This window comes from Micrasema longulum, unplaced genomic scaffold (assembly GCF_059751315.1).
Source record: "Micrasema longulum isolate JH-2025_06_02 unplaced genomic scaffold, ASM5975131v1 h1tg002983l, whole genome shotgun sequence".
In the NCBI taxonomy this organism is placed as follows: domain Eukaryota; kingdom Metazoa; phylum Arthropoda; class Insecta; order Trichoptera; family Brachycentridae; genus Micrasema; species Micrasema longulum.
The window spans coordinates 1-144,179 of NW_028280095.1; the positions used below are offsets into that span (position 1 = coordinate 1).

General features: G+C 31.0%; 7 protein-coding genes and 2 long non-coding RNA genes across 14 annotated transcripts; 4 read left to right on the forward strand and 5 right to left on the reverse strand.

Annotated features, from left to right (window-relative positions):
- The first annotated feature begins 5,111 nt into the window (after window positions 1–5,111).
- Window positions 5,112–47,010, forward strand: LOC148271263 (glutathione hydrolase 1 proenzyme-like). 6 transcript variants are annotated; one of them, XM_088241594.1, is made up of 10 exons: window positions 5,112–5,126; window positions 26,932–27,162; window positions 31,399–31,619; window positions 35,097–35,286; window positions 36,711–36,914; window positions 44,272–44,521; window positions 45,423–45,613; window positions 45,906–46,146; window positions 46,426–46,539; window positions 46,735–47,010. In XM_088241594.1, exons 2-10 carry the CDS (start codon window positions 27,038–27,040, stop codon window positions 46,882–46,884), a joined length of 1,686 nt encoding a protein of 561 aa, XP_088097720.1. In that variant the 5' UTR covers window positions 5,112–5,126; window positions 26,932–27,037; the 3' UTR covers window positions 46,885–47,010. The 6 variants fall into 6 exon arrangements, with proteins under 6 accessions (XP_088097720.1, XP_088097719.1, XP_088097721.1 ...); XM_088241593.1 differs by lacking the exon at window positions 5,112–5,126 and adding an exon at window positions 6,013–6,459; XM_088241595.1 differs by lacking the exon at window positions 5,112–5,126 and adding an exon at window positions 15,506–15,572.
- On the forward strand, window positions 28,379–29,145 carry LOC148271264 (uncharacterized). Its single transcript, XM_088241601.1, has one exon. The coding sequence runs from the start codon at window positions 28,480–28,482 to the stop codon at window positions 28,690–28,692; it is 213 nt and encodes a 70-aa protein (XP_088097727.1). The 5' UTR covers window positions 28,379–28,479; the 3' UTR covers window positions 28,693–29,145.
- LOC148271265 (sec1 family domain-containing protein 2-like) lies at window positions 38,403–44,023 on the reverse strand. Its single transcript, XM_088241592.1, has 9 exons — window positions 43,694–44,023; window positions 42,138–42,344; window positions 41,558–41,866; window positions 40,999–41,171; window positions 40,699–40,919; window positions 40,288–40,457; window positions 39,549–39,838; window positions 39,010–39,171; window positions 38,403–38,757 (listed from the first exon to the last, which is right to left on the reverse strand). Exons 1-9 carry the CDS (start codon window positions 43,886–43,888, stop codon window positions 38,535–38,537), a joined length of 1,950 nt encoding a protein of 649 aa, XP_088097718.1. The 5' UTR covers window positions 43,889–44,023; the 3' UTR covers window positions 38,403–38,534.
- A 3,856-nt stretch (window positions 47,011–50,866) lies between the features above and the next one.
- LOC148271266 (cytochrome c oxidase subunit 6A1, mitochondrial-like) lies at window positions 50,867–53,166 on the reverse strand. The gene is made up of 3 exons (XM_088241600.1): window positions 52,965–53,166; window positions 52,712–52,863; window positions 50,867–51,071 (listed from the first exon to the last, which is right to left on the reverse strand). Exons 1-3 carry the CDS (start codon window positions 53,056–53,058, stop codon window positions 50,976–50,978), a joined length of 342 nt encoding a protein of 113 aa, XP_088097726.1. The 5' UTR covers window positions 53,059–53,166; the 3' UTR covers window positions 50,867–50,975.
- Window positions 53,167–55,441: 2,275 nt separating this feature from the next.
- On the forward strand, window positions 55,442–70,170 carry S6KL (ribosomal protein S6 kinase like). Its single transcript, XM_088241590.1, has 8 exons — window positions 55,442–55,662; window positions 55,882–55,994; window positions 56,992–57,220; window positions 58,583–58,706; window positions 61,486–61,593; window positions 61,915–62,073; window positions 70,011–70,099; window positions 70,162–70,170. The coding sequence occupies exons 1-8, from the start codon at window positions 55,579–55,581 to the stop codon at window positions 70,168–70,170; spliced, it is 915 nt and encodes a 304-aa protein (XP_088097716.1). The 5' UTR covers window positions 55,442–55,578.
- Atg101 (autophagy-related protein 101) lies at window positions 62,067–63,579 on the forward strand. Its single transcript, XM_088241599.1, has one exon. The coding sequence runs from the start codon at window positions 62,299–62,301 to the stop codon at window positions 62,953–62,955; it is 657 nt and encodes a 218-aa protein (XP_088097725.1). The 5' UTR covers window positions 62,067–62,298; the 3' UTR covers window positions 62,956–63,579.
- Window positions 70,171–73,712: 3,542 nt separating the features above from the next.
- LOC148271269 (uncharacterized) lies at window positions 73,713–77,243 on the reverse strand. Its single transcript, XR_015825146.1, has 2 exons — window positions 76,249–77,243; window positions 73,713–75,449 (listed from the first exon to the last, which is right to left on the reverse strand). It is a non-coding gene; the product is annotated as an uncharacterized LOC148271269 (long non-coding RNA).
- Window positions 77,244–82,187: 4,944 nt separating this feature from the next.
- Window positions 82,188–111,849, reverse strand: bnb (bangles and beads). Its single transcript, XM_088241591.1, has 2 exons — window positions 111,742–111,849; window positions 82,188–84,283 (listed from the first exon to the last, which is right to left on the reverse strand). Exon 2 carries the CDS (start codon window positions 84,280–84,282, stop codon window positions 82,684–82,686), a length of 1,599 nt encoding a protein of 532 aa, XP_088097717.1. The 5' UTR covers window position 84,283; window positions 111,742–111,849; the 3' UTR covers window positions 82,188–82,683.
- Window positions 111,850–118,992: 7,143 nt separating this feature from the next.
- Window positions 118,993–136,778, reverse strand: LOC148271271 (uncharacterized). Its single transcript, XR_015825145.1, has 3 exons — window positions 136,745–136,778; window positions 119,282–119,457; window positions 118,993–119,160 (listed from the first exon to the last, which is right to left on the reverse strand). It is a non-coding gene; the product is annotated as an uncharacterized LOC148271271 (long non-coding RNA).
- Between the last annotated feature and the right edge of the window lie 7,401 nt (window positions 136,779–144,179).

Genomic DNA, 144,179 nt, shown 5'->3' on the forward strand with positions numbered 1-144,179 from the left:
TTGATATACATACAAGGCAGAACAATTAAGTAGGGATTAACAATTTATTAGTAGAATTTTACGTTGATGGTTCTTGGCCCGAATAGTACAGATTAAGTTTACAGCAAATAGATTCAACCAGTCGAGGGTGTGGTTACCAGGTAAATGACTCTACACGAAGCGTAATGCATATGGAAATGAATATGGCGCTTATCTGATACGACGGACGGTGGAGTGGTGGACCATCGAGGGAGCCACCTGCTACTTGGGCCGTGTCACCGGAGCTGGTGAGGGGGTGTGGAGCCAGGTCAAGCGAGTTGCTTGAGGTGATCGGGAAGCTAACGGCGTTTTGGACCATAAGCGGCCGTTGCAAACGTGTGCGGGCCGTTGGATCGCCATCGGTCAGACCGGAGGGCTTACAAAACGTGTGAGGGGTCATCTTGATGGGAAGCTAGCCATGACGTGAGCGGGGGCATCCAACCGTTTTTAGGGTTATCATGATGCTGCATGGCCTACGGGGTCCCACAAACGTGGAGCGAGGTAATCCTAACGTCTACGGGGGTCCTCCCAACGCCCCATGTTAAAATTATGAATTTATTAGTATGATGATGAGTCAGAGGGCTTCCTAATTGAATGACGAGGAGTGACGTACTACGTACCTGAATCTAAAGTTGACGAAGACACTATTAATTACTGGCCGAGTGGTTATGCGGAACAAAACTGTAGCGAGGTATTATTTCGTCCATTTTTGAGTTAAAAGAACATGTTCGCACCTCGAAGCCGGTTCTCCCACTGAGGGGCGAGCGATGGCGGGTGAGTTTGTTCCCATTCCTCCCCGCGCAGACCACTACTCTTCCCCTCTCCTAGGAGTAGGAAGGAGCTGACGCAATTCCTTTGTTCTATTCTAGGGACCACCGAAGGACGGGGGTTACCCTAAATGTCACGTTGTAATTAATTAACGAACCACGGTCTGATTGGTTTGCGTGTCTATGGTCAATCATAGATATTTCAGGTCTAAAATATTCTAAGCACTTGTTTGCAATAGAAAGACGGGGTAAAAAGTAGATATTTTTAAAGGCTTATTTATTCAGAATTATTTCCTGACACCCTCGTACAACATTGTTACTTATTATCGACTCCTCTAACATGTGCAGTAGGTTTACAGACTCTCGCATTCCAACGCGACATCTCCGCAGCCACCCGCGCTTGCCCCGTGAACCGCGAGACCCCTAAATATGTCCCTCCTCTTAATTTTGGCCTTTATAAGGCAGATTCCGAGCTCCAGAAGTCAGAGTGATCCGGGTCTTCTACCATTTTGCTAACCTATCTTCTTAGTTCTCTTTGGTAAAGACACCTACTTAGGGCTCTCCTAGCTTAATCAGTCTGCTTTTCTGGTTTGGAACCTTATGATACTAGGGAATGCCTTGCCTCTCATCCTGTACGGTCATATTATACTGTCAACCCTTGCTAACCTAGTCGCTTGCCTTATTTGACACAACCGGGTTCTTTAATTAAGTTTTTTTTTAATACAAAATTTTTAAAACCCTAGAGCATATGTAAATAACGTCTTAAGAAACATATCCTTTCTTTTCCTTAATCTATCCTTCCCTCCTCCTTTTTCATTACTTTTTCCCATTGAATATTAAAATTGAATTAAGCTTATTTGTGAACAAATATTTTTTTTTTTTCATTTAAATCTTAAAGTAGGGCACACATATCATACATATTGTTATGTGTGTTCTAATAATAACATTACAAATATATTTAATTTATAAATTGTTTATCACATTTGTCTTGACCATTATTTTAAATTTTGATATGTTTTTTTCTTCATAAATATTGTTTTCCATTTCGTAATACTTTTTAATTGCTTTAAATAAAATAGAATTTTGTGACTTTGCCTTTTTCCTAAATGGAAGTCTAATTTTGTTCTTTTCTCTAGTATTGTGATCGTGTTCATGCTGGTTCCGATCAATTTTTTTCCAAAATTCTGTTTTTTTATTAGAGTTTATAATTTTATGAACAAATATCATTGTATTGTAAAATATTCTTTGTTTATATGTTATTTTCATTTATATTTTTATATGTCTTTAGTGTTTTTCTATTGAATACGGTTTGAAACTACAATTACATTTTAAAAAAACACCTTTATTTTATTGGTTGGATGGAAGAAATTGTGACAATAAGCCCGTTGATATTTGAGGCGTATTAAAAAAAAAAAAAAAAAGTAGAGGTGCAATATATAAAAAGTACAAAAAGTTAAATCAAAACATAAATATTCCAGATACGCTGCGGTTGATGTACCAATGCAGTATCCTATGCAACATTAGGTACGGAAAGAGAATGATTGATTGATTTATAAATAAATATGAATAAATTTTTCGATTTTGGTGCGGTAAGTCAGCAACATTTCTTATAATACATATTTTTTAACGAAGTAAAACGGTCCAGGATATTAAATTTGTATTATTTAATAACATGTTTTACAAAAAAAATAAGTTCGTAACAATCACGAAAGTATATGTACATTATGAAGATTGATTGATTTACGAGTATATCAATCTTAAATTTAAATTTCATTCTACCTACGCTTCCGTATCACTTGGCCGCGTAATAGACCAATGATCTTATTCTTTATAAATTTTACTCACGTATTTCTAATCATAAATGCAAACCTACAACAAATTATAGGTTTATCATAAAAAATAGTCAATAAAATGGATCAAGCTAAGAGACAAGAAACTATTATGTTAACGATGATGTGGTCGCACACGGGGGCGATTGAGAAGACACAAATGTTTTTGTATATTAATTATTATTTCAAATTACTACGAGCAAATAATTCTACTTTAAGTTTAAACTTGTTCAAGAGGATGCGCAATCCGACTTTTCTATTCGAATTCCCGTATTTCCTCCTTGTAGTATGGCATCAGAGCGATAACTGTTTTACACACTAAAGATAGATATTCATCATAAGCGTGTCCCAATTGTTTTTTTTGTTTTGAGAAATTTTCTTTTTAAGCAGCTAGGACCATCTGAAAACCTTTAAAATCGCCTAATTTTATCTGCCGTCTTCGGACGCGTGTATACAAATATGACAACTGTTTTTCTATAAAGCAAAACTCATCGACACAGAAAATTTCTTTATGGTACTCTTTCTTTGAAAAAAAAATGCATTCAGTTTTAGGGTGCAGAAAATGCAGATTTCAAGACGTCGATCTTTTTGATTATAGTTGAGCATAATCAGTCCGACATGCAGTTGTCTTTTACGCACAGTATTCGGGAAGGCACCATCGCGAGAGCGACAAAAATACCATATTCAACTACCCATTCATCAAACCGCTTTTTTCTTCGCATGTCTTATTAACGTCGTCCTGTATCGTAGTAACGACGTGAGACATTGTTTTTATAACTACCCTCGTGTATAGAAATTCATAGTTCTGTTTTTAGGGTCCGAGGGAGGGGGGTTAATCTAATAATAGTAGATTTTTTCAACATGTCCCTTTTGCGTTGCGTGTGATATTGTTCATTTGGATGCCATTAGTGGCTTCTTTGAAAAGCAGCTGTTAATAATATAATTTAAAATAGACTATTTTTGTATTATTGATATTTATAGATAAGTAGCGTCCCCGCTGGAAGATATGATGCCTAGCAGATGGTTTTAAATTTGGGTAGACACCCATATGTCCCAGACATTACAGTACAACTAGTGAGACTAAATAAGAAGTTATATTATAACATGTATTAGTAACATGTATACTTGGCACATACATACATTTTATATGTGTATAGTAACGATTATTAATTTCTTACATTTGATTAGCTTGGCATTTATAATTAAGTAGTTTTAGTTTTTATTGTTATTGTTATTTTAGTATAGACGTATAAAGCTACTTATAATTTAAAAGATAAAAAAATCTCCATCTTAGAACAGATTGAACCATGTTAGATGGAGACTATCCTAAACATAGAACGCTCCGTTTTCATTTTCTATTTTCTAGTTTTATATAGATTCCCTGTTATTAAATGTGTTTACTTATATTATGCAGTAAATTTATAAAATAAATAATAAATTAACAAACACCAAATGGCACCACACAACATTTGTGTCAACTCCTGTTTTAATGTGAATATGACATTAAAAATATGGCCAAGCCTCCATCAATCGAAAGATGTCAGTTACAATTTCTTTTAGATTAATTTTTATTTCTATTCTGTAGTCATTTGAATTATATTTATTTGTTTACGTTAGTGATTCGCTTGCCAAACACAAGAGGCTGACCCTTTTTTGGCTAATCAAAACTGATAAAAATATATACTTGATACTACATTGTAAGATATTTTTTATTTAGTTGTTCAAGTACTTAAATAAAATTCATATTTATAAAAAAATTAAATAAGACCATATGGTAACAAACTGTAATTTTTTGATTGGCAATATCATATTTAGAAATAATGAAATAGTTTAAGTTTCATTTAAATTTTGCTAAACAATGCATATTTAGTGGGCCCCGATTAAAATGGAAATGTAAGATATTTTATCTGTGTTTGTCGATATGGTAAACTCGAATTTTCAACAAAAGCAAGAAATTTTAATTTATAGATTCGTATAAAGTTTTGCCTATAATATGCTCGGTGATTGGTATTGTTTAACTGAGGAAAGGACGGCATGACCAGAAAAAATATATTTCATTTTATGAATTAATTTCAAATTAATCTACAATTTACATATTCACCATCTTATGTAGCTTATAAAATAAAGAGTGCTAACACAAACATTAAGGTTTTTTGCGTTCACGATTGACCTTTACCAAATTGCCTGTAGATGCAAAATAACTAATAAAAAAACAATATTAGTATGGACATACTACATTTTTATATCCATGCAACTTCATTTTGGGTATTCTAAAACTAGTAATTGGCTATTAAATACGCGGTTTGGGTGTGTTGTCATACAAAAATATCGCTTCTATAAGCTACTATTAGCTCTGAGTATGGTATTTAGAAATAGTAATTGTAACTATGGCAAGAAAGTGGCGTTCTATGCGAAGAAATTCATTAAATGTTTGTGACGTGGATAAAAATGAAAGGGATAACGTTGGAGTTTATTCTCAATATTCTTCAGTTGGCTTACCTGGCGAAGGATGGTAAGTTTATTAGTGTTTATTATATTCCCTAAAGTTGCAAACATTGTGGCATGTTCCTAAGTTGACCGGGCCTTATTTATGATATCTTTACCCCAAAATTAAACCTATGGTTCGGACCTTGAATGCGGATTTAAAAAAAAAACTAAAAGTTGCATTTTCAAAATGAAAACCCTAAAATACAAACCATATCTCGTATGATATCCGCAATATATCATAGAATATTTTTTAAATTTTTAGATTGCCGTATTTATATACAGCAATTCCCTACGTCATTTTTTATTTTATTTATAAAGGGGCCTGACCCATAGTTATAAAATCATTTTTATTTCATTTATTTCAATCTATCAATAATTAAAAATTCAAACTGTGCCGACCGCGTTCTATGAAGGTTTTTGTCGTGACGAATGTAATATTATAATAATTATTTTTAATGTTTGCTAAGCAAATATTCAAATGCGTTTTACCTACAGGAACAAACAATTTCGATGCTAGCCTAAGCCAAGTAATTATTTGTTTTAAATTATTATTCTTAAATCAACGATGTTTAAATACATTTAAACACAACTGATTTTTTCATTTATTTCTACGGGCTTCGTTATAAGTAAACTATTAATTAATAAATTAATAATGTTTTAGGTATCATAATATTCAGAGAATATTAAATATTTTAACGATTATTGATAAAATGCATAGGTGTATTTTCATATAGGAAAAAAACGAAAATACGCAATGTACTTGTTACATTGAATTGTTAATTTTAACAATAATAATGCCATAAATGACAATAACATTTTGTCATAAGAAAAAGAAACATTTAGATTGACTAGAGCCATCTGTGGTATCATCCCAGAAACATTGTTTTACAGAACTTGAATTTGACAAAATCACTCGACAGGATATTGATTTTCCCCGGGTTACGCTTTTTATATTACAGGGATGTAAGCTAATAAATAGGTCATCTGTCATTCCTCCTTGATATTTTGAATCGTAAATAACGTATTTGTTTTGACAAAACGTGTCGACAGTTCTTTAGAATGTGTGTCTGTTGCATGAATTATGCGATTTGACTTGTGGAAGCTACTTTATATCTCGTTTACCTTTATAATGGTGTATTTCAGCCGGATTGACTACCGGTCTTCTGTAAGTGAAGTTGTGCGATTTTGAAATGTGAAAACAATAACTTTAGACCGCGTAGCATGAGATCTTGTACCGGATTTAACCAAACCGTTTTCAAAATTGGCCTGCGAAAGAGAAAAGTCAAACAAAAAGTAAAGAATGACAAAAAATATGCTCCAAAAGAAAGTATCAGAATGAGACACTTTTATAATAAGCGGTGAGTTTAATAAAACAATTTAATTACAAACATTATTATAATACATTATTTTGTATATTATTTGTCAAAATACGCCTTAAACTGGGAGAAATAGGCAAACTGCGTAACATTTCAGGAAATTTAAATTCCAATTTGTGAATATTTCATTTTTCAAGACTCATTAGCCGTTGAATTGTTGATATCATAAGAAAAAAATATTTCTGAGTTAATAAATGTATCAAGTATTTCGGTCAATAATATACATTCAAAGGTATCTAAAAATTTACTTTTATACCAACGTTAGTACTATAATTATAACCAAACATATTTTTACCATTAATTTAGTTTGTAAACATTCTATTCTGATTGATTTCCAGACATCAATTAAATTGGAAAATTAATATTTCAATTAGCAAAGATCCAAACCACGTTTTCTTCTTGCACTACTTCCCAACAAACCTAGTGTTTGTAGTATGACTATTTTCCGCTAGATGTCTATAATATAACTACGATCCCTGTTTCAGATAAATTTAATTATGCACCTAAATAAATAAATAAGATACAAACTAATATTTATAAATGCTTAAGTTAGTTTGTCTGTTTTGTTTGTGTTTCCTTCAAGTTGCAATGAAGCAACCGATCAATTTGCATAGGGATAGTCGGAGAGCTGAGAAAATTTATAGGCTATTTTTCTTCCAGAAAAAATATCACCCCCTCAGGGAAAATTATTATTGGAAAAAAATATTCTTCTTTCATGTCGCACTGGAGCGACTGATTGAAGTGATTTTTTATCTAGAGATAGCTGGAGAGCTGTTAAATGTCACAAGCTACTTTTTACCACTAGAAAAATATCACTCCTTCAGGAAAGTTCTTAGATTAAAAATGAATTAATATTCATAATCATCATTATTATTCCCTTTCCGCAATTAATGGTGCATAGAGCACTGCATTGATACACTAATCGCAGCATATCTCGATCTTTTTTTTATAACATGAAGGTTAGATGATCAGTCTTACGCTTCAGGTGCCAGTCCAGGAACTATGAAATATTTTAGTGTAAAAACACCTTTTTAAATATGTTTGTCAACTATTTCGGGAATCGAACCCAAGACCTCTTGCATGGTAGGCAAAAGCGATGACCACTACACCACGAGGCTGATTTTAATATTAAAACATAATAACGATGCTACGTCGCCATAGGCTAACGAATCGTAGTTTTTTCGCACAGCGATAGTTGGAGGATCAGCAATCGATCCGGCTACTTTTCATCCACAATGTTTATTTTATTTTATTGGAAAAATTCTTATTACTAAACGAGATCATAATTTTAATCTCATATGTAGTTTTAATTTAAATATATATAATATCTTTTTTATTAATTCAATTAAAATTTTTGCTTTATTGTTGTTTTACTATATTCGATATTGTTTTATGCCGTTTTAGTTGCATTTATAGGCACATACCATTTTATTATTTCTAAAAACATTAAATTCATAACCAATGTATACATATGTTTATTATTTAATTGCACAATTTTATTTCCTATCTTCTTATCTATACTTTTTAGTAAATAGTTTTAATCTATTTTATCTTGTTTTATTTGTGCCTGTATTATTTTATTTAAACTTTAATAATACTCGTGTCTGAGCACCCTATGACAAATTATTAGTTCACAGTTTATCGGGACAATTATTGTTTAGTATTTTACAACATAAAATGATATATTAATATAACATAAAAGACGAAACTAATTAATTCACTAATTTCTCCCTAATACCATGCGAGTGAAGCCGGGAGTAAAAACTAGTAATAATATTTAGGTTTTACTAACAGACTGTTATTTTTTTATCGATATGAAAAATATACATTAGATTTGTATGTTAATACATTTCACTAAAATTCAGTTTATTGAATATAAATTTGACTGGACTAATCGACTTTATTATTTGTAAAATCTCATATTTATGTAGTGATGCATTATATTTACCGAAATTTAACGTATATGATGAAGAACTGCGTTCAAACTTGTTTTGATTTTAATACAAACGTTTTAAGAGTTGAAGAGTACTTTTTATTTTATTATTTTATTTTGTTATTTCTTTTTGCCAACAGTTTGAATGTATTTTTAAAATCAATTGTTTAATTTTTATTTAAAATATTTTAATTCGTTATGTCTTTACAAAAAAACGAGAAAACTTGCGCTTGTAAAATAACGTTGCGCGTCGATTGAAGAATTGATTTCTAATTTTAATAATTATTCAAATGTGTTAATTATAAAAATCTCTTGAAAAGTATCATAGAAATTGTTATTGTACACAATAACAAACTAGGTTAACTAATACCTGTCATTGTTTTTTTTCGATATGAAAATTATTCTCAGACTTGTCTCGACACAGTATCGTATCAGTCAATTAATTACTGTTATCATTTTGTTTTTGCCATAGGTTTATCAAACGTGCCCAGTTTTACATTTTTATAGTAAACACCTTCACGAGATATCTTTTAAAGAACGAATCGTTTAGCCAGATAACTTATTATCGATAAAAAAAAACATGTGCGTAATTGTTTTATCACCTTGTCTCATAATGTTTTTTTTCTGCAATTAATGCAATAACAAACGCGATCGTTTGTTGTTTCGTTCAAATTAAGAAGGTAGTGAAAAAATTTTTAGTCTTTGACAATTTTATGAATGCTAATGACTCGATCAATAACAAAATTTAAGCATTAAAAATGTTATTGTTCGGATTTACAAGAACTCTTCTCTAGCAGGATTTTTTAGAAAAAGATTAAATTTATTTATTAACAAATCGTTTTCAAAATGTTACGTTAGAAAAGTTTTGAAAACGAACAGTGGAACTAATGACTAAGCTTGCACAAGCAGAATAAAATGAATCAATTGATCCTAATTTTTGAAGTCCTGATAATATTTGTAACCAGAGAAAAAAATGTAAATCTGCAACATTTTTAATAGAAGTAGTTTTAATAGAAGAATCGATTTTTTTAAAATAATTTTGCGAAGTTTCTGGATGTCTTTTAAAAATGTATTGTACTGATGATCGTTTTACCTCTTCAGTATGTTTTATTAATACTGTTAAAAGGCATTTTGCCTGAATACACTTTACGACATCACAATCAAATTACAAACTCATTATAAATGCTTTGCAATACATCGCCTTAAGCAATTATAGTGTAATCGAATTTAAATGGAGTTACTAGGTATTGTTCGCTCTGGATAATGCTCTCATGCATCATCAAATAAGCACCTGTGCTAGAATTAATCAAATATAATAATAAATATACTAATTGACTTGGCATTATTTATTTTGTAGAATAAAAAGATTGATTCCCATTGCATTCTAAAAGTTTTAAATTTATGGCGTTATTTTTTTCAATCAATTCATAGCTATCGATTATCAAAACATAAAACTTTGTTAGAAATCATTATAATTTATCCACAATAAATTAGTTTAAACTCAAAATTAGACAGCGGAGAGACTATCGCATTATTGAACTTCATATTTCTAACGCTCCTAAAAACCTTCTTGAAAATTTCCCAGCTTATCAGATCATTCAATCTTATTATCAAATCCCTTCCTTATTCCCATACACAACTTTTCTTTCTTCAACTCGTAATTAAGGCTCGTTTTCACAAAGCGAAATATCTGCAAAATGTAAATTTTTTAGAATATATTTTACCATAAAAAAATAACTTCTATAATTTTAACAAAAATAAAATTACTGTTTTATAGAAATTTCACATCCTAACTCCTTATCAATAAATAGGAAAGCAGTATTATAGAAAAAGTAGAAATATTCATTTAAAAAAATATTTTTTAGAACTAAAACGATATTTCTCCACATTTTGTGATAGGAATGTATGGAAAAGTTGACTTGTGTCTGGAGTATAAGTTTGCTTTTTCGTGGAATCATTATTAAATGATTTTGTGTTATATTTGATATGCCTACATATACTCGGATGTATAGGTATGCTATTTCTGAAATATTTTCGTATTATTGCACAATTAAATGATAATCCAGTCCAATTGACTCGTTTTGCTCAATTTTTATTTTACCAATCGAAAGATCCCATTTAGAATAATCCATTTCCGTCAAAAAACACATTTTAGGTCACCAGTAGATAGATCTCATACAGAAGAATCGATTTCCGTCAAAAAATACATTTGATTTTTAAATTATATTTCGCTTTGTGAAAACGGTCCTCAATTATTATAGTGTACATGCGGATCGACTGTGGAATCATCTCCCATCGACAATCAAATATTTTTTTTACAGTAGCTTTATTTAAATCGCGCCTGAAAAAAACATCTCCTTTCTCTTCCTCAATCTCTCCTCTTTTCCTAACTCTATATTGCCTTTTTGTCATTGAAGACTAATACTAGTCTTCGATTTCCATACCGATATTAATTTATAAACATACTGTTAACTCTAAATGTTTTTATCATATATTTTTTCAACTAATACTATAGAAATAACACATCTTATTTTATCGGTTCTTTGGAAGAAATTCATCCATTTAGTAATAAGTCCGCCAATGTACAAATATGTATGTTAAAAAAAATGTAATAAATAAACTCATTTAAATAACATCATAACACAAAAAAATATCCAGTAATTTAGAATGATCTTTCTCCTTTCCGCATCCAGTGGTGGATAGGGCACTGCATTTGTAAAACAAATGCAGCCTTAAATGATTATCTTTATTTAAACCCCGATTTACTGCTATGGATTACTACTACGTATATTACTACTACATAATTTTAAATTATTTATCCTTGCTAATTTTATATAAAAATATTTATTTTTATAGTGAAGATATCAGTCTAGACGATGCGATGCCGTGAAAGCGATGTAACCGTTCTCTTTTTATTAAAATTAAGTGTATTTAAGTGTCCCGCGTCTATTATTTCCATAATAAATAAAAATCGATTATTTTATTTATTCAGACTTCAGACGTCAACCTCAAACAATTGGGCCATGTTGAATAAATATGTCTAGTAATTGAAATAATAAAATATCAAGGAAAATTATGATCCATTTTTTACTGCATTTTTTAATGTTGTGTTTTACAGTTAGTCGTGTATAGTTTATCACTCGTATAATATTTTATTATTTTTATTATCAATTTATTTATTTAGTTCTATGATTATAACGGTCCCATAAAAATTTATAAAACAAAATTTTAAATTTATAAGTTCTTATTATATTCTTATTTAACACTATTGTCCTGATTCATAATATTTGGTGCTCTTTTATATGTACTCTCACGTATATTTACAGTTTATTTTATGTCTGACCTAGTATTTTGTCGGCAAAGAAAAAATACCGCCTAAGCGACATGCAGTCTAAAAATCACTTTTTTTTTAGACTTCTATAGAGAAGCGAATTCCACTTATGTCTGCTAACTTAGCTCGTAATATTTCCACTAGATAAACAATACTAGCCAACGCAACGCGTACAAGGGCAAATAAATAATACTACCCAACCGACATTGGCATTGGTTAAATGTTTAATGAAATACCGCCTAAGCGACATAAAGTCCAAAAATTACTTTTTTGTGAAGTTCTATAGAGAAGCAAATTCCACTTATGTCTGTTAACTTAGCTCGTAATATTTCCACTAGATAAACAATACTATCCAACGCAACGCGTACAAGGGCAAATAAACAATACTAGCCAACCGACATTCGTTAATTTTTTAATGAAACGCCTATCTCCAACCAATCTCGAAGAAAAATTTTACAATGTTTATCGTCGTTTAAAAGAAGAAAGAGTATCTCATCATGTCGAAAAGGATATGCAAGAAATGCCGACTACCTACAATCTGTATATCAACATATTGTGAGAAATCAAAGGCTCGGATTGGGATACTACTGGTCTCAAAACAAATGCTTTTCCGAGCCCTAATACCATTCCTGCAGATGTTTATGTAATGACTTCCTGAATCCGAATATAACTCTCGTTTTCCCCCATCGCCTGCCATTTTCGGGGGAACCCTCCCTATGTTTATCCCCTTTCGATAGTAATTATATGGCCACGAATTTGATTAGGAGGGGTAAAAATGATAATTTTAGCTGTGAAAAATAATAGAGGTTAGTTTTTCAATGAGCTGAATTTTTATTCATTTTTATTCATTTATTAGTTTATACATACAATGTTACAAAATGGCACAAAAAACACTCTGGCAAATTCTGCTAGTACTAGGCGTAGGCTCAGTATATGAAGGGTCGGCAAGCCAGAAATATTAATACACCTAATGTTGCAATCGGTTCCTATAAGGGCAAATGCCTGTTCTAAGAAACCGATTTGTTGCGGCAAATATGGTTTACGAATATGTTTCCTATAAATAAAAAACAATATTAAAGAAATAAAAAAAAAAACAGTTATAGCCCAAAAGAGAAGAGAAGAAAAAAAAATTAAGTTTACATTAAATGTAAAAATACAATTAAATACATAAATATAAAGCATGCATACTTCGTACATACATATACACATACATACATATATACACACATATACATACATATACATATATATACACACATTCATACACAATATATATGCACATGCGAAAATACAATAAATTTATATATATGAATCATCTGAACACTTTTCATCATCGATAGACATGCAATATGTTGGTTTAGGCTGTGGCTCAAAATCATTGGTGAGGGTGAAGCAAAATAGGTGGGGGATTGAAGAAATATGAATTTTCAAACCTAGGCAGAATGGTTAATATTACACCGTGATTAAAGTGGCCATTAATACATCCAATGACAGCCCTAAACGTCCATATTCCCTTTTCAAAAAAAAACTCGATCTGTGTTGTAACATGCTGATTATGATAATGTCCTTGTAATTATTTTCGATTAAAAACGAGATCAAATTGAAGCCTTTGTTTGTTTTACTTTTGGAGTCGATATTCACCATCTCCGTCATTGCGTTATCCTCGGCAAAAGGTGCATAGAACACCGTTTCAATCACAACGTATTTTTATTATGCACGAAGATGGAAAAATCAGTCTTACCCTTCAAGCACATATCACTTAACAAAATAAATACATTGTTTTTATCACATTTAAGAAATCTATGTTCTTTCTAATAAAACTCACGTGTAACTTAAAAATACAAAGTTTTTTATTTATAATATACTAGCGGACCCGACAGACGTTGTCCTGCCCAAACGTTGGCTTGCCTGCCATTAGCTGGCTGAACAAACGTTTTTTCGTAAATAAGGACACACGCTATTTATTTTTAACTTTTTTGGCTATTTATGTATTTGTACTAAGTGTTGATTTTTCGTTTTATCTTTTCATGTGATTGGCTAAGAGTCCTCGTCGTGCTCAAATCAAAATCGTGCAAAAATCACTACTCTAGAGCCATAATCCATGGAGAAAATACGGGAATACGTGTTAATGAAGAAAAGTCAGATCGCGTTTTACCCTGAGCATTCTAAAACACTCTCTCAACTCATGCTCAACGTGAATTAAGTTATGTTTTGACCACCAGTCGAGTGTTGACCTGACCTTGACATTTGATTCAAAACCAAAAGAAAAGAAAGAACTAAGATAGACCAGATCTTGTCTTGAGGTATTTTTTTTTGTACTAGCTTTAATTTTATTTCATTGTATTTTATTTCATTTTTACCTGTATTTAGTTTAAGAAAATGTGATAACCATTATTGGAATGGACTGTATAAGTCCGTCAATAAATAAATAATAACAAAAAAAATACTGCGTAGTGAAAGCGTGCAAAAACTGTCCGTATAAAAGAAAAAAGATTTTTTATTGATGTGTAGGTACCTACCTAAGTACTTGTTTATGATTGAATTCCAAAACTAAAAAAATTTAATATTTAATTTAATTAGTTACTTGTTTATGGTTGAATTCCAAAACATAAAATAATTCATGTTCAAATATAGATTTCTTTTTGCAAATGTCAAACTCTGCGCTACTCACCACCAGTGGTGCATTTTGTGTAAGAATCCATTTTTTTAATGTAATCAAATGTCAGTTGAAACTATTTAAGCATTACTAAAAATCCATTAAAAATAAGTTAATATGTAGAAATTAAAAAATTGTGAGGAAATTAATCAATTCAGTATCCATTCAAAATAATTGATGTTTGTAAACGTTAAAATGCATATTTTTTTTACTATGCAAAAAAACGACATTCTCCCATTTTTTTGGAATATACATTTTAGTCGAATGCAATCCTGAAAGTTCGATGAAAAACACATATTCGCTCCTAACTGTTTTTCCAGTAAACATATTGAAGATATTATTATTTACAAATCTAAGTCACGCAAATTAGATTATTTTGCGGAAAATCGCATGTAAATTGGTCCAGTAATTATCGAGTCTATAAAGGACAAGCACTTATTTTCGTACGTTTAGATTTAATTAAAATGTTATTCCATAAAGTAAATGCTGAAACAATAAACAAAATAATTTTAAAACACCGTTAAATGGCGCAAACTTGAGTACTTCGGCCACATTACGCAATGAAGTAAATATAATATCCATATTATTGAAGAAGGATACCTTCGACGTCTGATATAAAGTAGAAAATATTTGATTTTTCTATACACAACTTTAAAAATCAACTGGTTGCACTGAAATAAAAGTTCTAATTGCTACAATAATATTAATGCTCTATTTTGTCTACATTAAACTTCACGTTTTTACCTAAATATTACTAAAAACTTGTTTTTATTGTATTACATTATTTTTCGAATAAACCTTGTAATTTTTTTGTTGATCAGACATTGTTGTTGTCAGCTATTTTATAAAATTTATATACATACTTACCTTATCTTGTTTACATCCAAATATTATATTCGTGAATCGATAAAATAGTAATTAATAATTAATCCGCTTAACTGCCGGCTCGGTGTCTACATGAGTACCTTGTGACTCAAAATATCATAATTCATTTTAATTGTTTTGTTGATATTATTAATATTTAAAGCATTTACTTTGTGATGAATCACTTCATTAAAAGTCAGTAAATAATTGTATATAACCACATACCGACTTTTCTTTGTCTACCAGGCTTATTCTGTTACAATTTCGTTTCGTAAATTCGTTCGTTCGTCATACATCCATCTCATTCTAACGTAAGTAAAACCATATTTCGCTCTCGTTTCCTCTCATACGATAATCGGGCCGCACAGGACAGACCAGAGTGGCAGTGGAGATGCAGAGCTTTGCATCTTTAGCTCTAAAGAGTGGTTAATTTGGGGATATATTTTTTTTCCATGTGACAGATTTTTGCTTCAAATGTGGCCACACTGATGATGAACACATGAAATCAAACATGATGGTTTTTATTTAGAACATTATTGCGACCTTAAACATTACCCAAAACACTTAATTAGGTTAAATTGACCAAACCGTATTAGTTTTATTTCTGTTTTTGAAGCAGTTTGCATATACCATTTGTCAATTCGCACCTTTAATGACAAGCTGTTACTAAACGAAATTTTTCATGAATTTAGTTAAAAATGTTCTACTTAAAAATATATCTTTTCTGAATTTGAAGTGTAAATAAATATCAATCATTATGATCCCAAAAGACGGCTCAAAGCACCATTATCTTAAATTCTATTGCGAAATTGCCTCGCATTTTTTTTAAGATCCCTTGTGTAAAATTTTATATTTTCGTTTAGTAACGGTTTGTCTTTAAAGGTGCGATTTAATCATCAGTGTGACATACGAAGACGACAAAAAAATTTAAATCTTCAAATTAATCACTCTACCACTCTGGATCTTCTCTACCACCCCCCCTAGAGGGTGATTAATTAGACAGTTTTGTTTTTTTTAGTGCGACGACATGAAGCAAAAATTAGTCGCATGGAAAAAATAAATATCCTCAAATTAACCACTTTCTAGGGGATAGAGAAGATTCATAATTAATAAAATATATTTTTCATCAAAGATTTAACGCGTAATTCTATTTTAAACTACCAGATCCGCAATCAAATATTGTTTGACCAATATTATGTTCATTGATAAAATACTTTGAAATCAATAAAATAAACAAAATATCTTCTGTATGAATTTGCTTACACAGCATTTTATGAAATCAAAAACAAACTTCTCGGTAGCACAAAGTTTGTTTATATCTCTAATATCTACGTCATGCATATGTATGTACATAAATAGGTAGTTTTACTTAGCGCGCAATACGTAAAAAAAACACTCGTCAGCTACATATTTATACTTATAGTGATAATATTATTTTTCTGATGCAATAATATGAGCCTTATCAGACACGACACACGACGTGAGTAATATTATAGTTGAGGACAAAACAATAGACATTAGACGTGATGCTACAAATACTGAAATGATAATATGGTATGAATCGTGAAATCAAATTAGAGGGAAAACATTTTTGACTAGGGGTTTGGATGGCTAGGCATCTGCAGTGCTTGTCATTCACTGCATTTTATTTCGTTTCGTTTATTTTATTTATTTATTCATTAAAAATTACATTTGTTTACAAATTCGTGAACTCATTATGGCTTTTTAAGCTACGCCCGAGTTAAGCCATTATAATTAACGAAAAGAAAAAATACTTGGTAAAATAAATTAAATTATAATAAGATGTTTTAAAATAAAATAAAAATCCAGAAAAATAAAGTTTAAATAACAAATAATAACAACAAGAATACAATAAAGATTACAGACCTAATCAAATACACAAGATAATAGAATCATTGAAATCAATAGAAAATAATACAAAAACGTAACTGAGATGTGGTTTATAGAGTAAAAAATTTAAGTATATAAATAATAGTGAGAGCTTACTTAAAAAATAAAAAAAAATAAATTCAATTTATAAAATTGAAGTTAATAAAACTAAATTAATTTATTGAGTGGTTCCTTTTACACACTGTAACATTCACCATGTTGCCTATGTTTAAACATCCACATTTCTTCAACTTTTTCATCTGTTGACTTTTGTAAAGTAATAGAGCTGAAATGGAGATTCGTCTAGCTGAATTATTTTACCTAGTAGGCAACGCCAGAAAATACTTTTTTTTACATCAGTTAGTTTAACCACCAATATTTTGAGTAAATTAAGAATGCGATCAGGCAGGATTGATTTAAAATCGTTTTTAAGTTGGTGGTATAACACTATGATGTGTAATTTTTATATAATTTTGTATTATGAAATACACTAATGTGAAATAATGTGTCTACTGGTTTAGAGTTAACCTCCCCATCGTTAAAATTCAGGATGCACGTTCTGACGAAAGGTTATATTTTAACCGTTAACGGACGCAAAAAATTGTAATTATCAGTTTTGTTTCTTCTTGGGTACAAAAAAGGTCCTTCTATTAAAATATTACAAAACAGCAGTTAATAAACTGACACCACTAGCTTAGAAACGAATATTTCCCTTGGCCCGTATTACAATCGCAAGTTAAGGCTGTAGTCTGGTAAAACGAACGCAAAATTAGGAAATCAGACGATTTGCCATTTTATAACGATTTTTTTTTTTAATTGCGCAATAATAAAAAAACATAAATTAGATATTAACAATATTTTTTTAAGGTATTTCTGTTAAAAATATACTTAAAAGTTTTATGTAACTAAAATATAATTACTTTTAGACCGGCAGATTACGCCATTTCAAATTTAGACTGAACTTAGGTATTTAGGATCTCAATAAAGACTAAGCATTGAACTAAAATTTCATGCAATTATTTGAAGATAATAAATTGAACATGAAAGTGGCGTAAGCCAATTTTTTTTTTTTTAAAGAAATACAAGCATTTTTAATTCCCATACATTTTTGTGACATTTTCCTTTATTTCTACGTAAAATTATGCATTTGGTAATACTTTGAAAAAATAAAATTTATTGAAATATTTTAGTATAAACCTTTTTTTATAGAATTGTATTCTTTTTAAAAAAAAAAAAGATAATTCTGGTTGCAATATTTAATTTAAAACAACATCTTATTTACGTTTTTATGACCTTCATACCTGCCCTTGCCCAAAACGATACTTTACGAAGATACTGATAAATTAGTATGCAAATATTCACTTAATAGATAATTAGAAATAACTTTGTTAACTTCCCATTGTAATCGGGGCCCTGGTCGTTCCTCAACAAATTACTTCGGAGATCAAATCTTAATTTGTGTTATTTCAAGATTGTTCAATAATCTCCCGAAAACCATTAGGTAAACCGTACGGAAGTTCTTCAAATGAAAAAAAGAACAGAAAAATATTTACCTAGTACCTTATCACCGAATTCGTTTAACAGTAATATACTTTTTAAACTAATTAAAATAAAATTATATATTGAAATGTTTATTCAAGTATATTTAATTACAAAATCAATTAATACAGCATGGAAATGAGGATGGTGTGGGTTTCATGTGATTCTTTCATTTTGATTTACATACACTACATTTGGTGACCGAATGCAGTGCCCATGTACTGCATTATATACGCCCTGTGGGCAATTTTAAAGACATATTTATGCATGGAAATTTATTATAAAGGAAAATAGAAAGACAAAATGGTATATAGTAGACTTGGTGGGAGTGGACGCGGGAGATAGGTGTTTATAATTGAATTTGATTCAGTGATCGCTTGAAAGAAGACAACTTGTTTTCAAAGAATCAAGACTGGTATGTTTGTTGGCAGATCTAAGAATTCTGGGCCTAGGGGAATGAAAACCATAGTAACCATAGAACTAGGTTATCGGTATGAAAGAGTAAGATTTGTCTGAGGTTTCTAGTTGGGATATTTAATTTTATTGAGCTCAGTAGTTCAGACGCATCAAAAAGTGAGTTGAGAATTTTAAATAGGACTAAAAGGTCGGATTTATTTAGACAGTCTTAAAGAAAAGATATATTTAAGCTAGTTTCTAACTCATTATATGTATATTGGTCTCTGGATAAGCCCAACCTCCAGGCTGTCTTTCTTTAAAAAATCGATGTTAAACTGATTTAATATTTTTGATGTGACATCATAATATGGAGACCAGATAACAGAGGAATGCTGTAAGTGCGGGCGAACTAGGGAACAGAAGAGAGATTTAAGGGTATTGATATTTTTGAAGTCAGTTGTGCTTCTGTTAATAAATCCAAGGAGTTTAATCATGATATTATAAAAAAAATCATGCATTTTAATGGGTTTATTCATATAAATTTCTTACATTGCCTTAATAGAGAAGGCTATATTACAGCATATACATAATATGTTGAATGAAATGCCTGGCAAGGTCAATGGGAAGGATATTAGCGTAATATTATCATTTATGTTTATATTCAATGTTGGCCAATTTATGCTGTAATCCGTATTGATTGAAATCACGACTGTTGTTAGTAATTTGTTTACGATTATGTAATATTACTTACGTTATTTGAAAAATAAAATACGGTCTACTGCAAAAACTCAGCCATAACTTACATTAATAAATTTATAGCCTTCTTATTTATACATTCCTTACGAAGTTCCGCCACCGCACCGCACACCCAGTATTCTTCTGAGAGACCTATTCTCAAAATAAGAGATGAAATAAATATCCGGTATCCGGCCTTTCCGGGATACTGAAAAGTATCTTAATATCCGGCCGGATACCGGATAGTAGCTGAATATCCGATGATACCTAATTTTTTTTTTAACGGCGAAAATTTCATGAAATCGACGCCACTAAATTTATTTATTAACATCGATCGAGTTTGAGAAAAAGGCAGTAACCATCATTATTTGATAAACTGTCTTTTTCCATAAAAACGTTCGTCAGTGTTCAGTATACACTCTAGGAAAAGAGTTTAACCAGCAAAAAAAAATAACATCAAGTTTTTCAATTAAATAAATTTGCTAGAAAAAAATAAAGCGCAAGGAGTGAAACTTCCCAAAACCATTATAATTAATAAAACCATAAACTATATTGATGTGCAACTCTTTGATCAAAAGTGTTCATTAAAAATATCATGAAAATATTTTAATCGTTTTTTATTGAATGGACATATTTTTATTTTTTTTAATTTTGGGGAAATTCAAGTACCTACTTGGGTTTATTATTAGGCAATTAGCCGGATATCCGGCTAAGGGGCTTGCCGGATGTCCGGTATCTGGCATTATGCCTAACCACTTTCCGTTTCATCACTACTCAACAGTCAATAGTTTGCTTGCTCCGAGCGCTTGTTGCAGACATTTTACTAAAAAATATTTTCATAATCCCACATCAAATAAATCAAAAAATACTCTCAATGCATTTGAACTACTTCAAAGTAATTAAATTTTCAATGTAATCAAACTTTGGGTTAATTTTGAAACGCTGGATCCGCCTGTCTTCATGCAAATTAATATTGCGAACATGTCACACGGCTCCTAAAATAATTCTAACAATTCACTTATTAATTTTACAACCCGGAGAAATACTTTGAGCTGGAGGCACGTTGGTTTGAATTGGTTTTTTTTTAAATATAAGGCGGGATGTGGGATTGAGTAAGTAAACAAAATACCTGGCGTCACGTCGACGACAGGCTAGTTTATGTGTCGGGCCTTGGCCTTTTTATCAATGTAAATATGTACCAAGTACGTATCCAAGGACTATGAAATATTTCAGTTAAAATACACATACATGATTTTTTTTAGTTTTACATTTATTTTATACGCCTTAGCGGGCTTTTAAATTTTTAAAATATACATAAGTAGGTTTAAACGTCACACTGTACGAAATAAACTAACACAAAATTACAAATGGAAATTAAGTTATACGAATTAAACCGCAAAATAAGAATGGGACTCGAACACAAAATGGCTAAATGACCCAGTAAATTATTTTACTATTAATAAAAATCTGTCATTAAATTTCGATATCGAAAAGCAAAAGATATCAATATAGCTAAATTCATTGTCAAGTTTATATAGTCTCTAAATAGTCTAGTGAATACAATACTAAGTACTTAATTTGTTAATAAAATAGCACTGCCTGTATTTGTCACGTACAAATTTCAGGAACATTAAATGTTATGAAATTCGTTAAAACGAGAACGTCCGACCAGCCTTTTAAAATTGTATATAAAATAATCAAATCACTGATTACCATAAAAGATAATATTTTTGAATTAAGATTAAACATTAATGAATTATAATTCATTTTGTTTAAGGTAAATCGACAGTTTAAAATTTATAAACATTTAAGGTTTACGTCAAACCTTTTTTAAATTTATACAGGTAAAACTTATAAAATGGCGATGAAATCGCGGAATTATTTTATTTTTATTTATTAAGGAAAAACAACAGTTGTTATATAAGAATACAAAACATAAAAAATAGTACTTACTTAGAGAAAAATAATATATTATATAAGACATGAGAAAAAAAAAGAGCTCGTAAGAAGGTTAAGGGATGGGGAAATAGAGTGGGGGAGAAGGATTTTCATAATATAGTTGACCAATTCAAAATTTTGATATTATAATAAAATAAACATAATTTAAGGAACATAAACTTATTACACACTGACAAATGTCTCATTTTACAGTGTTTCAAAAAGTTTTTTTTGAATCATTGAATTTATTACAAATAGACTTGCCGTCACTAACAGAAACACCTCCACAGTGTATTATTCTAGGTAAAATTTTATTATTAGATCTTTTAAAATTTGAAAATGACCACAAAACTTTAGGATTGGTCTTCAGCGAAGTCTCTATATTTTCTACGTATTTGTCTAGATAACTTCAAACTAATGCACCAAACAGCATTTAGAATGAATTAAGAGAATTGAAATATTTTACAGTGTTAATGTCTTCATTAATACATATTAAAAGTAAGATATTTCTTTTACATAAATTATTCGTTTATTAATTTTATTCATACAAATACATATATAGGGTGTTTTTTAAACCCTGTCACATCCGAAACCACGATGATCAGTATGAGCAAGAAGACATATTAGCATATTTTAAAAAATATTTAAAACAAAGAAAATTTTTAAAAAACAAATGGTTGCTTACTTCTGCAGGGGAGAAGTTAGGGGAGCGCGGCGCAGTATCAGACTCCCCTCTTCTCGTTTCACCCCTGCAGAAGTAAGCAACCATTTGCTTTTTTTGATTTTGTGTTTTTTAAAATTTTATTCGTTCTAAAAAAATATTTTAATGTGCCAATATGTGTTCTTGCTCATACTGATCATCGTGGTTTCGGATGTGGCAGGGTTTAAAGAACATCCTGTATATCACAAAAAAAACGTATCCCTAACTCTATGAGGCCAAGAGCCCTGTGTTGAGTTGGGATACAACATAAAATTGAACGAAGTTATGCAGAAAGCAGGCGGTCCACAATTTTGGAAAAAATATATATTTGTGTTATCGGGTGCCGTAAATTTAATTCTATGTTCTTCTAAAAACAGCCAAGCCGCTTTCTTACAAAAAAACTTTAATAATTAATCACCTTCTGAAAATAGTGTTGATCACAAAAACGGTATATCTCAATTTGCAGATAACATTCTCAGCACTAGGAAAATCTTATGATATAGTTGCTGATGGGAAAATTAATGCCTTCAGAAATCTTGTTCTCTTAAATAAATTAAAATGGATAAATACACAAGTAATTTTATTATATAAATTCATTAATTTAAAAATACCTTTAATAAAAAAACATGTTTTAATACATAATGTCGCCTCATACATTTCATGTTTGAATGAGGTATCATTCAATATTAGACCTGGATGTTTTCTGCAAAATGCATATTTTAGGTTGTGTGGTCAGCCAGACAAAAACTCCTTGGACACACAATTGAATTATTTTTATTATAACAAATGAATTCAGTGATTCTTCACAATTACAATAAGTACCATGATATGAATATAAAATAATATGTTCAATAGATGACACAACATGCATTAGAGATTTACTAGGGCTGGCCGTTTTCTGCAAAAATTTTACATCTATAATTGTGCCCAAGATCCCGTACATGGTAGCTAAATACGCTTACCAGTACGATAGAGAATTATGTTTTTCACCTATGAAATACCCACGGATTTCCAACATTTTAGTTTTCAAGATTAATCATTTTCTGTATAAAATTAAAAAAGAATTATTTAAAAAAGAATGGAGTTCGGAGACATTATGGTCTCCGAACTCCATTCTTTTTTATTTTTATGTTTAGCCACATTTTTCTTCATTAGAAATTGTGTTCCTTATACCCAGACAAAAATAGCTCAGTAGACAAGAATCATGCTCTCAATTCACTGTATTTATAACATAAAAATGGAGCATGCTTAATTATTCGACTACTAGTATAAATCGTTTAGAACTAAACAGTTTTATAAATGTATCCCAAAAAAACACAGGTTAAAAAATAATTTTTCCGCCTCTAGATTTGACCAGCGCAGCGCGTAACTATCCAAGAGGCCTCGGGTTCCATATCCAATACCATTGAAATAAAACATCAACCAGACAGACAGACAGACAGCCTGCCTAAAAACATTTGGACATACTAAAAACATTGTTGATTATAAGTTTTCAGGCGTTGCCCAGTAGGTGAAATGGTTCAGCCGGGTGAATCTCACCCACAGTACATGATAAACGTTTCAGCTCTTTTACTTCTAGAAAGCCAGCAGATTTTTTTAAAGCCAATCAACAGGCTTATGAAAGCCCTAACAGATGGAAGAGTTGAGGAAATGTGGAAGTGTTAACATAGGCAGAATGGTTAATAAACATTGTGTAAAGTGGCCACTGAAACCAGCCAATGACAGCCTTGCAAATGCCTAGACTTCCATATTCCCTTCTAAAAAATGTTTTCCCTCTCTGTTGCAACAAATTTTAAAAAAACATTTGTAAATTGCAGTATTTCAAAGTAACTGACCACATTACGTTCAAGTAACAAAAAATCTAATTTCGCTACAATTGGTGTATCAAACGCAGTGCTCTATTCACCATTATGAGCGGACAAAGCAATTATGATATTGATGATGAATATTAAATACATATCTCAACAGAAACTAATATTTTTGTAGGAAAAGAATATGGAATAAAAAATATTCAGGTTCATAGTAAAATGAATATATTAATATATGTGAATATTTCCTTGTACACTGTCCTTTTTAATAGAACACGATCCGTCTTATTATATTTTCATCTTTCTAAAGGACGTTTTGCTTGGAAGATTCTTTCACAAAGACTTCAGAAGTTTTGTCATTAAAAAGATACTCACAACAATAAATTAATTAACTTAAAATAATCATAAAAAATACAATAATATTTAAAATTCCCACGATAAGTCGATTTACGGAACCAAAATCTACATTTCGAAGATTCAATTTCAGAGTCAGCTAGAACTTAACTACAAGAGCGACCGTTCTCTCATAAATTTAACTGCATTTTGGATGCCAGTAAGACTAAGTTATAGAAATAAAATAGAGAACAGAATTAGTGTTCGGAATACAACTCGTTTTACTGAGGTTTAATTTCTTTGATACAAGGTTTATTGTTTATGGTAAATAAAATTCTACAGCAGCATAATTTCAATAAAGTAGGTCATATTATATTTGAATAAACATCAACGGCCTATGATTAATAAATTTATTTTCTGACAAAGCTTGATTATAATTATCATTATTTTTTGCTCCTTGCTGAATTGTAACATGAATCTTATACAATCGTGTTATCATTGCAAAACATTAATTCGAGTGACCCAAAAAACATATTAGATAAGTTAAAACAACTGATAACTACATTACTGTATTTTGTGTATAGGTGCATAACATAGGTAAATTGTATTTTAATTTATGTCTTATACAATCTCAAATAAATAATCTGAAAAGAAAAAACATAAATAAATATTTTTTGAATATTAAAACCACCTTAAAAGTCAGTGTTTCATAGTTTACCATATAATAATATTATTAGTGTGTGTACCTATGTATTAATTAAATTAACATGTTATTGCATTAAATAAAAACAAATAAACATCAATGTATCCCGCATACAAATCATGGCTTAGCGGGAACAAAAATACACTCTTTTATCTATATTAAGAGTTTTACGATATATTTTTGGAAAAATAAAAGAAAATCTTTTTTTTTCCATGATTACATATTTATTTATAAACCCCATTTGTGGCAGTATTTACGCATTGTGTAAATAGAATACACAAGTCGACATCGTAAAGAAAGATTGTAAATAAATTTGTAAAGCAGTACATATCCCAAATAAAAAATATTTTCCTTTATGCTAGGATGTTACCTGCTAGTTTCAAATTGAGAACTTACGTAGGTACCTGCGTTAATAATTATAATTAAATATTTCAATAATTGACCAAGTTTTATTTTAATCGTCATTTATATTTGTTTTATTGTTTTTAAAAAAAACATTCAGCAAATATTAATAATCATTTAAATAAAATATGATAATTAAAATTATTGAAGTATGTAGGCTAAATATATATTACGGTATTTAAAAAATAAGAACCTGCTGACGAATGTATCAAACGATTGCAATTCAGCGGGACTTTAATTCTGTTGAAAGACAGCCAAATAGGACAATATCATATTAAACCAATTATATATTCATATGAGAATATAACGACATGTTATGTCAGTTTTTTAATAATATTGATTTATGTATCACCGGATTTTTTAGCAAATTTTCAGCATTTTGTCTAAACATACCATGGTGAAAAATAATCTTCGATAAACAAGTTAATCTTCAATGCGTCTACTGACACTATAATTAGGCTAGTAAATAAAATTCAGATTTTTCAAAGCCCATCAAACTTAAAAATTAGTCTACTTCAAAATTTATTAAAAATGACGTATCGTCACCGTTCAAACACTTAAAAGTCCAAATCCAAAAAACATCATTTTGAGAAATCGCAATTCGAAAGTTTGGAGACGAAGAAAAATCTGATTTTTGTGTTTTGGAGGTTTTATGTATACAACACAATTCATTCAAGTATTTTTTAACAAACTCCATTTGTTACTTTTTTCTTGTGATACGTTAAAAAATACCTAGAAGGTTTTTAATACGGCAAGGTGGATATAATTTGGTTAAGTGATGTTTAGTAAAAGGAAGTTAGGAAAAGGAAGAAAGTATTAGGAATAAATATTATTATGATGGTTTAAATGATTTTTTTATGTTTTTTTTCATGTTTTAATATGTAATAATATAAAGTCACATAGGAAAAAACAAATAATTCGAATTAACGCAACTTTTTTCTAAGTTTTCTTGTTGATGTTTGCCTCCTAAAGAATATAATTTTACTCTTCGAATGGCATATTTATCTCAAAATCGTCATTTTTAGAGTTAGTGCTAAAAAAATAGGCCTGAACGGCGACGATATTATATTTTGCCATCTTTCAACAGAATTTTAGAATTATTGTTTGTTAATAAATATTTTTTTTTAAAATAAACAAAATACATTTTTATACGTAAATTTTATTTCTTCCCTTAATGAATTCAAACATTTTCTTACATCTTTAAAGCTATTATGTTATTATTTCAGGCCCCATTTTCGTAAGACCTACGTGTTTCTCGTAGTGGGAATTTTGCTGATCTGCGTTGGGCTGGCAGCCTACTACATCGTGAACAATGTCAACAAGTCCAACAAAATGGCGGACGGGGTGCTTATACCACCTGATCCAGAGGCCCGCCTTCCGCCATCACCGTCCCACTTCCACGTCTTCAAAAGGGGAGCCGTATGCACAGATGGGCCGCCATGTTCCGTCATTGGCAGGTGAAAAGCAAAAAATCATTCTTATATTATTTCTCCAGAATTGCTATTGTGTCTGTACTCTGAACCAATAAATGGCGGTTTGAAGATTATTCACGTTTCGAATTCAATTCTGGATACGAATTGATATCCCTACAAGTTGATCCAACAAGTAGACAGAAGCAAAACCCGTTTTGCATTAAAACATGTGTCTGCATATTTAAAAATTACGATGAGTTGTACTAGGTACCATGTATTTTAAAAATAAATATTGTTTTTATAATTTGCCCAAATATTTCAATTTTGGGGTACATTTTCAACGAATTGTAAATAACTCACAATTAGACATTCAAGTTGGGATAGATGTGGTTCGAACCTCGGAAAACAAAACGGAACCACACTCAATTCATGTAAAAAGGTAAACTAAAAAAAGGAACAATTCTGTATAGTATATAACTTTCTAATTCTGTATAGTTTCCCTGTATAAAAATCAATTCGGGTTTAGAAAAGGAAAGTGTTACCTATTTATTGTAGGTAGGTACCTTATTTAAAAAAAATATATAACTTGACTTAGAAATAGGAACTTTAAAAATTTGTAACAAAAACTATTCACTATCACTATTATAAATATATTATCCACCAAGTAAGTAAACTGGCGATGTAGGGCATTCCAATAACGAATAGTATAATTATATCAGTATTACGCATTGTTAAATTAATATTTTTTTAGTAAAACGATGTTCGTGTTCATGTACATAGTACATATTATTATACTATGTACACGAAGCTAGGTATACTTATTTATGTGTAGAAGTTACATCAGTTGTTCAGTAAATTATGACCTCCTTTCGTACATGTCTGTAGGTAGTGAAAATTAAATTTGAGAATTATGTTTCTTAGTCCTGATTCTGGATTATCCTTATAACTTGAGGATATTACTTACAAAATTAATATTACCTACGTGTCAGGGACGTCTATTAACCTCCGCAGTAATATTACTCAATTGGGTCTACCTTAATGTTTCACTTACTGTTCGCATAAAAAATCCAGTCCTCGTCACGAAACCAATCTCGGCGTGCCTTGTACGTATACATTATCTGGTACATTACAATATTTTTAAGTTTCCCCCGTCATGCTAAACAAAGAAAATACGCCAATCGCGCGCCGCGCATTGGACGGCCGTCTGCGCATGCGTCAACCTCCGCCACCTTTTATTCGTGATCCCGACCCACCAGCCGCCATTAGTTGATCGATTCTCGAGTCTCAAAGTCAGCTGTTCTTGGAAAGAACAACATTTCTAGTCTATTTACAATTGTTACTATCGTAATCAAAAACTCAACGATGTCTGAAGCACATTTTGACGAGTACGAGCATTACAACTACGAATTCGACAAGCACGTTCACTCAGGCCACAGCGGAAAACAAAGGACAAAGAAGGAAGTTAGCGAACACACAAATCATCATGATCCGTCCGGACATTCGAGGAAAATAGTCACCAAGTTAATGAATACGGAAAGCAATCAAAAGAAAACGGAAACTAAACCCAAAAACTAGTTGAATTTTCGTGCCCTTTTCATCTATTACGTCGTAGCATTAACAAGGTTTTGTGATAATATAATTTGTTGAACGGACATGTCGAAATTTCCTAGATTGTAATAAAAAAGAAAATGGATGAATGTTTGCATTGAATCAGTGGAACATAATTAGTGCGCGTTATTTACGGATAACTACTATCGCATAATATCAAACAGCAAGCTCATGCGGATGAAAATTCTAATTTGGATTTGGGAGCGGCACAACACTACTCTGAAGCTGGTTCTGCGTCGTGTAATTTAACACAATGATTTAAATATTAAACTGTGTTATTAATTTTAGTTATATTATGTAGTCTTTATAGGCTAAATTATTTTAAGGTTTTATTCTCATGTTTTCATTGTTTCATCCACAGATATATGTTTCCCTTATATCGATATTAATCCATTGAATCATTAAAGTTTTAAAACTGTTTGTGTTTTGTTTTATTTTTCGAGGTAAACATGGTGGATATTGGATACGCAGTTAGCCTTGGCGCTGACATTATGATGTTGGGTTGAATGTTGTATTCATTATATTGTGACCGATACGGCCGATATACTTGTTTTATGTTTATTTTTAAATTTAAAATGCTTGAGTTAGCATTATTTCTCTTCCATCAATATTGCTTAATTTTATGCAGAACTATATATCTTACTTGATTCATACAGGAATCAAAATAGAATCTAATGTCGGTATCCCTTTGTTACTTAGATTTTTTAATCATTATTCACAACAACCTTGATTTTTTTTGTTTTTATTAGTTCATGTTCATGATGGCTATTGTAGCATTCACCTATCTTGAAAAATATTTTTTATGCCTACCTACTACTTTTTGTTTATGTTGAAAACTTTTTTTTTTTACGCAGTTCAGTGCCGAAAATTAGCGTTTATTATAGCAATATGATTTTGCAAAACAGTACCAAATGTATCTAATACAATTAATAGGAAAATTTATGTTTCTGCAAACATATTATACGCTGTTCATCATTAGGTATTTGTAAACATCTGTTCTAAGGCAGGGCAGCATTTACTTATTTTTTGTATAAAATACTACCTACGTTGATTTAGAATCTTCATTTTTGTCTTGGTAATATCTAAGATACAATAATACAGATTTGATTTTTTTAACGAAAATCTGATAAAAAATAAAATTATATTTTAAAATATGAAAATCTTACAAAAATGATGGAACTAAAAAAACAAAACTGGTTAAGTTTGTGAAACTGACAAAAATATATAGAACAAAACTTCAAAAAAAAGGTTAAAGGTTGTTTAAACCGCAATACTTCATTGTTCCTGGGCTGGCAAGCATAGGACTGATCACCCTACCTTCATGTAACAGATGATCGAAATACGCTGCATTTGGTATACAAATGCAGTATCCTTTTCACCACTGGGTGCAGAAAGAAAAATTATGATAATGATCAAAGTAGCATTTTTCTAAAACATAATAGGTAGGTACCTAGCTATATTATAAGTAATTTTACTAGAGGTTTTGTATAAACTTTTACTAACTGTACCTGCTGAAATATGTAATAGGTATTAGCTATAATATGTAGTAGCTATAATAAAAAAAGAATAGTTAGGTACTGACTGAAAATGATTTATCATTCTACTTTATAACCTTTGAATGGAATAAGAAAGTTTATCACTTCACTGACTATCCAATACAATGAGATAATGCTACATTGTTAAAAAGAAAATTAAAATTAAATGGACAATCAGGTTGAACGATAACCTTCTTACCCCGACCATATAAATATAATTTCCTTTTAAAATAAAAATAAACTTTTATATATGATAATATGATCAATCATGAGACTGAGAGGAAGCGAAGTCTGTGTGCAAAGACAAAGTGATATGGCATTCGATCCTCTCTGCCTACCCCTACGGCGAAACAGCATGACGGTTTGTTGTTGTTGTTTATATGAGACTTTGTGTATTGAGTGAATAGTTAAATAGATTTTAGGGCTTTATTACTATTCCTATGATAAGGATGATAAATTAACTGAGGTTCATAATACCTACTATAACAATACTTGCAGTTTGGAGCACAACAACAGCGTTTGATATAAAACAAATGGATGAGAAACCATAGGGATATATAAAATTATTTTGAAGTTTAAGTCCAGGTTTAAGGTCATTTTTAGTAAAATATTAATTTAAATAAGAAACTTTATTCGCTTCGCATACAAATAAAATAGAGAATATAATATGACTTACTTATTACCAAATTTACAAGATTTTTATAATATAATAACATACTACAAATATGAATCCCTTTTTGTACATTATCATGGGTCTTTTATTAATCAGGATAGTTAAATTTTACAGACAATATAATGTGTTGCTTTGATTTTCAAAACCATCCAGCACCTTTTCTTCTTTCTCAGAACTATTTAATATATTATAACCACAGTAATTATACCACACCATTTCAAAATGAAGTATTGGAAAACTTTTTGACCATCTATCATTGTGTCGAAAGGGACAAAAGAAAAGTATTTTCCAGTATCAATAAATGAATATGTTTTTCTTCAATGATAGACTAGGGTATATGCTTTGGATATCTTGCCTACTACAATCTAGGTGATCTAGGTACTAAACCAACTTTGGTATTTAAAAAAAAAAACATAAAATTTTATAATTTTTGTCTAAAGGGTTTAACCATTTTATTTTTTACAGAGACATTCTTGCTAAAAATGGTTCTGCTGTAGATGCCACTATAGCCGCCATGTTTTGCAATGGAATTGTCAACATGCAAAGTATGGGACTTGGTGGAGGTTTCTTAATGACAATTTACACGAAAGAAACAAGGTCTGCAATAACATTAAATGCTCGAGAAGCTGCTCCATTAAAGGCTACAGAAAATATGTTTAAATCTGATTCAAAAGCTGCTCAAAAGGGTAAGATTTTATTTTTAAATCATTAGTTGTGCGTTAATGCAATAATGAGTTAGCATTGATTCCTGCAAATAGGAATGCAGAAATCAGATAGAATTTATTCCCCAACTCAACAATGCCTCAATTCCTTAAATTGAAGCTAAAAAATTACTGAAATATAGATTACATTATTTATAAAAATAATTATATTTTATTCAAAAGTAAAATAAAACAGTTTTTAACATCTTTTTTTTTCTTTCTTGTGGACTGGTTTCGAAGCTACACAAACTTTCTTATCAATGCATAATTTTATTTACTAATGAATATTATCAAATTTTGTTTTAACAGTATTCACTAAATATTAAATCTAAACATATGGAGGGTAATGAGTTTGGATACCTGAAAGATATTGCTTTTAGCAATAAGTCCCCCCAAAGTAAGAAGAGGTGTGGGTGTAAATTGTAATTTTAATATTAAAATTAAACTCAGATTTGAGTCTACTAATTTAATTTATATTTCAAAACAAAAACAAAAAATTGAACAGTTGTTTTGCTGTGTTCGGGCATTTTCAAATGAAGGTCAAGATAAAATATACCTTGATAAGGAAGCTTGTGTAGCTTCGAAATTAGTCGCTAAACAAATAAGAAGTTAAAAATCAATTTTGTTTTGTTTTAATGAGGAAGTTCAGTGTCTTTTTTTACTTTTTTTATTTGTTAACAGAATATTAAACTAAACCAAATTTTTTTTTTTTATATATCGTATTATCAGTGATGTGATTTTTTAAAGTTTTGTATTTCTGAAATAACTCCGCGTGTGACGTCAGAGGTTGTTCTCTGACAGTTCTTCCGATTGGTTCGTTTACGGTGACCAAACCGGAAATCTTTCAAAGCTCTCATATCATTGGATGGTTCATATGAACCAGTGACGTCATTCAATGTAGTGCGTTTGTATTAAAATATTTTTAAAAAAATTCGTACATTTTCAAGAAATTTTGCCGTACAATTTAATGCTCTAATTTTTACCGAGCAAGAAAACATTTTTTGTATCCAATTTCCCATAGAGCTGAAGTTCCTGATTTAATTGTAATGAATAACCACAAAATTACTTCTTCAATTATAAGTTTTATAGCTATATTGATTAGTTTTTTTAAAATTAGATGTTCAAAAAGAAGTATGGAAGAGTCCCAGTGAGCTGCTCACAATATAATTTGCTGCATAAAGATTTTTTTTTAGTATGTATTATTATTCAAACTTTTAAAAACCCTGTTCATATTATAACACGCTCACAATTCTTTGCACACGTGCAGTGATCTTACTATTTTTTTTTTTATGAAAAAAATCATGGTTTCAACTTCATAAACATTAGGATGTTAGTTCGACACAAAATTAGTCGCCATTGTAACTATTTTAGGGACTAAAAAACTATATATGTTTACATTTTTATAAAATACATTTGAATAAACATAAAATACCAAAGTGTGAGTGTATGTGATCTCTTTTACATGCAAGTTTATCATTATTACTCACAGATATTTTTATGACAAAGCAAATATTTTTAAACAACTGGATAAACAGGTATTCAGGTTATACATCTGAAAGAAATCATTTATTTGAACTTTGACGAAGGATGAGTCAAATTGTAATTTACAACCTAATATGTATTTTCTCAGAATTTACATAGTTTTAAAGAACTAATAACAAATAAGTATGGAGAAAAATCATAGTTTATGATAATGAAAAAAAAAAAAATATTTATGAATCACACAATTTTTCAATTGCAAAAACTACTGGTCAACGTATTTGCTTACCATGCAATAGGTCTCAGGTTCGATTCCCGCCAATGTCGATATGAAATATTTATTCAAAAAGGTGTTTTGCAATATATAAACACTGCAATATTTTATAGTCCCGGGACTGAGGCCTGAAACGTAGGACTGATTATCTTAAAATAGTGTTTGGTTATTTTATTAGTTATGATAGTGGTTATTTGTAAATGAGCCTGTTTATGCCGCATATGCTTCTAGTGTATTTTAACAAAAACAGGTAGGATAAAAAATTCTCAATAATGTAATAATAATTTAATTCAATTATTTTACTGGGTGGATACAAGAGTAAATATAATGTTATTTTAGAGAGTTTAAATTGTATTGTGGCTCCCTTTTTATCAAGTTCTTAATCGCTTTTTATTTCCTATAATTACAATTAACTTTCATTAAGAATTTTCACTTACAAACTTGAATGTTTTATGCATAGAATTAAGAATAGTCCAGAAGGAGCGTAGAATCATATTTGAATACATCGACTGTGTCCAATAATTCCCCCACTATGCCCGACTTTCGCCGCGCGCATTCGTGATGTCCCCGCGTAATGTTGTACGATGGGAAAAAATATAATTATAACACAAATGTAAGATAAAAAAAAGCAATCTGTTAACTTCTCTAAAATTTTATTGTGCACGCGGAAATATTGATTGACACAACAGAGTGGATAAGTCAAGGGTCATTTAATAAGAGTAATTGAATTAATGAGCTTTAAACTTAAAATATAAAACAAATTTTATTTTACATAAAATGGATATTTTTATATCATGTTAAATAATATTTCATGCTTTGAAGATAATGTCGGTCAAATGTCTACCACAGAGTTGTTTGATCCGAGGCCCAATTTTCATTATTTCTTTTAGATTAGATGAGCAAAGTATGGTAAAAAAAATTACTACCCTGGCAACCTTAAGCGCCCTTGAGGTATTATATTACAAAAATGGCGGTGTATAAGTTATCCATAATTATTATTATTATTATTATTAACACTAACGAAATTTCCATTTTGTTTCTTCGACAATCTGACAGGTGGAAAAAATAATTCAATTTTTAAGTAATGCATTTACTACTTAAACATTCGTTTGCTAGTTACACATAAAATATGATACCATCCTGTTTCTTTGAGATCCTAGCAGTATTTCTACACTTTAAAAGGACACAATAGTTGAATTCAAATCAGGAGTTGCGTACTGAGCGACGTCTACAAAGAAACTAATGGGTCAAAACGTAAACCTACTCATTTATGAGTAGTTTAGTCGCCTTCTGTTTGATGTGCGTATGCGGTTTCTGGACTTTTCTTAATTCTATGGTTTTATGTATATTTTTATTCAATAAATATTTGTGTTCTTATGCTTTACCGAATATTTCAATTTTGGGGTCATTTTCAACTAGTCTGAAATAACTGCACTTGAAAATTGGAATCAAGTTGTAGTAGAGCAGGGTTCTAACCTCGGACCTCTAATCTATGAGTCTGCAAAACCACTATTAAATATTGCCAACAGAAATTTGAAATACTGTAAGGGACAAAGCGTAAATTCTTCAAGAAGGAGAAAAGCATGTTGAAAATAAATCTTGGTAATTATTCAAATGTTGTTAATGGTTTCTGTTCACTTGTCCCTTATAACATTTCGTATTTCCGTTTTAGCTGTAAACTTAAATTGATACAATGATTGTCTGAACAGGGCCTCTTTCTATCGGTGTCCCGGGTGAACTGCGTGGCTATTGGGCAGCACACCAACGTTTTGGAGTTTTGCCATGGAAAGAACTCATCGAACCATCTCTGGAACTATGTAAAACTGGATACAACATGTCAAAAGCACTTTGGGACAGTGTGACAAATGCAAAAATTATAATTGAGCAACCCCAATTCAGGTTGGATTTTAGTTAACATCAAATATAACAATTACTTTCATATAACAGAATTGGATAAATGACATATTTAATTTTTTTTTTTTTAAATTGAACCAATTTTCTTCACTGTTCCTTTGGTAAATTCATCATGGAAAAGGGGGTTCACGGTTAGTACTTTAAATATAAATTAAAGAGATGGATAACTTTTTTGAAAGGGGGATATGAAAGTCTGGATATTTCTTGGGCTCGTAACAGATCATTGGCTGGTTTAAGTTATCATTTACACACTGTGTAACATTTATTATTGTGTCTGTCTCGGAACATCAATATTTCCATATTTCTACTATCTATTCAGAGGTAAAACTCAGATGCACATGAGATTATTCCAAAATATTTCATAGGTCGTAAGCCCAAATGCCTAGGCATCAGGGGCGTGCAGTGAGGATTTCGATTAGGGAAGCAATTAATATATAGGTAATTGGTACATAATAATATACACTGCCTTTAAGAAATTAAAGAAAACCTAAATACTATCATACATAACAGAAATAATAATAATAATTGTATATATGGCAATAAATTGCTTTAACAAATCAACTAGCTTCACTAGATACTGCCTACTATAAATAACAGTATTTTGTGGTGTTTTACTATATTTTATTAAAATGCAGTAAAAAAAAATATTACCTTGTTAAAAAATTCGACTTTTTGATGAAAAAAATTGGTCATTATTTGAATGTGAAAAAATCAATATAGTAGATTATAAACTATTTTCTTATATCAAAAAAAACATTATTATTGTAATGTTTCAATTAAATTCTACATTTCATATTGTATTCTAACTCCATTACAAAATAATTATTATAATTATGTTCAGTGTCAAAATACTACCATCGCATCGGTGCAGCTTGGCGCGGTGTCGCGGGCGTTTCGCGTCAAAACTAGATGACAAATGTATAAAAAATGATACATCGGGTTAAGCTGATTGCTTCCATAACCCACTATAACCTAGTAAGAATCTTAGTTTCGTGTGTGGGTAGTGCGTTGCCCTATTTAATTTTTTTGTAAGATGATAGTAAAACTCCTCCACAATTTATCGAGATTATTAACAATATTATTTGTTTATAGTAATCTAAATGTAAGGTATGACTGATAATCAAATAACATAATATACTAAAAATAATATTTGTCTAAATTTGGGGAAGCATAATATACTAAATTCAATGTTAAATGTTAAGTGTGTTCTATGGACAGACTGCACATACTAGGCATCCACATTCCTTATTTCTATTGAGAAATTCATCTATGGTTATAACCCTATTTTATTTTAATTAATGAATGTTAAAGAAGACAAACATATTTTCCTATTTGAGTTTTTTATGACCAAACCTACAGGTATATTTTCTAATAAACAATTATTAACTTAATGAAAATACTTTTTTCAGAGAAATGTTCTACGATGAAGAAAATAATAAACCGAAACGAGGCAACAGTTTAGTATTTCCGAGTAAAAATTTGTGTGCAACATTGAAGATAATCGCAGATAAAGGTGGTGACGAACTATATAATGGTTCACTCTCTGTTGATTTTGTTGAGGACCTTAAAGAAGCCGGTGCTATAATAACCAAAGAGGACTTGGAGCTATACAGGTTAGACCATTTGCATTCAGTATTTATTTATTGAAGTACAGAGCTACCCAAAATGCTCTTAGACCTGATAGCATTACGAACATTTAATTCCACACTGAAATTTCTTCAAAATGTACCAAAAAATTGTCATAACATCTAACGGCAATCCATCCCGTGTGTGTAATATCACCGCTAAGTCATCTAGTTATACCATTTGGCAGTAAAAATATTCAAACATTGCTTGTAAAAAAATAAAATAGTATACCTAAGTAAGATTAAAATCTAAAAAAATAAATGCCATTATTTTACCGAACACACATTGAAATAGATGTTTTTTTGCTCTCTCCTGCAAAGTGGTCAAATTTGACTTACGTAGTGATGGATTGCTGTCGACAATAAATTGAACACATAAATACACACACACATGTCATCATTATTCACAAATAGTACAGATTTTATACAACAACTAGGCTGACGACATTACATGTAAACATGAAAGCGAGGATTTTAAAATAAAAATCTTTAGTTGCTTCAAAATAGCTTTAAAAGTTATACAGTACAGTTATGTTAAAAATAAAAAAAACTTCCTCATTGTGATAGAATTTTGTCTATTCACACCAATCAATGTTGGTATGCAGGATGGCAGTGGGCTCGGTGATGCTGCGAACTTGACACGCATATTTCATTATATTGATAGCCGATAGAGCTGATGTACAATCCTTAAATAATATGCTTGTACATTCAGTACTGCAAACAGTATTTTAATAGCTACCCGGTTACAATAAATACAATTGGTGCAGTTGGTAGGATAAAGAAGTAACCACAATAATCCATTTTCAATCTTGTGGTGTAGTGGTTGGGTTTAGTATAATAATGAAATCCATGGCTATCCTATGGGCGGGTGAATATTCTAGACACCCGAGAATCAAGGCAACTCATAACAATCCGTACCATAAATGACTAAACAGGTTTAATGAATAGCCGAAAAAAATTAAGGAGCTGTAACTTAGCATGTCAATGGTTATAGTTATTAAACCATTGTGAGTGTAAATTAATTTGCCACCTCAAAATAGTGACAGATATAAAAATCCACATTGATATATTTCACTATTATGATTTTCCCTTCTTTTGATCTACGTTTATTGTTTAAACATTTGGCATGCATTGATTTAAGTATCTGCTTCATGGTCAGCGCATTTGCCTACCATGCAAGAGGTCTCAGGTTTGATTCCCGACATGGTTGACATGAATAAATGATTAGATATGCTGCGATCGATGTACCAATTCAGTGCCCTATGCACCATTAGGTGCGGAAAGAGAATGATGATGATTTAAGTTCTCCAATTAAAATATTATTTTTAAAAGAATTTTAATAATGCATATTATTAAAACAAAAAAAATACTACAAATCAATTTGAGAGGCCGATCAATTTGGATTTTATACCCAGTTATTATAAATGTAGCAATTTGAATTATGTTGAATTTATGTGAAGTGAAAAATTCTAAATATTCCATTTACTATTTATTTTATTCATACTTTTGTATCTGACATTTATCAATTATGTAACTTGCACTCGCAATATTAGCAGTGTGGTGAAGTTTTAGTTATAAATTTAATAAATTACATAATTTAGTACCAATTTATGTTATAAACAAAGCATGCCGCATCATTTCGACTGGATTATTGATTGATGTTGATCCTATTAAAACGTTAGTGTCCGTTCCACTAGTAACAACAGCTTGGTGAATTTTTCTGCACTCCTCCGCCGTCGTTCCTCCCACAATAAATAAAATAACTAGGGGATTATCCAAAGGATGTTTTGCCACTATTGTATTTTTTTTAGCTGCTGTACTCATCAAAATGCTGAAAAAATTATGAATTAATGGTAAAAAATAAAAGTAAGTGAATCACGATTTATACAAAGGTTTGAATATATGCATACAATTTTGTATAAACTTTGTCCGTAACATGATACCAATTGTATTACAGGTAATTTTTTTATGGAAATGAAGGTATAAAAAAAAATTGTTGACTGTTCTAACAAAATCAATAAATCTCTACGTAAATATGATTCATACGTAAATATGATTCATTAAAAATAACTTTAGGACTTACTTTAGCCCACTTCTTAAAAATCCTTTCAATCCATCAGCTCGACACTTGAGATCCGGCATATCTGGTTTTTCAACATCAACCAAATCATAAACTAATTGCTGTAAAATTCCCTTATACTCTGTTGGTGAAATTTCATCAGTCACTTTTATCACCGATTTGTACCTGAAAATACAAAAAAAATATTTTAAAACACAAAAGCATTACCAAACTACCCTGAAGTATTTAAGTAAATGGCTTACTTCTTCAATAACCAAAATAATGGCACGTTTATGAGAAATTAAAATACAATATATTTTTGTGATTTTTTTTTATAATAGAGTAGAGAGACATTATATGCATGAAAACAAGGTGCATAAAAAACCTGTTATTGAAATATTAACTTTACTGGCAAAAAGGTTGTTTCTCCGAATAAATAAAATAAATAGTTTGCAAATATTGTAAATGTATCCTTCTAACAAAGGCAGAGTTGGCTATTTTGACAGACTTTTCTACTAATGCTACTTATATGTAATTAATAAATATTAATTCAATCGTCATACCTAACAACGTTCTGTCTTGCGACTGAAACATCTTTAAGTTTCTGAACAAGCCTTGCTGCAAATAAAGAACAACCATCTTCAGTTTTGATTCTTTCACTATCTTCATAATTAAGTGTTAGTTCATTTTGGTCTTCAAACAATGCACTCCGCAATGATTCGTGCAATTGTTTTTCTTGGGCTTCGGAAAATGTCACATCACTCCCGGCTGTCGAATATAGGTACACCAGTAAACATAGTAATCGCTCTAGTGACAATCCACGCTGCTTGCGAAGTTTTATGATGTTACTGATCTAAAAACATGAAAAACATAATTTTAAAAAAGATAACATGTCTAGTGAAAAAATAATGAGAGAAAACAACAATAAGGTATTTTCAAAAGTCGAGAATAACCTTAATATCATATATATTTAGAGCGGACTTTTTCGATTCTAATGATATAACTATAAATGTATTCAAAACAAGTTTTCATTTATAATTAAATGAACATATACAAAACAGCTCGCAGTTGGCATCATGTCATGTTGATGTCACGCGTTATAACTGCCGACTGTGCTTCTAATAAACACTGCACACCATTTTGGTGCCAAAACGTCATACTCGCTGTTTGTCCCAGGGGGCGTTAGTTGTCTCATATTTGGGTAATTCAAAATATGCATATTTAAAACCTTTGTAGAAAATTTATCCAACATCATACAAAAAAATATTAATACCGTTAAGAAACGTGAAAAGACACTATTACCTGTGTCAATACACTAGTTGAGTCTCTACTAGTTGAGAGATTTTGTAAAATTTGTTTTTCTAAAGATACCAACAACTCAGTCTCTTGCATTTTGGGTGATTTTAGAGTCTGAATTACAGCTAAGGTTTGTTGTAATAGTTCACAGTTCTCCTCGATGATACCGTAGTTCCCTGTAAGAAAATAAACCTTTTCTTACAATACGTATTAAGAAATTTTTTTTGGCTATTTTTAATATGTAAAGCACTCTGTTATTTTTTTATTTCGACAATTAGTTTGGTCAAGTGAATCTCTTATTCAAATAAGTGGTAAAAATTATCAAGGTGAAATAATTCACTATGCATAAATTGAGTTAAAAAAGTATCATAGAAAACCAATGAAAAATTATTTTCAACACAAATCATTGAAACTTACCATTTAAATTGGTAATGATTTTTTCTAAATTCTGAGCAGTAACTCGGGGAGGTAATCGTACTGGGGTAGACGTATTTATTCCACTCAGTTTACTGTACAATCCCAGCATGACTTCTGGCTGAGTTTTATTGACAAATTGGTTTAAAATCTCTTTACTCTGTTTCTGAGTTGGATGAGAAACATACCCAGGGCAGAGATGTACATCATCGAGCAGAGATGAGCTTAGAAGTGAAAACAAGTTAGTTAGAACACATAAACTGAATCGAATAATTGTGAAAATTGATATATGAAAAAGCTTACATATTGGCTTCACATATGGAAGACATATCGACAGCAATGTCTATAGAATGTCCTGGGAATCTTGGTAAAATACTCATAATTTTATCTAATAAACTTTCAGAGTTGTGCGAAGTCACTCCACACAAATCGAAAGTTCTATCTACCAGAATAACAGACACACTTTTTGTTGCATTCTGTAAAAAAAATTCAAACACATGCATATAAATATGATAACAATAGTTTGAAGTTTGATAAGTATTTTAGATCAGAGGTGCAAAAAACAGAATAGGTATTATTTGTCAATAGCTTTTCTTTGGATAGAATTGATAATATTATTTATTTTTAACGAGAAAATGTTTCTCTCATGTAATATTTACATCATGATGGATTAATACGATTACAGCTGTACATATTTAATACCATTGGACTGAACTTATTCAAGTCTATGACATACAGTGAATAATTATCCATCCAAGGGAAAAATGAAATAAAATGTGCCACAGAAATACTGTGAAAATTAATTGTATGAACCAAAAATAGGTTTAGTTGAGTTTCATATAACAAAATGAATATGAATTACTTTTCTTCTAAATGTCGCAGCAGGTAAATGCTCCATAACACCGGCTAAAATTGAGCTAAATGTTCCCATGAAATAAATATCATCTTTGACATTAATGTGTTCCAATAAACTGTTCAGACTAGAAGCCAATCTCCGGACTTCATTTTTATCATTTAATGGTAAAGTGTGCAGATCCACAGAAGTCAGATTCTCCGGATAAAGACTATCACCAAACTTCGGGAACAAATTGGCAAAGGTAGGCGTCGTGAATATACCGTTTGTTACACTGATGGCAAATATTGGATAGTAAACAATTTCTACTGCACATGGCTGAAACAAAAAAAGCATTTCATAACTTTACGGCGTATTTTATTTAAGTAATAAAAGATGAGTGATACTTAAATCCACAAATGTGATCAGTTTTATCGCTTTTGGGACATCTCCGAGACTGGTCCAGTCTGGGGATATTTTTATTTTAAAAAACTGGTTTTATTAAATAATTTTCATTCACAAAAGCAGGATTTTCTCACTCTTAAATAATTTGTTCAACATTATCAATGTGTTGTTTTATTCTGTATTATAAAGATATATTTGCAAATACCTTCTTGGCAATCCAACTGATGATCTTTTCTTCCAGTTCTTGATGTGTAACTCCATTGCATTCAGAACTAATCACATCTAAAGAAGCTGTAGATATCAGGATACAGTTTATAAAACTACTGTTTCTCAAAATTTCTTTAACGGTTTCAAGATTATTTTTGGTTCCACGGGTTATAAATATGGCTTTTTTTTGGTTTTTCGCTCCATTCTAAAAAAATATACATATAAATCTAATTGCCGTATTTCTGTCAAATATATTCCTCGATACGAGATATCACAGTGAAGAAAACATTACACAGCAAAACATATAATGTTTATTACTGGGAAAATAAATGACAGACTCTCCACAATCCCCAATATGTATCTTTTTTTAGTGATCCCGTCAATTCGTTTCGACGTTTCAGCCCTGAAGAGGTAATAGGTCCTGCAATGGTACCCGAATCATCACCTAAAAAAGATACATATTCATAACAGTGACTGAAAACCTACGCACCAATTTTTCCACAATTCGTTAAATCACACCCTACAGTTCTTTGGACATTTGACTCTGAGAGAAAACAACAGCCTGTACAGGCTCGAGCTGGTCGGCAGCGTGGAGGAAAGAAGAAAGACAGGAGAAGCACTGACAAGTCGGGCTGACCAGATCAGGACTGCAATAGGATCTTCAGTGACTGGAACCATTCGCCTGGCCAAGTTGAGGGAAAACTAAAGGAATGTAACTTAAAGTAGAAGAAGTTGGAACTGTTCTGGGTTGACATAATGAATATAAATATTTGCACTGCTGGTACAATTGAACTTACAATTTTGTTAGTATTCTGACAATAAAATGTTAATATCAATGCCAAAAGACCTCTTATATTATCTTTAGATGGAATCATCTACTCCACCCGTGTGCAATTTCTAAGTCAAAAATCTAATGAAAATTAAATCTAAATTTGAGTCAATATTCATTAAAAAAAAAAACACACACACCGACTTTTCTGTGCCTACCGGTTTCGAGACGTAAAAATCTCTTCCTCAGGACACTAATTACACCACGCAAATCCCATTATACACCTTCACCATAGGAGTTGCACAAAAATATAAAACCAACCCTTTTTTCAATTGTTGCTCCTACAATATGTCACATTTTTTTCATTATAATCAGTACACGATGGTGTTAGCTTCTAATAGCATGTGGCTTATCAGTCCATTGGTAAAGTGTATAGTGGGATTTGCATGTTAGAGTAATTAGTGTCCTGGCGAAGAGACGGGTACATCTTAAAAACGGTAGACATGAAAATCGGTCAGTGGTTATATACAAATATTTATGATCATTTGATGAAATGTTTAACCACAAAGTTTATTCTTTAAATATCAGTAATATAAAATTAACCTTGAATTCAACTCTTAGCCTAATTATTTCGTTGATATCAAAACTCCTATAATAAACTAATTAATCAATGTTTGAGCTGCCTTCAGCTCCTGGTTATGCCTATTATATCCTAGGCTCAAATATAAAGTAGTGATTAATTCATTATTACATGTTAAAACACAATGTTTAAAAAATATACTTACTTCAAAAGGTGATAGGCATTTAACAGCTAGTGCTCCCACATCCATCAAATTGAAAATACCTCCTTCCCAGTGCAAACATTCCGCCAGACAATCTTCAATGAAAACAACACCACCGATAACTCTATTGTATATTTCTTGCCACCATTTGTTAGAAAACTCGTTTACAGAAAATACATCAACATCTCCGAAATGCATGTTTGTTTGAGGAAGCTTAACTTTTTACTAGTATATTTAAAGGTTTAATGCAAAACGTCACAAATACAGCGAACTGAAATGTCAACATTTACGTGACGTTTGACAATTTGACGGTTCATTTGCCATAGAAAATGTATCATATCGAAAAAGTGTTGCTAGTAAAAAAAATACTCGCTGTTTTTGGGTTTTATCTAAAATAAATTTTATGGAAATTCATTTTTTTTAGGGCGTAATTTTCTGAATCATTTGGAGATTTTCTAGGAATGCCCGTTTCATGATCAAGATCAAAGAATTATGTATTTGTTAACACTCTTGTTAATTTAACCTGTCTTTTTTACCTATATTTGAATACTTAGATTTTTTATTATTTTTTTTTATTTTAGAGCCAAATGGAACGAACCAATTACAATTACTTTGCCCAGTGATGAAACATTATATTCAATTCGACCTCCGGGAAGTGGAGTATTACTTGGATTTATACTTCAAATTCTAAGTGGCTACAAATTCAATGAGCAAAGTATAGATGGAATTGATAAAACTGTCATCACATATCACCGAATTATTGAAGCCTTCAAACATGCTTTTGCAAAACGTACACTTCTTGGTGATAGTGATTTTGTGAAAGTAGAAACGGTAAATTATTTGTTGTTTTCTTAATTTTTATAATACCTAATGAGTTGACAATTTACCATCTAGGTAAAATAGGAAAATTTGTAGAATTTACATTGTTGGGGGATATTAAAAATTTTAATGTGTTGTTACAAAGTCATAAATAATAGCTTCGAATGTCCCCAGGGGTGCTATCCTGAACCACTCGTTTGGAATACCAGCCCAGAAAGAGTTTAATTTTAATATTGATAAGAAAATCTATCTTTCCAGTTAATTTTGTTCACTAAAATGTACTCCTAAAAAGTCAGTTGCTGTCTACACTTTATTCTTCTTTTCCACGTCCGCTTCTAATTAGAGTATATGGACATCACAAGTCACCTCCAGGAGACCCTATCGCCAGCCAGCACTCTCTAACGTCTATCCCTGGTTCCTAAGTTTCGCTGAATAAAAATTAAAAATCGTCATCGACAAACTTACAGGACGCTCAGCAGTGAATGCTGAGTGTTCCAGGAGAGGGAAATGTCTGAAGAATGATAAAGCGTTAGGTTAAGATGGAATTCATCCCAAACTGTTAAAAAGTAGTTTTGATACAATTGTTCAACCTCTGCACACTTTATTATCAAAAGTCTGGTTTAAAAATACCTTTCCCGGGCGATTGAATCAATGTTACGATAAGAAAAGTGATCACTGCAGAAAAACTGTACGAAGTGTAACTTCTTTATTAAGTTTAAAAAACAATTAAATAACATAACGTAATCTGTACTAAATGGACAACCTCAACCAAGTACCTAATGAAAAATTACTTTATAAACACAGCTTTGATTATACAAATTTTAATGTTTCTATTTACTCAGTTTTATTAAAAATTAAGAGTAGTGCCCGTCCCCGAGAATACATTAAAAAAATCTTGTATTACTTTTTTCAGCTAATTAAAAATCTCACTTCTGTGGAGTTTGCAAACAGAATCAGATTAACTATAAATGACAGCACAACTTATAATGATCCTCATCATTATGGTGTTGAATTTTACAATCAACCAGACCACGGAACTGCACATATATCTGTGTTGGCACCCAATGGTGATGCAGTGTCAGCAACTAGCACAATCAATCATTAGTGAGCTTTCAATGTATTTATGAACAATAAAATGCCTATGAATTCTTTATGACAGCAATAGGTAGTATTAAAACACAGATTCTATACAAAAATATTACATTTCATTCTAGAAATTATCATAAAAGCTTGATGCGAAATTAAATAAAACTAAACAGCATTTTAATTATTTTTAAAAAATGGCTGCACAATTTGTACACATCAGTATATAAAATTGCTTTTATCTTATTACATAAAGTACTTAATTCCTAAAATATTTAGCGATTTTTTTTTAATAATTATTTATTATTTACAGTTTTGGCTCCGAGGTTATTGCGAAGAAAACAGGCATCATAATGAACAACAATATGGATGACTTTTCTTCTCCAGGTTTTAAAAATTCATTCGATGTTCCTGGATCACCCGCCAACTCTATTGAGCCACAAAAAAGACCAATGTCTTCTATGAGTCCAAGCATCATGGTAGATAAAAATGGTGATGTTATGATGGTTATCGGTGCATCCGGTGGTACAAAAATTACAACATCAATGGCCTTGGTAATTTAGCATAAATTTTTTGGTAGGAATATTTTTTTATAAGTCACACACAATGAAAAGTTCTATTGATTTAAGAAGTTCACATCTTTATATTTACTGTGTTACCAGTTTATCTTCACTAGCAAATTCAAAATATTATAAATTAAGATGCAATAATAATGTAAGCAAAAATTTTCTTTGTGACGATGACACTACGAGTAAGTTCATCGTTGTCTATACACAGAACACATTTATAATAATCAACATATTATTACATCATTTGTTTTTTTCTTTCTTTAGGTAATCATTAGAAACTTGTGGTTCAAACAATCAATAAAAGAAGCTGTTGATGCACCTAGAATTCACAATCAAGTATATCCGATGAAAGTCTCTTATGAATATGGGAACCTTAAGGTAGATGTTTACAATTCTATCAGTCATCTTATTTTAATGAATGTTTTTTTTTCGCTGGAGAGTTAACTATAATATCAAAGCTTTGATTATAATATTTATAAGAACAAACAAAATGAAAAACAAGAATTGAATAGGGCGCACCAGTCGATATTTTGTCTTAATGATGTGTACTTAAATTATTTTTTTTATTTGTAGCAAGAAATTGAAGGGCTTCAGCATCTTGGTCACAAAACAAGCCGCTATAGAGACAGAGGATCAATCATCTGTGCTCTTTTCAAAAATGCCACAGCAATTTATGCCAATGCGGATTATAGAAAAGGTGGTGATGTTTTTGGGCTGAACTAGATAATATATAAGATACTTGCAGAAAGATGATATATTTTTAGAATAAAAGTATACATATTTTTAAAATATACGTTATTGAGTCACTATATTAGAATTAAAATAAATAAAAAGATCTTCTGAAGTGTGTTATTGTTTTTTTTTTTACTGTTATTAGAAGTTAACATACTCAACATTTTTTTATTATTTTTCATTTTATTTGTGAAACAATTACTGTAACCATTTTACAGTATTTGGGTAATATAGGTAGTAATTAAAATGCGTTTTTCTTTTGTATTCAAATGAAAATCATAAGTTTAGTATGTTATTTGCAAATGAGTTTGAAATAAATATTACTCTTCACTCTTTAATTTTTAAATTTATCTGTGAATAGCTTAAATAAACAGCAACAACAATGAGTTTCTATCATGTCAACAAGCCTAAAAGAATAATGTGATGAAATACAAATATTATTGGCATTTTTTTTTATTTATTCAGAAAAACAACAGCAATACAAAAGAATATATACAACATTATAAAAAAACATAAAATAAAGCCAAATCAGTTTTCCACATAAATACTATTCCAATTATAAAAATCCAGTTCGGTTAGTTTTTGAGTGTGAGGATGCGTGGGTTAGTGAGTTAAGTGTGGTTTTGGTAGGTATGTGAATATGTGTGTGAGTGTGGGTTTATGGACCGGGTAAGTGTGTGTTTGATATGAGTGAATAGAAACAACTTAAATTAATAATGTAAAAAAATATTTATTTTTTATAAAGAAATGTAATTTTTTTCATAGAATAGTTTTTTAATTCTTGTTTTAAAAGTGAGTTTACTGCAGTTAAATATATCTATGTTATTGAAAAATAGATTATAATTACGCGCCAAGCGAATCAGGGGAGAGTTCTGTGCATAGTTGGTGAAAACTGTAGGTACATGGAAAAGAGATAGATTCGTGTGACGGGTGCGGTAGCCAGGTACATTAATTGCCAACTCAGAAACCAGAACAGGACTATCAAGACGTCCATTATGAATTTCATGTAAAATCCCCATATCTAATACCAAACGACGATCCTCAAGACTAAGTCTATTATGTTTATGACAAGAAGTTTTATAGTTAAGGTCCGTAAATCTGGATCTCCAATTGAGATGTCTCAAAAATGTTAGCTGAATATTTTCAAGTCTTATCTTGTATGTGGAATACTGAGGAGACCACACAGAGGAGGCATATTCAAGGAGACTGCGAACGTAAGCGAAATAAATCAATTTGATACTACCAATATCATTAAAAACTTGGCAAGTGCGGATAACAAAACCTAAGTTTTTATATGCTCGGTTCACTTTATTTTCGATGTGGTTCTCATACATAAGTTTTTTATCTAGAATCACACCAAGACCACGAACACTTTCAACTCATATAGATTGATTACTTATAAAATATTGATACAAAATAGGTTAGGAGCTACGCGAAAAAGAAATGAGCAAACATTTGGAGATTTTTACATTTATGATTTTTTTTTCATAGTAATCTGTTAATCGGTAAAGATCGTCTTGGAGATTATGGCAGTCGCTAGTATCTTTGATATTCAGATATATTTTTTTAACGTCAGCATACATCGAGAAATTTGAATTAAGGACGTCTGCATATATATCATAAAGATACGCATTATAGAGCAACGGACCAAAGTGTGACCCTTGAGGAACTCACGATGTAATATCTATAAAGTTGGATCTAAAACCTCCGAGTATGACAGATTGGCTTCTGTTGCTTACGTAGGATGATATCCATCGATATACGTCACCTCGTATTCCAAGGTTAAAAATTTTCCTCAGAAGGATGATGTGGTCCACACGATCGAATGCCTTTTCAAAGTCAGTGTAGACCACATCCACCTGTTCACATTTATCCATACAACGAAGTACAAAGTTCATAAACTCAATTAAGTTAGACGCGGTTGATTTGCCTTTGAGAAAACCGTGGGGACCATAGTGATTTCGCGCATTTTACAATAAAATATGGAGGCACTCCATCACTACCAGCACCCCCGTTAGCATCCAACATGGACAAAAGTTTACAGACCTCACTTTCCGTAGTTTGGATATTGTTAATTATTCCACCATCATTGCAGTATGGTGGTTCGAGATTGGTTACGGGATATGTGTCAGCAGGTTTGCTAAAAACAGAACTGAAAAAGTCATTGAATCCAAGACAAATTGACTGACTTTCCTCACATTTTGTATCTTTTTATTCAAAATATTTGGGTAAGTAGAAATACTGCGACGAGTTTTTATAGGATCACAACTGTTTTGGATTCTTTTTTACAATGTCTTGCAACGATCTAATGTACTTTTAGAAACAATCTTCTTGTAATAACTTTTGTCATTTACGCAACAATGCAAATTCGTCATCATCAAGTGGATTAGCATATTTGTTTCCATTTCGAGTGAGCCTTATTCTTTTCCTTGATTAATTTCAACAGCGCATCACTGAACCAAGTGGAATAGAATTGCTTTTGGATTTTTGTATCAAGAAGAATATGCGTATTTATTACTTTACTAAGCAAATCATAAAAACTAGTAACTGTATCTTCTACAGTTAAACCAGCAAAAGTGCTGTGCCCAGTTTATATTTGTTAACTGCTCATTGATTACATCATAGTTGGCTATACGAAATCTTCTTCTTGGTTAGTAAAATAAGGAGCAAAAATATCCTTGAGCGACATCTCCAACGATGGGTGAAAAACATCCTCCTTTACTAGAGGAAAGGTAGAGTGAATGAATTCGGTCGCGAAATTACTAAAAATAAGATCAAATACATTGTTTTTCGAGTTTTTGGTTAGATAATATTGTTAGAAATTATGTTTTGTGAATAACTCTATCAATCTTCTTCCTGCCTCCTGAAATTCAACGGGACCCTTATGACTGTAAATTGGTAAATTGAAAGAGTTCCATCCAATATTGTATAAGTTAAGATCTCCCGCAACTAAATAATAGTCTTCACTTGATTCTATAATATTTTCAAATAATGAAATTAGACGTTGAATATGTTGAGACAAAGGTACGTGATTTTTATTTTTTAGTTTATTATTGACACTATCGGGGGGAGCATATGCAGAACAAATATGCAAGTCACGGTTTGCGAAAGAGCGATTACTGTTGCGCGAGCGAAGCGATGAAGCTGGAATAGTAACCCACAAACACTCGGAGCCGACTTGTCTCCATTCCGAACGCTCATGAGCGCCGAGGCTTCTAAGTACCTAAATCATAACTCCACCACCATTCGTTTTACCGCTCACGATCGAGATGAAATACATCATATCTACTGTCACAAATTTCTGAGTTGAGAACACCCTCGCAAAGCCAACTCTCGGTTATTATTATTATGTCGTAGTTATTAGAAATAATATTTTAATAGAAAATTGGTAATTTGGAGCGAAGGCCCGAGAATTTTGATAAAAAATAGATAATTTATCGCCTTTTGAAAATAAATGACCTGAGAATATAAAATAATTCGACATATTTACTAAAGTAATAAATATATGAGAGTATTTCAAAATACATATATATTATGATTGTATTTTGTATTTTGCTTCGAAAGTAACAAATGTTTTGTAAAATTTGTTTGGTGTGAAAGGGTTAGAATATGTGTTACGTGTTGGTTAAGTATATGTGAAGTAATGAGGAGTCCAAAAAACTGCATCAAAATACTGTTAAACTTAAAGTATTGAAAAATTACGGTAATGGTTTTGTTGTTCAGGCATGTCAAACCTTTCAGATCAGAGGTTCAAATCTTGCTATGTCACAACCTAATTTTCTTTTTCTAACACAGTTATTTACAACTTTTAAAAATGGTCTTTGAATCTAAATATTAGGGTAAATAATAAGATCACAAATATTTCTCGGGTCCGAAAAAACAATCTTCCTTTTGTAGATGTTATCTACAAAATATTTTATAATCCTATTTTGCAAGCACTTGACAATTTGTACTGTAAATTAAAAGTCACTTAAACCGTTTTAAATATTTTATTAGCTCTATTATACAAAGTATTGTAAACGGAAATTAAGCAAAAAATAACATCTGACTATGATCGGAACATAAAATATTTACATCTGAATTTAGTGACCTCCTTCTTCATCTTCATAACCATCAGGAAGCGCGTTGATCTTAGGATTGTGGAACAAGGTATGGTTTCCATCACCCCATGGGAAACGCTATCAACAAACAAAAAAATATCAATTAATTCATACATAGCATTTGCAGGGGAAAATAGAAAACATTCAAGTAAGATTGATACTACCTGTATATATAATCATAATATTCAAATAGAAAATGAATACAAAAAATATACAAGTTAAGTTGTATAGCTAAAAATCCAAACTCAATTTTTTTTATTTATTTACGCTTTATTAAGATAGTTCGCAAGTACTTATGAACTATGTAACATAAATATTTGATAAACATCACATAAATATAATGCTGTCAAGAACATTTTTTACAAAATTCCTTTCTTTTATTTCCTTGGGAAACACATTGTACAATTTTAAACCCATGTATAATCAATTTTGCAACTTTTTTCCTAGGTAGTCTTTATAATTTTTATAAATTTGGTTTTGAGTGTAAGGCATTATTTTATTATTTTTGTTTGATTTAACCTTTTATACTAAAATACTGTTTTTTTGTTGCCGTACTCTAAGAAAGGAAGTTTCTTATTGCATTTTTTCTATATATTTTAACTGAATCAGAAAAAAGATAATATCGTCGGTGATACTGCAATACCGCGTAACTATCAATTGAATATTTCGACAGGGGATCTGAAAAATCATTCTGTTAATTTATTATTTATGATTTTAAACAACCAAAAATATCACTGAAATATTAGAAAAACTATCATTATTTAGAGTAAAAATAGCAATAATTTAAAACAAACAGCTCTCAGTCCTGAAAAGAATTTATTTCAGTAAAACATTTTTGTAAAAAAACAGGATAAGCAGTATTGCAGTATGAATTATATAAGTAATATTGTAAAACAAAAAAATCATGAGTTAAAAAAAGTACTTTTTTGATAACAAAGATTTTTTATTGTGTTTTTTGTAAGCCCATATAATTAAATAAAATTAATGGTGCGATGTTTAAATTATTAATTCTGAAATATTTATAGCGTTTAATTATATCACACTTTGAGGTGATCAAATGCTTCGATATTTTAATAAGATTGAATAAATCCCTTTTCAACTAAGGGTGAGTACTCCTCTTTCTGAAAATGGGTAAATTAGCTTCCTGAAACTGTTTTTGGGGACAAAGAAACAATAGAAACTATCTAAAAACAGGATGATCTTGTTAAAAATAGCATGTGTGATCATATTAAGTATATACATTATATAATTTTAATAGACGAATACTTCTTATTAACTAATTAGGAAATTTTCCTAGCTAGTTGACAGATGAAAAATTAAAGAAGACTTGTGACAATTGTAAAAGTTCAACTATAAATAATACTATATTGAAAAATACTACTCCAAATCTGGCATAACGATGTTAATATTTTAAAAAAATTGAAGTTTAATTATCAAAAAGTTCTTCTTCATTAAGTCTGCTAACGAAAAACTTTAATGTTTTGTTATTTTTGTTAAAATTATGGATTTACCTGTAATATAGGGATCGGTCTCAGTTTGAAACACTTAAATCGTAATAATGGCCAATTTGTATACTTGAGTCATTTAATAGATATATCACCTTAAGAGTAATTTCGAAGGTTCTTCCAAATTAAATATATCGACAAAACATCGTGACTAATCCGAAACAAAAGTAGATGGGGGAAGTAAGATTTGTCTGAATAAGTATATATTTTTACCTTTGTACGAATGCGCAAATAATCATAAGGAATGAATTCCGGTCTAGGTTTGTGGTGTCCTTCTTGGTGACCTAAATATGCGTTGACCATTCCCAGTCCAATAGCTGGAATTCCGACGAAGTAAAACATTTTCTTCCATAGCGCTGCGCCACCTGAAAATCAATGTCAAATATGTGTTATGTAATACTACGATAAAATAATTGTAAGTGAAAAATACGCAAATTCCAGTCAACTTTCAGAAAATATATTTTACCTCCATGGCCACCAGTTGAGGCGGCATGGCCGGACCTCAAAGGAGCCGAATTAGAAATATAACGACGGGCAGCCTGCCCCAAAATCGAAGCCATTTTTCTACAATGCGATAAATCCAATCCAAAGATAAAGACCGTAAGATCGCAAAGATTTCTGTCAGACTTTTGAAATTTTCTATGACAAATGACAACCCAAAATGAAAGACATTGCCATGTTTAAAAATAAAAATGACCAAAGTGGGATAACAATATTTAAAGTGTATTCAAATATTTGTAGACTAATGTCAATCTTCTAGGAAGTTTATCAAGATCACTAGATATTACAAATAAGATAAGTAACCTTTTTGATCATTGAATATGGAACTATAAACATTTAACAAAGAAAATTTTGTAAATGTTACACAGTGTGTAAAGTAATCACTAAACCAGTCATGATTACCATATTCACATCTTAAATGAGTTTTTAATGTTGGTTGAAATATCTGCTAATAATCAATGAAGTTTTCTATGAGCACGTGTATTTTTATTATGAACAAAATAATATTTAAGGCGAGCTACATCGAAAAAATTCAATGAAAAAAGAAATAAAACAACCTTTTCGACGAAAAAGTAACCAAGTGTAGGTATTATTTGACTTTTTATTGTTCATAGTATGATTGGCCTCTAAAAATCCGGATGAAAACAGTTTTTTTTATCCTGACAATCATTATATTTGGTAATTTTGGTAGAATTAAAAACGTTTTGTCAGTTATATTATTTTTTTATGATAGACGTTATAAAAATAATTTTACGTAATCATAAATAATGTTGATATTTGTGAATGAAGATATTGTAAATCAGACAAAATAATTAGTTTATTTGATAAGAATGGAAATACGGACAAAAATATTGAAAGGAGGGTAAGTGGTTAAAGAATACAAATTAAATGATGTACTAAAATTAAGCATGACAAAAATGTATTTGTCACAGAAAGCAAAATAAGTAACTCCCAATAGAATCTTGATGCCAACTCGTCGAAATGACTGAAGAAAATTATGTAATTAAAAAAACGAGAGTGAAAGTAGTATAAATGCTGTTGAAATGCAGTATCTCAGGCATATATATGGTGAGTACGATAAAAACAAACATAAATATCAAGATCCGTATGCATTGTGTAAGAACTGAGAAAAATAATATTGATAAATCAAAGAAAGGAATGCTGCGTTGGTTTAAGTATTAGTATATACAGCAAATGGACTGCAAAAAAAAACACAAAAAAGATTAACGATGTGAATATTAATGAATCCAGAAAACGAAGAAGATAAAAAAGACATAGTATCACCGAATCCAAAAAATAATTGAAGATAAATATATCATGAGTCGAATAATCGGTGTGCGTACTAGAAAATATAAATTAATATAGGAGAAGTGAGGTGTGTAAAAATAGAAAAACGTAGAATTTTATCGTTTTGCCCACTTCTATGTGAAAACAGCGTGTTGGTTTGTTTATTTGTAATTTGCCAATAATTTCCTTGAATGGTATACAAATTGTAGAAGGTAGTAAATGTTATGTTTAATTTAGTTTCATGACAACATGCAATAGAATATTAAAAGTTCTTATATAAATATAACCGACAGAATTATCAGTGGTTTAAAAAATAACTGTAATAGAGGTACCTATGTAAAATTTTACGTTTTGATTAATGTTTAATACCCATATCATTTTAATGTTTTCAACAAACAAATAAATTTATAATTAATTAAATAATTTTGAAAAAAAAAAATGGTTTTATTTGTACAATAAAAAGTTTTTGTGAAGTTATTTACTTTTTACGAAGCAATTTTGTTCCTCATTTTGTTGTTACCTGAAACAAAAAACACAATATTTACAAATTATGAAATATAGCAATATAATGAAACAAAGACAAAATCAGTAGGTTTGTAATTTTATTTTTAAATACTAAGTAATAATTAAATGATAAATATATTATGTTAACTTTGTTAAATAGCTAATCTTAGACCTGTTTCAAATTTTGTAAAATGTTTCCCTCGGCACGGGACACCCCAGTGAGTGTAAATAAATAAATAAATATATTTATATGTATTTATAAATAAAAATATATATGAAGAGACTTATGACGTTGCCGTGTGCTGTGCCTCAGTAAATACAGATTTTTAAAAAACAGAAGTGTTTTTATGTGAAATAAACGTATTTAGACACAATATTTTGTAATACGCAAGAAGTAATAAAATACAAAAATTATAATTTAATTTTTTTGTCGGCAAAATTTTATGTAACCATGGCAATTATTTGGCATTATTATGGTAACATTTTGAACAACTTACCATATGAAAGTCAACATTTTCCTAAAATTCATTATTGAAAACTTTATCGTTAACTATACTAGGTCTTATGCCACTTATGAATTACGCTTATTTTTGTATACTATTTTTCCCATTATTTAATCTATAACGGAAGTAGAAAGACGTATTTCGCAGTGTGTTTACAAAAAACATCCATAAAATTCGGGTGAATTTGGGTCACTGTGGAAATCCGAAGGAGGTGTTTTGCATTGTCTTCGTATTCCTTTATACGATATCGAATTATGAATGTTTTATTTAGTTTTGTTTGTTTAAATGGGAAATACCACCAACAAATCTAACAATTACAGAGCAAGTGACAATCATGTAACACGCGAAAGACAACAAGATGTTAGTCAGGTAAGAAGACAGATAAGCCCAAACACAGCTGGTAAATACGCAGCTCATATGTTTTTTATTTATATCAACTTTGTTAGACCATTTTATAAATAACTTGTTATTCATTCGAGATGAGTGTTATTTCGAGGAAATGCACATTTGTTATTGTAAAAAACAATTTCTAGAAACAATTTGTATCAATGTTTACTAATGTCGTGACATGTTTTTGTTTGTTTTTAGTTTAGTTTATCAAGTTTTATAGGGAATCTAAGTGGACGCTCTTTTGTCAGTACTACTAGCAATTATTCAGCATATAGTTCAACTCGACCCTGGTCAAGAGTATCTAGAAGAAGGTATGCCAAATTCATTCTCAATATTGTAATCCACATTTTTGTGATCCTCATTGTTTGTCTATATGTTTTAAAATAAAGGTACACAGTATCTAAATCAATTTAGATTATTTGAATGCCTCTTCATATCACAATAAGAATGAACATTTAGACACCTTTTCTCACTATATTGAAACATGCTACACATTTTCACTAGACCATGCGGTTTTATGGACTACAATAATTATTTATGTAACTTTCTTTTAACCAAATTAAATTTGCGATTATTAACAGTACTATATCTGATGTAGGGTCACATCGGCCCTACTAATTGCCAACAATAATGCTACTTGGGTAAAAGTACAGTTGATATATATTTTTTTGTAGTTATTTATTTATTATCTATATAGATATCTATATGGTGCATATGCACCATTTAGCAAATTTTACAACAACACATCCTATATTTGCTACAAAATTTTGGCAAGTACACACAAAAGAATTATACTTCCAATAGTCAAATCTGCTATTTATCGAATCTTCTAAGAGCAACTTTTGTTTTTACGCCCTAATGAGGTTTCAGACGTTTCGGCTACCATTGCAGGAGCCATTTTCAGGGTATCCTACATGGGATCACCCAAAAATTATCATACATATTGATAACAATGACCGTGAAAATCTACTCACGGTATTTTAAATGTTGATTACAAGTTTCACATTCTTCTATCTTACTATTAAAAGGTTTGATTTTATACCTCAGAAGTCTGAGAAAAATAAGGCTTGAAAATAGTACTGTTGACTTAGAAATTGCATCTAGATGAGTTGTCCAATTTGTTCATCGCTACCACTTACCAAGTTCTTGGGACGGACAAACCGACAGGCAAACACACACAAGTGTTTTCAGTTTTATAATATAGATATTTCTGTTTATAAAAAGGCATCTGTGCCATGTATACAAATTAATAAATGTCTATTTCTTTAAGGTTTTAAATAAATTAGCGATTGTTTTTAACTTTTCCAGGTGGAATGAATCTACCCTTTCTAATCCCCTTTCTGCCAGCAAGACTGCCTGGCCTGTTGCCAATATAGAAGCGCTGTTTTTACCAGAATTCAAAGTAGACAGCGAGACACAAAGTAAACACTTCAAGTACATTGAAACTATATCCAAAGGAGCTTTCGGAAAAGTTTACAAAGTACTTCAGATTGATACGGATAAATTTTTCGCTTTGAAAGTTTTATCTAAATCACAGGTAAATTAGCATTAAATTACTTATCTACTTTTACGAATTTGATGGTCCTTGAAAAAATTATTTAGTCATTTTCTGTTATTTTTTTATTTTCTGTGATAATTTATTATACAGATTTTATACATTTATACGCACATTACTTTATTTAAAAGTGGTAAAGCATATATTACATATATACATAACTGCTTTAATGCAATTTCTTACTACCTATATCATATCATTCCCTTTCCGCACCTAATGGTGCATAGGGCACTACATTGATATACCAATCGCAGCGTATCTTGATCATTTTTTTACATGGAGGTAAGATGATCAGTCCTACGCTTCAGGTACCAGTCCAGGGACTATGAAATATTCTGGTGTGAAAACACCCTATTCAATAAATATTTCATATCAACCATGTCAGGAATCGAACCCGAGACCTCTTGCATGGCAGGCAAACGCGCTGACCATAACACCACGAGGCCGAATACCCATCTACCTACCTACTAGAAAGAAATTGAATTTATGAGAAAAGACAGATAGTATTATCATGAACATATATGATAATATAAGTGTTTTTTTAAGTAACGAAATTAAAATTGGAAGGAGAGAAGAAAAGGAAAAGATAAGACAAATATTTAAATAGTGACATTTCAACCATGATTTGAATGTAAACAATGGAGGGTTTTTAAAAAGTCATTTTGTATATTCTGGACAGGGATCGAACCCAAACCTAAGGCAAATGCGCTTACCACTATGTGGCGTGTGAATCAAATCGATTCAAAACTCATTCTGGGTTCTACTTCTATTTTACACACTGTATTTTTCATTCCACACAGAGAGGGGAAATGTATTAAATATTATTTTTTATACAACAATATTTTTTTTATTTAAAAGAAAATTGTTTACTAGATACTCTTTTTTAAAATTTTTATTACATCTTTTACGTTATTTTTTCTCTCTTTCTCCTCGGTATTTTGCTATGTTTTTTAAATATGCTTTTTGCTGTACACATACATTTATTTTTTTACTATGACTTTAAAAATGTTTCTTACTATGTATTCTGTTTTTACTTCGCATTTTACTGAGTTTAAAAATATTTATATGTATATATATTTAATGTTCTTTGATATGTTTTCACTACATTTTTTACTATGTTTTCACTACATTTATTACCTTTTTTTACTATGTTTTTACTACATTTTTTACTTTGTTTTTCACTTTGTCCACTATCTTTATAACTGTTTCTAAATATTGATAAGTGGTTTTTTTTTTACTGTCTTCGAACGGGGTAAATAACCCTAGTTAGATAGTCAAAGCAACTTAGTATAAATTATAATTTTGTGTATGTAATAAATAAACAAATTATATTTATTTTCACAGATTATCTCCGAAAATTGTGTGAAGCAAGTGAAGGATGAAGTGCACATACAAGAGGTTTGTGGGCACAACCCTTTCATAGTCAACTGTTCCCTCAAGTGGCAGAGTCGGAAGAGATTATACATTGGTAACTTAATATTTTTAACCAACCAAATCATAAATTCTCAAGGCATAGAATTTAATATTTCTTTATAAAATTTACTCACATGTTTCTTTTTTCATTTATTTATGAAATCCGACAAAATATACACTAATTTAATCAAAGAAATACATATGTGTATCAGTGGCGTGTCGTCCATACATGCGATACATGCGGCGCATGCCTTTAATACTGGAAAACTATGTAGGTAGTAGGTACATAACTTGTAAATGAAATATATGTACACTCTTATTATTAGATCTCACATAAGAATATGTTTATATGTGCCCTATTTCAAGATTTAAAATAATAAAAATAAAAAACATCAAGTATTTTAATCATAGATTATTGACGTAATTAAGAAACGTAATCACCCCTAAAATCGGCAACAACCAACCGCGCATCACGGCTGACCGCAGCCGACTGACGAACCGATCTATCCTCTCTGCCTACCCCTTAGTATAAGACTTTGAACTTATCTGAGAAATTCACAATTTTGTTTCACGGGTTTTATTTTTGTCTGTCACCTTTTTACTATCGAGATGGGGTTCCACAAAAAAAGTGACCAATAATAATTAAGGTTCCATAGACAAAAAATGGAAACTGCTCTTCTAAAGCATACGATATTATGTTTATCAAATAATCAAGTTGTGGTCCTGTGGCTAGTATCTCGGACTCACAGATCAAAGGTTCGTGATTCGAATCCCACTCTACCCCAACTTGATTCCCATTTTCTAATAGTGAGTTATTTACAACTTGTTGAAAATGGCCCTCAAAATTAAATATTTGGTTAATCATAAGAACGCAAATATTTCTTTATTTAAAAAAAAGTTAATAATATTGTAAAAAAAAGTTTTTTTTTTTTTTTGATTATAATTTGTTTTATACCTTCTTATGACCGCATGCCCAGTTTCAAAAGTCACCGCACGTCACTGATGTGTGTATATTTTTAATTACAAAATTTTTTTGAACTTCAATACATTTTTCGTGAATATAGCTACATCTAATATAATTTTGTACGCATTAATTTGTTATTCTTTTTTATGGTATTTTTTTTTTGTATTGTTGTTTTTAAAAACTAACTTTAATTTCTTTTATTATTGCTTTTTGACTGTTATATTTTTAATTACTTAAAATATACATTTTTTTTTTAAAAATGTTTTTGCGCATTTGAGCATGTTTTCTATTCTTATCTATTTTAATTCTTATATTTACATTACTGATACGGGGCAAGTTCAGAAAGTAAGTGTACTAGATTTTTATATATGTTTTTAGGAAAAGGGTTTTTGAATTTTTTTTTACGGGATATTGTTAATACACTTTTTGACTATTTTTCCACATAATCGCCATCCCGTTCAATGCGTGTGATGAGTTGTGGCATAAGCTTTTTTATGCCCTCCTCAAAGAACTCTCCCGTCAGCTCCTTCCCTGACTTCAGAACCTCTTTCTGCACGTGCTCGTCGGTCGTTTATTTAATTCCACCCATGTGTGCCTTCAGGGTGGTGAAAATATGATAATGTCAGGGCGCTAAGTCAGGGGAATATAGGGGGGGGGGGTGGTACCTACATTTAATTTTCTTTTCAACAATTTTGTGTTGATGTAAGTGGTCATATTTTATTGTAAATTAAATGTTTAATATATAGCAAAGAACAAATAATTTAGAGTTTTAAATATTTTGTTATTCAATTCAAACGCTGGTGTTGCCGACGTAAAAGCACATGCACCAACTTGGCGGCCCTTCCTGGGGCTTTAATGTAGCATAGGAGGCTTCAGTATGTGTAAGCGATGTACCACCTCCTCAATAAAGACTAGTATTTGTCACTTTCGGGGGTGGTCATCGCCATACTGAAGCCCACATATAGATTAGAATTCATAAAAAATATGTGTATGTCCATAATATATTGTTATGTTGTTCTGTATGAGTGTTGATCGCCGCGCGGTCGGCGGGGGACTGCGGCCGGGTAGCGGGAGGGTGGGGACCTTATACGTGGCGCGAGAGAGACCGATAGAGCCGGCAAATGTGCTCGCTATCTCTCTCGCCGCGTGATTGGTCAACCTAGCACCGCCCGCTATTGGCCTAGCCCGCCGCCGCACGGCAAAAAATGTTGTATATATAGCCCCGCCGGGGAAAAATAAAGTCAGTCATCTCGTCACACTACTAAGGCTTTTTACTCTCCACTTCGTCTCCCTACCTCGCTTCAAACCGGACCTCATCGCCACCTGTATTCGAACACCGCTACCCCCCTGGACTTGGAACTCGGATACTCTTTGGACTGGATTTTGGACCCCGGATAATTTGGACCTTTGGATACTTCCCCGGAACACACCCCGCCGTTCCCACCGACGGAGAGATACCGGCCTTACAACCCGGTTGCCTGACTCAGGATTGCGGCCGCCAGCGCTACTCGCTAGCGACCCCGCAAGGGATCTCTAGGCGACGATACCTCCCCCGGAGCTTATCGTTCGTCGGCCGAGGCCCGCCTACGCCCGGCCACTCTGCGTTTGACACCAGCGTCTATAGAAATACAGTTCTTGTGACGGGCGCGATTGCTACGGACGAAGCAGTGATCCGCCGCGTCTGTTACAGCTGGTTATATAATTTTGGTACACGAAAGTTGTAATGTTTTTCTCTGTGTGTTTTTTATTTTTGTCTTTGTAAGTAGTAGTATAAATGTCTTTGAGTGTTAAATTCTACCGTTAATTTGTCTACAACAATTCGATAATACCCGAAACATTATACTGATCTCATCTTAATTTTATTTTCCAGTGACAGATTACATCCCGGGAGGTGAACTGCTGCAATTACTTGAGAAATATTGTATCCTTCCGGAAGAATTAGTTCGGCTTTATGTTGCTGAAATCGCACTTGCTTTAGGTGAGATACATTGTCTTTGGAATATTGTCATTATATCTGTTAAGTGACATTTACTTTAAAACTGAAAAAAAAATGAAAAAAGAGTTGCCTAATTGATTGGTATTTTCTTTTAAGTATTGGAAATAATATTTATTGATTTATCAATCTTTCTTTTCACAGTCACCATAAAATAGGGAATAATTATGTAAAAAAGTTAAAATTGAATTGTCTAGAACTAATAAAATGGCAATTCGGCACCCATCGTCATCGCATTGTTTTTATTGTTTGTTAATGTTCGTTATACTTTTTCATTTTCTATTTACAAAATATTATTTATTTCAGATTTTCTTCACAATGCTGGAGTTGTTTACCGAGATCTGAAGCCGGAAAATCTTCTTCTTAATGCACTCGGTCATATCCAGCTAATCGACTTTGGTCTTTCTAAATGGTTAAAGTTTGGTTGCCGAACCACAACACTTTGTGGAACTCTTCGCTACATGGGTACGGGATCATTCTGATACACCTTTTAAACCTGAATATATTCATGTTTCCTTACAGTGTACAATTCTTATCTTATCTATTGCATACTTAATAGTTTATTCTATGTCTACTGTAGTTATTAATTTTAATACTAATTCTCGATGATTAAGTATATGACATGGGAACTTTGTTATATGCCAAAACAAAGTACGATATTTGATCAAAGAGTTTAAAACAGATTTTAAAATGAACGCTCGATCCCAAGTGTTCTCCTTGACGATGGAGGGCAGGCAGGTGGATGAAGCCGTTGCAAGCATATTCCATACAGTCTTATTCCATAGATCTTTTGGAAAGTTCTTGTACACTTTGGAAGGAAATTATTCCATCGGAACTCTGGGGTACATGGATGTAGATTGTGACTTCATCGACTTCACCTATGTCTGCTGCTCTTCTCCAAAACTGGATCGGAATGTTAAAAAAGAAATTTCCGGTTTCTCGGAATTACTGAGGAGCAAAGACGGAGCGGCTACCGGGCAAATCAGTTTGGAGTTCTTCCAAAAGAAAAGGAATCGCTGGCCCTTTCAGCCTGAGTGTATTCCTTGGGAAGTCTGGACGGTGCGCCTGGAGCTAATAGAACTGCACGGCGAAGACGAGCGCCAAGTCTGTAGGGAGAAAGTGGGTGAAATGTTGCAGGATAAAGTATTCTATATCACCGAAGTTATGAATAAACACGAATACGTCCCTAAAGTTCCCATACAGTCTGACGTGGATCTTATATTCGATACGTCTTACGAAGACGTACAACCGTATCTCTTCAAGATAAACTATAGTCTCGCCGGACCCCCGGCTTCTTCAGTAGGAAATACAATGAAGAAATTAATTCGCGAAACATTGGCATTGTGATAGGGAATACCCGCACTTTGAACGTTACGAGACAATTGTCTATTTTCCTTATTTCGGAAAGTTGAAACAGTGGAAGTTAGATACACATTATTTTATACTTTACATTGGAGTCATAATTCTGTGATACTTAACTTTAAAGTGGACACGGCGATAAATGTTTCGTTAAATTATTTACGATACGATTCATATTCAATTTTAACATTCTTAAAGCGATGGATACGTTTACCTGAATATCTTGAAATATACTTATATTTATGTTCAGTTTTCCAAGATTTATGTAACCAATTTCAGTTTTGTTTATAGAATGATTATTATATAAATGTCCTGCAATAATAATGTGTTTGTTCTCACGCTCAGTTAATTATATTTAGCAATAAGAAATATGAAACAAACTCAATAATAATTGAAGCAAAGATAATGTATTGTATAGAAATTATTTCAACATCCAAAAATCACATTTCCGGAATATGAAGTCAATGTTCCGAAATACGGATCATTCACGGCACCTTTTATTGCACAACTTAGTTCCCTACATGCATCATAAGATTCTGAATTCACTTAGAACTAGTTTTTTGGCCAAACATTATTTTGTATCTATAATCCTCATTTAGCAAAAAAAAAAAATAGGTTCACATCATTTTTCTATGTTTGTATTTAATCAACAATACAAAATTGTTGCTAAATTAAAATATAATTTTTTTAAATCGGTGGCTTTTATAATATTTTTAAACCAAATTAATATATTCAAATTATTTTTAATATATAATTTTCCATTAAGAATGAATATCAATTTAGATGGTTGACAGCCAACCAACGTTTTGTGGATTTTACACGTGAAATTAATAAAAATATTTTTATTTATAATAATGATCAATAGGTTATTTTATGACTTTATTTTATTTTTCTAAATGTAGCTAAGCTTTTAAAAGTATTTTTGACCAAAACTGTTGGTTTAGATAATTTGGCGGTTGACCATCGATATTTTTAATTTATTTTTTGACATTTTCAACGAAAAAATAACCTTTGTTCACTTGTACATATTACATTATTGAGTAATTTGAAATCATTGGATTTTTTATTCAATTACTTGTGATTTTGAGAGTTCAAACATTACGTAAAATTGATTTACATAATATTTAATTTTGTAAACAGTAGACAATTATATTGATACATCACTATTTAATCATCTATTTTAATTAATAATAAAATACACAATAAATTTTATAATAACATAGTGATTTTCTCCATTAATATAAAATCAATAATATTGTGTGCACATTTTATTTCCTTTGGAAGTGTCGCTATATTATAGGCATATTATAAATAGGCATAATGTACATAATTTATGTGCATAAATATTGAATTTCGTGTTTTGTATTTTTGTAACTTTGCATAGTTTAGCTGTATATTATATTTTGTGTTTGTACAAAAATAAAATAGTGTTTACATACATAAACGTATTACGGTATTTCAAAATGTTTGTAAAGTAGTTTTTAATCAACAACGTTCTGCCTTATGACTTTTTATGAAGTCGAATAATATTTTATATAAAAAAACATATATAATATACGTACGTAAGTATGTATTAAGACATTGAGGAACTGTTAAATTAAGCGAGTTTACAACTTGCGTTTATATTTTTTTCTTACCGTGACTTAAAAGAAAGACATGATTTATTTTGTATTTAAGGGTGGACAAAATATATAAATGTTTTGGCCTTTTTCAAAAATTTATTTTGTTCAAGTCTATATTTTCTATATGGCTTGAGTCAAGTTTTTTATAAATATTATTTTTATGAGAGAAGACAATTTCACATTCTCAGCTAAAATTAATGAAAATATTCCTCTATTTTGCTGATCTGTAGGATTATTAATGAAAATCCACCCCTAACACAGTTTCAAATGAATAATATATATAACCATGACTGCCCATTGATTGTTAAAATGATGTTCAATTTTGAATTCATTCCGATTTTGTCAAATTACATTCAAATTTGATTTTCAAATTAACAGATATTGCAACTTTATAAGTAATTATTTATTTCATTAATGCAAATACTACTTAAATAATTCATTGTTTTATTTGCATTTATCAACAAAAAATATAACATATTTATGATACATGCAAACATACGTAGAACATTTTAAGATGCTAGAAATTTGTAAATTTCAATAGCAAAACATTGTTATTAATAACGATATAATGATAGTGGTTTTAACAAAGTAATAGAAACTTTATCCTCTTAAATGTGTTATTTATTTTCAAATTTCTTTAAAAGCAAGTAAAATGCAGTTTTTAATAAAAATATAAATCATTTTGTATGAAATACATATAACTCTTTCAACCATAATTTGTTTTGCATTGTTCAGGTAATTTTATGAATAAGAGAAAAATCATATTAACCAAATACATAAGAGTATTTCTCCAGTAAATTTTCTCAATATGAGAATTATTACTACATAATCTAATAAATTAAAATCACTGTAATTTTAATATGCATAACAAATTTGCGATTACATATATTTATGTAATACCATTAGTTGACTGCAAGAAGTGACCAAGTGAAAATTAATCAAATCTGAAAATACTTGCAATTTAGATGCTTATGTTCCTAAAATCAATTGATTTTGAAATCGTATTAGGAAATTAATTGAATTGGGTGAAACTAACCTAAAAAAATTGCATGAAAAAATGTGCCTCAGACTTAGACCATTACCAATAACATCATTATCATTATTCCTTTATCCACAACTAAACATTTTTACTATATCTATTTTGAAAATGTAAAAATAAAAAAGTAAATCACCTCCCCTTAAACAGGAGCCGTCTGCTCACTCGGAGAGCTTGTAATGTGTTAAATAATATGTAAACCTCAACTTTAGTTATTTACGATTTTCAGTTTTTATTATATGATTGTTTAAATTTATATAATAAAATGAAATGCAGTGCCCTATGCACCATTCGATGTGGATTTATTTTTTATTATTTTACAAATGTTACTGAGTTTCATGGTCTTGACTGAGCGATACCGGTATATGATATTTTGTGTACAAAGTATCTAATAGGTTTCATTGTTTTTTTTATTATTCACCTTCAGAATATTTTATTTATTTGTACACGTTTTTCCACCCTATTAGAATCTTTTTTTGTTATCTACACACCTCACCTATCACAAATGGTGCCCAATGTGCGCCACGATGATGGTAATTATGTTAATAGTGATTTCTTGCAGCGATTAACCAATGTTTAAGTATATTAATTTTTTCAATGAACAGAATACCTACTTATGGTGATACAGGTTTTGCAATAAGTTTAATTATGTGATTGTTGTGTTATGTAATTGTTTTTAATATTATTTTATTAATGGATCAAGGTTTGATGTGAGTAAGTTGGATTTGCAGATATTAGTGCACTATCATAGTCTAATGTAAGCTAATAGAAACTGTTAAAATGGCTGTGATACAAGAATCATAAGTTATCTTCAGTTTCCCTGCCCTTACTCTCCATTAATATTCTTGTCTATGACAAATGTAACAAATTAAAATGTATATAAAAGATTTATCTAATTAAATATGGTAAATATTTGATTTTCGTTTTATTTTTTATGCTGTCTGCGCTGGTAATACCTGTTAAGTATCATTATTTTAGGATAAGCTTTTAATGAGGAAAAAAATGCACATCGATCGGTAATTTTTTTCATGGAGCAATAATTATTGAGTTATCAATGTAATCCAGTATCAAAACATTTTAAAAACTTAATCACACAATGGCAGTTTTATCCTGTAAAACTTTGGTAATTTTACTCATCAGATATTACCGGCGTAACGATACGCTGATCATTCTGTTAAATCTTTGACATTGGTTGTCACGATTGTATAAACATGGTGTAAACAATGTAGATTGATATTTCAATAGAAACAGTTTTTTCATAGCAAGGAATATGGAAGTACGGGTTATTTCTAGCTTAAATCCACTCATGGCAGGTCATGAAGGGTTTATGACCTGCCATTTGTGGATTTGAGCACTCACTTAACTACTTTATTATTCTCCATTTTGTCTGTACTTGAATGCCCATATTCATGATTTTTTTGCATCTGTTCATTTACTAAGTATTCAAACCTTTATTAACGAAAGTTCGATGATAATATTTTATTTTATTAAAAAATATAAATTTACAGTTATAAATATGACTTAACATTTTTGGTAAATTACAAACTATATTTATAAATGTATTTTATTACTATGCATTTTTTCACATTAGAATAAACAAAATAATCCCATGTAGGCATGGCATGTCTTGTGCATGGGTATACTTCATTCATGTTGTGAAGTAACATGAAATATATGAAAACTAGAAATATAATACATATGTACTTTTATGTGGAATCAGTGGAATCAGCTTATTCTGATCACTATCGGAGCTGTAATTTTTATTAAAAAAGCCGATGATAACACTACACAAAGAATAATACATAAAAAAAACAGTAATATAAACCTTTCTTTTCACACAAACAAATATACCTATTTAACAACATTAATTAAAAAAAAATTTTTTTGGAAAAATTAATTGATAGTTGTTTGACTTTGGAGTTAATCGACTCGACTCCTGGGCCCGTATTACAATGAGAACTTAACATTTATCTTCAATTTTATCCACAAAATAAAATTAAGTTTTCTGTATGAAAAATAGAATATGTATACACTTTTTTTTCTAAACAGTCAGGTTTTACAGGTTACCGACAAAGATACATTAAATTTTCATACAAATATATACATTTTCCTACATAAATATCAATTTTACTTTATACCGTCATGATATGTATCGATTCTTTGTTATTGCGTATTTATTACTTAAAATGCGCCAAAAAAGTGCTCTTTACGTGCGTTATACTATTCAGAATACCACCCCTGAATGTAGTCGTCATTCATAGAAAGTTTGAACAGTACAATACTTTTGTATTAATTCCTAAGAATTTACACCTCTCTGTTTATGCATAATTATTTTAATTGGTAGCAATAGGCGATGTTTGGTCACAATACATGGACGGTTTTGGAACTGACTGATTATGATACTATTATCCACGATTCATATCCAGATTCCACAAAAAATATTTTTCATTACAACAGTACATATTATAATATAATACTAATTTTAAAATGTCTGTTTAGATATCAATTTAAAAAAATCCCCAGGGGCTAGATACAGTATTTTCGTACTAACATTATGACACACTCAAAATTCATTAATTGTAAAATGACAACTGCAAACAAGACCTTAACCATGCATTAAAAAACTTTAAAACGAGCTTTAAAACAATCACTTATTTTCTTTATTAAAATAGAAGTCTGGTGTTTTTACATCTATATCTGCCCGCTCAGCACATGTTCAAATGATACACTAAGCTCAGATATTGATCTCTGTCTATAAAATCTCATTTTAATGTAAATCTTAAAAAATATAATGGTTTTTTTAAGCGTTCAATCAATGATGAAAAAATGATTATTTTGATATAATCTGATAAAAATGTTGCCGGTGGATTCCAGATTCGATTTGCGGTGAGATCACATAAATTAAAATGTGATTTAACTCTTGTCTGGGTGTTCTGTGCTCTAATTCACCACTCTAATTTGGCCCCCTGGCCTGTTGTGATACAAAAAAAATTGTGTAATGAATATTAAAAATAAATAAATTGACGATTGTAAGTTATATAGATTGTATTCTTAGTTATGTAGTACACATATCATTACTACAAGTATTACAATAGGGAGTGAGGATTAACAACCGAGCGGGGGTCGCTAACGTATTTCAATTTTTACCCATATCTTGTGAAGGTTGTAGGGAATAATTGATTAATTATTTTAGCATTGGTTATTCATCATTTTAACACTTTTTTAAATTTCATGACTTTTGGACTAAAGTAGAACTAAATTAAAAATTAAACAAAGTCAACAGATGGAAGAGTTTTGGTAACGTGGATGATTAAACATTTGCAAAATGTTGAATAAAACATTTATGTTTGTAAGTGAAAATTCTTGATGGAAGTTTATTGTAATTTACTATAGAAATAAAAGACGAGTGATGCTTTAATCCACAAATTTGGAATATCCAGTGACCAGTCTCAAAGATGTCGCGAAAGCAATGAAACCGGTCACAGGATATTACAATTTTTTTGATTAAATTATCACTCGTCTTTTATTTCTATTATAAAAATAATGTTGAATGTTACAAAGTTTGTAAAGTTATCACTAAGATCATCCAATGACAGGTCATAAGCTTTGTAAATGACATATTCCCTTCTCAAAAATGTTCTCTGCTCTAATGAAAATCAGTCTAAACAAAATTTATTTTCTGACGAGTTTAGGTCTTATGAGGACATGTCAAACTCGTTAAAACAAAACGCATCACAAAATTTTTGTTTTTTTCATAAAAAAATGTTGTAGAATTTATACAAAAAAAATTGATTTCCGAATTTAAATAATTTACCAAATTTGAATTCTACCAACTTACCGAAACTTCGATAAATAAAAAATGTTATTTTAATCGCATTTCATCAGTGTGTGTTTTACAACATCAAGAATTCTACCCGCAATTTGAAGAAACGTAATTATTAAATTTTTACTTTTAATTATCACATCATTTACTTAAATTAAGCCTTATTGCTTTGCGTGAATGGTAAGGAATGAATGATGATTGTAAATCGCACATTTTTTAAGCATTATTACAATTATAATGCTAAATATTTACCATTAAAAATTGTAATAATTTTAAGAATCTTGTAAATTTTTTATTTTGAATTTGCACTACTTTGTTTCAATATTTTTTCAATCAGCTAATAGTATGCACACAGTCCCGGGTTCAATTCCCACGAGGCTACAAAATTATGAATGAGATTTTTCTCCTAAATATTTCATTGTCCCTGACTGGCAGTTGTGAATCGAAGTGTAATACACTACCCTATGCACCATGATGATGATAATTAATATATTTTAAGTTGTTTGTTTATTTGTAAATGTACTATTTTTGGTTATATTAACTTTTAGTTTGTTTTTTTTAGCACCTGAAGTTCTTGGTAGGGAACCTTATGGTCATGCATCCGATTGGTGGTCATTAGGAATTGTGATGTACAGAATGTTGACCGATCGGGTAAGTACCTACATTATTTAATTATTTTTCTACACCTTATGGCAATTTTATTTTGTCCGCAGCTGCTCTAAATAAGAAATTTTAGCTACAGTGCCACTCCTAAGCTAGGGTTTTCTAGGACAGAGGTGCCCGTATCTTAACGGCCGTAGTAAACGGTGATGCGGTGTACAGCCGTCGTAACGGTGACTAGAAAGTGGATTCCTAGGAAAACGGTGTTGGTAAATGTTATCAACACCGTTTTCCTACCGTTTTCACCATTACGACGGCTGTACGCCGCATCACCGTTCACTACGGCCGTTAAGATACGGGCACCGCTGTCCTAGAAGACCCTAGCTTTATGTTATAGGATATTGATTTGCGAATGCGGATTATAAAGATTAACACGGATTAGATTTGAAATATTTATTACTAGAAGTTACACACTATATCATCATATTATTTTATTAAAAGGAATTCACAAATTAGTTAGATGAGACAAAAGATTGAGAAGAAATGCAGCGAGAAATGTCCTTTCAAGTGTCATATAGAAGTGTCTTATAGAGTGAAGTTAGGTTCGTATCAGGTTTGCCAACTGACAAGGCATTCCAGTGTTGGCAACCAATTTAAGTACTTCGCTCTCCGCTACAATGTTTCTAAGCCAAGGGTGCGATGACAAACGCTACCTCCATCGGTATCTATTGAGATACTTTGCTTTACATAACGCTTATACAGACATGTCGATATATGTTTTCAGGAAGATGTGAGGGTATTAAAAGCAAACTTAGAAATCCCCATTAAAGTACTGAGATATTTGCGAAAAACTTATAACTTTAAAAAAAATATGTAGCATTTTAGAAAAAAAAAAATTATAATAAAAATACTTTTAAAAATAAATGAATTTTCCTTCAAATGAACAGTTTAAAAATGAACATTGCTAGTTATGCTGCAAAAACGTGGAGATATCTTATTTTGCATAATCAAGGGAAATGAGATTTCTAATTTTGCTTCATACATTAAACAAATGCGGCCATTTTTGTTTTGTATTACGGACTTCAAAGACATAATCATAACTAACTATAAAAATAAAATAAAAAAATAATAATTGGCGTTTTACTGTACCACCGTTATTTTTATTTAAAAGGTTAATTTTTTAGTTATGAACAAGATTTGCGGTAAAACATTTGTGAACTTGTGTTTTCTTAAATTTAGTACTACTTACAAACAGTGTCGTATTTTGCATTTCATAAGATTCTTTAAAAATGTATGTTTATGCCAAATCAATTTATATAAAAAAATGTTCAGTTAATTTTAATTTCTCTCGCACGGTATTGGTAATTATGACGTATTTGGTAAGAAGTACTAACCAGGTTCTTGGTTACAATGGAAAGGTGGTTTGCCGGTATTTGCCAATATAGTCTACTCTAATTTTCTACCCCAAAATCAAAAAATTCATATACAATTAAACATAGTAGCTATTACCACAAACGTTTTTTTAATAGTCAAAACGGACAGTGTCCGTAAATAAATAAATAACAAAGCTGCATGCCCATATTAGGTCTGTAATAGGTTATTCCTATTACGGACCTACTATATATATTTTTTTGTTTGTTTGATAATGTTCTGAAAACACTTAAGGATTCCTTTATAATAAAATGGAGGTCCTATAGTAAAAAAAGTTGTTAGTAGAAGAATGAGTTTATTTAAAAATAAAATATGAGACACCATTTATTAAACACCTTCGCTGCCTTGCTTCGCCAAAGAGCCTGGAGCCTATGGGAACGCCTAAAAAAGTCTAATAACGAAATTCTCCAAGCCACTGCAGAGTGGATCCAATCACCGTTGTTCAAGCGATGGCGCGATATGTTAAGACCACCATAAGTGCTGCAATATAAAATTTTATTTTATGTTTATATTTATGTTTATTTTTATATTTATGTTTATTGTTATATTTATGTTTATTGTTATATTTGTGTTTATATTTATATTTATGTTCATGTTTATATGTTTATATGGTAGAATTGGCTCTGCACTTTATAGCCATTTTACTGGAATAAAAATTTAAATAATAAAATAAATAAATAAAGAAACAAACTTTACTTAGCACAGGTTTTTTTTAAACATATATTCAATATAAAGTTTATATTTGAAGCACTAACTTTGTGGTTATTCATTATAATAAAATAAATAAAACAACTTTGTTTTTAACCACTATTTTTTTTTTTTTTCCACTGACCGGTTTCAAAGCAAATAAGCTTCTTCGTCAAGGTTTAAGTAACTAATAAATTAATTCCTTTTTTTTATCATGTTCACTAAATACTACATGTGGACCCAATAATAAGAAAAAATAATTAATAACCAAATAAACAATATTTCTTTTAGTCCTCTCTTGTCTAGCTTCGAAAATATTTCTATCAAATTACCACCCTTGTAGGAAAAAAAAAGTTGATTTATTGGGTCCACATGTAGCATTTAGTGAATATGATAAAAAAAAGGAGTTAATTCATTAGTTACGTAAACCTTGACGAAGAAGCTTATTTGCTTTGACACTGGTCGGTGGAAAAAAAAAAATTAAAAAAATTAGTGGTTAAAAACAAAGTTGTTTTATTTATTTTATTTTATATTTTTTAAAATACAATATCGAATTTATAAAACATCAAAAAGGTAATTTTTTTTAAAGTTCAGAGTAGAATATAAAAAAAATCATATACCTATACGAAATGAGTGGACTGTGCTAAGTAAAACAAACAATAAAACATTACTTTCTTAACTAAAGTTAAATTAATAAAATAAATATAAAACAACTTTGAATTAACCACTTTTTTTTTCTTCTATCGACCGGTTTAAAGCTATACATGCTTCTTTGTAAAGGTATAATTAACTAATCAATCTTATTAGAATTTTAACAGTGTTTATTAAATATTAAATCGTAACATATAGAACTAATCAGTCAAATCCTTTTTTATGTTGTTCTTGTAAATATGGGAGGTGTGAAGTGAGATGGATACGATATTTAAAACTAGAAAGGGGTGGACTAAAGGAAATATTGTTTATTTTCTTTTTTTTTATAGATCGTTTTTTTAATTTCTTAAATTTCCATATTGTCGAATATCAATTTTTTATTTTCAACATGAAGAACTAGTAAAACATTTAAATGCATTCGTTTATGTCCACACGTGCATCATTTTGGCATTTGTTTTGGTTTGTACCTGAAAAAAAACCCAAACTGTAGTAATATATCATTGACATACTAAAAAATAAAAATATGATGTAATGTGACATGCTTTCGACATTTTTCTAAAAGAGATTTTTTAAAGACATCATGATTGTCTTAAATTTAATATAAAGGTTTTTTTAATCAACATTCTGTACATTAAAAAAGCATTTGTGTAAGTTTTGCGAACGCGCCAGCACTAAATAATCGACCTTTGCATACGTGACTAGATTAAATGAAAAAGTATTTTTATAAACCAGTGTTTTTAATCCATAGCTTAATACCCATGTATTGAATATTTATTATTATATTTTTATTAAGAATTGCAGCGAAATTCAGACGAACGCAGGAGCATCCTGTGTATATTTTATTACCATATCATTAGCAACAAACAAAGCAATAGTCGTCTCTGTCACTCGTTCTCTATTTTCATAATCCGTATGCCGTGCCCAGTGAATATGCCAGTGGTCTCATGGATTTAAAATACACTGCACTTTTACACTCATGTAATGAAATACAAACATACTTTTTAATTTCTGTTCGTAATTCTTTTTCAGTAATATTCATCTGTCGTGCTCTCGTCTATTTATTGTCCGTCTGTATGTCAATCAGGTTTCTCGTGAAAATTATGTAAAAATGTACAGTTGTCTTACGTCTGGTGTATTAATAATTATTTTATAATGTATATTTCCTCAGTAAGTAATTCTGCGCGTGTCGCATTTTGCCCATCATTATTCAGAGATAGACGTAAATGACTACTGTACTCACGATCCTAGAACTGTTCTGGGAATAGGTTGTGTGGCTAGCCATTGAAAACCTGCGCGTATTGTTCAGGACTCGCGATAAGACTTAACGCGTACAATCCATTAAAGAAATACGTCGTTGTCACTGATTTTGTATAACTATAATAATATATTACAAAGAGCTTTGCTGTGGATCGATTTCAACGGTTATTTCTCAGGACATTTTCTTCTCCATTGATTTAGCTGCAGACCAAATCGAGCCTTGGCCTCCAACTTTTGCCTCCAACTCCGCCTTTCTTCAGCCGCCGGAAAGTGAGCAGACATGGCGGAAAATTGTTTTTTCAAATAACAATCAGCCGGCATTAATTGAAGACCTGTAATAAAATTGGGCCTAAGCACCAGAAAAGTGAAAAAAAGTTACAAGGGTTTAAAGATATACTCAGTTTTTTTGGTATACAGCATATATTTTTTAATTCTTTAAAATGTGTAAAAATGTGTAAGAAATAAGTTTAGTGAAAATTATATAGTAAAATATTATTTTAAAAGGGTATAAAATAACAAAGTAATTGAGAAGGCCTTAAGACCAACTGCTATTTCATTAGTCAGGCCTGAGTGCCTAGCGTAAAAACATAAAATAGGGCCTATCACCAACATCCATTAAAATGTCTGATTTTTAATTCAAGGATGCGTAAAACTAATAATTTTGAACAAAAAAATACATCATTTATAATGTAGGTATGTAAATTAAAAATAATAATTATTAATCAATGGAAAAATATATCTATCATAACTCTCTACTGGAAAAGATTTTTGTAGAAATTTTTGTGTTCTTCAGAAGGCATATACTCGATCATGTTGAGTAAATCTTTTTTTTTTCGTCCGTGATCCGGCTTTGGTAATCTAATTGGCGTAGTTTATAGGTTTTTATATCGCCAATAATTTAATTTATTTTTAAATATAATTAATTTATTACTTGTCTTGAATAGTGACTTTCTTGTCTTGAAAACAATTTAACATGCCCGATGACTTGGTTTTCGTCTTCAAGATCGAATTTTCGATATTTTTTCTTATTACCCCTTTTTCGGTAAGGATAGTCTCTCCGCGTTTTTTTTCTCTATTAGTAGGACTCGAATACCTTAATACTTACTCCAAGTATATCAATAAAAGTGGCACGACAGACATCGACTACTTGACCATTGCTATTAGGGACAGTGTAATAAACAGTACACTGCCTTTTGCTTTCTGATGGGTTTTTGTATTTCCCATTTCTCCGTCTTTTAATGTTTGAAATATGGAATAATCCCATTAAATATGCATTTTGCTTCAACCAGTCACCAGCTTCGTAAAATTATTTATGCAACTGCAGTTTTTGATCATAAAGAAGACTTTTACAGTCATTCTGGCACTTGCAAGTGAACTGAAAAAAAAAGTCAACTTTACGGAGGACTGTCAAAAATAACCCTAAATGGCACTTTCTAAGGTTAACATACAAGCAATACTACAAATTATTTACCTGGGTGAATGTGTATTTCACTTTTGACATTTCGAAAAGCCGTATTTTTATCGCTTTCTTGCCAAAAAATAAATATTCACCCACCTATCTGATAATTTCGCAGGAGTAATTAGGAAAATGCCCAATGTTTCTTGTAAATTAAGCTATAAAGCTATTAATCTTCTTAATTATATATGAAATACATACTAAATTATACATGAATTTTAGTTAAAACGTTTGAATAAAATTTGTAAAATTTGGTATAACGGAGTCAATTTAGCACTTATTACAGCTATAAATATAGAAAAATCCCTTTACAATCTCAGAATAAATAAGGCAAAGTATCATGCAAATGAACATAAAATACTCCGCTATTCTTAAAACTTTAGTAATTCACTCAAAGATTGTATTTTAAGCCGATATTTTTCCATACTAAAATAATTGAAATATCAGACGCCGTGCAATTCGAAAACGAAATTCGCCGACAATTATTTGGAATTCCCCATACAAACATAAAATTTTTGACAGCCGGTTTTTCATTTAAAAAATGGCAAAAAATATCACTAACTATTTGGTGATCGTGTTCACTCGATTTCTCCTCCCAGGCTACGTGTTTTGACCCCTGTGCACCTCAGACATCGTTTGCACATCCCTAGATTCTGAACGCTAGTTAAAACTTGTCAAAAATTTGTCAAAACAGATTTTTAAAAACAAATCGACTTACCGAAGTATTCGGAGGACTTATTGCTGGTACAATCACATTTTTAGTAGAACAATATTGTTTCCCTTGGGCTTTTAACTTTTTATTTTCACTTAACTTATTAAAACCACTTCTTTTCCGCTTTGTTGTAAAAGGCGTATCCGGATCACAAGTCTCGCGTCCAGCCATTTAGTATGAAATGCTTAGCGCTGCGATTAATCACGTAGGCCCTTATTTGCGTTAATGGGTATTGCACTTAGGCTCCATCCCATATACATGACTTCAGATTGATATAAAATATTTTTTTCTGGTACATAAGTTCTAATTTGTGTTATTGGCGTAGGCATATAGAACATTTCCTCATACTCAACGTCATTTTTTATTTTTTGGTATTTAAGCCCTATTTTATTACAGGTCTTCAATTATTGTTTTATAACAGTAAATATACTAGCGGATAATCTCTCATCCCTAGTTTTTCCCATATTTCTTTTAAGGCTGTAGTCTGGTAAAACAAACGCAACATGAGGAAATCATACGATTTGGCCATTTTAAAATTAATGTTTTTTTTTAATCGCGCAATAATAAAAAAATAAAAAACATAAACTAGATAAAAACAATAATTTTTAAAGGTATTTCTGTGAAAAAATATACTTAAAAGTTTTGGGTAACTAAATTATAATTAATTTTAGACCGGCAGATTACGCCATTTCAAATTTAGACTTAACTTAGGTATTTGGGATCTCAAAAAAACTAACTGAAATTTGTTGATATAATTTGAAGATGGTAAATTGAACATAAAATGGCCGAAGCAGAATTTATATTTTTTGTTTTTGAAAAGAAATACAAGCATTTTAAATCACATACATTTTTGTGACATTTTCCTTTATTTCTACGTAAAATGAGACAAAAGCATTATGTTAGTTGTGTGCCATTTTGATGATGTTAATGGAGATATTAAAATATCAACTTACTCGAGACCCTATGCCTGTGTCGTGTCTCATGCTGTCATGCTGTCATGCTTAACGACATGTTACCTGTTATAATTTGTTTTTGTATGTATGACATTGTATATTATGGTTAATAAAGATTCATTATTATTTTACCTGATATTTAATACAGCGACCAATCGCCCAGTACACCTGCCTTAATCTTATTTAAGACATAATCGGGTTGTGGTCCCGTTGCTAGTGTTGCGTATCAACGGATCAGAGGTCCGACGTTCGAATCCCACTATAACAATATAACTAATTCTTACATTACATAGCATGCAAACATAACATAAAACAGTAAAATAATAGTAAAAATAATCCCACGTAGGGTGGGTATGCATGATTTAATCAGTTTCACGTTACAGCATGTACCCACTTATAAATACACAGTATAAATATTTTAATATAAGAAACAAAAAATAAACCTAAGCGAACATATGAAAACTCAATGTTTTCCAAAAAACCGTCCTTCCCAAAAAAATTAGTTTTATTAATAATGCAATTTCGAGGTCACAAAATACTTTTTACCAATAAAATAAATAAAACACATTGTATTTTTACGCCACACATGAGTTTAATACAAGGGCGAATCGTCCATACAATCGATTATGCGCAGCTTACCATTATATTTGACTATCAATAATAATGTTTTATAGTAGTTTCAACTGTGGGAAAATAAATAAAATAATTTATATTTATTATAAAGTAACGTCACCGTTTATATCTTCCTCAAAAAATAAGTAAAAACATCTATAAGCGCACCCAGCGCCCAGCCCGTTCCCAGTGGGGGAAAGAAACTGGCCGATTACCGCAGCTTATTTCTTCATAATATATTCACTTCATTGTTTTTCGAAGTGTTCTCCACGAAGATTTAATATATTTTTGCATGCGCTGGAACCAACTTTGGAAGCAGCTATGTCACTCGTTTGTTGGTACACTCAAAATTGCGTTTTTGAAGGCGCCAACTGCTTCTTCTGGAGACTAGAACCTTTGACCACGCAGTTCGTTCTTGATTTTCGAGAAGGTAAAAAAATCGTTGGGACTTACGTCGGGACTGTACGGAGGATGGTCTAGCAATCCGACGTTTTGTTCTAAAAATTAAATTGTCTTGCGATTTATATGCGGACTTGCATTATCTTGGTGGAGGAAGATTTGTCGTTTGGGGTTGGTTTTTCTAAGCTCAGCGATGACTTCCGGCAAATAAATGGTTGTACACCAATCGGCAGTAACAGTTCTTTGATCTTGCAGAGGAGTTGTTGTTACATGGTTTAGTTTTGAGACAAATGTCGCGACCATCTTTTTGGACACACTTCGAGAACGGATGATGTCGGGTTTTCTTCACCTTGGACACTCAAATAGACGATTAGCGTTCATTTTCGGGTTCATATGAATACATTTGCGATTCATCACCACTGACGATGCTGTACACATTTTTAGAGTTTCCTGCGTTAAAGCGGTCTAGACTTTTTTTACACCAATTGACCCTAGCTTCTTTCTGTTCTTCGGTTCACAGATGCGGTTTTCAACGGGAAACTATTTTTTAGACACAATTCTTCATGATTAAAAAAAAAATGAGGTCTTTGAATTCCCCAATGATGCCTCAATATCGCGGTATGCCACATGTCGATCTTCCTCGATGAGCTTGCGCACAGCATCGACGTTTTCCTGGGTCACTGTGGTTTTTGGTATACTTGCCCTTTATCTTCGCCAAGCCTTAGTCCACGTCCCCGTCCACGGTTGAATTCGTCATACCAACGAGAAATTTCGATTGATGTGGTGCTTCATTGCCAAAAACAGAAACCAACTCGGCGAGGCGAGGTATATAAAAGTGACTGCCGTAAAAACGTATCTAATTATCGACCGATCTCGGTCCTTTCTGTATTTTCTTAAGATTTTTGAACAAGCCATTAAAGGCCGACTCGTGAAACATCTTTCATCTCATAATCTTCTCTCATCGCACAACGGATTTCGAAAATAATCTAACACGAAATGTGCAGTTTTTGATTATATTGCAACACTTCAAACATAGACCAGAGTGAATATACTGCTGGTGTATTTATAGATCTCAAAAAAGCATTCGATGCGGTCAACCGTAACATACTTTTAGAAGAATTCGAACATTTAGGCATCGTTTGGACTAATCTTGAGCTGTTTCGGACTTACCTAAATGATCGAAGTTTCTTTGTTCTGATTGGAGAACAATCAAGTGACTTCAGGAGGATCATCTTTATATATATATAATTCCTCTGTACGTGTGATGTCACCGTACTCTTCCTAAACGGCTTAACCGATTTACGTGCGGTTTTAAGTGATATATAGATCTTTGCGCTGTGCGTGTTCGTAGATATTAAAATCTTCAATCGAATATGTAAAAAAAAAGTTAGCATAAATGTTTTCTTCATCGACCGATCGGAGAATGCATTTGCAAAAAAATGGAAAGATGTTTTTTTTTTGTGTATAAAAAAAGGTGGTTTTTGAATGTTTACAAACAGCATTTGTTTTTTGTGGATCTAATTCAGATTCTTTCTTTAAATTCCTTATAATTTCTACCCATTTATTTCTTTTTATTACATTTTTGGTAACTCTAAAATAATATTAAATTCAATACATTTTTAAAAATCGTATTCCTACATAAGTACACCACTTTGTTGGTGGGACGACCGGAGTTTGACGTTTGCAAAAAGAATGCCATATTATTACATATACAAAATAAAATTTACATTTCTGAAATTACCAAATCATCTACACACGTCTACAACTATGAAGAAAACAACATATTTAACAAAACATTTAAATTCAAACGACTCAAACATTCAATTCTTCTCAATCAACCAAAATCACTTACCAACCGGTAGAACTTCGGACTCTTTACAATAATATACCAAGTAAAATCAACATAAAAATTGATTAACTTGGTGGGCGGCATGTTCGGATCAACTCTCACCTAAATCTATATAAACCTACCTGTCATTCCCATTTCCTTGCGCACTCCACGCAACGATAATTCTACGAGTGAGTGCCGGAAACAACATTAAAATTGCAGTACTAATCGAACATCAACCAAGTGAAGTGCTTAAAAAATAATTCATCAAGCGAGCTATGCCAGCGTCCGATTTGACCGCCAGCTCTATGCCAGCTGTGCCAGCGTCTCACAACCGCCAGCTTCACCAGCCAGGTTCCAGCACACGTCACGCCTCATCGTCAGCAGGTTATTGGAGCTAGTTTCTTTGTCAAAGCAATTAACTTTGCTGGATATTTTTAAGTAAGTTTTTAGTTTAATTCCAATTCGCCGAATTATTTCAAAAGAAATATACTATTACAAAAGTGATATTATAATAAGTTTTGTGTTTTCTTTCAAAACATTGCCTTAATTAAATGCTTAATCCAACTATCCGGATTTCTGCATATCCGGATATCTTCTGTCATTAATTCATTCGGTATTTTTGCAAACTTTCTATAGTTACAGTAATATACTTAAATAAATTCGAATGAATATTGGAAAGCAAAAATATCGTACCAATAAATCTCTTCAATGGTTCAACATTATATTTGTACCTTCAGGTTTTGTTATGTTAGTGTTGCTGAGACTTATATTTCCGGCTAGGTATCATGATTTTAGCGCTATTGTAAAAAAATACATCCATATTTTTTAACAACAATATTTTGAGTATGCCAAAACGTTTGTAGGCATAGTTGTATTTCTCTCCCTTGGGAGCTATTCATATTAAAAAAAATTGTAACAGTAGGGGAAATCATTTTTGAGAAGAGAATATGGAAGTCAAGGCATTTACAGGACTTATGACCTATCATGGGCTGATAACTGGTACGAAAAGAAATATAAATATTGAAAAGCATTTTCAGGCGTTGCCTAGTAGGTGAAATAATTCAGTCAGATGAATCTCACCCACATCGATAAAGGTTTTTTTCTTTTTTACTTCACAAAAGTCAACAGATGGAAGAGTTGAAGAAATGTGAATGTTACACAGTGTGTTAATTACCCACTTAAACCAGCCAATGACCGGCCATAAGCCCCGTATCTGTCTTGACTTCCATATTCCCTTCGTAAATCTTGTATCAAGCATAAATGACTTCATGCATAATTTCTATTATCCGTTCGCCATTCATTATTAAATTGATTCTAATTGGATTTGGTCCATTATCGTCTGAAAATGTTCGTTTTAGCTTGCCAATTTTCTAACTTAACATTTCTTAATTTTGCTCAAGTCAGCAATGTCAACTCAATTTTCCACAAGAACATTTTACTCTTCATATAAATTTAATTTTCACAATTTGCTAATCAAAGTATTTAAAATATATTCTATGTAAATGAATTTATGCGATAGTTTTAGGAATCCACAAACTTAACCCATTTCACGAGTTGTTTCAAGTGAATTCCTACATAATTTTCATAATATTTTCTAAGAGTCTAATTTTTTAATAAATATTTATACCCATTGTCGGCATACTTCGTTTACTGACATGCATCTTTTTTGGGTGATCCCGTGTAAGTAAAATTCGTTCCTACGTTTCGTCTTCCATTGCCGGAGAGCCATCGTCAGTGTAATCGATGGCAAAAGATGGCTCTCGCAACGGTAGCCGAAAAGTCGGAACGAATCCAACATACACGGGATCACTAAAAAATATACTTATTGATAACAGTGACTGTGAAAATCTACTCACCTATTCGGTTAACTAATTTGTTTGTTAGGCTTTTGTTTGTAAACATACTTGGAAAATTAGTAAAAATTTAATTATGCTTTATACCTAGTAAATCAATAAATCGTTATGTGTTTCAAGTTTTTTAAATTTGCGAAAATCATCATAATTATTTTGGCATTTTTTTTTCGTAACATAAAACATAATGTATTAAGAAATGAAAATAATTTTTACTTTAAGAAGTTTTGATGAGCGTTTGCTAAAACCTTGTTTTACCTCTACGGAGACACCACCAACATCGTAAATTAAACCAACAAATAAAATTTTATAAAACTTATTTTATTGTAAGCTTCACTTAACATAACTTACACTGGAATGTTACATATATATAACTTTTCATCTTCTAATTAATTTAATTTGAAATGAAAATGAGAATTAAAATGGAATGTGAAGAGGGGAAATTGTGATAAATAAAGGACGTTCCACTGTGTATGGGATATCACTAATTCTTTCTCTCACTCATTTTGGCAAACACACGTGTAACTAAACCGATGTTACATAGATTTACTCGATCATGCTTTGTGACTCAGTTCCGGCAACCACGTTCTGGGTATACCTTCGAATGTATAATTGTGCAGGTGATCTTTGTATGACGTGTCTTACTATATGACTCGGAACCATGGAATAGAGGTGAGGTGCTGAGCTGCGAGGCGGCCGCCAGGAAGCGGAGGCGACCTGCGAGGTTAAGTAGGTGGGCTGTGTTGGCTTCCTGGTAGCCGCGTCCTGCTCGCCAGCACCCGGTGGCTATCTTCTCTTAAGAGCTCTGTTCGCCTGATGCTACTTCCTGTGATTTAACTTCTTTGGATTCTTCTGAACTCGCTGACTTCTCCTCTGAGCTTTCTGAAGAATTGGCTTCCTTGGGAGCTTTTTGCGCTTCTGGAAGAGGTACACTTTTGACTGATTCTTTCTTTTCTTCTGAAACCTCGACTGACTCATTGCTAGATTCTTTACTGATTTCTTTAGGTTTTTCGGCCTCAACTGGCTTGGTGGACTCTTGAACCTTTTCGGGTTTCACAGCGTCTACTGGTTTCGCGGGCTCGGCGGGCTTTGGACTTTCGGCCTTTGCTTCTACTTTAGGGCTTTCTGGTTTGGATTCTAAGACTATTGGTACTTCAGGCTTTAGTACTTCGGGTTTTGCGTCGACTGGTTTCGGTTCTTCTACTTTAGGACTCGCTGGTTTAGTTTCTTCGGCTTTAGGGCTGGCGGGTTTTACTTCTTCTGGTTTTTGGATATCAGGTTTAGCTTCTTCTTTCTTCGGGCTTTCCGCTTTGGGTTCTTCTTTTACTATTTCGGGTTTCTTTTCTTCAACAGTATCTCTCACTACTCTAACTGCTTCTTCCGCTGCAGCTCCAGCAATAACGGCTTTCGGCTGAACGCTTTCGGGTACTTTTTCTTCTTTTGCGGGCTCTACTTTCTCGGGTATTGCCTTCTCTTTGACAGGATCAACGACTTCTGGCTTGGCTGACTCAACTTTTTCAATTTTGGCCGGCTCAACACTTTCTGGCTTTACTTTTTCAACTTTATCAGCAACCTTATGTGGCTCTTCTGGCTTAACGGCGAGGACTTCTGGTTTTACTTCTGCTGGTTTTGCAATAGTATCGACCTTCTCAATGTGCTGCTCCTCTTTTGCCGCAACCTCGCGTTTCTCGGGTGCACTTTCCACTGATTTTACTTCTGCAGGACCTTCAGAAGCAAGCGGTTGAGGAGGGATAATTGAAGCGGGAACTGGGACTACCGGAACAATCGGAAGCGATTTTATTTCAGGTTCAGCCACTAAGTCAATTTTCTTTTCTGGTTTTGGGATTTCCTCTTCGCTAGCTTTTGCGCTTTTAATTTCTGGTAAGGCGGATTCTTCTGCAATAGCTGCGGGTTCTTTAGCAGCTTGAACTATATCGACTGGTTTTTCAGCTGGGAGTTCGCTCGCAACTTCTTTAGATTCAACTTTCGGTAAGTCTTCTGGTTTAGGAGCTAGTTCAACTGCAACAGCGGGAATTTGTTCTTTAATGATCTTTTCAGGGGCTTTATCTTCAATAATATTTTCGGCTACTTTTTCAGCTGGCTTTTCAGCTAACTTCTCAACTGGCTTCTCGACTGGCTTCTCGACTGGTTTCTCTGCTGGTTTCTCAACTGGCTTTTCCACCGGTTTTTCGGGAGCCGGCTCAACTTTTTCCTTCGGGGCTTCAGCCGCAGCAGCTACAGCTGGCGCTTCTGGGATCGCTTTGACTTCGGGAACAGCGGGTTTCTCCTCTGACACAGACGAATAGCCATCGTTAATTGCGGGAACTTCGGCCTCACCTAGAGGCATGGCGTGCGCGGCCGCCAGGAGCGCGAGGGTCACCAACAAGAACTTCATCCTGAGAACAAGAAAAGCGAACGTTAGTCGGGTTCAAGGAGTCGTCACTGACTGAATTTACGATCCTCCGTTACACGAGGACAGTAATCTCGACATTGTGAACGGATATGAACAATAACTCGAAGTATAATGGGCAGTCACTTATCGTTCAATTGAAACACGACACGAGAATGTATTTCATTCTATAAGCGCAAGCAGACAAGAGAAATAGCGATTTGAATTTAAACATTAAGAGAGGTAATTTAGTTTTTAAGTGGCTACGTAGGGCAGTCCATGCGATTACTTTGTCAATATTATAAACCTATCGACTTATTTAATTTAAATTTGTTAATAATACCATAAACAATATAAAATATGAACATCAATTATTATAATTTTAGTAAATTTTAAAATAACGTTAAACGATCTTGCGTAATAATAATTAATAATTATACGTTTTCTTGATTCGTAAAGAAAATCAATATCTTTGGCTACTGATGTTTTTAAAAATAAGTCATGAATAGTCTTAGTTTGCTGCCCGCTTTCGCTAAGGAGGACAAGTGCCAACCCAGAAGGCCAATGTTACAAAGGAATACAGACGTACCCACACTGTTGAACGAACCTTACAAATTGTCTACTGCAACTTCAATTTTCTCATCAACAATCGGATGCCATCACGTCTTGGTGTCAAATTAATTAAAGCCTTCTGCAATTCAGGTCCACGGGCGAGAGGCAATTGAGAAAGGAGGACAAATATGATCTTTACTTTTGAATAGAGAGCAGAGCATTACGCACAATATCATTTTTACAACTGTTAATATTTTCTTTCGCACGTTTTAAAACTGTTTGTATATCATTCATTCATGTTCTGTGAAATACCTAACTTATGTCCATTTTTCGTATTTGAAGCAAATACATTGAAAGCCAAAATTAAATTAAAATCATAACTATTTAAATAGTTCGTTTTGTATGACGCATAAGCATAAGCTCTCGTCTATTTTTAAAATGTGAACTAACACTCGCATTTGTATTATATTATTTATTTATTCGTCAACGGCTTAAAGAACTCCGTATAAAAAATGTTTTACTGAAATAATCACAATAGTGAATAGTTTATAGTGTAATACATAATATAATAGGATAATTAAAACTTAACAATTTAGTGTAAATAAAATATAAATAAACAGCGAAAACGAAAAAAGAAATATAACATCTGTGAATTAAAAATAACTTCCAAGTTAAAAATATAAATACAACAAAGTAAAGTTGAGAATAATTTAACATTAAAACAAAGTGGTCTAGTATTAAACTTGGTAATAATATAAATTAAAAAATTTACAACAACAATACTTTTTTAATAGTATGTTTTTTAGAGTAATATAAAAAATTTAATTATCTAAATAACACCTTTATTTTATCAGTTAGTTGGGAGAAGTTGCTATTTAGTAATAAGTCCGCCGATGTACAATTTATATAATGTACAAGTCAAAATAAAAAATACGTATCCAAGGATACAAAGTAATTTTTTTTTTTTTAATATACGTAATATAAATATAGATATGGACAGTTGAAATTTAAATGGAGTATATTAGCTGTTAAGTTTAGCAGTGAAATATTTATTTAAAACGGTATTTTAACACAATAATATTTCATAGTCCCTAGACTGGCACCTGAAGCGTAAGACTGATCATCTTTCCTTAATGTAACACACATGATCAAGATACGCTGCAATTGTGTACCAATGCACCATTAGGTTCGGAAAGGGGGAAAAAAAATAGTTGCTTGATTAAAAACTGTCTCAAGAAATAAATCTGCGTTTAGAAAACGCAAAAGTTTTGATTACGCGTATTATTGGTACTGTACTACAAGTGATAATTTTTAAATTAAAAAGTTACTGTAACAGTGCGTAATAGTGAGTCTGAAAAAAGACAATGCTCCGGTCCGCCTCTTTGCCTATTATGCAAGAGATCTCGGGTTCGATTCCCGGTATGATTGACATGAAATATTTATTTAACAAGGTGGTTTTACACTGGAATAGGCATTTTATAGTCCCTGGACTGGCACTTGAATGCATGAGAGTGAGCTTGCCTTCGTGTGTCTAATAAATTATCAAGATATGCTGCAATCGGTGTACTAATACAGTGCCCTATGCACCGTTAATTGCGGAAAGGGGATTGACGATTTAAAAAGAATTTGGAAAACAAACAAGGTTCAAGAGAATTATATTCTTTTGTAGCTTTGAATTGAGATGTTGAAAAGAAGTAAAATATATCGACAAATTATCGAGTAAATAGTAAACCTCAGTGTACCTTACGTAATTTGCGTACCAATGTAGTATTTGCTGTAAGAAATTTTAGAACTAATGTCGGATTATTTTCACCTCTGCCAAGGATCCTCAGAACAATTGTCGAAATCTTCCTAAACAACACTGTCGATGTGTTCCTACAGCAAAGGCAAGAATTCAAGAAGCAAGCGGTGTTATCACTCCTGGCTTAAAGATGCCTGCCCAGATCATGCTATTACCATACCTTATGTAATTTTAAACAGTTTCTAAGATTGTTTGGGTTACGATCAATCGAGGTACTTCTATAAATCTTTATTGCCAATCCATAAGGGCTTTCTTCAGCTTGTATCAGTCAAAGTATCTCTATCGCTAGTTGAAGCGTACCTTTTATAACTGCACTGGTTTACTTAAACAGGTTTTCAGCTAAGCCAGTATTTTCAATGTGAGGTTCTATCCAGTTCTGAAAATAGCCGATAGTATCTGAATCGTCTCGGGTCGTTTCTCAAACAAGTTTGTATCTATTTATATTTATAACTGTCGGGGTTATTGGATACGCATGTGTCGCAATAGCGACCACCCGGAGAATGGATGAGGGAGATTACGCCGGAATGCGTAATTAATTAGGTGTAGATGCTAAACTTGCTTCGATACTAAGACCTGATGGGCTATATAGAAGTACTTTCTGTACCCCCAGGTACAGAGAAGGAGTGCCAATTATTTATATTTTTACTTAATTCAATAACACGCGAAAGTAATGCTATTGCTTCGCTTAATCGCTTTTTTATATTTCGAAATGATGATATACGTCATTGTTTTTTTTTAAATTTTTCTCTCTGTGTTCGGGCGCATGAAGAAAATAGTTATATTTGTGAAACAGAACAAGAATCCCGAATGAGTGTTTTTGACTCGATGGCTGCTCTCGGGCAAAAAATTCTTAAAAAGGATATCGAGTGGACAGACGTCCGCCTAGTAGTGTAATGATTTGCGCGTTCGCCTGCTATCTACTATGCTCGAAGTCCCGGGCTCGATTTTTGGGAAGGTTGACGTAAAATATTTATTTTTTTGGGTGTTTTTAAGTATTTTATTTTCCCTGGACTGGCACCTAAAGAGTAAAACTGATCACTTTACTTTCCTGTAATGGATGATCGAGATGCGCTGTATTTGATTTAATAATGCAGTGCCCTATACATGTCCAGGTGCGTAAAAGGGTTTGATGATTTAATTTTTTCTCCAGTGTCCGATTTTCATTACTGTTTTTTTATTGATTTGATTTTTCAAACTGGCGCTTTTTTGTACTTTTCTACACATAAGATGATATAAATTATATTTTCGGGCAAAAAGTACGGTTTTATGGCTGAATACTACCGTCAGAAGCAAAACAAAGTAATTTTTTATTAGAGATTTGCTTATGGATTTCTAGATCTTATATCATTGCTTAAATAAGCTAAATACTTATATTTCGTTCTGAAATATTTTTTTTACTGCTCATTGCTATATATATGCGTTTTTATATGAACATATTCATTTTAACAATAATTAAATTGTTAATTTTATTTAATTGTCTATTTTATTAGTGTTTACATGTAATCTATTCATACATTTATGTGTGTGTATGTATGCGCATATATTATTATTAATACCAACTGCTGTAATTGGAACATTATGTAAATGAATGCCTCGACACGGGTTATGCCCAGGAAGGTGTTGATATAGAAAAGAAAAAAAGAAAAAAAATGTTAAAAACTGTGAAAAAAATAAATAAAACAATATATTTTTAAAAAAATATGAAAAAAAAATAGTCTTTATTTTATTTGAATATTTATGTACATTATGTACTTTTTTCATTGTTTGTAAAGCAAATGAATAAATATCAAATGGCTCCAGATAAATTTTGTGATTTTTATAAAAATACTGCCATTTTGCCCATGACGGCAGTATACATATAAAACAGTGAAATAAATCAATCAAAATTATGTATTAAAATTTAAAAAAAAATCAGAATGCCAACATATTTTTTATTCACTACGGTCTTGGCATCCTGGATATCTGATCTCGACTCGATAGTTACACTCATCTAAAAATCCTAAAAAAGGAAATCGAGTGGAGATAAATCCACCTCGAATTCGATTCCTAGAAAGGTCGACATGTAATATTTTTAAGAAGGATTCCGCACTACAAAATTTAATCTCCCAGGACTGTCACCCGAAGCGTAAGGCTGATCACCTTTCCTCCATGTAACATATGATCGATATACTCTGCATTTAGTGTACCAATGCAATGCCCTATGCACCATCGTTTGTGGACAGGGGTATGATGATGGTCTTGTTGAATTAGCGAGTACTTTTAGCAGTTGCTCGTGCGTGCTTGTAATAAACTCTTCATGAATAAATGACGATGCTAATGCTAATGATACCATGACTAGTACAGTGTAGTCTGAAGTATAAGGTTCAAGCACCTTCACGAACTGACCCCGCGGGAGAAGCGACCAAGAAACCCGTTTTACCATCCTGTCTCAGGTCTCAGATTAGGCGAAGGAAATTTCTGATGGTCTTTTTCCTTACGCGCATCAGGTTGCTGTTTCTATTGCATTGCCATTAATCGTTAGAAAAATGTGCCTGTTTCGGTGTTCTTTGTCAATCTCATTTAAAGGGTACACAGCAAATACAGACTCACGAACGAATAATAAATTTTCAGGACAGTGAAGATTAAAACGTTATTTGAGGATACTAGGTTCTTTTATTTAATAAAGTAGGTTTTTATTAAATAAAATTAACAACAACTTTAAAAAAATCTCCATTCTTGAATAGCCAAACACGAGCTCGTTTTACCGTTTTTCCCAACCGCGACCTCATATTTTTTCCTCTAAAATATCTGAAGAAATATGGTTAAATATGATATGTCGCTTTTTAAGGAATATTGAGTTTATACATTACCAGCATCAGCAATTTTTAAGCTTTTTGCGTAAGCTCGCTATAGTGCATTAAAATATCTTAATACACAAATATTTAATGCATCTACTGACACTAGAATTTAACTTTAAATCTTCTCTCCTTAAAAAAATATAAAAAATGACAACGTGTTTTGCCATCTTTCAACAGATACATATGATGTACCTAATATAATGTACGAGTACCTTATTTGATTTTACCCATAAATCATTTGCATTCCTCTATTTCTAAGCATTTGATTCTCCAAAAGGATTATTAACTAACAAATTACAACAGGGATGGAAAATACCTTAAATAAGGGAATATGGAAGTCTAGGCATGTCATTGGCTGGTTTAGCTCTTGACTTTCAGCAAAAGGTTTCCGCTCTTAACTTCACAAACATTAAAATATGAAAGAGTTGAAGGAATATAGATGTTTAAATATGGGCAGAATGGTGAATGTTACAAAGTGTGTAAAGTGGCCACTTAAACCAGACAATGACAGGTCATAAGCCCTGTAAATGCCTAGACTTCCATATTCCCTTATTTAAGGTATTCTCCATCCCTGTTGTAATTTGTTAATCTTAATGACTCCCTAGGGGATGAAATCCAGTATTTTGTCTACGAACATATGGACAAACTCGAATATTGTGATTATTAACTACTTTAATATAGTCACTGCTTTTATACTATTTTTGAGATTATTCAATCGGACATTTATTTATTTGAAAGTTATTGGTATTATCCCTTTCGAGTTGATTAACAGTAGCATCACCCTTTTGCTAATAATAACCGCGCACTTGCTCGCGCGCAGTAAACGGGAGCATTAACACTCGGTAACTCGATGGAAGTTCAACTAGTTTTTTTGCATCATTTGACTGCAGCAAGAGTCACGATATTCCTGGCTTTGGCGGTGTTACCTCGCTCGCCTTGCCCTTGTGCGGACGCTGCCGAGCGCTAACCGATAAACACTCGCATTCTCCTCGCCTCGCGGGAAACGAGAGGAATAAAAAGTCGTCTTTACGTAATAATCAAGATTCTATAATAGTCGTAACTTCGAACAGAGATAAATCAGTACCGGTTACCTCACGAGTAACGTCGGAACATGCAGCTTGTGCAAAATCGTCATTTCAACCAAACGGCCAATCTTTTTGTTTTTTCATATTTGTATTGAACTACAAAGTAAATGGTTTGTTATTGTGTAGCAGTGTCATGAAAATGAGAGAATAAATAAATAATTGAACCGTATGAATGATTTTGTACCGCTGAAAACGATTTCCAAAAGGATACGTTAAAAATCAAGTAACTGCAAAAACATGTAATGCTTTTGATAAAGTTATCAATAAAATGCTCCTACGTATAGTTTAACTTTATTTAATTTGACCGCCGAGCACTTACGCTTAAGTAGGCATTTTCAGGACAGTCCCGATGGAGTTTTATCAAAAAATATCTACACGAAACAAAAAAAAATATTTAAACACGGTTTTTAATTAATCACAAATAAATTTAATTTAAAAATCAGCATGCTCGTATACATAAAAATCTGCACATTTTTTGCGAAGATTGAAAGGTTCTGTAAGATATCAATCTTCCAAACTTACTCTCTTGACGTTATTAATTTTACAACTTTATAAATAATGTTAGTACGAAAGTAATACAAAAAAATTCGCAAAAATTCCTAGTAATATAATATATAATATTATTTCGTTTATTTTCATTGTGTGCCACGGCCTTTCGATGGTAATAATAAACATAAACCACAACCAACAATAAATATTATGAAAAACGTCTGACTTTAACGAGTGTTGCCAAATGCAAATACAGAAAATGAGGACGAAACTTTTCTTTATCTTAGCGTGCCTTTACAAAACCTTTTACCATTCGGAAATGTCTGACGTAATTTAGGTCTCATGATATTTGTGGTTCTCAAGGCTTGCTTTGTGGTTATTTTTAAACACCTTTAACTAAACTTACAGTTTATACATTACGATCGGAACTTGAAAATAATGACATTACTACCATAAAAATAATTTTGCCATTTTCTTAATAATGTCCATGTGGTGAAATCTTGACGTCCACTTGATAGAGGAAATTTTACTGATAAATATATAATTATTATCTCGTAAAATTATTTTTGCACATGGGAGTAATAAACCAAATTAAGTTGCAGCGCGAAATGTTGGATAATTATTTTCCCATAAAATCAGTGAAATTATGGAAAAAAGGGTTTTATTACTGTAAACCAGTGTTTATCAATAAACCTTTTGAATACGTGACCCTTTTACGAGTAAAATGATTCTGACGAACCCCCAGAACGCTTATTTTATTAAACTACTCGTACACCAGTGATTTTAACGACGACGTATTTTTTTTTCTTCTTCTATTAATGCTATTTTATCATTAATCGAGAAATCAGGTGCAAGTAAGTTAAAAATAGGTGTTAATTCTACTTTACAATACATCTCATAAATCTTGATTGACTTCTTCTAAGTTAGTATCTGTTCATTTATTGACCAACCATTATTTATACATAATTATCATGACCTAACGCGAAAATAATTGAGTTAATTAAATTTAACCTTACTTAGAAACATGGTCTGAAGATTACTTATTCGATTGTTTACTCTTTCTCACAATTAAGTGTTTATTAGCTTGTCACTCGTAGCATTTTATTTAGTAGTCATTAGCTATGACTCATTTTTAGTTTATCGCTCTTAACGTTTATTAATGAGGAAGTTCAGTGGTACGGGAAATAGAATATAAAATATGTTTTCTCACACGTGGGAAAAATTAGAACATTTAATTCTCTTGCGAAGTTTCTCTAAAATGTATGAAAAATAAATAAAAATGGACTACTTTAAATGACGTCACAAGTTCTTCTGAACCAACCAATTATAGAGTTTTATGATAGATTTATGGTTTCCTGGAAGCCTACTCACCAATCAGAACAACTCACCGAAGATAATTAGTGATGTCGCGCGCGGAGTAATTAAAAAATACACAATTTAAAAAAATCATTGCGATGATAATACGATACATGAAAATAAAAATAATAATTGCTTGGCTTAGTTAGATAGTCTATTGACAAATAAAAAAAAAACAAATTGCAACATCAAAACCAGCATTATCTATGGATAGAACCTAAAAAAAACCGACTAGTCATATTTCGTTCAGAAGCGCAACCAGTTTGAAATATAAATAATTAACTCAAAAACGTAGTTCAATGAAAAGTATTTTTATGCGTTCTTTTACGACAGTATTTTACCCACATCAATAAAGATTTAATCTCTAACTTCATTAAAATCAACAGATACATACCCTAATCAGTGCATGTAAGGGTTGCTTAATAAAATGCATGGCGTGTTAGTTTTATATATTTGTGCAGAAACTATGGTGAATACACCTCGAAACTGGAAGACATAGAAAAGTCGGCAAGTGGTTATTTAAATTTATTTTTGTATTATTTGATTACGAAAGTAGTCACCAATTTTTAAAAACGAAAGGAAAAATAACTCAATCTGTCATGTATTATTATGATTTTTACTGTTATGCTTTAATACCCATTCAATTGAATTGATAATTAATAATAATATGTTCATATATTTATAGATCATATCAAAGAGTAATTATGTTTGTTTAAAATAACTATTAACTAAAAAAATACTTACTATTATTTAGAGTATATACCGATAAATATTAATTCAATTCTAGGGAGTATTTATAACACAGGAGCATTTTAACAATTATATAGTGTCATCAGGACCCGTATTACAATATAAAGGTAATATAGTTATCTTCAGTTGTCGTCTATAAAGTAAAATCGAAATTTCTAAACGAAACTATGTATATTTGCATGAAGATTCAAAGTATCATCGTTGGTAATATGTAATTTAACATGTTTAAATAATTAAATGATTATTATTAGAGAAATATCTGTTCATATGATCTATTCATAAATATATATTCAATGTATAGTGTTACTTGAACATAAATAATATAATATGAACACGCATAAGAATGTAAATAATATGTTTAACTATTATATTGAGATCTATATGTGCAATTTGAATCGCATTAGTCCTCGTAGACTGATAATATGATTTACATTGTGAGAATCCCCGCGCGTGATACCGATTCACCAAGTAAATAATATTATTTGCACTAAGTCCAAACAACCCGATCTTCAGTTATTAATGATTCATGTCTTGTACGATAAACTATCGCTCGTGACGCGATAACTAGATCTCCAATATTTGCATCTTATTATCACTATCCAATTTATAAATAATGTTATTTTACGCGTCATTAAATGAGAACCTTAAAAGCCGTTTACACGTGGACAATACAATATTGTTCTGTCCCAAGACTCAATTATTGTCCACGTGTAAACAGCAATTTATAGGACAGGACATTGTTCCGAGTTGTTGTCCCGGAGATAGACGGGCAGGCAATCGCTAACTGTGATTATCTCCTCTACCGCGCGCGGCCGCATTGTCCTCGTGGGAACGCGCACGTACAGGACTTTATGACAATAGCGATTTTCTCGATGCGTGCGCATCGCTCCCGGGTATTTTTTCTGCCGTAATGGAGGCAGAAAATATTTTTTTTTATTATTTAGTTCTTTAACAATTTCATTACAAAGTATTTTTCGTGAATTCGCTCGTAATGTCCTGCGCGGTCGAGGCTGTTGACGGAGCTGGGTCTAGACAATATTGTCTTACGTAATGTATTGTCCATGTTTAAACGATACTTTAGTATCAAGGAAAGCTAAATGTCCATTACTTGTCTTTCTTATAAACTATTGACAGAAATATCAACTGAGGCGGAAAACTGTTTGTCTACAAATATTTGAGCGTAGATACTTAAAATATGTATTGTTTTTAAAGCCAACTTCTCTAATCTATTTTATTAAAATAATCATAACCAAAAAAAAAATTTTTTAAATGGAGAAAAAAAAGTATAATAAATTATAAACTAATATTGAAATGTATTTTTGGACATTTTCTAGTAAGTGAAATCTATTTCTTTGAAAAAATCAACAAGACAATTAAGAAAGATGACTATTCAAACATAAAAAAGGAAAATATCACATACTACGAATACCGATAAAAATATATGAAATGCATTAAGACTAATTCATTTTATTTTTAAAATCAATATGGATACTGTGGAAAAATGTTTTCATACATAAATGTAAAAAAGAAATTTTATAAAAATACGTTGCTAGAAAAATGTGACGTGTTTTGGCCTCGGTTGTTGTGACGTCAAGATTTTTGATACTGGTTTAAACAAATTTCAATGGCTAGGAACAAATAAACATGAATCGTGACGTATTAGGGGCGTGGCCAATGAAATGACGATTTTTGTGGGAATTTTTTATGCTACTTATAATTAGCAAAAATTTTTTTTTACTCGACAGTATTTCAAAGACTTTTATTACTTTAAAAATGTTTTAAAAAGGGATATTTTCCTATTGCGAGTATTGAAGTGAGTAAAATGTCAACTTTACCATGAGAATCTTAGATACGTGGGACTTAATACCAGTGTGACTTTGTATCCATCCATCAAACGTCAAAATAACGTCTTTTTGTATTGTATTTTTTAATTAAAACAAAATTATTACTATACATAATTAATAAAACTAATATTGATCAAATAAATATTTTATATTCATATCCATTCCATTCAGTCCTCTCCTGTCTAACTTCGAAAATAGTGATATCAAATTACCACCCGTGTAAGTTAAAAAACGACTTGATTTATTGGGTCCACGTGTAGTATTTAGTGAACATGATAAAAATAAAAAAGGAATCAATTCATTTGTTACGTAAACCTTGACGAAGAAGCTTGTTAGCTTTGAAACCGGTCGGTGGAAAATAAAAAATAGTGGTTAAAAACAAAGTTGTTTTATTTATTTATTTTTTTATATTTTATTTTATATTCATTTTACAGTATTACTGTTAACTACTCGTATCTAACCAATTTAGCATTGTTGGGTTGAATAAGCTAGCCATTAGTGATTTCACGATCATCTTGTTCTTTTCTGCTCAGTTTCTAGTGCCATTTCTTAGAATATAGATTATTCGAAGAACCATTCGTTTTTGTTCAGCCAAAATATTTCTTCATCACTTTTATATTCAGCGGTCGGTACATTAAACAAAAACAATTTTTTATTGAAACCATTGCAAATAACTTCGCCGAAAGTGGACCATCTAAAATGGTGTAAAACTAGATCAATTTAACGGGTTTTTACCGTTGTTGATTTTTGTGATCAAAAAGCTTTTGACGGCTTTTATTCAAATCTTTTTACCGGGTTTCTGTGAATACTGTGAACAAAATACACAGCGAATTAAATGCAACTACTACAGTTTCTTTTCTGTTTTTATAACATTTCGTATTACTGTTATTAAACAATTTGTGAAAATAACAATTTTTTTTTTATGTACGTAAAAACACATTTAAAATGTCTAAGATCATAAGAGAATCAACTGTTTTGTTCCCGGTTTTTTTATTGACATTGCGATGCATATATTATTTATATAATTATTTTCAAAAACGGTACTATTGCGTAGATCGATTTTATCAAAATATTTGTAAAACAATCAACTAATTTAAATTGTGTAAAAATACTAAATTAAGTTTTAGATGGCGACCGGTTTCAAAATGTCGATGTTACTTAGTAAAGGCTTATAAATTTAGTTGTTTTACATTAAACTTCATACAGTTATTAAGTGTAGTTAGTACTTCAAACATTTAAATTATAATAAATATCGCTAGTTATTTCTTCTTTTTTATAATGATGCATTGGTATTGTATTTTTCAAGCTAGTGTTTGTTGTGGTCAATTATAATATAGACAAAAAACGTAATTTTAGTTTCACGATGAAATTACAAGTTCTTTTGAAGATTTCAAAATTTCAATGAACAATATGAAGTCAAGAATCACGGATTTATTTTGTGTACTGAAGTACACAATATAATATAATAATAATAAAATTATGTATTATGTAGCAAAAACCTATTTTTGTTGCCAGTTTGCCTGGTACCTTATTTCAAAGGAACCAACAAAAATACATTTTATGACATTTTTTTATTCCGCACTGGATTTATACTTAAATTTTATCAAAAAATCAGTTTTTTATACCTACAGTTATATTATTTGATCTGTCGTATTGTCATCTTTACTTGATTTCCCGTCGTGAGACGTTTATGTCAAGAACATAATTTGGAAATATATTATAAGCCAAGAGCTTAAAAACCGGAAGCTTGTAAATTGCATAAATGCATCCACTTCCTGTGACGGAAGTGCAGTTTCCTTACTGTCCCACGTATAATAGAATCTCTATAATATTAAACGTACATATTTAAGCTATATAAAAACCATGTAAACTTATGTAGTTTATTTTTATTTATTGCTTCGTTTACCCGAAAGACGAATGTCTCAACAGAAACCAACGCTTTCAAGTCATTGGCCAGTTTAAATGATCACCTCCCGTGTAACAACTATTTTTATATTTATCTTAAAACACTAAAATCAATTAGCGTATTCGTTTTAGACATTGCAGTCAAGTGGCTATCAAATGGTTTTATTTTACTTAAATTTAAAACAAAAAATACACAGTTTATATTTTAAAAATAATAAAAAGTTTTTGGTGTATTTTATTTAAGTAATATTTTTATCGTATTCAAACCCTCAAGTCTTATTATGTCAATGACGAAGTTCAGTGGTTTTTCTACATTTTTTTATTTGTTAATAGACTATTAAACCAAGGCAAAATTTTAAAAAATTAACTTGTGTCGTATTTTAAGTTTTGTAATTATGAAATTACTCCGCTTGTAACGTTACAAGTTATCTTTGGTGAGTTCTGCTGATTAATAAATTGGCTTTCCGTTAACTGGAAATCTATCACAACACTATCATTTGCTTTATTCACAAGAGCTTGTGACGTCGTCTAAAGTAGTTTGTTTTTATTAAAATCATTTTTATTATTTTTTCATACATTTTCAGTTTCAGTTTAATGCTCAAATTTTTACCGCGCGTAAAAATTTTTTATATCCAATTTCATGGTGCACTGAACTTCCTTATTAATATGTTTTTTAATAAACGATATAGGAAATAGCTTACTTTAACGATTAATCAATGTTTCCGTTGGAGGTTTTAGTACAATAGTATTAATAATGCAAACAAAATATCCAGAGGTTATTTATTTAACCTTAACCTTTTGCATGAGCCTTAATCATAAAAAAACTGATTATTTGAATTTATACTATAATAAACTTCTAAGTATTCCTTATACGAATTTTTCTTAATAACATAACCTGCAAGTATAATTATTAATTGCTTATTATTATTTTGTGATAGTAATTAAGTGTATATTATTGATTTATCTTGCACTATTATTTTTTTTTCATTTGTATATCTCCCATCTCCGTACAAGACAAAGGTCATATGAAGTTAGAACATGTATAGATATATTTGCGTTATGTTGTTAATGTAGAAAAAATAATAATTTAATTTAGTTGCAACTGTGTTTCCAATTGAAATTATATTTATGATAAGTTATGGTATTAAATATGATGAAATTAAATGAGTTCATATAAATGTACGGGTTTTGTATGGATTATATAATTTGGCCGAATCAATTTTGATTTTCTCCGTTGGAAAAAAATGGTATTTTTGTCTTATACTCGTAATTTTATTTAGTATTAAAATTTTATTCTCTCGTACAACTTAAAATGAAAAATGTACTCGTATAACTTAAAATGTTCTCGTTACAGGAGATCCCAGTGAGGACACATTCATTATTGTACCTGTATGGTTTAACAAAGAAAATTAATGAACAAAGGATTTGAGATGATTATTTATAAAAATAATTTCCGTATTTCACATTTATTTGTGTAAAACATTATTTTTGTTTAAAATATTTAAGCGGTCTGCCGATAAGCGTAACCAATACAATATTTATAACATCATTTGTTTCATAATGAGTCTTCTGTAAGAATGACCACGTGTTCATATTATGCAACTGTTGATAATGTCATTTTCTTGCACAAAAGTGAAACTTAATGGGTGTTGTCTTTAGAGAGCTCTTTTATTTTGATTCCTTTCATCTGTCATTCAAAAACATGCAAAATAAAACTGAATATTTTTCAAATGTTTTATATATTAGTGTCATTAATATGTATGGCATTTAGTTTCATACTTGAGGTCTTATGCCGTTTTCTGCACGTAATGTAATGCATATTGTTTGTGAAAATGAAATAATTGATTAATAAAATGACTGAAACCGTTCATAAAGAATAAGTGTGTAAAGTATGCCCTTAAAGTTTTACTTTCAGAAATTTGGTTTTGTGCTTTCATAAAGTAAACCTTTTATATAAGTGGTATGGCGTATTTTAACGCATTATCTACTATATTGAGGTTTTATTTTTAATTAAGTAGAAATTAATGTTGATATTGATATTTTTAGGATACTTTAAATAATAAAATTATAAGAGGACTATTATTGAATTCAAAAAATCAAATAGTCTATTATGTTACTTAGGTAAAATTGTAATAACTAGTAGCCATAAATATTGCAATAAGTATATACAATTGAAGGTTTTATCTTACAAAATCTGCACAACGGAAATTGGAATCTTTTCTCATTAACTGCAAAAAAACATTCTGTATTAAAAATTAACAAGACTTTTGGATTGTTTTGAACACAATATTATAAAAAACTGTTTTAAAAAAATTACTTGTTCATGTTGTGTTCTCATATAATCATCATCGTTTCCTTTCCGCACCTTATGGTGCATTGGGCACTGCATTGATGCACCAATCTCAATGTATCTTGATAATTTTTGTTACATAAGGGTAAGATGATCAGTCTTATGCTTCAGGCAGCAGCCCAGGGACTATGAAATATTCTAGTTTAAAAACATATTTTGAAATAAATATTTCATGTCAACTTTATCGGGAATCAAACCCGAGACCACTTGCATGGTAAGCAAACGCGCTGAACACTACATCTCGAGGCCGATTATAATTGATAACCGACTATAATGACTCACATATAATTGATGAACAGTATCTTATCATATTCTGATTATTACACCAATGTCTTATTTTTAACATTTTCTAAGATAGCGAGACAGAGGAACAAACAAACACATATAAACGAATGAACTATAAATAATATATATATATATATATATATAAAATATCACTACAGGCCATAAGGCCAAATTACAGTGGTGAGTTACATTACACAACACGCAGACTTGAGAAAAATCACATTTAATTTTTGTGTTCTTACCGGGAATCGAACCCGAAACCTTGACCACTACACCACGCCAATATTGAACCGGGTTGTGGTTCCGTGGCTAGTGTCGCGGACTTACGGATCAGAGGTCTGAGGTTCTAACAATCTAACACAACTTGATTCCCATTTCCCAATACGGAGTTATTTACAACTCGTTGAAAATGGCTTCTAAAATCGAAATATTTTGGTAAATCATATGAACGCAAATAAATTAATATTAGTGGGTACATATTTATATTTGAAAAAATCAGACGCTGAAGTTAATCCGTTGTTGTTTTAATAAGGTAAATAAGACGCAATTGAAAGAGTGTTTCTAGAGAGTAATTGCATATTTTTTACGAAATAATAACTTTTTTATGTCTGTGTGCGTGGGATGCGGGCGGGATGCGGGCGGGTTGCGTCTTGCCCTAGCGTCTTAGTCTCCGGAACAATTTTCTTATTAATGCTAATTTTTCCAGTCCATATTATTATTTAAGTGCTTAGTAGGTACCGCTACAGTGTGTTCGGACCCAACCATTGAATATCACTTCTAGAAACTTCTCGAATGCGAAATTTTACGTTATAAGGTATTTTATAATTTTGACAATTTAGGTTTTTATACCTTTTTTGTAGTGTGTATGTATGTGTGTTTATAGATAGATGTGTACGTTAAAATAGAAATATGTATTCCTTTCTCAAAACTGTTGCTAAAAAAATCTGCAATCATATGTCTTGTTTTTTTGGATGCTTACACATTTTCCTTGGACAATGTTTGTTCTAATATTCAAATAAATTAATACAAATATAATTTATTATCTTTTCTCGTTCTTGAAAAATTTGCACTGACGACATTTTTTACTACCGTCGGCGATATTTTCTCTATATTAATATAGTCTGCCTCGTGATTTAGTGGTTAATGCGTTTGCCTACAACCGTTAGCTTCGGATAAGAGAAGGATCATTACCTACGTAAGAAGGTGTGCTATTTCAATGGGCGGGGGAACAATCACATGAGTCAACTTTTCTCTTTTTAATTTTTTATTTGCTCGTCTTGTAGCATGCAACTATGTTTACACGTGTTCCAAAACACGTAATCAAATAACGTTATAAGAATAATTATCAATGTACTTTATCACACAAAATAAATTTACTTGTTATCGGCCACAAAAAAGTTTTCTCGAAGAAGAACCTTTTTTAACTTTATGCCTTAAACGAAGTCATATTAAAGAGTTATCACCTCACTATGTATTCCTGATCATTAACAATAATACCATTCCTATAATTATTGAGAAAAAAAAATATTTTTTAAATGTTAGATTTGATTCCAGCAACGTTTGAGACGCTAAAAACTGTCTCCTTAAAAGTAAGGCATTTTGACTTATGTGATTGCTCCCATACACATAGATATGATCTTAGAAATGTATACGATATACGAACATTTATCGTTATTTCATATTTATTCAAATTGTATAAAGTAAATCAAAAGAACATTACTTAAATAAATTTGATTATTTATTTTTTTAATTTTTTGTACTCCCTGGTACCTTAATGTTTAGAAATGATGTATGGAATTGGAAAAACAAGGATGAAAGTAGGCTGAATGATGTCGAAATACGATCGCTTAAGTGAATGTGTGGCAAACGTATCACGAAAAAACAGGTGCACGAAAGAGTACTGCGTTGGCTTGGGCATTGAGACTCAGAAAACAAGGAGGATAAGACATGACCAAATCCAACAAATGCTTAAAGATGGATTTTTCGAAATTCGGAGTAATCGGCTGATGTATCATATTAAACGGTGCCCGCATCTAAATATTTTCTGCCTACCCCTACGGGGAAACAGTGTCATGGTTTATTAGTTTTTTAAATATTTTATTTTGTTAAAATTATTTCAGGCACGTGGCGCAGTTAGTTGGACGGCTAACTGTTAAACTTGCGTCGCGGGGTCGATTCCCACCAATTTCAAGAAGGAAATCCAAGAAAGATTTTTTTCAATCGGTCCGGTGTTGTGGTGTAATTTTCATAACTTCCTTTCAAATCATCTCTTTCCCACCTGCTGAAAAGCCTCTAAAATAGAGGCATAACGGGTTATTTCTTAATAATAATAATAAAAGTGTTTTGGATTTTCGATATAAAAAAAAACTTCTTCATTAGCTGAGAACATGAAGGTAATTCGTAATTCTAAGGTTTTTTTTTTGCTTAGGTATTATTAAGTTTTTATAACATCAATGTGTAGTTTTTTTAAAAAGAGCCTTGCGGTCTCTCAAATTGAGCATAATTCCGCTCATTCACTCTTAAATAAACATATTGTCTATTAAAAGACAACAATAGTTTTAAAGAGAATCATAAAAAAATGACAATAAAAAGTGTGAAATACGATCCACGTCATTGCGGTAAGTGCAACCGGATAATAAATATGATTATTTCTAGAAGTTTTATTTATTTTTTATTGAGAAAAACGACAGAAATTTAAAATTAATATTTGAAGCCCTAACTTTGTGTTTTTCAATGTTAAATAATATAACTGAATATCCAGTTTCTTTAAAATGACAAAAATAATTTGAATTTGCCGACTGATTTCAGAACATGACTGTTCCTTTGTCAACGCTTAAAAATAAACTCGCACTAAATATTTTGAATCTTTCCAAAAAACAACAAACCTAACATACTTTATCTGCTGACTTGTGTTACAGATACGGGTACTACCTTTCTGAATATTGTCAACAGTGATCATCTGATCACAGTTGTAAATTGACAATATTTCAATATATTCCAGTTTTCTTAGTGAAAATTCTAATTGTGGTTCTTTGGAATTTATTACAAAAATAACGTTATTCTATTTATTAAAAACTGATATATGTTACAATGCAGCTAATGAATTGTCGTTGCCCGTTCAAGTGGCGTTTACAGAACCCATGATCCGTCATTGGCTGGTCTAAGTGATCATTCTACACACTGTGTAACATTGACTGTTCTATCTATATATCGTGGGGATACTGGCAAAAAACGTCAACTCGAAAATATGTGGATTTGACTTAATGATGCAGCTTTGTAAAGTTTTTAACGCTCTACAAACTAGCAAAATATACTAAGTCATATTAAATGTCATATATCTGTAGTTTTAAAAATAAATTTAAGGTTAAGTCGTATACCGGGCATGTATTCAGGCTAAAAGCTTTAAATAACTTAAAATTTACTTAATAGAAAATTAAGAAACGGAAAAATTAAAAACATGTTCTTTAATGAGCACTTAACATCTAACTATATTTAAATAAAATGTAAAAGAGTAAAATTGGAAGAAAACTTAAATGCTTTAATTCTCAAAACAGGGATTTGAGTGTTTAAGTTTTTTTCCAGTATTTCTACGATATTTACAATTATATTTCATTAATTCCCCCATCGGCTGATTATTTATGGAGTAAAAAAGTTGAAACCTTTTTTGTTGTGAGGAAAAAATTGAAGAAAAATGGACCTCAAAACATAGACAGGATGGTTAATGCCTTGGAAATGCCAAGACTTCCATATTTTCATCATCAACTTACAAGTAAAAATTTCTGTTCCTCTCATATTTAATGAATGTATACTTAATATATTGGTATCTGGCCCTGTATGATTTAAAACAGGTATAGACACGTGTATTAATTTTACAGATCTGGTTCAGTGTTTTTTTTCTCAGTTTCTTTGTTTATGTTACCTACGTAGGTACTTGCTGGTAAACAAAATATTTAATCAACAATCAACTAATGGAATGTGTGTATCGGTTTTTCTAGCAACACGCAATTATTGAATTATTCAACTCGACCTAAATTATTTTTCATTAATTAAATTGAACTTTGTTCATTCCGTAACTTAAAGAAGTAAAACTTGTATATTTCAAATAAAAAAAAATCTAATATTACTTACTGTCTTATTGTACTGTATTATGAATGTATTCCTATGCACCCATTAATCAAAATTTATTCGCGATAAACATATAGTTTTTGTCGTTTTCTTCGTAAATATCAGATGTTGTTTATCAGGTAAAAGAAACAAATAGTTTTTTAAACAAGTTTGTTTTTATTGTGTTTAAAGTAATAAAAATACTCATTATTTTTTTTAACGAATGAGAAATGATAGAAGAATGATGAAAAAATCTGACAAATTTAATGTCCTTCGCGACATAGCGAATTCTGTCGGTCTAACCTTTAGCCACTTTTTCCAACAAATCTCGCGTTATTTCAAAAATAGTACGCGTCATATTAGCATCAAATGCTTCAAGAGTTATTGGTTTGTTTCCATGGACCATAGACTTAACGTAGCCTCATTGGAAATAATTCAATAGCGTCAAATCACTGGATCGTGCAGGCCAGTAAACAGGAGTTTTTCTACAAATAGTACTGTCGCCAAACCTGGTTTCACGAAAAGCCCTGTACGTTTGGCGAATTGAATGCCGATTTAAATAAGTAGGTTAATTTTCACAATTTGCCAGCATTGTTCGAGTATAAGGCGTTCTATTATCAATTTCAGTATTGTTACAAATCACAAATGTAAAAAAACTGTCATTCGTTTGAAAAAGACATTATTACCAATTGGAAAATCTATGACGACAAAAAAAATACCCGTAATTATTCTTCGTGATGGGGGTTGCGTTGTAAATATGTTTAAAAACATTATGAGACCTTCTAAATATCTTAATTTGTAATGACGATATAAAAAATATATTTGTTAATTTTCAATGTTATATCTTCGCAATATCTCTTCCAATTTCGGGTTGTAAAGCGTTAATTACAACTATAAATATTAAACTGTGTTTACTTGTGAAGTACTTGTGTAAACAGGCTTGGTAGGAAAATTTGTTTATAGCACGGTATTTACAAAAAATCTTTTTGTGGTCCCCAAAATATATTTTATGTTATTTTTGTTTAAAACTATTTATGGGTTTATTGAAATCTTTCCAAAAATGCACTTTTCGTATAATGAAAGATAATAGAGACGGGTATTCTTTTAGGTCATAATGTTATTCATTGTTTAAAAACATTGACTTTTTTTCCCCATTTTTTTATCTGCGTACAAGTATGTAAAATATACTTTATTTTTGGAAACTCAAATGCGGATATTTTACATCAAAAGGCAATATGTACACGTTCTAAAAAGATAAATTTCCATGTATGTAATACATTGCAATATATTATTTTTGAGCTATGTTAACCAGACAACTGTAGGAATAAGCTTAGCCTGGACTTGTATATTTTTTTTTCAAGACAACCGTTTCTGTTTAAGTATCTATCTTGATAAAACGCCTCGAATATTATATCTTGTGTCTATGTTGTTAAAGGTTTGAACTGATTTGATTTAACTACGAATGGTAGTGATTCGTGTATTGGTTGATGGGTATCAAATAACATATAACTGTTTGGCATAACAAGTTGATCGTCTAGAACTGCGGGGAATCCGCGTCCCTTTGCCCCCAAATGTACAGTTGCACACAAGTTGATCTGGTGTTTTGACGATTTCCCAACAACCGCAGCCGGCCATTTACCGTTTGGCACCAGGATTATCTAACAGGTTTATGTACAGGCCAGGCAGACTATAGCGTTAACCCGATAGTCAATATTGAGAAATAACAGGTTATGCCCAACTTGGTGATTCCGATTATGTAGCACCGTCCGGCGAGATAGTTTAGTACACCGCTATCTGCATTTGCATAATATAGTACGGATTCTCGTTTTGAAGGGCAACGTGTATTTTTTACATCTACCAATTGAACTTAGTTATGCAGAAAGAAGCCAGTCCACAATTTTGAAAAAAAAAATATATTTGTGTTATCGTGTGAGCAGTCAGGTCAATTCTGGATTCTGCTTAAACTAGCCAAGTCGCTTTCATACAAAAACTGTAATAATCACCTTCTGAAAATAGTGTTGATCACAAAAACGGCATTTCTCAAATTGCAGAAAACAACTACAGCACTCGAAAAATCTCACGTTATAGATGCTGATGGGAAGATTAATGCCTCCTGAAATTTGGCTCTCTTAAATAAATTTAAGTGGATAAATACATAAGTATTTCAATTTTATATATTCATTGATTTAAAAATACCCATAATAAAAAAAAAATGTTTTCATACAAAATGTCACCTAATACATTCAAAGTTTGAATGAGGTATTATTCGATATTAGATTGGGATGTTTTCTGAAAAATGCATAATCTAGATTGTGTGGTTAACATTTATGCTTTAAAAAATCACCAAAACTCCTTTAACACTGTTAATTAATTGACTTTTTACAATTGTACCCTATTATAAATATATGTTCAATACATAATGACAGAACAGACATCAGAGTTTTACTAGGGCTGGCTGTTTTCAGCAAAGTGCGCATTTTAGGTTGTGTGGACAGCCAGACTTGAAAAATAATTCAAACTGGTCAAATGCGCAGTCAAATTCTTGTTTGTATTACTAAAAACGAATGTTTGTATTATTTATCATTTGTCGACGTAAAAAACGTTTCAACTGTTGTTTCCCTTTTCTATGGCTGGCTACTTTCTGCACAACTACGTTCAATTGTAGAAAACCGTAGCTAGAAGGACACATTCCAATGTTGAGTTTTAAATTAATAATAAGTCCAATGTTTCGAAATGACTAAACTTCGAGGCGGCAAAAAGTAATCAGACACACCTTTATACGCAGATATTTTGTTTACCGGTCGCAAATACGTGCTTGTTCGGAACAATGCACCATTAGATCATTTTAGCATAACAAAAACAAGTTTTCTTTTTTGTTTGTTTATGAGGTGCTATTTCGCGGAAATTGATTTGAATTATCGTGTGATGTTTTGGCGCTAACATTAATAAAAAAATATTCAAATTATTTGTTAACTTTTTCAAATGCTTAGAAGGCATATCTTGATGTGACTTAAGCTATTTGCATCTAAAAAAAATGTAAAAATACGTTTTTATTAATGAACAAAGGCACGTTATAAAAACATTTTTTTCAAAGTTTTATTTTCGGAAATTTGTTTTGTGCTTTTATGAGTCAACCTTTAGTATGGTAGTATGGCATATATTAACGCATTATCTCTTATGTTAAGGTTATATTTATAATAATGTAGACGGGAATGTTCATATTGATATTTTTATGGATACTCCAAATAATAAAATTATAGGAGTACTATTATTGAATTTATAAAATCAAATAGTCCAATTAGTAGATACAATTGAAGGGTTTTTCTTACAAAACTGCATAACTGAAATTGGAATTTTTTGTCATTAACTGCAAAAAACATTATGAATAATAAGTAAATTAACAAGACATTTGAATTGTTTTGAACACAATATTATAAAAAAAGTTACTCGTACATGTTGTGTTCACATATAATCATCATCATTATTCCCCTTCTGCACCTAATGGTTCATAGGTCACTGAATTGATACACCAATCGCAGCGTAACTGCATCATTTTTTGTTAAATGAAGGTAAGATGATCAGTCTTGCGCTTAAGATGCTAGTCCAGGGACTATGAAACATTCTAGTGTGCAAACACCTTTTTTAAATAAGTATTTCATGTCAACCATGTCGGGGTTCGAACCTGAGACCTCTTGCATGGTAGATATACGTGCTGACCAGGTCGACAAAAATATATACTTTAGCCAATCTCCCAGAGTCAATCAGTAAAAAATATGTAGTATTTATCTGTAATTTATATTTTTTACTAATTATGAAGTCATAAATCTAGCCTAGTTTATGATATTTTGATAATAAAAGATTAGGGTTGCTGGGTATATCGCATTGTTTCCTGGAATAACGATAGTTTTCTTTAAAAACAAACACCTGCTTGGGCAGCTGGGTCCCATCAGAAAGAGTCTAATTTAATAAATATATTTTTTTAAATTATTATTGTTTATAAAATATGTTATATGTTATAGGAATAATATGTTATAGGAATAATGTCACTTAGACGTTTGTTGGTTGGATACGCAGTTATAACTTTAAGAGAGTCTCCCAAAACTTTGATTATCCTATGTGAGATCCAGTGATATGATCCTCTGAATGCAATTTTAAAAAAAATTACAAAAAATAGCATTTGTTAATGCTAATTATATTTTGTTACGAATCCACAATGCTAACGCTATTCCGTCACTAATCCGAACTGAGTGGCTGAGTCACTACTGTTTATCTTATTGTTTGGCATGTCACCTATTGTTAGTGGGTGGTTTTGTTTTGTTCGTTTGTCAACTTGGGACTATTTAGCGACCGGGGCTATTGATTGACAGGCGACCGATCACCGGTCACCCATTGTACATTGCGACCATCGTCATTGGCCTTGCTAATGTCACTCTCCTGCGTAGAATTAAGATGAATCAATCTAATATACCATTCATAATTGTGACAATTTGATCTAGAAAACTCTATCCATCCGATAAACGATTATATTCGTCATTCGTCCTTTTTATAGCATTCGCCGAACACATAGAGTTAATATGTGCCGTTGACGGAGATTTTAACAGAAACGAACAATCGTTTTGGAAGGAACATCAAATCTAGGCATTTATAGGACTAATGATCTGTTAATTAGTAGTTTATATGATCACTTAACTCACTGTGTAGTAATAAAATCAGCCAATGACAAATATTTCTTTATATTTTAATATATATTTTACATTAGAAAAATAGTGAGCTCCGCACATTGCTTAACTGTTTTAAGCTCTGATTAACTGATATTGTATTTTTAAAAATGGATCTTACTTTTATTGTTCATAAAAATTTACAAAAGTAAGAATCGTAGAAATTTAGGTATTTAAAAATAGGCAGAATGCTGAATGTTGTAATTCGTATAGAGGTCATAAGCCTTGTAAATTTTTAGACTTCCTATTCTTTTCTTTAAATTGTTCTCCATCTTTGGTAAAATACATCGAGGTTAGACTGACATAATGCATTAAGTCAACAGTCTTTATATATTTCAAATATTATTATATATAGTTGCAAATTGTTGATTTTAATTTTTATGCTATGATTAAATGAAAGAATACTCTTTGAAAGCTATAAAAAAAAGATTGTGGGAGAAACAACACGTTGAAATAATAAAAAAGCTTTGAATGCGATTATTTCAGAATTTGTTTAGCTGACTTAATGCATTCTGTCAGTAAAGCCTTGATAAGTCAATGCAAAATAATAAAACATAATTTATCAAAAGTGACATTTATTAACTTTGAATGTTGACCAAATATTTGCAACAAAACACACTAACCCTACAAAACTTGAAGCTAATTTGCTGTCCAATCTCTCATGAATAGTTTGAAACGTAATCTTCTCGTAAACAATGGGTAACATAGGCTATTAATTTAGGCTACACGATACCTTTGGAACAAAACTGTCGCAAGTTTCGCTAGAGTAAACCCGATGTATCACTTAATGTACCGTGAAGGTTACAGTTAATTTACAAAAAACAAATAATGAAAAAAAAACGTTTTATCCGATATTTACGGTCTTGTGAATATTTTAATCGTTTTTTTCGGTCAAATTTAGGTTACATTATTTTAATTTTTATATGTACCTCCTTTGAAATCACTTCAATGCGCAACGTTTAGAAAAACCAATGACGGCCGGAATGCAACCTGTTTATTATTGTGGATAATTTATATAGCGCCATTTTAGTGAAAATCACCCCAAGGGCGCTGAAACTTATATTGATTTTTGTTTTGAATTAAATTTTATTATGTTTATACTCGCTATTTTTCTGCTTTTCAAAACGGTTTCTTAATTTATGATTTTTTTGAAAAATAAAGTATTTTACAAGCATTTCACGAAATATGTTTATGCAATCATAATATATTACATATTCAACAATATTTTGAGTTGTAGACAATGACTGGATTTATTAAGATCATGATATTACAACGGAGATGGAGAAAATTTCAGAGAAGGAAACACCTGTCATCGGCTCGTTTAAGTGACCACTTTACACACTATGTAGCATTCACTATTCTGCCCATGTTTGAAACCCCGTATTTCTTCAATTCTTTTATCTGTTGATTTTTGTGCAGATAAAGAGCTGAAACCTTTATAATGCGGGTGATATTTAACTGACTGAACTTTTTTACCCACATACTTAACTAGGCAATGCCTAATAACATATTAAAATTTTTATACTTCTTGGATTTTTCGGTTTTATTAACAATATTTAAGTTTTGTTTGTTTGTTGACGAAGACTGTATTTCTTATACTGAGGAGTTATTAGGAATAATCTATTGCAACAGAGATGGATAACATTTTAGAGAAGATAGTATGGAAGTCTAGGCATTTACCGGGGTTATGATCTGTCTCTTCTCTTTTTACATGTTGTTATCTCCTTAATATGTTATTTTTAAATATTCATATCGTATCAAATTAATAATACTGACTTTTTAAAAACGAGCTCTTAACTAGCAATAAGCCTTTGTCTTTTAAGGCGTATTTTTGTACTATTATAACATTTATAAGTGACAGATTTACATCCAAATTAAAAATTATTTCATTTTAATTAAACAAAGGTTTCAAATAAATTATCTCTCGATTCGTGATCAAACAAGTTTTCAAATACAAATGCTTAAAAAAACAATAATTTATTTTATGTAAGAGCCATAAAATAAGTTTTAAAATATGCATCGTTATTAAATATCCAATTAATACTATCATAAAATCATCTAAAAATACTTTGAGAAGATTAGTTCGCTGTGGGTAATTGTTTTTTTAATCATTGGGAATGAACACGATAGTTTTATTTCCCGTTTTTTTAAATGTCAGGCATTAGAATAGAACCTCGACTTTTAAATATTATTAATAAATCGTAATAAATTAATTGCTCGCATTGATTACTACAAATTTCTACAAGGATATCTTCTTTTGGTATTGATTTCAATGTAATCTGAGAAATTATTAACAATTCCCGCAAAAAACTTTAAATATAAATTAAAGATTTGAGAGATGTTAATTCGTCGGCTGTGTATGTTAATATTGATCTATTGTATTATACTTTATCACGCTTAATGTTATCATAAAGGTTATTATTATTCATTCCAGAATTTACTTTAAATTTTGCGTTGTTTTCCTCCCCGTCTCGGCTATTTTTAGTAAGTTAGGCATAAATAATAATAATAAAAATGCCGTCATATTTTGAAATAATGTATTCGTTTTGTTTTTCTTATTTCGTTAGTTAGTAAAACAAATTTCTTTTTCTGTTTCTTTAAAAATCGGAAAATGTATTTATTGTTTCATACCGAAGTTTATTAAACCCGAGGATCATTACTTTGGAAAATATTTATTATTGATAAAAACACACCTTAGAATGACTTATTTTTAAAATGTTGGTTTCAATATTTATATTACTACTACTGACTACAAATATTAATTCTTATAATACTAACACGAAACGTTGTTAAATAAAGTTCTTACATATTTACGTAAGTTAGACAAAATATAATATGTAAATAAGAAAAATAATTATTCAGCCAATTAAACAATAATACAAAGTATTTCTTATATTTTCACTATTTAGTTAACTTTCTAGATTTGCATCTGTTTTAAGGTCATTTACAAATACAACGTTATCAAAAATTGTAATTGCATTGTTTTGAAAATAACATAGCATTGTCATAAATCTTGAATTTAAACCTCATTCGAAGTTTTCGTAACAAACATATATTTAAAAAATATTTTGCACAAATGTATCGTCACTTTAGTTCGTTTTTTATACAACAGACCATTTAAATAAAATTGAGTTAAGTGTACAGGAGTTCTGAGAAAGCCTTTATTTATGAAATTCAAATGAAAAATTTATGTATTCAAAAAAATTGTGGGGTTTTTTAAGTTGTGGTCATTATTTATGTTTATTTCGTGAAAATAAACTTTAAAGCTCTCTTTCTGCAGATTTGTGTTTTGGTCTTTTGGATAAAAACGAACTAAAGCGATAGTATTACGACTGTTATGGTCGGAATATTTTTGTGCTATGCGCAAGTGTATTAAAAAGCTGACAAACCTTGCAATTTACGGGGATGAAAAGCGTCTGAAAGCGTGTGTACCGCGAGTGTTGAACTTTTCACTATTGTCACTGACGACAGCGTCGGGCGAAGGTCTGGCGCTGATTAACTTCAACTGCTTTGACCAGCTCCCTTATATAGGCCCGTGGCACCCGGCGCGCCGACAACGCTCCAACCACGAAACGAGAACCTCACGGATGTCAGCGAATTTTCCTGAAGAATAAGAAGTAAGTTTGCTGATTTCAGACCCGGGTGGTGTTCTAATTCCGGTCTCGGTGTGCAGATGATACGAGATGTCTGCATCGCTCTGCAGAGGTTCGATACTTCAATGGCTAACTCGGCGTCTTATTCTGAAAGGGAATGCAGTGTTGGTTAGAAAGCTTTCTTTCCATCGACCCCAGTCCGCTTGGGTCCGTTGCTATCCTGATTTTTCAAACTCGTTTATGCATCCTTTTTTAAAAGGACGCCAATCGCCAAATGGCCGAAGTGAAAAATTATCTGGTCGCCTTAATGTACATATACATACTCGTACCTATACACTGATTTAAGTGGATCGTATTTTTTATTTATTTTGTTTTTAAACCATCGCTGACATTTGACACTGCATCGTGAAATGTTTTAAAAACCTTCTAAGTATGTTGAAATAATATGTATGGATGTACTAACGAGCGTCACGAGATATTCTGGTTGTAAAATATTGACATGATTTTGTTTTGATTGATGTATTAACGAGAATCGCGAGATATTCTGGCTGTAAAATATTGACATAATTTTGTTTTGGTGTATCTTAGATTGAACGGAAATAACGATTTTTTATATTATTTTATTCCCGTCAAATTCACATTTTTTTTATCTATCGTATATGCTCATAAATCGATAGCAGCTACGTAAACAATCTGAAATTATACATTTTTTATGAAAGTCAATCCAAATAGTTTAAGTGTTAATTATATATATTACATACGTAACTTTCTAGCATCCGATTCACACAAGTTTACTAACTATGATCTTATTATTATTACAAATGTTAATGTACGTGTTTTCAATCACCACTTCCGAAAATTTAATGTTTTAAACATGAAGTTGCCATCGACATACATGTTCATGAATGTGTATTTCAATCAATAAGTTTTAATAAACAATGTTTTATAATTAATTAAAAATATTTAGTAAAACCCTCTAATATTTATTTCATTTTAATTTAATTTACATAATCACCCAGAGGGCTTTTTTAAGCATGATACATAGATAAAATATATGAAGTTAAAAAAATAATAAAATGTAGCATTTGGTAAATTCAAATACGTATTCCCACATATAACAAGTGAGAATATAAACATGACATGATAAACATAAATATTGTAAAACATTAAAATTAATCAATATACCCAGTCAGAAAAACTTTTTTTCCCTAAGATACAGTAATAAAAAAAACAAAAGTGTCGTCGCTATACACATTTGCAAGCGGGTAGAAAATAAAATTATCATATTATTAACATGCTTTAAAATATCCGTAAAAAAGAACAACGCAAAACTTGCACAGATAAGAAAAAAAAAATAAGTTGCAAGCGGGTAGAAAATAAAATTATTAAAATATTAACATGCTTTAAAATGCTCTACATCTGTAAAAAAAAGAACTACGCGAAACTAATGCAAATAAGAAAAAAATAGATTTAAGTATCCATAAGAAATAATAGACAATAGTAAAATATTTTTTTACTTGAAACACATAACAAACAATTGCAAAAGATAAAACTATCGCATATAAACGATAATACGTATTACAGACCTTATGTAAAAATAAGGTTAAAGCAAAGACTCGGTGTTAGAGTAAAGATTACACAATACACAAAAATGTTGTGAAACATTTAAATAAATTACATATAAAATGAATAAAAAAAAAAGAGATTTAACATCAACAAAAAAAAAACAATTAGCCTAACGATAAATCATAATCTCTGGAAAAGTGCAGTTTCTCTGTTGATTCATACCTGTAATTTTTATTATTATTTGTGAGTGCTTCTTTGTATTAATTACAGATGCACTCTTTTTGACAGGTATTTATTTATTCTAATAATACAATAAAAAAACTCTTCACGTTTGTAATTTACTTTGTGAAATATTAAAGTAATATGTATAAATTTTTACGTAACGCAAAAAGACCATTCATTGTGAAATTGAAAAGAAACTCAGACTTACAAATATTAAAAAAAAAACATTTGGCATTCTGTTATTGTATTATGTTATTCAAATGTTTAGATCGTTATCATTATGAACTAAATCATTCTACGCAATCTCTGCTAAATCAATGAAGACTGAACAAACTTCTTAAATGTATTTAGTTTGAATTATTATAACTTATTAAGATTGAACACTTGGTACGGAGACGCGCCCCTTCTTCATTTACATTCAAATCACGTATGAAATGTCACTTCTTTAATATTTTAGTTTTTCTTTTCTCCTCCCTCTTTCCTTGCTTCTTTACTTCCTTACACTTAGAATAGTGTAAATATTTATTCAATTTTTATTTCTCAAAAAACATACATGTTTATCAATATGTTTTATGATGAAAATATTATAATGTACCTACAATATGTACATATACCACTGATTTTCTCAAATTGAACTGTTTGGGTAGGTTGGAAGAAATTGCCTTAAGGCAATTTGCCCGCCCTTATGCAAATGTATAAAAACTGTAAATGTATATAAAGTGTTTAAACAAAAAAATATATCATTACATTAATAAAGGCGGTATCCAAAAAATCAGTTTATTATGGAAAATAGTGGTTGTAAACGTAGCGAATAAATTAATGAAAAATATGCATGTATTAAATATTTAGTTATTGAACTTAAACTTGAATTAAAGTTGTCGCATTTATCGATTTCTAATATGATATCGGAATTAATTTTATGGTAATTATTAACTGGTTAATTGCTCAATAATAATCACAACATAACATCAATTTATTAAAGCAATCGAAGGTTTAAATTGTTTATAAATTTATGTATAAATTAAAAATACAAACATTTATGTAAAGTAATCGAAGGTTTAAATTATTTTTACGTCAGTGAGTAAATAGGAAGGCTGTGTGTCTGTTATAGCGAAGTAGAATAATCATACACTTAGTATGTTACCAATAACCTTAGCTATTGTCTTCTAGTTACCTACCATATTAGCTTTATGTCAGGCATTTTATAAATAGTGTTCTAGTTTCCTCGTAAAAAAAGGTGGCATAAATGAATGACTATAATATACCTGTATTTAAATCGGGTTGGCTCGTTTTTTCCGTACTTCGGCGGATAAAAATAAAGTTCTGTGTGTGAGTGTTTTTTGAATATTTATATTTTATTTAATTATTTTTTTGGATAACCAACAGCCACATTAATCATACATAAAAAACAAAACAAATAAGCCAATCACAGGTTTTCACAAGTAATACCACAGTAAGATAAAATATCCAATAGAAAAAAAAACACTATGAATTGTTTCGAATGCAAATGCCGCACGTCATCATGATTATTCGCAAATAAATATATGTTTTTTTTTATTACATTAAAATGATTAAAAGTTCGACATAGATATGAATTTTGCCTACAATTAGACGAAACAAGAGAAATATTAAGAAGGTTATTCCTTAGAACTTTTGGAGGAACATTAATAGAGTTTGGATAGTAATTCAGGACAGTCAATTGAACCAGAGGCAATTTTCAATACATACATTATATTTCACTAAACTCCGGTGACAACTGTCATCAAGCGGAGGCGATACGGTTGGCTTGGCCATGTGCTACGCATGCCTCCTGAGAGTCTTAACCACGCTTGCCTACTTTACAAGGCATCAGGTTCTCGAGGTCCTGGACGTCCTCTGCTGACTGTTCGTCGGCAGTTCGCGTCAGAACTACGGGACGCGAACCTGACTTGGGAGGATGCACAGGAGATGGCAGCCGACAGAGATGCTTGGAGGATCTTTGTGGACACCATTTGCTCCAACTAGGGAGCGGACATGAAAAAAATGTATATCAGCTATTTCGCGACGTCTTTGCAGAGGTATCTAATGTTTTTACATATTTGAATGTATTGATCGGATTTTTTTATTTTATTTTTTTAATTTTATTTTTTATTCATTTTATTTGTTTTTTTACAATAAACATAAGTGATAAAACAGAGTATTAAAAAAATGAAGCATAATAACATAGCAATGAAATACATATTAATAGTAAAAATAGTAAACAAAAAATCCCACAAAGGCATGGCCTGTTCGTGGGTGTACAAGAAAATGTTAATGAATTTTCACTCCTATAATAAATAATGGACAGTGTTACATAAGAAAGAAAAAATAAAATATTCTGTAAAAGATATTATGGTATTTTTTTATAGTAATTAAAAAAGGAAATAAAAAGACTAGACTAGACTCAAACTTCATTTCAAGACTCGATAGTGTCTCTCGGGAAACAAACCTGGATAGGAAAATGGACAAGGAGATTTGTCTGTCTTGTAGAGCAGTAGTTAGCGCCTTCGCCTACTTCTACCATGCTTGCGACCTCAGATTTGATTCCTGGTAAAATCTACTTAAAATATTAGTTTCTAGTGGTGGTTTTATACTGTAATGTTTCATAGGTCCTAGACCTCTCATCTGATCGGAACGCGTTGCATTGGAGTGCTAATGTGCCCTGTTCACCACTGGATGCGGATCGGAGAATTATGATTATGTTGCGCGGATCAGAGGTCCTAGGTTCGAACGTCAGTCAACTTATAATGCACGTGTCTATTTAGAACAATGGAATATTGCAGTTTACGCAACTCTTAAAATAAATATTTCAAGTTTACCCTGCCAGGAATAGAACCCATGACCTCAAGAATGATAGGTGAACGCGACAACTACTACTCAACGAGGCGGACTTATTTTTTTAAATGATTTTTACTTGAGTGCAGCCATCGAGTCGAAAACACTCGTCTAGGGATCTAGTTTTATTTCACACACAGAACTCTATTCTTCATCCACCTGGAGACCACACACTAAAATAACTTGATAATATTGTCAAAACACAGTTGATTCCGACTAAAATTGAAGTATTTTGATCAATCAAAAGAACGCAAAATCACTTTTTTTTATTTAAAAAAAACTCCAATCTTTAAACATAAAAATCCTTGTAAACAACACATATATTACATTTTCGCTCGTTTTATGTACCTCATATTATTATTTTGTATTATGATTGATAAACGCATCGATCACGACGGGGATGATACAAATTATCTAACAAATATCGAGATACTCTACGATTGATTTATTAACCCTTCGTTCCCTGAATATAGATTTAGTAGAGTTTTTTAACTTTTTCTTTTTGAATTATGTTATTTATAGCCTGAAAACTATGACGCATTTTTTTGTAATTATGCATAAAAAACAGTAAGACAAATTTGTACCGTTTGGGAGCTGGAATATAAAAAGTTCTTAATTTTCTAAAATAATATTCATTTATTTATTTAAACGCCTTGTAGGCTTTTACATGTTTTACATATATTCATATATAAAGAACAGACTTATATTTTACACAAAAGTAGCAAAAATTTAAATGAAGTAATAAGAATAAGATAATAAAAAAATATAAAAACTAATCTTACATATAGTACATACACACATATATTCCAGTTGAGAGAACAGAAGTTCATTTTTTCCCATCGGTTATATTAAAAGAATCTATTTTATATTTACAATACTAAATTAAAAACCCGCATTATAATCAAACCACAAAAACAAACTTGCTTAGATACTATCCTGATTATAATATTAGTGTATTATTTGGTACTATCATGATTATACTATTAACATGACGGTATAGTTGAAGATAAATTCTTCCGAGCAATTACGAAGATGCATTACCGACCCCCCTCAAGTTTTTGGGTAGGTACATCCAGAGTAGATACATGTAACAAGGGGATGCGGTCACCACGGTACACATCTACGCAGCATTCTTTCATTATGACGTCATAGTTGAAGATATTTTTTCCTGAGCGACTTTGAAGATACAATACCGATCCCCCACCTTCAAGTTTTGAGTTTGGCAAATCGGTATTTACCAATGGTTCTAGAACCTCACGGCACACAGTACGTCGGTATGTACCAAGGGCTCAAATACCCCATGGAACACATACCTACTCATGAGTTGAAGCACCTTCTTATGGAGAGGAGCATTAGCCGGCTAGATGTAGTTGCTTAACTGGCTAGATGCTGCCCTTTTAACATATAAGAGCATCTAGCCATAAAAACTTTGCCACCATAAAAAAATAGATTTAGTTACTATATATTTTTTCCATCTGTTTATTTTACTATCTTGAGTGTACGTATCAAGATGTCAAAAATCCGGCTTTATAATACCGATAAAAGTTAAGCATCCCGTCCTGGTAACTGTATTTTTTTTGGTGTTGCTTTAATTGGAATTTATTCGAGTTGATAATCGCTTTAAAGTGGACACTTTTTAAAATATGAATGAAAAAACTATTTAAAATTTGAATTAAGTAAGGAACGCGAACTAAATTTTCGGCGTCATTCATTGGTTGGATTCGATCATATGACGTCGAGATGACAAGTCGGTGGAACATACCGAGATAGATAGAGATAGTTCAGAAGTTAAGTATACCTTTTCGGTTAAAGAAAATTGAATATCTTCAAGCGTTTTAAATTTCGGTTTGTAAGTACAGTATGTTATGAGAATAAAAATCTATAATAGTAATATTCTAGAATAGATTGATCGTGTCTGTCTCTTATACTCGCGCTTAGGAATTCGACAGATTAATTTTGCCATTGACGAACCTCCATATGAAGATAACCTTTATAATCGCGGCCCTAGACAAATTTGTACAATCAGGGAGCAAAGGGTTAATGCAGTACCCGTGGAAGGATGATGATTGCAATGAAAATAGTGGCAAATAAAATAATAAAAATCGTTTTGTAATGTTAGGTATAGTTTATTTAACTTTCTCAGTTTGTGTAGAGCATTGTGTCGAGTTTTTCTTTGTGCTAATGATTCTTGACCTTGAACTTACATTATTATATCGTCGTGTACAAAGCAAAATCGCTTGTCTCAATTTCAAACAAGTGTATTTTGCGGAGAGTAAAAACGGTTAGTTTTAGTCATTGAAAAATCTCTGCTCAGTGCTCAGTTTTTGAATGTGTATAAAAACTGTTATCTCACTATAAAATGAATTCCTTGGGGTTTACAGTTTTGTATTTTTTATTACTCCGCACGCGAGGTCACTAGTTTTCTTCGGTGAGTTGTCCTGAGGGTTGGCTTCCCGGAAACCGGAAATCTATCAAAACGCTCTATCATTGGTTGATTAAAAGAACATGTGACGTCATTTAAAGGAGTTCGTTTTTATTCAGCGAAGTTTGGAATTCAGTATCAATAACTGCAATCTGAAAAAATCAATAATTTATTATTGTTTTAATTAAAACTGAATCCATTCGAGGATGAATAGAATATATTAAGAAATCTCTAACTAAAGTAATTCAATACACATGCAATAATCTTACTTACTGATTAAAGCGTAAAACAATTTTTCTTGTTTACCGCAAATTAGTAAATAGTCTGATTGCTGGTTTTGATTTTATACAACTCAAATATAATGGTAAGCTGTGCCTAATCGCTTATTTTGATGTTTTATCCCTGGGCGTCGATTGTGATGGGAAGATAAAATATATCTTCAAGTTTATCTACAAAATAAAATTAAGTTTTCTGCATGAAAAATAGAATATGTAAACAATTTTTTTTCTAAATATATTCAATTACCGGTTACCGACGAAGATACTTCGAATTTTCATACAAATATACACACTTTCGTACATAAATATTGATATTAGTTTATAAATAAAAAAATAAAAGAAAATAAATAAATAAATACCGTCTCGGTATATACCGATAAAGATAGCCGTTCATAATCGCGGCCCTGTTATAAATTTGTTGTGTTAATTATAATCGAGTCCTCTTCAAAATGTATAGTAGCTGTTCAAGTCACTTTTTTATGTGTCCAGGCCGATGAAAAACACAGTTCTGTATGTGAAATAAAACCAGACGGACGAGTGTTTTTGTAATGATGGCTGCTCTCAGGTAAAAGTCCCGAATAAGAAAATCGAGCGGAGATAAGTCCGCCTCGTTGTGTAGTCGTTGACGCGTTCGCCTACCATGCTTCGAGCCTACCTAGGTTCAATTCCTTACAGGGTGCGCATGAAACATTTAAGGTGGTTCTACACTGTTATTTCTAGACTTGCACCTAAAGCGTAAGACTGATCACCTCACTTTCACGTTACAGATGATCGAATTATGCCGTTTTTGGTTTAACAATGCAGTGCCCTATGCACAACTAGGTGCGGAAAGACGAATGATGATGATACAAATCACTCGCGAGGCTATACTTATGAGGCCAAACTTTTCTACGAAATTGTAAATATTCTCAAAACATCGCTAACGTTGGTTGATTCAGTTGATAATTCAGTTCAGTTCAGTTCAGTGCCGAAAATCGGTGTTTATTAAAAGCATAGTATATAGTCTCCGAGAGGAAATACAGAAAAGTTAAATGAATGAAAATAGAGTTAAATATGTTTTAAAACTTTTTTCTTAAATTATAAATTTAGTATGTAAAAAAAGGAAAAAAAAGGAAACCAAACAGTTTAAAACAGTGTTCACAAAAGTGTTTGTTTATTATTTTTTAAATTTTTTTTGTAATAAAAAAGACTGTTTTTTACTTATATTATTTTTTTAAACTTTATTTTGTTGATATATTTGAGAATTTTTTTATGTATACATTATAGTATTATGTTACTAAAATATTTAAAGAGAGAAATCCTTGCAAAATAACTGCGTTTGCAATTTGGCTCGAATTAAATGAATGTTCAAAAAAATGCTTATGTAAATTAAAAAAAAAGAAAAGTATTATTATATTTTGTTTGCAAAACAGTGAAGAAGGTAAAAAATATACAAATAAGCAAAATTAAAATATAAGCAAACATAGTAAGCACTGTCTATTCTCATTAGTAAATATTTGTTCTGAGGTAGAAAGAATTTCTTTTCCTTTTAAATATACAATATAGCATATTTTTTAATAGATATGTATAAAGAAAATTAAATTAAATATATAAAAATACGATAGTCTCAAAAAACTTATGGATCGAAAAAGATGTAGTATGGGTTATCGACTTTTTTGAGTGGTTAACTGTGGTTTTAATACCAACTGCAGTGAAGTAATGATCAGAAATAGAGGTGCGAAGTAGGGCAGATACGGTGGGGTAATTGTTTCAGCAAAATTGAACCTAGGACCTTTAGTGATATACCGTAAGTGCAGTTTGCTCTTGTTTATTTTCGTCTTCCGACGGTAGGACAGGTGGCTGGTGCCCGGAGAGCAAGGATTACAGGAGATTACATAACCGCGAGATGGAATCTGGCGTGTTTCTGTATCGGGAGGAATGTTGCCAGTTACTAGTTACCAGAGCAGCTTGCCTTCTCAAGGTTACAGGAAAATTAGATTCTAGGAAAGGACAGACCGAGCTTTATGCCAGGGCGACTTATCAACAGCGTTTATCCATCATTATACTCCATTTGCGGGACCACTTCACTTGAGCACTTCACTTGGGCGGTAAAAAATATAAAAGCTGTATTTTAATCTAATTTGTCGGCCTCCTGGTGTAATGGTCAGCGCGTTTGCCTGCCATGCGAGAGGTCTCGGGTTCGATTCCCGACATGCTTGATATAAAATATTTATCTAAAAGGATGTTTTCACACTGTAATATTTCATAGTCCCTAGACTGGTATCTAAACCGTAAGACTGACCATCTTACTTCATGTAACAAAAATGGTCAAGATACGCTGCGATCGGTGTACCAATGCAGTGCCTGCCCTATACACCATTAGGTGCGGAAAGGGAATGATGATGATGATTTTAATCTAAATTTCTTGTAACAGAGAGGAAAACATTTTTGAGAAGGGATTTAAAAGTCTAGGCATTTACAGGGCTTATGACCTGTCGTCGGCTGATTTAAGTGGCCACATTACACACTGTGTATCATTCACCAATGTACCTTTGTTTAAACATCCACATTTCCTCAACTCTTAGTCAGGCGTTGCCTTGTAGGTGACTTGGTTCAGTTGGATGAATCTGACGCACATGATAAAGGTTTCAGCTATTTTACGTCACATAAGTCAACAGATGGAAGAGTTGAGGATATGAAGATGTTTAAACAAAGGCAGAATGATGAATGTCACAGTGTTTAAAGTGGCCACTCAAATTAACCAATGACAGTTCTTAAGCCCTGTAAATGCCCAGGCATCAAATTTATTTCTAGGAAATGTTTTTGCTTCTCAGTTGCAACAAATTCAGATCTAAATAACTCCCTAGCGAGGAAGTCCAGCCTGTCTGCGGACTTGTTAAAAAAATTGCTGTATTTTAAACTTAGATTCAAACAAAAACACTAGTAGTTTTGTTAAATTCTACTATATGAGCAATGTAGGTACCATTTGCAATTAGACCTCTATCTAAAATACAAATAGTATATTCTAAAGTGGACTATTCAGTACACAGTGTTTATTATTTTTCTTTGTTCACATGTCACGCATTTTTTTTTCCTCTACGATATTATTAGAATTTATCATAATTTTACTGTATTTTTTATTTGCACTGCAACAGGTCAGGAGACCTAATAATTACATTTTGTGTTCTCACCGGGAATCGAACCCGCAACTTTCCGTGTGTGACTCGAACGTTTAAACCACTATAACGCGGAGTCTTTTATTATTATTTATTTTGTATTTCACAGCTATAAACATTTTACTTTTTTTTAATAAGGTCCTCACTATCCCGTGCCGAACTTTTATACATTTTAAAAATTATTTTTTATTACTGTTTACATATTATTATTTATTATCAACCGGTTTTTCTTATCATATCTTGTTTAATTTTCCACATTTTTTCTGCAAATAAGTGAGTAACATTTAAAGATAATGTATTTGTGGATCGGTATTAATTATTTTTATTTCATAAAATAATTTTATACTCGGATATTCTTTCATTCAGTTTTTTTTTTTCATTTGATATTTTGTTTTATCATTTCGAGCGTAAAAAAATTACAAATCCTGTGCAAAAATCGATTTTTTTAGTTTTGCCGATAGCGTCTTGCTTTGGGAGAATAAACTCATTAGTTATTTCTTGTGTCCTCTTATTTAAAATGTGTACATAACTGTATTTTTAGACCAAAAGATATGTGAATTTAGTTTATATTTTCAAATGTTGATAGGTAGTTTAATATTTTTTTAAATTGCTACCAAATACCTAGCTCTGGTATTCATATGATTTTTTGATACTTATGACAAATAATTTACTTTTCGTCTAGGTTCAAGAAGGTGTAATCATCATTCCCTTCCGCACCTAATGGTGCCTAGGACACTGCATAAGTACATTAATCACGGCGTATTATTTTCATTTTTTTGTAACATGGAGGTAAGCTGATCAGTCTAACACTTCAGGTACCAGTCTATGAAAAATTATATTGCAACTCCCGTTAAAATAAATATTTCACGTCAACCATGTCGGGAATCGAACCCGAGATCTCTTGCATGGTAGGCAAACGCGCTGACTACTACACCGCAAGGCCATCAAATATGTAAAGTCGATGACTTTTCATTAAATATTTTTTAACAGTTTATGAAAGTGTACCTTTCGCTTAAAAGAGGAGTAGTATTTAAACATCTTTCCTGTGGGACTTATACAGAGACTGGATCTCGTTTATCCTATAAACAGCTGATTTATTTCTAAAATACCCACCGCGTATTATTTATTGAAAAATATTAAAAACGCGCACAATAAAGATTAAGACGATATATATTCGTGTCTACTAATTTAAAGATTTCACAACGATTATTAAACAGCATCTTTTAACCTGTGAAATAAATTGTTCACTTATAATTTTACTTTGACATCGGTAAGTAATAAATAACGATGCTTTCAAAGCTCTAGTCCATAAATTCATAGCTGAAAAGATTAAAAAATAATATGAGGAGTATGTTTCATCCGTCAGATGGTACAATTAAAAACATTTTTTTTCTTATTAAATAACGTGTTCAATTAAAACTAAAGTTATATTTCGATTGATGGAAAAACTACGCTTAAGAAAATAATACATTTTAAACCTCGGGAGGTGTCTAGTGTATCAATCCTGAATTGTAATTAAAAAAAAATTATTTCAACAATGACCGATATTATGTATTTTAAATAACAAATGAATGATTTAGATCAAATTTTAAATAAAATTATCAATAAAACTGCTTGGTTTATTTATTTACGGTTCCATGAACCTTTTACATAATTACAATAAAACCAATAAAAAAAATGCAACAAAAAATAGCAAAATATTAAAAAAAAAAAACAAAACATCGAGAAAACTTACAATGGCAAACAGCATTTATATATAAAAAATGAAATATTAGGTTTAGTTTCACTTTTATTTTTATTTTTTTATTTTGTTTATTTTTTTTATTTACTATATTTTTGTTTACATTTGTTACATTTTGTATTAAATAATATATTACATTATTTACAAAAACGAAAAATCCCACATAGGCAAAGCCTGTGCGTGGGTATACTAAATCTAGAATACACAATGAAATCTATGGTGTAGATGCATATATAAACATATTTTGAAAAAACTTTTAAAATAAAAGATGAAAGTTACATTCGGGTTTTTTTTTAACAGTGAGTAAGTTAAAATAAGATGTAGAAAAAAAGTGTTGAGTAAAAATTATTTGATTAAAGTTAGATAATTTCATTGGGAATAAATACAAAAGCAAATAAAAAGTTTACCTGGAAAAAAAAACATTGACATTTATATTTGTGACCCAAGTTATAAATAAAATTTTAAAAGAAGAGAGGATAAATTAAATTTAATTTGAGGCGCTTTCGCCTAAGAAGGCATTTTCGGGACTGGTAAATTGTTAACAACAACAATATTACCAGTCCTGAAGATGCCCGCTTTGGTGAAAGCGCCCGTTGGCCAAATGAAATAAATCTGAAACTAAACCATGAAGTTTTATTGATAATTTTATTTAAATCATTAATTATGGAGTTTTATCAAGAAAAATCTAAAAAAATATTAATATAACTAAACGAATGTTTGTGCATTAACTAGACTGCTGATAATTGAAAGGCTTCTTTCTGTAAACCTCTGAAAATTTGAAAGATTCTGAGGCAAAGGAAAACTGAAAATCTTAAAATAATATTTATTTCATTATATTTTTAATGTTATTAATTAAACACTTTTAGGGATATGGCAAAGAAATTACATTTCACATAGAGTAATATGCTAATAATCTTTTCACGTTGTTAAAATTAATTTTAAAAAAAAAACTGTTTATGTATTTGTATTTGTGTGTTTGTAACTTTTTTTCCCTAGATTGGCACACATGCATAAAATTAATCTCTCAATTTCTGGCCAACGCGTACGCGTTTTAATTTAGTTTATTGGAATAAACGGCACTTAATGCCTTATACATTACTTGCAAATACTCTTATATACATACATGTCGGCCTCGTTGTGTAGTGTTCAGCTCGTTTGCCTACCATGCAAAAGGTCTCGGGTTCGATTCCCGACATGATTAACATGAAATATTTATTTGAAAAGGTGTTTTTACACAGAATATTTCATTGTCCCTGGACTGGCACTTGAAGCCTAAGCCATCATCTTACCTTCATGTAACAGAAATGATCAAGATACGCTGCGATTGGTGTATGAATGCAGTGCTCTATGCAGCATTAGGTGCGGAAAGGGAATGATAATGGCATACATGTAAGTGGAGTTAAGTCATAACATATAAGTAAAAAATAGCATTTAAAACAATTGAAAACTATCAGTTTTTTACAAATTAAGAAGCCTGAAAAGATAAACGGTATAAATTTATATAAACAGCTATTGAAATATTCTGTAAAATGAATATTTTAAACCTGCAAAAAAAAACAAGAAAAAAATACATTTCAATAAAGAAATTAAAACTTTTAGGTAAATAGTATATTTAAAAAAACAACTACACTGAAGAAAAAAAAATGTCAGACAAAAACGCGTTTTCGTGTTATCAACGAATTTCCAAGATTATTCAATAGCAAAAATGATGAACCCACGCCTCACGGCTTGTTCGCGACTTTTTGAGAAATACGTACCGCATTGATGCCCTAGCCACCGTTTTTACTACTGGACTTCTAATAAAATTGACTGTATTTAATTTTTTGAACACTTTTGAAGATAAACATACGTTTGTATACTTTATTTACTTTGTTTGCTTTACAGAATTTATTTCATAAGCTTATATCTTTGCATTTTTTGTTTATATGCTTACTGTTTTTTCTTGCATACCTTTGTTATTATTGTTTTTTTTTACTTTGCAAAACATTTTATTATATTCTTTCTAACTAATTTCACGTATTTTTTCTGTATATTCTGTGTTTATTCTTTAGTATGTTAGCATGTATTTTATTTGAATTTTTTGTAAATGCCTTTTGGGCGTTAATGAACAAAATAAATAAATAAATAAAATAAATACGTAGAATTAGCAACTTGTATAATATTATTGGAGCCAATGCCAGTGATATTTTCAAGTTTAATATCTAAATAATTAAAAGGGAAATCAGCGACAGCATGCAGGCATTGTCGTCGTGGGTGAAAAGTGATAGGTAAATACAATATGATTTTTTAATTTTAAATGTATTGTTTTGTAATTTAATCGGGTTGTGGTCCTGTGGCTAGTGTCTCAAACTCACGGACCAAAGGTCTGTGGTTCGAATCCCACTCTACCCCAACTTGATTCCCATGTTCTAATAGTGAATTATATACAACTCGTTGAAAATGGCCCTCAAAATTAAATATTTGGGTAAATCATAACGCAATTTTTTTTTTCATTATAAAAAAAAAATACAAAGGTACAAACATTTAATTTATGGTTTTCCAAATTCTATTCTTCAATTATATAACTTTTTTTACAACACATTAAGTATATTGTTATTATAAGTTTGAAATCATTTTCAGTATTCATTATATTATAACCGTATTGCACTGTAGATTTCAGTAAATAAATTTTTAAAAATACAAACTTATTGTAACACATTTTCGCACCTTTTTAGACTGCATGTTTATCGTTAGAACATTTACATGTGGAACATTCTGTCAATATGCAGTGTAAATTAAAAATAACTCGTAGCTATTTTTCAATCATATTGTTTATGGGCTGCATAAATGTGTTAAGTGGAGTGAACAATTTTGATAAATGATTGAATTTGGCGTCTCCAATACGATTTCAAGGTTTGATTACGCGATCACGGATTATACCGTATCATCCTTACCAGTGCACCAAAACAAAAAATAATATCAAGGTTTGTTGCCACTTTGCGTTGCATTAATTTTTATTTGAGTTGTACCAAGATGCGAAAAAAAAATATTTATAATTATGTAGATAATGTATTTGATAAAATGTACTTTGTAATAACCGGGTTGTGGTCCTGTGGCTAGTGTCGCGGACTCTCGGATCAGAGGTCCGAGGTTCGCACCCCGCTCTACCCTAACTAGGTTCCCATTTTCTAATTGTGAGTTTTTTACAAATCATTGAAAATGGCTAAAAATTTAAACATTTGTAAAAATCATAAGAAAGCGAATATTTATTTTTTCTTTAAAAAATAAGAAATATATATTCGTATAATATTAGACAAAAATACAAATACTATATTTAAGTTTATTTCAACAGAGAGGGAAAACATTTTTGAGAAGGGAATATGGAATAACTTCCTAGGGAGGAAATCCAGCCAGTCTGCAAGCATTTGCGCATTTGCGCTTTTTCAAATTTTAAAGATTACTTGCTATACTTGTTAATCCTTCTTTATTTTTTCTTTTGTCTCTGCTGCCATTGGCATGTTTTTATACTTTTAAACTACTTTTAATTACTTATATTATACATGTTAATAAAATCAATATATTGCTGCTCTTACTATAATGTGTCATTAATTTTGAAGATGTTTTTTAAATTGACCTAAATTTAAATTTACTGTCTTATATTTCACTTAAACATTCTTCTCATCGTTTCTTTGAATCCCTTAAAATAAATATGTGTTTATGTTTTTCCTTTTTTTAAAAAAAATGTTATTACTATTTTATTTTATTTTTACATCTGAGCATGTTTTTCATTCATTATTTCCATTTGTAAATACTGACTACAAACTACAAACCTTAAAATATATTTTTTTCACTTAAATTTTAATTTTTAAACAACTTTCATTTATATTTTCTTTTTCCTTCTCTTTTTTATACTTTCATAATTAACCTTACATTTAATTGCTTTTTAATATGGAAACTTCACTGGTCCATTAGAATTAAGTCCAATTGTGTAAAATATTAAACTTTGTAACTGTACTGTATGTTTCCTGAATAAAAGAAAATAAAAAAAATAAATAAAAAAATATAAAAAATACTCAAACATTGTTAACATATACTATATATTTCACTGAAAGATTTTATGAGACTGGCGTATCTTCTTTGATGACTTTTAATTTTACCCTTTACTTTGACATAAATGTTGAGAAATATGTTATACGAGTTATTACCCAATATTTTGTGTATGTCTAAAACATTGCATACAACCCAGGCAACCTGGTAACAGATTTTTTAAGATGGATCGATCAGAAGAGATGAACACTAATATTAGTGCATGAAATATTCCGGTAAAAAAAATAGCGTCTAAAAAAGTTTTAAGTTTTTATGCAGAAAAACAATGACAATAAAAAAACAATTTTATGCTAATTTAATATATTTGAGGGTATTAGAAGCAAATTTAGAAATCTTCACAAAAAAACGGAATATTAGTTATTGATGCCAAAATAAACTATGCATAAAAACCTACCTACCTAATGATAACGTTATTCAAAACCGTCTCTAAATCTTGCAAAAAAATATTTTTTACCATACAACTTGACACCGCAAACTTAGCATTCTAATTGAGTTGGTGAAGCATAATTAGAAATCTCCCAATTCTTTTTTCAAAGTTTTTCGCAAATATCTTAGTAATTCCTTCAATTATGATTTCTAAGTTCGTTTTTTATACCCTCATACGTATACATATTTTTCTTTTACGTTACCCTTAAGTACAAGAAAAAAAAAACAATTCCTGCGTACATTATGGGGAGTGAAGTTCCTTTTGTTTTTTGTTTAATAAATGTTACTACAAATTTCAAAGTATTCAGTGTTTTCAACGAGTGACATATTTTAAAGAATTATGAATGTTATATAATAACTTACATTTAAATATAAGTTATAAATTTAAAATGCTTGATACGCTTCCACTTATTTATTTGAGCAATTAGCGCTTTTACCGTCTAATGGGCATGTTCAGACTGTCTTCAGACTAGTAGTTATATAGTTATACGTTTTCAAATTAGGGATGCCGCGAATATTCGGTTACTATTCGGTATTAGGCTTATTCGGTTACTTTTTTTTAAATATTTGGTATTTGGCCGAATACTGGGTACTATTCGTCTGAATACCGAATACCGAATCATGAATTAGAATCGCACATATAACTTAAAAATGCATCTATTTTAATCACAAATTATTAGTTAAATACTTAAAATCTATCAATGTTTTGATGAATGAAAACATTTCTTTCAGCATTTGTTGGTAGCAAACGATTGCGCTTTTCCTTGTAAACAATATTTTGCGAGATCTTTTTGTTACACGGCAAACACACAGCCAGTATATTATCTTCATTGCAAATCTCATAATATTCTCAAATAGGCGATTGAGATTGAGACAGATCTTGCCATTATTGTGCAAGAAACTGGGTTCATAATATTTTCAGTTTTATTTTATCATCATTTGTTTAATTAATTATACCTTCTTCCGGCTATTCCAAGAGCTACAATATAATACTCCGCACTGCTGTAATTTATCAGTCATTCAATAATAAATTGTATAACATCTTGCGTGCGTCTGTAGTCTTGTATCTTGTCATTTTTCCTTATAACCTATTAAAGGTAATGTATTCAATTAGGCCACGGCTGTTTATCTCCTAAGTATTCTATCCTTTTAAATGTACGAATAGTCAATTCCCGTCACAATAGGTCTTCACAAGTCGCAGTGACGTCAGGAGCTTCTGTAGCACTGACCTCCGCTTCAAAAAATAAGTAGTCTGTTTTGTTTGAGTCATTTTAATGAGCTTTCGCCAAAATCTTAACCCTTTAACACGTACTGACCCATATATTACCGGCTGGTTATTGCCAAAATCACGAATATGCAAAACGTGTTTTTAGTTTAAATAACGGTAAAATATATCAATATGCAAACATCAAAACAAAACAATACATGTTCTAATAATTAGTATAAAAAACATAAAAAAATAAAGCATTAAAAAAAAAAGATTTAAAATAAACTGCATACGTATTAATTCTTAGTTGATTTCAAAATACAAAATCAAAGTCTAAGTGCAAGATCATGAAATATAAAATAGAATATAAAAAAATTCCAAAATTTAAAAACTCAAACACAAAATTTCATAGTGTTATACTAGTATGAAAATGTATGTAAAATTGTAAATTTACAAGCTTATAAATGAATTAAATTAATAATGATGGTTATAATAATTTTAATTTTTACGAAGCATTACATTGGTACATAAATTGCAATGTATCTCGATGATTTTAAGATGATCAGTCTTACTCTGCAATTGGAACTTTTAATTGCTGTTGAGTACACCTTTTTAAATAAATATTTCATGTCAACCATGTCAGGACTCGAACACAAAACCTCATGCATGGTGAACAGACGTGTAGACGTGAACTAAACATAATACAATGGTAAATAAAATAGGTTTATTAATATCAGATTGAGATTGATGATAGCTAATAGGTGGCCAACGCATGTTCTATTTGAATTGTTGTTTTTATTTATTATTTTTTTATTTTCTTCATTACTTTTATTATTTAATCACTTTATAAAAACACATTGTTTTTGGTTAGTTAGAACGGGGTTACTGACCCTAGGCAAACAGTCAAAATAACTTTATATTGATGTAAAAATTACGAGATAAGTAAATAAATAAATCTAACTTATTTAAGCTGAAATGTTGTTATTAAATTATTAACAATGGCGTTTTGTTTACATGTAAATATTATATAATACCATTCTGTTTTTTATTATGGAGTATAAAATTATTAATGTGTTCTGAGAATCTATTCGTGTATCGGTATATGTAAATCGACCCATCAAAACTGATGTTTATTTTAATAAGTGAGAATCGTTCTTGGAAAATTATATTTCGATTTATTATACAATGCTAGTTAATATCTACACATTTATTAGATGCGGTAAATTAACGCATTCAAGAAAGGTTCATTTTTATTTATTTATTTATTCAATATTAAAATGTCGATCTGGTAATTAATAGCTAGAAGAGAGACAGCTTGCCCACCACATACCGCAAACCACATCTGAGGACATAAGTCTCCTTGGCGGTGCCCAAATACACGGAAAAATTGCTCGTTGCCAATCGAGAAAGGCTGCTCAAAAGAGCTCTCTGTAATCTGGCAGCCTAAGCTTCTTTGTGCTGAAATAAGGTAATCTTGAAGTTCATAATATGCACTTCATTGGATTAAGAAAAGAAGGAAGTGAATTCTACACTGACTGGGATTAAATTGATTGAACATGATCATTCGCCGAGACATTCAAGAGAGATGTTGCGGGTACGTAAGACGGAGACCACTAGACCATACGGTAAATAAGACAATATCTGTGGACCCGACAGTTATCCAGAGGAGTCCAAAGAACTCCTGGCCAAATTGATGCTCTGAAATCCTGCAGAGACACGGCCTAGTTGAAGTGACATCCAAAACCGAAGAATAAACAGTCCAAGAACAAGAAGAGCCGACCCCAACGGCTTACCTAGACAATGAGTTGGGACAGTGCCAGGAACAAGATCAAGAAAAACTGAGCAACTGAATTTCAACTCAAATAAACAACTCAATCTGGCTGTGTCCCGGACTCACGGATCAGAGGTTCGAGGTTTGAACCCCACTCCACCCCAACTTTAATTTTCAGGTTTGATAAAGGTTTCAGCTCTTTTACTTCGCAAAAGTTAACAGATGGAAGAGTTGAGAAAATGTTGATGTTCAAACATGGGCAGAATGGTGAATGTTACACAGTGTGGAAAGTGCCCACTTAAACCAGCCAATGACAGGTCATAAGCCAGCTCATATTTCCTTCTCAAAAATGTTTTCCCTCTCTGTTGAAATAAATTTAAATATAAATAAATCCTAGTTGTTTCTACATCAGTAAGCTGTCGAATCTCTTTAGCGGCGTATGCTGCAGAACTAAATCGGTTCGATAAACCAGCTACATATTGTAAACTTCATCGAAGTTTCTTCTTCGAATTCATTGTTATTTCTAGATAATAGATATTTTATAGGTAATGCACGCCTCTTGTCCTTATGTAAATTGCATTATTTAGTGATCTTGTTGAGGGCCAGGGGAACAGATAGGCGCAGGCGTTGGCATTATAGTATTATGCAACACGTAACATTATACCTTACAGCCAAGTGGACTGTTCATTCTTGTGGACTATGGCGCAATGCTTACTTTGGCCATAATCCAACGAAACTTGTTTCAAGTTCATACCTACTGAGGGAATGTGGTTATATTCACGCAAGACACATTAATAATTATTTTATTTATTGTTTTTATCTCACGGCAATCTTGGCGTAGCGGTGACCATATCCGCTGATGCACTGCTACTAAATCTACGTTACCTTTTGTATTAGTTAATGTACTCGTAGGTAAATTTACCGTAGGAACCGGAACTTAAAGCCAAGATATCACTTTGACGCACAATTTAGAAAAGCAAATCGAATTTATTTACCGGGAAGAAAAGTGTGAAAAAAAGTCTTAAATTTGTTAATATATTTGACTTCTTCAGACCTAAATTTATTTCTATTGATATTTATTTATTACATTTTACAATACGCCCAAGGGGCATTTACAAAAATAATACATTTAAGTACAAACATAGTAAGTAATAATTTCATAAATTAACAACACAATTTTTTTTTTGTATCAACAAATATTTTTTTAATCGGTTGTCCAAATTAAAAAAAATACTTACCTGTCTTACAAATTAGTAATACCTGTAGCTTATTTTGTATTTGAAGCTTGCCTACAACATAATTTAGTTTTAGTATGATAGCAGGAATTCGCTCCAAAATAAACAAGCTAGCCAGAAACTTGTTACCAAACTAAAAATAAACTTTTCTGAGTAATGACGACTACCAAATTAAGCAGAAAAAATAAACATACGTATTTAACTCTTGTGTGGCTGTGATGTCACACTAGTCGACATAGGACACAAGATTTGATATATCTCTCTTATTTTTTAAAATGATGAATTCGTATTTTTTGTAATCTTCAAATGGACGTTTTCACACCCGATTTGGAAAGTAAAATTTGTATCACTATGCTATATGTAAATACAAAAAATATTTAACCTTGCTACGCGAAGCATGAATGTCCGCTAATTCAGCAAAACACATATATACAGATACCTTATACAAGACAAAGCACGAAGATAGAAGTCATAACTAGGAAGACTGAGACTCTGTTCTGCGGTGGGTGTCATCTAAAACAGATTTAGTCTTCAGTTGGTTAATGACAATGATGGGGGACGCACGCGCGTAACATGAGCGGCGTATTTGTGATTTTCAATTTATTTTGCTATAACAGGGTTAAATTATATGTTTATTCCCATAAATTATGGAAAAGGAGTTATTAAACAGTAGTCTCCATGTTTTCCATTTTTTTCAAATGTCTGAACTTTAGAATATTCCGTCTTTTACTAGTGGTAACACGATGTTACATCACCGCGCGCAATGGGATTATTTACCACAGTCTTTTAAGAGTTAAGGATAGGTACCAATAATTATAAAATGAATTCTCCAGTAAAATTTCGGTGGGTATAAGGTTAATAAAAAGTGTAAACACCCGAGATGAAAAGGCTATAAATAGTCTTCGTATTTTGCTTATAGTCGAAAAAAATTATAGATGTTTTAAATGTAAAAATTATACAAAAGCCCTTAAGGATTATTATTAAACTTTACATTTTTTTGATTTCTATATATAGGTACTGATTTTTAAACTTAATTGAAGCTGTTTTGCTCCCAGGGCAAAAGGTGACTTTTTATTATATATTTTTTTTTATTTTCTGTTATTCTAAAACCACTTTGATATTATTATTTAAGATTTATAACTTTTTAATCCTCTCTTTTGACATTATTCGTGACGTCATCCTTACTTCCTAGTATTACGAAATCGGTTGATTTTTTCAAACTAGCTTTTATGGATAAAATTGACGTGCTGATTTTTGGAAGATGACGACGCAAGTACATCAATTGAAAAATTGTTCCATATTATTTATTTTTATGTTGCGTTTTAAAGGAATTTCACCGTTCAATTAAATGTTTGTTTTGTCAATATTTAAATTTCCTCATTATATTAATCTTAAACACAAAAAGCTTTTTATTTCAGCTCAAAATGAGGTTGTTGTTTTGTATTAAAGTTAAAAAATCATATTTTTTTTACAAAATATTTACTTGAGTAGTGCCAAACATCCTCGTTTGGATGCGAATTTAAAATGAATCAAACATAATACACTGTATTTTTATTTCCAAAGAATTTCATTGCCTTTGACTGTACTCATGAACAAAAAATCATCATTGTCAACAATATATTGACAGACTCTACTGATTTCCTGGAATTAATAAAGAATTGTTAAAAACAATGTAAGATGAATTATTGTTCATAGACATCTTCTCACGAAAATCACCAAACCCGGCGAATTTGTCGTAACCTTGGATAGTTCTCACGATATTATCTTTATGAACACAATATAACATAAAAAAAGGAACCATTTTCCAAAAAATGTTATTACCTTCAATTAGATACAAAATTTTATTGATAAATAAAACATTTCAGTGTCTTTGATTCCCCTATTATAAATAATTTTTTTAATTCTGCACCACAACAGGACAGAGGTCCAATTACAGTTATGAATTACTACACAGATCACCCAGGCTTAAAAAATATCACTTTTTTTTTTGTTCTCACCGGGAGTCGAACCTGGAGCCTTTGATAATTGATTTAATTTGTTTTGGAGTTATTATTAACAATTACAAACAACCATAAAATACTAGTAGATAATGCTTTATGTAGGTATGTCCCAATGTGTGTAGACAATACCATTCTAAAATGAATATTTGAAGCACCAAGTTTGTGATTTTTCACGTGAAATAATATAACTACGTAGGTTTTTACTTTGTGATTTTACGCATTTTAAATACGCATTCATTTTATTTAAGTCTATTCTGATATATTCTTGATGATGGGGGTCAGTGCTAAATAAGCTTTCGTCGCTGTAACCCGTGTAGATTATATATTATTGTGACGGGTCTTCGTAAGGTAATTCTTGCTCTCCTGGGCCTTAAAAGAGCCGGGCTACTGAGTGGAGGGCTCTCATATGAATCGGGTTGTGGTCCTGTGGCTAGTGTCTCAGACTCACGGACCAAAGGTCTGTGGTTCGAATCCCACTTTACCCCAACTTGATTCCCATTTTCTAATAGTGAGTTATTTACAACTCGTTGAAAATGGCCCTCAAAATGAAATATTTGGGTAAATCATAAGAACGCAAATATTTCTTTTTTTAAAAAAAAAAAATTAAAAAAATATTGCTAAATCTCCCCCTCCAATTACAAACGCTATCTTCATCGGGATATACCGAGAGAGGTATACTGAACTTCTCTATTTCTATATACCTCGGTATGCTCTACCGACTTGTCATCTCTGACGTCATATGATCGAATTTAACCAATAAGTGACGCTGAAACTTTATTCCGCATTCCTTACTAAATTAAACATTAAAGTGGATGTCTTTCGTTTTTTGAATAACCATCTGTGATAAAAAGTGGCCGTTTCAAAGCCATTATTAATTCAAATAATTCCCAATTGAAGCAGAAAATGCTCGCTTGAACAGGATCTTTCTATGACATTTGACAATTCCTAGGACGCTTAACTTTTAACCTGATTTATCTACCGAGGTGTTACGATGCCGGCTCTTTTAACGTCTCGATACGTACACTCAGGAAGATAATAAAAAAGGTGGAAAAAATATATGAACCAAGTGATTTTTTTTATTGTGGCATTATTCCCATAATGGGAATAAGATTGTAATCGGGGCCCTGATCCTTAAAGCAGTAGTCTATTAAAATGCACCAAAAATAAGGTAATCATACGATTTTTCCATTTTAAAACGCAGTTTTCTCAAAACACTTGCTACTGAAAATATAATGTAAATATACATTAGATTAAAATAATCATTTAGTATTTTCGACAAAGTTTACTTTGCCGGCAGACTACGCCCTTTAGGGCGTAGTCTGCCGGTCAGTAATCATATTTTCGTTGTATACAACTTTTAAGTATGTTTTTTATCGGATATATCTTAGAAAATAATTGTTTTTGAATTTATTTTTTCATTGCGGTTTTGAAAGATCGGCGTTAAATGGCAAATCGTATGATTTCCTTACTACAATCTCAAATTATCGGGCTATTAGGTAGGCGGCGAGTGCTCAAATATACTTCGACCAGAGGTCCACCAAGGTTGCGGCTTCTTTTGTGATATAATGCAAAAATTTACATAACATGCTCAAAGGTGGTTCATCATCTGCACTGCAGAACTTTTATATGTTTCATAAAGGTTAATTCTAACAAGATGTTAATTCAATCTGCAGTGCCTTGTAATGGCTCTAGTGTAACCCCTCACTTAATGACTAATACTAGGTGATCGCGCTACTTGCCCGTTAGCAGATGCATGCTCGAAGTTGCTGGTTTGCGGGATGCGTTATCCTTTATTTACTTTGCTACTGAACCCATATACAATGAATGCAATTCCTACCTTGCACTGGGGTTCTGGTACCTTATTGTTTGTAACTTGTCTCGCGGCAGTCAGGATCAAATCAGTTCGTGGGGTCATGAAGGAGGGGCACTTGAGATGGCTTCTTGTTTATAATTATTTCGCGACACAGTGGATAAAGTTACTGGTTCGCGATCGCGGTGAGAAGAAGAAAATTATCTAAGCACATGAATCCTGACAGTTCGATTATATTTTACAGTTGTCCTTTTGTTAAATACATTTGTGTAATTTTGAATATTGAACATGTTAGGCCGGAGACAAAAATGTGGTACCTACCCACAGTAAGAAACGCAACATTCTAATCAGGGCCCAGTATGCAGCAAATAAATACAACAAAGTAAATGTGGCGTAACCACCAGGGATATTATAAATATTAACAAACATTTTTTCCAGAAGGGGCGAACCTCCTTGAATTACGAATACAGAAGTTATATCTCTTAATACATTCCTAACTTATAAACTTATTTCAAATATGTTTTCCGGTTCGTTGCTGTAATAAATCGATATCGCCTATTTACCGATGTTTACCAATACGTCTATTCACCTTTAACATTATAAGGAACGTGACTGTTTTTTATACTCCGTATCAGACTAATGTTTTTTCGGGAGTCTGCGATCAAAGATCCCAGTTATTTTGTTAGGCAATGGGGGCTCGTTACTAAAACAAAGTCATTAGGCCAGGCTCGTTCGCGAATAACAACTCATGAATTATTGTGTTCTGTTTTCTATAAATCAAAGTAAAATACGACGTTCGCCAAATATAAAATGAAAACTTTGACACTTTATTTTACATTACTAACAGAGTTTGGTGATGTTGAGAAAAGTAGTATAGTAACAAATTATAAATAAAATAATTATTTTACTCAGTTATGAAATATTCAAATATTTATTTATTTATTTACAACTTTATTGCATAAATAAGTACGTATTTAATACCAGGAAATCTTTATAAAACTAATGAATTACAAAATGAATACTGAGCGTCCTCTGGTTAGGATAGTCTCCATCTAACATGGCTCAGCCTGTTCTAAGATGGAGATTTTTTTATGTTTTAAAGTATAAGTAGTTCTATACTAATTTAACAATAACAAAAAAAACTAAAACTACTTAATTATAAATGCATAGCTAATCAAATTTGAGAACTAAATAATTATTATCATACATCCTTTTTTGTGACATTTTCCTTTATTTCTACGTAAAATTATGCCTTCGATAATACTTTAAAACAATATTTATTTATTGAAATATTTTAATTAAAACATTTTTAATAGAATTGTATTCTTTTTTAAAGAAGATAATTTAAGTTGTAATATTCAATTTCTAACAATATCTTAGTAACGTTTTTATTACCTTCCTACCTGTACTTATAGATATTGGTTTACCAGACTGAATACCTTAAGGTAATCATCAGTTTGAGCAAATATTTGACATTTGTAAAAATAATTTTCTTAATCAATTGAAATGTAGTCTCACTGGGTATTTTTAAAAAATAATAGATTTGTTTTTTTTATTTTACATTGTTTTCCTTTGATAAAATATATATTTTTTTTATTACTACTGTAAATATAAACTACTTAAATTTTATTTTATTATTTTCTATGATTATTCATTTTACTTGTAAAATTTGAATTTCAGTACATTATAGCTGTTGTTTTTTGTTTACTGATCTTATGTTATATTATACTATTTTGTTGTTTTTTATTTTACTTTAATTAAGTTGTTTGGTTTTGATTATAGTTTAATAAAGTATATTTCATATTATGTGTTACATTGTAAATTGTTCACTATTGTGATTATTTTTGTATCACAATTTTTGTTACAGGTTCATTAAACCGTTAATAAATAAATATATATATATATATATATATATATATATATATATATTTTACAAGTCAGTCAAATTTATCGCGAATATTTTGAAAGGCATTTTATTCTCTCTCCTTTGACAATCAATCACAAATTATGTATTGAGTTTTTCTACTGACATTTCTTGGTGGAACTGCATTTTGATTATAATAATAAAAATACTTTATAGTTTTATTCCACTTTTATTTATAATTATTACCAGTCTGACGATGTCGGTCACGACGAAACCCGGTAACTGGTAAAAAATTTGTAAAATAATTATAAATAAAAGTGGAATAAAACTATAAAGTATTTTTATTATTATAATCACAAATTACATGAGACCTTACCTGGCTTGTTTTAATGGCTTTATTTTTGTTGGATAATTGTTGCGTGGATTTTCAATTTTATGCATATATGTGAGTATGTATTATTTTTAAACAAGGATAAAATGCGATCACTCAGGTAAATGTGGTAAAACTATCTACGATAGGTGCACAAAAGTCGAGATCCGTGCAGTATGAAAGGCTGAAACGATCATTATCGACAACATTATGAAAGGCTGCTGCGAAAATTGATGCACTTAAAAAAATACTAAAAAAAAACTAAAATACTTATCGGGACTTACATATAAAAAATGGTTTATCGATAACCCACTTAAATCGCTAAAATTGTTTTATATTTTACCTGTTATTGCTGGGAATTACGTACAGGAGTATGCACTTAACATCTTCTGTCTTCGGAGGAATGCAATGTTATCGCCAATATAGAAATGGCGCTCCAGACGATAGACTAACGATTGTATTGTAGATAAAATAACTTGATTATATTGTATAGTATCGCTGCAGGGCATAACGGCGAATATAAGATAGAACATTTACGAATGGCTTCTGGACATATTTTAATTGATTGCTGTTTACATTCCGAGAATCGTCAACGGTTTTAACATTTTTTCCGCATTTTATTATCGCTCATTTTAGTGCAAAACCAAAAAACGTTATTTTCGAAATGAATCATTTAGCTAATTTTACTAGAATTTCGTGTCTTATTTACGTGTTAAGAATGTTATCGCGCAACGAACTATTTTTTAGTGAATGACATTTAAAAAATAATGTTCGTATATTTTCTAAGAAAATTTAAGCGGGATCGCGTTCCTTCGTACAAACGTATTCTCGCATTTGCTCCCTGGATTATGATAAAAAAACAATATTTTTTTTTACACTAAAAATATTTACCATTGTTGTGTTCTCATCTAGGACCATCCAAAAACCACATTAAATATTTTTGAAAACGCAAAAAACTTTTTCTTAAAAAAAAACTAAATCGGTTCAGTTTTGAGGTGCGAAAATCGGAAATACGAGACCTCGATTTTGTCGATTTTAGTTAGACATAATCAGTCCGACGTGCAGTTGTATTTTTCTCACAGTATCGGGGAGGCATTTGATAGTGACAGAAAAACTGTTCAAATATCTATTCATCAAACTGCTCTACTACCGCGTATCCTCTTAATATGCAACGTTTAGAATTGTGATTCAATTCGTTTACAGTCGATTGCTTCTATGATTTGATCGTCTATTGATATTCACCGTATCATTTTTGTACTTTATTTAGCTTTTATTTAAATGATTGTGTTAAGAATAATGTTTTCTTAAATTTCGTATTTAAATTTAGCATAACCCGTCAATAAATAACGGTATTATCTGGTTATTGTTTGTGAATTTCGTAATTTTATTTAGAATACGTGGAAATAATATTATGTTTGACACAAAAAAAACGGCATTCAAAATGTATCTTTAATTTAATGGGTGCACCTAGTAAGTTACTTTGATTGCTAATTTTGATTTGGTTTTTATATTTTTAAATGAATATTTCTTCCGAAGAATTGGGTTATTTCAATAGGTAATCGAAAAGAATGATAACTATTGTGAATTGAATAAAATAATTAATTTACTCCGTTAAATTATCAAACTATTAAATTGATTTTAAAATGCCACTAAATTATTTATTGTGTATGCAGATAATTGGTAGAATTATATATTTAATTTGGTAATGTATCCAAAATAAAACAAGTTTATTGGATTGTAATTCTACTTTATTTTTTATAAAATATACAAAGGGTATATTGTGACGCGTTTCGTCTTGTTAAGAGTTTGTTTGAAAATGTCCTAACAAGACGAAACGCGTCACAATATACCCTTTGTATATTTTATAAAAAATAAAGTAGAATTACAATCCAATAAACTTGTTTTATTTTGGATACATTACCAAATTAAAAAATGCCACTAAATGTTTAGTATCTTCTTCTTCAGCCTTCTGTCATCCAATGCTGGATATATGCCTCTTCCATATCTTTCCATTTCTTTCGGTCGGTTGCTGCTTGCTGACAATTTTTACTCCCCCCCCCCCACAGTGGCTATGTCTGTATGTATGAACCATCTTTTTTGAGGTCTTCCGACACCTTTCTTATTCTCCCAAAGTCTCCATCTAAAAAAACATTAGGGTCCATCTTGTGGGGTATTGTCCCGCAACATGTCCTGCCCATTGCCACTTCAGTCTTGCCACGCGATCCATGATATCCGCTGTTCTGGTTCTGTTCCTCATTTTCTCATTTCTTACTTTGTCTCTTAGGCTTATACCAAGCATGGATCTTTCCATGGATCGCTGTGAGCATTTGAGCTTTCTACATTACTTTTTGTAAGGGCCATGTCCTCTATGCGTATGTAGTACTGGCAGTACACATGATTCACATGTTTTCTTTTTCTTGTTTTAGTATGTAATGCGCAAAATATGCATATTGAAAATTAAATTTATTTCTCAATTAGATTATTAAAATAAATGTAATTTATTTAATAATTTAAGTATCATGACATATTAATACATAGACATGCCCTATAGATAAAATATTTAAAAAAGTAGTGGCACAAAAAGGCATCCATATTTTTCGAGTGTGTTTATCTACACCATGGCTGCATTTAACGAGCATGCATATACTACTAAATATTAGAGGATACTATTTTTTTGCAAATAAAAAAGTTTGTGTTTTAATGTTGACAATCAACATTAGTTTTTGGTGGTTCCCAATCGGATTCTTTCCTTAAATGCCTTTTAATTTCCACCCATTCATTTCTTTTCACTGGATTTTGGGAATTAAAAAAAATATATTTACTCGCATTTATTATACATATTTTAAAAACGTATTCCTATCAGTGCAGCCTTGTATGTAAGAAGAGTTTCGCAATGACGCCGATAGGCTTAGTTCGACTTATAAAAAATAATATTTTTATGTTTGAATATGAATTGTTTTACGCCTTGTTGATCACTTATGAACAAATATTTGCTAGTAAAAAGTTACACAATCCTTCTACAATCTTTATTCAAAAGGTTTTTACACGCTTTCGTGACAAAATCACGCATTTTGATTTCGATTATAAACGTCACACTTGGCTGGCAGTCGAAGAATGACTAAATACGCTTTGGGCATGACTGAGTGTTCGGGCAAGAGTTAAGTCTCATCATTTTTGTAGGCTTAGGGCATGTATATGTGTATTATTATCTCAATGTATAGTATAATTTTGGTCGTAGAGTTTTATGAGTACATTTTCTATCTATTTTTTTATGTCCGTTTTAAACCCATTTCTTATTTGGCCTTGTAATGACAGTGGGAGTGTGATAAAGATTTATACATCGTGATTTCCTCGATCGAATGTACTTTGTATGTGCATACTGTTGTTTGATTCGTCGTTTTGCAGTTGATTTTGTTTTCGTTTGTTTTCACAAATACTGTTTTTCAAAAACCGTAAAAAAAGGCGCTCCATGGCGTAAAAGCTTTGTATCTTGTTATGAATAATGTGATAAATATTATCGGTAGCCATAGCTAATGGCAGGCCGTTCTTCGCGTGCTAAAACGAAAACGAAATATGAAAAGTAATTTAAAATTGGAACCCATCTACCCTACGGCTGTATGCCGACCAATGCTAATTTTCGCAAATAAAAAATCTAAAAGTATTTAGGTGCCCATACACTATATCGCGAACATATTCATTATACGTAGGTGCCAATATGCTATCCTCGGCATTTGTTGCACCTTTTTTCGCACTGTACGATGTCAGTGCCCCCGGTCAGAAGGTCTTGCTTAATATATGGGATCCTAAAATCTGTTAAGTGTATCATAAAAATGTTTTATAGCGACCGAGTTTATTTTCTTATTTTTATTGACGCATTTTTAACATGTTTTTAACTGTATTTCACAGATCAAAGCCTTCTTTGACTGTGGTCTACTGTCTTATATTTTAAGCATTGTTTTTTCCATTTTACCCTACGCCAAGGACACATTATAAAAATAAAATTGCAACAGAGACGGGTGAATTATTGAGCAGATGAGCAGGTTGACTGATAATGTAAGCCGCCATTCTTCATGAAGTTCACAAGAATGATTTTCTTTTACATATTAGGGAATATACATAACATAAAAAAACATTAAAAAAAAAATTAAGGGTATTTCTAAAAAATTGCGTATATATTTGCATTATTGTAAACATAATTTTTACTTTTAATAAAATATAAAACATAACGAATCGCGTCCTCGCTGGAGTAACCCGTGCCGAGCACATTTTATAATGTATTTTTCTAATAGGTAGGCAGTATTTCTATTTAAAAAAAAGTCGTAAGATTCTAAATGTAACGTCTCTTTCCAAACACAAGATTTTTTTCTATTTGGATAGGCATCGGGAATTTATATATCAAAAATTTGACAATTGATTATAACAATATAATAAAACTGCAATAAAATTATGTACCTACTACTATTAAACAACAAATTAACATTTTTTAACCATGGCTGATATAATACAAACTTACTCAAATTCAAGCAATAATAGTGGCACAATGACCATTGAGTATTAATTAAAAAGCATGTAACATCGGTTAGCACAAGCGAGTGAACTTCAATTAATACCCTTGTTTTTTCGGATTACTGATAGCGCAGATATGTGTGTAACTAATCGACTAAAATTTTTTTTCAGTTGTGACACTATAATTCTTGGTGTGCAAATGAATGTTGTACAGATGGTGGGTATTTCTTTTTTAAATCTCTAAAAACCTCTGGCTATTGGTGCATTTTGAACTGTTTTTATAATGTATAATATTTGACGCGTAGCCCCATAAATTAAAGCGCCATATTCTCGGTGGTTTTCTGACCCATTTAAATCCTTCAAACTTTTTTGAAAATCGAGTGTTTTAATAATAATATTATGCATTGTTACATACAGTGCTCACACGTATTAAAAAATGTCAGCAATAAATACAGTATTTTCGTCCGACAAAGGGAACTGCGGTGGAGCTTTCATTGTGTCTGCGGTTAATTCATATAGTCGTTTATTTATTTGTGCCCTTGTATGAATCTGGAAGTGGCAGAAAAAGGATGGAAGTAAAATTATTATAAAAAAACCCATCGGTACCAAACCGGACATAATCATAATTGATAATTTCTTTTCGAATACAGGATATTACATACAAAGAAAGCACCTTCCCCTTTCCCGAAACTGCTCATAAGGACTAGCCCCTTTCTTCAGTG

What these genes read in the sequence shown, in the direction of transcription:
- bnb (XM_088241591.1), bottom strand. Translation starts at nt 84,282, where the DNA reads ATGAAGTTCTTGTTGGTGACCCTCGCGCTCCTGGCGGCCGCGCACGCC.
- LOC148271263 (XM_088241593.1), top strand. Translation starts at nt 6,323, where the DNA reads ATGAGATCTTGTACCGGATTTAACCAAACCGTTTTCAAAATTGGCCTG. An exon ending in CCATGTTCCGTCATTGGCAG is followed by an intron (nt 27,163 to 31,398) that starts GTGAAAAGCAAA and finishes TATTTTTTACAG; the next exon opens with AGACATTCTTGCTAAAAATG. An exon ending in TTACAACATCAATGGCCTTG is followed by an intron (nt 46,147 to 46,425) that starts GTAATTTAGCAT and finishes TTCTTTCTTTAG; the next exon opens with GTAATCATTAGAAACTTGTG.
- Atg101 (XM_088241599.1), top strand. Translation starts at nt 62,299, where the DNA reads ATGAACGCTCGATCCCAAGTGTTCTCCTTGACGATGGAGGGCAGGCAG.
- LOC148271264 (XM_088241601.1), top strand. Translation starts at nt 28,480, where the DNA reads ATGTCTGAAGCACATTTTGACGAGTACGAGCATTACAACTACGAATTC.
- LOC148271265 (XM_088241592.1), bottom strand. Translation starts at nt 43,888, where the DNA reads ATGCATTTCGGAGATGTTGATGTATTTTCTGTAAACGAGTTTTCTAAC. An exon ending in CAACTAGTGTATTGACACAG is followed by an intron (nt 39,839 to 40,287) that starts GTAATAGTGTCT and finishes TCATGTTTTTAG; the next exon opens with ATCAGTAACATCATAAAACT. An exon ending in TTTTTAAGAAGTGGGCTAAA is followed by an intron (nt 38,758 to 39,009) that starts GTAAGTCCTAAA and finishes TAATTTTTTCAG; the next exon opens with CATTTTGATGAGTACAGCAG.
- LOC148271266 (XM_088241600.1), bottom strand. Translation starts at nt 53,058, where the DNA reads ATGGCTTCGATTTTGGGGCAGGCTGCCCGTCGTTATATTTCTAATTCG. An exon ending in CTCAACTGGTGGCCATGGAG is followed by an intron (nt 52,864 to 52,964) that starts GTAAAATATATT and finishes ATTGATTTTCAG; the next exon opens with GTGGCGCAGCGCTATGGAAG. An exon ending in ATTTGCGCATTCGTACAAAG is followed by an intron (nt 51,072 to 52,711) that starts GTAAAAATATAT and finishes GTTTGTTGATAG; the next exon opens with CGTTTCCCATGGGGTGATGG.
- S6KL (XM_088241590.1), top strand. Translation starts at nt 55,579, where the DNA reads ATGGGAAATACCACCAACAAATCTAACAATTACAGAGCAAGTGACAAT. An exon ending in GACAACAAGATGTTAGTCAG is followed by an intron (nt 55,663 to 55,881) that starts GTAAGAAGACAG and finishes GTTTGTTTTTAG; the next exon opens with TTTAGTTTATCAAGTTTTAT. An exon ending in TGGAACTCTTCGCTACATGG is followed by an intron (nt 62,074 to 70,010) that starts GTACGGGATCAT and finishes TGTTTTTTTTAG; the next exon opens with CACCTGAAGTTCTTGGTAGG.